Source organism: Toxotes jaculatrix, chromosome 13 (assembly GCF_017976425.1).
Source record: "Toxotes jaculatrix isolate fToxJac2 chromosome 13, fToxJac2.pri, whole genome shotgun sequence".
NCBI classification, from domain to species: domain Eukaryota; kingdom Metazoa; phylum Chordata; class Actinopteri; family Toxotidae; genus Toxotes; species Toxotes jaculatrix.
Window position 1 is genome coordinate 4148581 of NC_054406.1, and position 119469 is coordinate 4268049.

At 39.0% G+C, this 119469-nt stretch overlaps 6 protein-coding genes and 1 long non-coding RNA gene across 10 annotated transcripts; 4 read left to right on the top strand and 3 right to left on the bottom strand.

Moving 5' to 3' along the window:
- Nucleotides 1-26859: 26859 nt before the first annotated feature.
- LOC121192486 lies at nt 26860-30130 on the bottom strand. The gene is made up of 3 exons (XR_005895196.1): nt 29544-30130; nt 27478-27535; nt 26860-26957 (listed from the first exon to the last, which is right to left on the bottom strand). It is a non-coding gene; the product is annotated as an uncharacterized LOC121192486 (long non-coding RNA).
- A 6000-nt stretch (nt 30131-36130) lies between these two features.
- On the top strand, nt 36131-50605 carry eppk1 (epiplakin 1). Of its 2 annotated transcripts, XM_041054233.1 has the most exons (4): nt 36131-36241; nt 39666-39755; nt 40317-48637; nt 49661-50605. In XM_041054233.1, exons 3-4 carry the CDS (start codon nt 40333-40335, stop codon nt 49687-49689), a joined length of 8334 nt encoding a protein of 2777 aa, XP_040910167.1. In that variant the 5' UTR covers nt 36131-36241; nt 39666-39755; nt 40317-40332; the 3' UTR covers nt 49690-50605. The 2 variants fall into 2 exon arrangements, with proteins under 2 accessions (XP_040910167.1, XP_040910166.1); XM_041054232.1 differs by having other exon boundaries at nt 40317-50605.
- A 671-nt stretch (nt 50606-51276) lies between these two features.
- On the bottom strand, nt 51277-57761 carry fbxl6 (F-box and leucine-rich repeat protein 6). 3 transcript variants are annotated; one of them, XM_041054238.1, is made up of 10 exons: nt 57169-57761; nt 54729-55340; nt 54452-54610; nt 54263-54326; nt 53827-53958; nt 53510-53617; nt 53291-53404; nt 52369-52600; nt 51945-52188; nt 51277-51783 (listed from the first exon to the last, which is right to left on the bottom strand). In XM_041054238.1, exons 2-10 carry the CDS (start codon nt 55262-55264, stop codon nt 51654-51656), a joined length of 1719 nt encoding a protein of 572 aa, XP_040910172.1. In that variant the 5' UTR covers nt 55265-55340; nt 57169-57761; the 3' UTR covers nt 51277-51653. The 3 variants fall into 3 exon arrangements, with proteins under 3 accessions (XP_040910172.1, XP_040910170.1, XP_040910169.1); XM_041054236.1 differs by lacking the exon at nt 57169-57761 and adding an exon at nt 56009-56053; XM_041054235.1 differs by lacking the exon at nt 57169-57761 and adding an exon at nt 55693-55819.
- On the top strand, nt 56023-60792 carry LOC121192484. The gene is made up of 4 exons (XM_041054234.1): nt 56023-56186; nt 56965-57064; nt 57506-57572; nt 57755-60792. Exons 3-4 carry the CDS (start codon nt 57512-57514, stop codon nt 60295-60297), a joined length of 2604 nt encoding a protein of 867 aa, XP_040910168.1. The 5' UTR covers nt 56023-56186; nt 56965-57064; nt 57506-57511; the 3' UTR covers nt 60298-60792.
- Nucleotides 60793-61711: 919 nt separating this feature from the next.
- slc52a2 (solute carrier family 52 member 2) lies at nt 61712-65688 on the top strand. The gene is made up of 4 exons (XM_041054128.1): nt 61712-61936; nt 62580-63435; nt 63569-63692; nt 64166-65688. Exons 1-4 carry the CDS (start codon nt 61807-61809, stop codon nt 64373-64375), a joined length of 1320 nt encoding a protein of 439 aa, XP_040910062.1. The 5' UTR covers nt 61712-61806; the 3' UTR covers nt 64376-65688.
- A 2460-nt stretch (nt 65689-68148) lies between these two features.
- si:ch73-196l6.5 (riboflavin transporter 2) lies at nt 68149-72329 on the top strand. Its single transcript, XM_041053640.1, has 4 exons — nt 68149-68199; nt 69694-70711; nt 71839-71962; nt 72120-72329. Exons 2-4 carry the CDS (start codon nt 69711-69713, stop codon nt 72327-72329), a joined length of 1335 nt encoding a protein of 444 aa, XP_040909574.1. The 5' UTR covers nt 68149-68199; nt 69694-69710.
- Nucleotides 72330-77637: 5308 nt separating this feature from the next.
- Nucleotides 77638-111601, bottom strand: nfatc1 (nuclear factor of activated T cells 1). Its single transcript, XM_041054074.1, has 10 exons — nt 111193-111601; nt 108745-109792; nt 108259-108418; nt 103183-103385; nt 100916-101088; nt 99370-99510; nt 91319-91374; nt 88493-88625; nt 84991-85617; nt 77638-77839 (listed from the first exon to the last, which is right to left on the bottom strand). Exons 1-10 carry the CDS (start codon nt 111209-111211, stop codon nt 77784-77786), a joined length of 2616 nt encoding a protein of 871 aa, XP_040910008.1. The 5' UTR covers nt 111212-111601; the 3' UTR covers nt 77638-77783.
- Between the last annotated feature and the right edge of the window lie 7868 nt (nt 111602-119469).

The window sequence follows — 119469 nt, forward strand, 5'->3', positions numbered from 1 at the left end:
AAAAAGTCAAAAAATTTTTTTGACCTCCAAAAGTCATAAAAAACGTCATAGTATAGTAAGGCGTTTTTTTCGGACAAAAAAAGTCAAAAATTTTTTTGACCTCCAAAAGTCATAAAAAACGTCATAGTATAGTAAGGCGTTTTTTTCGGACAAAAAAAGTCAAAAATTTTTTTGACCTCCAAAAGTCATAAAAAACGTCATAGTATAGTAAGGCGTCAAAATTGGACAAAAAAAGTCAAAATTTTTTTTGACCTCCAAAAGTCATAAAAAACGTCATAGTATAGTAAGGCGTCAAAATTGGACAAAAAAAGTCAAAATTTTTTTTGACCTCCAAAAGTCATAAAAAACGTCATAGTATAGTAAGGCGTTTTTTTCGGACAAAAAAAGTCAAAATTTTTTTTTGACCTCCAAAAGTCATAAAAAACGTCATAGTATAGTAAGGCGTTTTTTTCGGACAAAAAAAGTCAAAATTTTTTTTGACCTCCAAAAGTCATAAAAAACGTCATAGTATAGTATGGCGTTTTTTTCGGACAAAAAAAGTCAAAATTTTTTTTGACCTCCAAAAGTCATAAAAAACGTCATAGTATAGTAAGGCGTCAAAATCGGACAAAAAAAGTCAAAAATTTTTTTTGACCTCCAAAAGTCATAAAAAACGTCATAGTATAGTATGGCGTTTTTTTCGGACAAAAAAAGGCAAAATTTTTTTTGACCTCCAAAAGTCATAAAAAACGTCATAGTATAGTAAGGCGGTTTTTTCGGACAAAAAAAGTCAAAAATTTTTTTGACCTCCAAAAGTCATAAAAAACGTCATAGTATAGTAAGGCGTTTTTTCGGACAAAAAAAGTCAAAAATTTTTTTGACCTCCAAAAGTCATAAAAAACGTCATAGTATAGTAAGGCGTTTTTTTCGGACAAAAAAATCGAAAAATTTTTTTGACCTCCAAAAGTCATAAAAAACGTCATAGTATAGTAAGGCGTTTTTTTCGGACAAAAAAGTCAAAATTTTTTTTTGACCTCCAAAAGTCATAAAAAATGTCATAGTATAGTAAGGCGTTTTTTTCGGACAAAAAAAGTCAAAAAATTTTTTGACCTCCAAAAGTCATAAAAAACGACATAGTATAGTATGGCGTTTTTTTCGGACAAAAAAATCAAAAATTTTTTTTGACCTCCAAAAGTCATAAAAAACGTCATAGTATAGTAAGGCGTTTTTTTCGGACAAAAAAAGTCAAAAATTTTTTTGACCTCCAAAAGTCATAAAAAACGTCATAGTATAGTAAGGCGTCAAAATTGGACAAAAAAATGTCAAAATTTTTTTTGACCTCCAAAAGTCATAAAAAACGTCATAGTATAGTAAGGCGTTTTTTTCGGACAAAAAAAGTCAAAAAAATTTTTGACCCCCAAAAGTCATAAAAAACGTCATAGTATAGTATGGCGTTTTTTTCGGACAAAAAAAGGCAAAAATTTTTTTGACCTCCAAAAGTCATAAAAAACGTCATAGTATAGTAAGGCGTTTTTTTCGGACAAAAAAAGTCAAAATTTTTTTTGACCTCCAAAAGTCATAAAAAACGTCATAGTATAGTATGGCGTTTTTTTCGGACAAAAAAAGTCAAAAATTTTTTTTGACCTCCAAAAGTCATAAAAAACGTCATAGTATAGTAAGGCGTCAAAATTGGACAAAAAAAGTCAAAATTTTTTTTGACCTCCAAAAGTCATAAAAAACGTCATAGTATAGTAAGGCGTTTTTTTCGGACAAAAAAAGTCAAAATTTTTTTTGACCTGCAAAAGTCATAAAAAACGTCATAGTATAGTAAGGCGTCAAAATTGGACAAAAAAAGTCAAAATTTTTTTTGACCTCCAAAAGTCATAAAAAACGTCATAGTATAGTAAGGCGTTTTTTTCGGACAAAAAAAGTCAAAAAAATTTTTGACCTCCAAAAGTCATAAAAAACGTCATAGTATAGTATGGCATTTTTTTCGGACAAAAAAAGGCAAAATTTTTTTTGACCTCCAAAAGTCATAAAAAACGTCATAGTATAGTATGGCGTTTTTTTCGGACAAAAAAAGGCAAAATTTTTTTTGACCTCCAAAAGTCATAAAAAACGTCATATTATAGTAAGGCGTTTTTTTCGGACAAAAAAAGTCAAAATTTTTTTTGACCTCCAAAAGTCATAAAAAACGTCATAGTATAGTATGGCGTTTTTTTCGGACAAAAAAAGTCAAAAAATTTTTTGACCTCAAAAAGTCATAAAAAACGTCATAGTATAGTAAGGCGTCAAAATTGGACAAAAAAAGTCAAAATTTTTTTTGACCTCCAAAAGTCATAAAAAACGTCATAGTATAGTATGGCGTTTTTTTCGGACAAAAAAAGTCAAAAAATTTTTTGACCTCCAAAAGTCATAAAAAACGTCATAGTATAGTAAGGCGTCAAAATTGGACAAAAAAAGTCAAAATTTTTTTTGACCTCCAAAAGTCATAAAAAACGTCATAGTATAGTAAGGCGTTTTTTTCGGACAAAAAAAGTCAACATTTTTTTTGACCTCCAAAAGTCATAAAAAACGTCATAGTATAGTAAGGCGTTTTTTTCGGACAAAAAAAGTCAAAAATTTTTTTGACCTCCAAAAGTCATAAAAAATGTCATAGTATAGTATGGCGTTTTTTTCGGACAAAAAAAGTCAAAACATTTTTTGACCTCAAAAAGTCATAAAAAACGTCATAGTATAGTAAGGCGTCAAAATTGGACAAAAAAAGTCAAAATTTTTTTTGACCTCCAAAAGTCATAAAAAACGTCATAGTATAGTAAGGCGTTTTTTTCGGACAAAAAAAGTCAAAATTTTTTTTTGACCTCCAAAAGTCATAAAAAACGTCATAGTATAGTAAGGCGTTTTTTTCGGACAAAAAAAGTCAAAATTTTTTTTGACCTCCAAAAGTCATAAAAAACGTCATAGTATAGTAAGGCGTTTTTTTCGGACAAAAAAAGTCAAAAATTTTTTTGACCTCCAAAAGTCATAAAAAACGTCATAGTATAGTAAGGCGTCAAAATTGGACAAAAAAAGTCAAAATTTTTTTTGACCTCCAAAAGTCATAAAAAACGTCATAGTATAGTAAGGCGTCAAAATTGGACAAAAAAAGTCAAAATTTTTTTTGACCTCCAAAAGTCATAAAAAACGTCATAGTATAGTAAGGCGTTTTTTTCGGACAAAAAAAGTCAAAATTTTTTTTTGACCTCCAAAAGTCATAAAAAACGTCATAGTATAGTAAGGCGTTTTTTTCGGACAAAAAAAGTCAAAATTTTTTTTGACCTCCAAAAGTCATAAAAAACGTCATAGTATAGTATGGCGTTTTTTTCGGACAAAAAAAGTCAAAATTTTTTTTGACCTCCAAAAGTCATAAAAAACGTCATAGTATAGTAAGGCGTCAAAATCGGACAAAAAAAGTCAAAATTTTTTTTGACCTCCAAAAGTCATAAAAAACGTCATAGTATAGTATGGCGTTTTTTTCGGACAAAAAAAGGCAAAATTTTTTTTGACCTCCAAAAGTCATAAAAAACGTCATAGTATAGTAAGGCGGTTTTTTCGGACAAAAAAAGTCAAAAATTTTTTTGACCTCCAAAAGTCATAAAAAACGTCATAGTATAGTAAGGCGTTTTTTCGGACAAAAAAAGTCAAAAATTTTTTTGACCTCCAAAAGTCATAAAAAACGTCATAGTATAGTAAGGCGTTTTTTTCGGACAAAAAAATCGAAAAATTTTTTTGACCTCCAAAAGTCATAAAAAACGTCATAGTATAGTAAGGCGTTTTTTTCGGACAAAAAAGTCAAAAATTTTTTTTGACCTCCAAAAGTCATAAAAAATGTCATAGTATAGTAAGGCGTTTTTTTCGGACAAAAAAAGTCAAAAAATTTTTTGACCTCCAAAAGTCATAAAAAACGACATAGTATAGTATGGCGTTTTTTTCGGACAAAAAAATCAAAAATTTTTTTTGACCTCCAAAAGTCATAAAAAACGTCATAGTATAGTAAGGCGTTTTTTTCGGACAAAAAAAGTCAAAAATTTTTTTGACCTCCAAAAGTCATAAAAAACGTCATAGTATAGTAAGGCGTCAAAATTGGACAAAAAAATGTCAAAATTTTTTTTGACCTCCAAAAGTCATAAAAAACGTCATAGTATAGTAAGGCGTTTTTTTCGGACAAAAAAAGTCAAAAAAATTTTTGACCCCCAAAAGTCATAAAAAACGTCATAGTATAGTATGGCGTTTTTTTTCGGACAAAAAAAGGCAAAAATTTTTTTGACCTCCAAAAGTCATAAAAAACGTCATAGTATAGTAAGGCGTTTTTTTCGGACAAAAAAAGTCAAAATTTTTTTTGACCTCCAAAAGTCATAAAAAACGTCATAGTATAGTATGGCGTTTTTTTCGGACAAAAAAAGTCAAAAATTTTTTTTGACCTCCAAAAGTCATAAAAAACGTCATAGTATAGTAAGGCGTCAAAATTGGACAAAAAAAGTCAAAATTTTTTTTGACCTCCAAAAGTCATAAAAAACGTCATAGTATAGTAAGGCGTTTTTTTCGGACAAAAAAAGTCAAAATTTTTTTTGACCTGCAAAAGTCATAAAAAACGTCATAGTATAGTAAGGCGTCAAAATTGGACAAAAAAAGTCAAAATTTTTTTTGACCTCCAAAAGTCATAAAAAACGTCATAGTATAGTAAGGCGTTTTTTTCGGACAAAAAAAGTCAAAAAAATTTTTGACCTCCAAAAGTCATAAAAAACGTCATAGTATAGTATGGCGTTTTTTTCGGACAAAAAAAGGCAAAATTTTTTTTGACCTCCAAAAGTCATAAAAAACGTCATAGTATAGTATGGCGTTTTTTTCGGACAAAAAAAGGCAAAATTTTTTTTGACCTCCAAAAGTCATAAAAAACGTCATATTATAGTAAGGCGTTTTTTTCGGACAAAAAAAGTCAAAATTTTTTTTGACCTCCAAAAGTCATAAAAAACGTCATAGTATAGTATGGCGTTTTTTTCGGACAAAAAAAGTCAAAAAATTTTTTGACCTCAAAAAGTCATAAAAAACGTCATAGTATAGTAAGGCGTCAAAATTGGACAAAAAAAGTCAAAATTTTTTTTGACCTCCAAAAGTCATAAAAAACGTCATAGTATAGTATGGCGTTTTTTTCGGACAAAAAAAGTCAAAAAATTTTTTGACCTCCAAAAGTCATAAAAAACGTCATAGTATAGTAAGGCGTCAAAATTGGACAAAAAAAGTCAAAATTTTTTTTGACCTCCAAAAGTCATAAAAAACGTCATAGTATAGTAAGGCGTTTTTTTCGGACAAAAAAAGTCAAAAATTTTTTTGACCTCCAAAAGTCATAAAAAACGTCATAGTATAGTAAGGCGTCAAAATTGGACAAAAAAAGTCAAAATTTTTTTTGACCTCCAAAAGTCATAAAAAACGTCATAGTATAGTAAGGCGTCAAAATTGGACAAAAAAAGTCAAAATTTTTTTTGACCTCCAAAAGTCATAAAAAACGTCATAGTATAGTAAGGCGTTTTTTTCGGACAAAAAAAGTCAAAATTTTTTTTTGACCTCCAAAAGTCATAAAAAACGTCATAGTATAGTAAGGCGTTTTTTTCGGACAAAAAAAGTCAAAATTTTTTTTGACCTCCAAAAGTCATAAAAAACGTCATAGTATAGTATGGCGTTTTTTTCGGACAAAAAAAGTCAAAATTTTTTTTGACCTCCAAAAGTCATAAAAAACGTCATAGTATAGTAAGGCGTCAAAATCGGACAAAAAAAGTCAAAATTTTTTTTGACCTCCAAAAGTCATAAAAAACGTCATAGTATAGTATGGCGTTTTTTTCGGACAAAAAAAGGCAAAATTTTTTTTGACCTCCAAAAGTCATAAAAAACGTCATAGTATAGTAAGGCGGTTTTTTCGGACAAAAAAAGTCAAAAATTTTTTTGACCTCCAAAAGTCATAAAAAACGTCATAGTATAGTAAGGCGTTTTTTCGGACAAAAAAAGTCAAAAATTTTTTTGACCTCCAAAAGTCATAAAAAACGTCATAGTATAGTAAGGCGTTTTTTTCGGACAAAAAAATCGAAAAATTTTTTTGACCTCCAAAAGTCATAAAAAACGTCATAGTATAGTAAGGCGTTTTTTTCGGACAAAAAAGTCAAAATTTTTTTTTGACCTCCAAAAGTCATAAAAAATGTCATAGTATAGTAAGGCGTTTTTTTCGGACAAAAAAAGTCAAAAAATTTTTTGACCTCCAAAAGTCATAAAAAACGACATAGTATAGTATGGCGTTTTTTTCGGACAAAAAAATCAAAAATTTTTTTTGACCTCCAAAAGTCATAAAAAACGTCATAGTATAGTAAGGCGTTTTTTTCGGACAAAAAAAGTCAAAAATTTTTTTGACCTCCAAAAGTCATAAAAAACGTCATAGTATAGTAAGGCGTCAAAATTGGACAAAAAAATGTCAAAATTTTTTTTGACCTCCAAAAGTCATAAAAAACGTCATAGTATAGTAAGGCGTTTTTTTCGGACAAAAAAAGTCAAAAAAATTTTTGACCCCCAAAAGTCATAAAAAACGTCATAGTATAGTATGGCGTTTTTTTCGGACAAAAAAAGGCAAAAATTTTTTTGACCTCCAAAAGTCATAAAAAACGTCATAGTATAGTAAGGCGTTTTTTTCGGACAAAAAAAGTCAAAATTTTTTTTGACCTCCAAAAGTCATAAAAAACGTCATAGTATAGTATGGCGTTTTTTTCGGACAAAAAAAGTCAAAAATTTTTTTTGACCTCCAAAAGTCATAAAAAACGTCATAGTATAGTAAGGCGTCAAAATTGGACAAAAAAAGTCAAAATTTTTTTTGACCTCCAAAAGTCATAAAAAACGTCATAGTATAGTAAGGCGTTTTTTTCGGACAAAAAAAGTCAAAATTTTTTTTGACCTGCAAAAGTCATAAAAAACGTCATAGTATAGTAAGGCGTCAAAATTGGACAAAAAAAGTCAAAATTTTTTTTGACCTCCAAAAGTCATAAAAAACGTCATAGTATAGTAAGGCGTTTTTTTCGGACAAAAAAAGTCAAAAAAATTTTTGACCTCCAAAAGTCATAAAAAACGTCATAGTATAGTATGGCATTTTTTTCGGACAAAAAAAGGCAAAATTTTTTTTGACCTCCAAAAGTCATAAAAAACGTCATAGTATAGTATGGCGTTTTTTTCGGACAAAAAAAGGCAAAATTTTTTTTGACCTCCAAAAGTCATAAAAAACGTCATATTATAGTAAGGCGTTTTTTTCGGACAAAAAAAGTCAAAATTTTTTTTGACCTCCAAAAGTCATAAAAAACGTCATAGTATAGTATGGCGTTTTTTTCGGACAAAAAAAGTCAAAAAATTTTTTGACCTCAAAAAGTCATAAAAAACGTCATAGTATAGTAAGGCGTCAAAATTGGACAAAAAAAGTCAAAATTTTTTTTGACCTCCAAAAGTCATAAAAAACGTCATAGTATAGTATGGCGTTTTTTTCGGACAAAAAAAGTCAAAAAATTTTTTGACCTCCAAAAGTCATAAAAAACGTCATAGTATAGTATGGCGTTTTTTTCGGACAAAAAAAGGCAAAATTTTTTTTGACCTCCAAAAGTCATAAAAAACGTCATAGTATAGTAAGGCGGTTTTTTCGGACAAAAAAAGTCAAAAATTTTTTTGACCTCCAAAAGTCATAAAAAACGTCATAGTATAGTAAGGCGTTTTTTTCGGACAAAAAAATCGAAAAATTTTTTTGACCTCCAAAAGTCATAAAAAACGTCATAGTATAGTAAGGCGTTTTTTTCGGACAAAAAAAGTCAAAATTTTTTTTTGACCTCCAAAAGTCATAAAAAACGTCATAGTATAGTAAGGCGTTTTTTTCGGACAAAAAAAGTCAAAAAATTTTTTGACCTCCAAAAGTCATAAAAAACGACAAAGTATAGTATGGCGTTTTTTTCGGACAAAAAAATCAAAAATTTTTTTTGACCTCCAAAAGTCATAAAAAACGTCATAGTATAGTAAGGCGTTTTTTTCGGACAAAAAAAGTCAAAAATTTTTTTTGACCTCCAAAAGTCATAAAAAACGTCATAGTATAGTAAGGCGTCAAAATTGGACAAAAAAAGTCAAAATTTTTTTTGACCTCCAAAAGTCATAAAAAACGTCATAGTATAGTAAGGCGTTTTTTTCGGACAAAAAAAGTCAAAATTTTTTTTGACCTCCAAAAGTCATAAAAAACGTCATAGTATAGTATGGCGTTTTTTTCGGACAAAAAAAGTCAAAAATTTTTTTGACCTGCAAAAGTCATAAAAAACGTCATAGTATAGTAAGGCGTCAAAATTGGACAAAAAAAGTCAAAAATTTTTTTGACCTCCAAAAGTCATAAAAAACGTCATAGTATAGTAAGGCGTTTTTTTCGGACAAAAAAAGTCAACATTTTTTTTGACCTCCAAAAGTCATAAAAAACGTCATAGTATAGTAAGGCGTTTTTTTCGGACAAAAAAAGTCAAAAATTTTTTTGACCTCCAAAAGTCATAAAAAATGTCATAGTATAGTATGGCGTTTTTTTCGGACAAAAAAAGTCAAAAAATTTTTTGACCTCAAAAAGTCATAAAAAACGTCATAGTATAGTAAGGCGTCAAAATTTGACAAAAAAAGTCAAAATTTTTTTTTGACCTCCAAAAGTCATAAAAAACGTCATAGTATAGTAAGGCGTTTTTTTCGGACAAAAAAAGTCAAAATTTTTTTTTGACCTCCAAAAGTCATAAAAAACGTCATAGTATAGTAAGGCGTTTTTTTCGGACAAAAAAAGTCAAAATTTTTTTTGACCTCCAAAAGTCATAAAAAACGTCATAGTATAGTAAGGCGTCAAAATTGGACAAAAAAAGTCAAAATTTTTTTTGACCTCCAAAAGTCATAAAAAACGTCATAGTATAGTAAGGCGTTTTTTTCGGACAAAAAAAGTCAAAAATTTTTTTGACCTCCAAAAGTCATAAAAAACGTCATAGTATAGTAAGGCGTTTTTTTCGGACAAAAAAAGTCTAAATTTTTTTTGACCTCCAAAAGTCATAAAAAATGTCATAGTATAGTAAGGCGTTTTTTTCGGACAAAAAAAGTCAAAATTTTTTTTGACCTCCAAAAGTCATAAAAAACGTCATAGTATAGTATGGCGTTTTTTTCGGACAAAAAAAGTCAAAATTTTTTTTGACCTGCAAAAGTCATAAAAAACGTCATAGTATAGTAAGGCGTTTTTTTCGGACAAAAAAATCGAAAAATTTTTTTGACCTCCAAAAGTCATAAAAAACGTCATAGTATAGTAAGGCGTTTTTTTCGGACAAAAAAAGTCAAAATTTTTTTTTGACCTCCAAAAGTCATAAAAAACGTCATAGTATAGTAAGGCGTTTTTTTCGGACAAAAAAAGTCAAAAAATTTTTTGACCTCCAAAAGTCATAAAAAACGACATAGTATAGTAAGGCGTTTTTTTCGGACAAAAAAGTCAAAAATTTTTTTGACCTCCAAAAGTCATAAAAAACGTCATAGTATAGTAAGGCGTCAAAATCGGACAAAAAAAGTCAAAAAAATTTTTGACCTCCAAAAGTCATAAAAAAGGTCATAGTATAGTAAGGCGTTTTTTTCGGACAAAAAAAGTCAAAATTTTTTTTGACCTCCAAAAGTCATAAAAAACGTCATAGTATAGTAAGGCGTTTTTTTCGGACAAAAAAAGTCAAAAATTTTTTTGACCTCCAAAAGTCATAAAAAACGTCATAGTATAGTATGGCGTTTTTTTTCGGACAAAAAAAGTCAAAAAATTTTTTGACCTCCAAAAGTCATAAAAAACGTCATAGTATAGTATGGCGTTTTTTTCGGACAAAAAAATCGAAAATTTTTTTTGACCTCCAAAAGTCATAAAAAACGTCATAGTATAGTATGGCGTTTTTTTCGGACAAAAAAAGTCAAAAAAATTTTTGACCTCCAAAAGTCATAAAAAACGTCATAGTATAGTATGGCGTTTTTTTCGGACAAAAAAAGTCAATATTTTTTTTGACCTCCAAAAGTCATAAAAAACGTCATAGTATAGTAAGGCGTTTTTTTCGGACAAAAAAAGTCAAAACTTTTTTTGACCTCCAAAAGTCATAAAAAACGTCATAGTATAGTATGGCGTTTTTTTCGGACAAAAAAAGGCAAAATTTTTTTTGACCTCCAAAAGTCATAAAAAACGTCATAGTATAGTAAGGCGTTTTTTTCGGACAAAAAAAGTCAAAATTTTTTTTGACATCCAAAAGTCATAAAAAACGTCATAGTATAGTATGGCGTTTTTTTCGGACAAAAAAAATAGAAATTTTCTTTTGACCTCCAAAAGTCATAAAAAACGTCATAGTATAGTAAGGCGTCAAAATCGGACAAAAAAAGTCAAAAATTTTTTTGACCTCCAAAAGTCATAAAAAACGTCATAGTATAGTATGGCGTTTTTTTCGGACAAAAAAATTGAAAATTTTTTTTGACCTCCAAAAGTCATAAAAAACGTCATAGTATAGTATGGCGTTTTTTTCGGACAAAAAAAGGCAAAAATTTTTTTGACCTCCAAAAGTCATAAAAAACGTCATAGTATAGTAAGGCGTTTTTTTCGGACAAAAAAATCGAAAATTTTTTTTGACCTCCAAAAGTCATAAAAAACGTCATAGTATAGTAAGGCGTTTTTTTCGGACAAAAAAAGTCAAAATTTTTTTTGACCTCCAAAAGTCATAAAAAACGTCATAGTATAGTAAGGCGTTTTTTTCGGACAAAAAAAGTCAAAAATTTTTTTGACCTCCAAAAGTCATAAAAAACGTCATAGTATAGTATGGCGTTTTTTTCGGACAAAAAAATCGAAAATTTTTTTTGACCTCCAAAAGTCATAAAAAACGTCATAGTATAGTATGGCGTTTTTTTCGGACAAAAAAAGTCAAAATTTTTTTTGACCTCCAAAAGTCATAAAAAACGTCATAGTATAGTAAGGCGTTTTTTTCGGACAAAAAAATCGAAAATTTTTTTTGACCTCCAAAAGTCATAAAAAACGTCATAGTATAGTAAGGCGTTTTTTTCGGACAAAAAAAGTCAAAATTTTTTTTGACCTCCAAAAGTCATAAAAAACGTCATAGTATAGTAAGGCGTTTTTTTCGGACAAAAAAAGTCAAAAAAATTTTTGACCTCCAAAAGTCATAAAAAACGTCATAGTATAGTATGGCGTTTTTTTCGGACAAAAAAAGTCAAAATTTTTTTTGACCTCCAAAAGTCATAAAAAACGTCATAGTATAGTAAGGCGTCAAAATTGGACAAAAAAAGTCAAAACTTTTTTTGACCTCCAAAAGTCACAAAAAACGTCATAGTATAGTAAGGCGTTTTTTTCGGACAAAAAAAGTCAAAAATTTTTTTGACCTCCAAAAGTCATAAAAAACGTCATAGTATAGTATGGCGTTTTTTCGGACAAAAAAAGTCAAATTTTTTTTGACCTCCAAAAGTCATAAAAAACGTCATAGTATAGTAAGGCGTTTTTTTCGGGAAAAAAAAGACAAAAAATTTTTTGACCTCCAAAAGTCATAAAAAACGTCATAGTATAGTAAGGCGTTTTTTTCGGACAAAAAAAGTCAAAAAATTTTTTGACCTCCAAAAGTCATAAAAAACGTCATAGTATAGTATGGCGTTTTTTTCGGACAAAAAAATCGAAAATTTTTTTTGACCTCCAAAAGTCATAAAAAACGTCATAGTATAGTATGGCGTTTTTTTCGGACAAAAAAAGTCAAAATTTTTTTTGACCTCCAAAAGTCATAAAAAACGTCATAGTATAGTAAGGCGTTTTTTTTCGGACAAAAAAATCGAAAAATTTTTTTGACCTCCAAAAGTCATAAAAAACGTCATAGTATAGTAAGGCGTTTTTTTCGGACAAAAAAAGTAAAAAAAATTTTTGACCTCCAAAAGTCATAAAAAACGTCATAGTATAGTATGGCGTTTTTTTCGGACAAAAAAAGTCAATATTTTTTTTGACCTCCAAAAGTCATAAAAAACGTCATAGTATAGTAAGGCGTTTTTTTCGGACAAAAAAAGTCAAAACTTTTTTTGACCTCCAAAAGTCATAAAAAACGTCATAGTATAGTATGGCGTTTTTTTCGGACAAAAAAAGGCAAAATTTTTTTTGACCTCCAAAAGTCATAAAAAACGTCATAGTATAGTAAGGCGTTTTTTTCGGACAAAAAAAGTCAAAAATTTTTTTGACATCCAAAAGTCATAAAAAACGTCATAGTATAGTATGGCGTTTTTTTCGGACAAAAAAAGTCAAAATTTTTTTTGACCTCCAAAAGTCATAAAAAACGTCATAGTATAGTAAGGCGTCAAAATTGGACAAAAAAAGTCAAAATTTTTTTTGACCTCCAAAAGTCACAAAAAACGTCATAGTATAGTAAGGCGTTTTTTTCGGACAAAAAAAGTCAAAAATTTTTTTGACCTCCAAAAGTCATAAAAAACGTCATAGTATAGTATGGCGTTTTTTCGGACAAAAAAAGTCAAAATTTTTTTTGACCTCCAAAAGTCATAAAAAAACGTCGTAGTATAGTATGGCGTTTTTTTCGGACAAAAAAATCGAAATTTTCTTTTGACCTCCAAAAGTCATAAAAAACGTCATAGTATAGTAAGGCGTCAAAATCGGACAAAAAAAGTCACAAATTTTTTTGACCTCCAAAAGTCATAAAAAACGTTATAGTATAGTAAGGCGTTTTTTTCGGAAAAAAAAAGACAAAAATTTTTTTGACCTCCAAAAGTCATAAAAAACGTCATAGTATAGTAAGGCGTTTTTTTCGGACAAAAAAAGTCAAAAAATTTTTTGACCTCCAAAAGTCATAAAAAATGTCATAGTATAGTATGGCGTTTTTTTCGGACAAAAAAAGTCAAAATTTTTTTTGACCTCCAAAAGTCATAAAAAACGTCATAGTATAGTAAGGCGTTTTTTTCGGACAAAAAAAGTCAAAATTTTTTTTGACCTCCAAAAGTCATAAAAAACGTCATAGTATAGTAAGGCGTTTTTTTCGGACAAAAAAAGTCAAAATTTTTTTTGACCTCCAAAAGTCATAAAAAACGTCATAGTATAGTAAGGCGTTTTTTTCGGACAAAAAAAGTCAAAAATTTTTTTGACCTCCAAAAGTCATAAAAAACGTCATAGTATAGTAAGGCGTTTTTTTCGAACAAAAAAATCGAAAATTTTTTTTGACCTCCAAAAGTCATAAAAAACGTCATAGTATAGTAAGGCGTTTTTTTCGGACAAAAAAAGTCAAAATTTTTTTTGACCTCCAAAAGTCATAAAAAACGTCATAGTATAGTAAGGTGTTTTTTTCTGACAAAAAAAGTCAAAAAATTTTTTGACCTCCAAAAGTCATAGAAAACGTCATAGTATAGTATGGCGTTTTTTTCGGACAAAAAAATCGAAATTTTCTTTTGACCTCCAAAAGTCATAAAAAACGTCATAGTATAGTAAGGCGTCAAAATCGGACAAAAAAAGTCAAAAATTTTTTTGACCTCCAAAAGTCATAAAAAACGTCATAGTATAGTAAGGCGTTTTTTTCGGACAAAAAAAGTCAAAAAATTTTTTGACCTCCAAAAGTCATAAAAAACATCATAGTATAGTAAGGCGTCAAAATTGGACAAAATAAGTCAAAATTTTTTTTGACCTCCAAAAGTCATAAAAAACGTCATAGTATAGTATGGCGTTTTTTTCGGACAAAAAAATCGAAAATTTTTTTTGACCTCCAAAAGTCATAAAAAACGTCATAGTATAGTATGGCGTTTTTTTCGGACAAAAAAATCGAAAAATTTTTTTGACCTCCAAAAGTCATAAAAAACGTCATAGTATAGTAAGGCGTCAAAATTGGACAAAAAAAGTCAAAATTTTTTTTGACCTCCAAAAGTCATAAAAAACGTCATAGTATAGTAAGGCGTTTTTTTCGGACAAAAAAAGTCAAAATTTTTTTTGACCTCCAAAAGTCATAAAAAACGTCATAGTATAGTATGGCGTTTTTTTCGGACAAAAAAATCAAAAATTTTTTTTGACCTCCAAAAGTCATAAAAAACGTCATAGTATAGTAAGGCGTTTTTTTCGGACAAAAAAAGTCAAAATTTTTTTTGACCTCCAAAAGTCATAAAAAACGTCATAGTATAGTAAGGCGTTTTTTTCGGACAAAAAAAGTCAAAATTTTTTTTGACCTCCAAAAGTCATAAAAAACGTCATAGTATAGTAAGGCGTCAAAATCGGACAAAAAAAGTCAAACATTTTTTTGACCTCCAAAAGTCATAAAAAACGTCATAGTATAGTAAGGCGTTTTTTTCGGACAAAAAAAGACAAAAATTTTTTTGACCTCCAAAAGTCATAAAAAACGTCATAGTATAGTAAGGCGTTTTTTTCTGACAAAAAAAGTCAAAAATTTTTTTGACCTCCAAAAGTCATAAAAAACGTCATAGTATAGTATGGCGTTTTTTCGGACAAAAAAAGTCAAAATTTTTTTTGACCTCCAAAAGTCATAAAAAACGTCATAGTATAGTAAGGCGTTTTTTTCGGACAAAAAAATCGAAAATTTTTTTTGACCTCCAAAAGTCATAAAAAACGTCATAGTATAGTAAGGTGTTTTTTTCTGACAAAAAAAGTCAAAAATTTTTTTGACCTCCAAAAGTCATAAAAAACGTCATAGTATAGTATGGCGTTTTTTTCGGACAAAAAAAGTCAAAATTTTTTTTGACCTCCAAAAGTCATAAAAAACGTCATAGTATAGTAAGGCGTTTTTTTCGGACAAAAAAAGTCAGAACTTTTTTTGACCTCCAAAAGTCATAAAAAACGTCATAGTATAGTATGGCGTTTTTTTCGGACAAAAAAAGGCAAAATTTTTTTTGACCTCCAAAAGTCATAAAAAACGTCATAGTATAGTAAGGCGTTTTTTTCGGACAAAAAAAGTCAAAATTTTTTTTTGACCTCCAAAAGTCATAAAAAACGTCATAGTATAGTAAGGCGTCAAAATTGGACAAAAAAAGTCAAAATTTTTTTTGACCTCCAAAAGTCATAAAAAACGTCACAGTATAGTAAGGCGTTTTTTTCGGACAAAAAAAATCGAAATTTTCTTTTGACCTCCAAAAGTCATAAAAAACGTCATAGTATAGTAAGGCGTCAAAATCGGACAAAAAAAGTCAAAAATTTTTTTGACCTCCAAAAGTCATAAAAAACGTCATAGTATAGTATGGCGTTTTTTTCGGACAAAAAAAGTCAAAATTTTTTTTGACCTCCAAAAGTCATAAAAAACGTCATAGTATAGTAAGGCGTCAAAATTGGACAAAAAAAGTCAAAATTTTTTTTGACCTCCAAAAGTCATAAAAAACGTCATAGTATAGTAAGGCGTTTTTTTCGGACAAAAAAAGTCAAAATTTTTTTTGACCTCCAAAAGTCATAAAAAACGTCATAGTATAGTATGGCGTTTTTTTCGGACAAAAAAATCAAAAATTTTTTTTGACCTCCAAAAGTCATAAAAAACGTCATAGTATAGTAAGGCGTTTTTTTCGGACAAAAAAAGTCAAAATTTTTTTTGACCTCCAAAAGTCATAAAAAACGTCATAGTATAGTAAGGCGTTTTTTTCGGACAAAAAAAGTCAAAAATTTTTTTGACCTTCAAAAGTCATAAAAAACGTCATAGTATAGTAAGGCGTTTTTTTCGAACAAAAAAATCGAAAATTTTTTTTGACCTCCAAAAGTCATAAAAAACGTCATAGTATAGTAAGGCGTTTTTTTCGGACAAAAAAAGTCAAAATTTTTTTTGACCTCCAAAAGTCATAAAAAACGTCATAGTATAGTAAGGTGTTTTTTTCTGACAAAAAAAGTCAAAAAATTTTTTGACCTCCAAAAGTCATAGAAAACGTCATAGTATAGTATGGCGTTTTTTTCGGACAAAAAAATCGAAATTTTCTTTTGACCTCCAAAAGTCATAAAAAACGTCATAGTATAGTAAGGCGTCAAAATCGGACAAAAAAAGTCAAAAATTTTTTTGACCTCCAAAAGTCATAAAAAACGTCATAGTATAGTAAGGCGTTTTTTTCGGACAAAAAAAGACAAAAATTTTTTTGACCTCCAAAAGTCATAAAAAACGTCATAGTATAGTAAGGCGTTTTTTTCGGACAAAAAAATCGAAAATTTTTTTTGACCTCCAAAAGTCATAAAAAACGTCATAGTATAGTAAGGCGTTTTTTTCGGACAAAAAAATCGAAATTTTCTTTTGACCTCCAAAAGTCATAAAAAACGTCATAGTATAGTAAGGCGTCAAAATCGGACAAAAAAAGTCAAACATTTTTTTGACCTCCAAAAGTCATAAAAAACGTCATAGTATAGTAAGGCGTTTTTTTCGGACAAAAAAATCGAAAAATTTTTTTGACCTCCAAAAGTCATAAAAAACGTCATAGTATAGTAAGGTGTTTTTTTCTGACAAAAAAAGTCAAAAATTTTTTTGACCTCCAAAAGTCATAAAAAACGTCATAGTATAGTATGGCGTTTTTTTCGGACAAAAAAAGTCAAAATTTTTTTTGACCTCCAAAAGTCATAAAAAACGTCATAGTATAGTAAGGCGTTTTTTTCGGACAAAAAAAGTCAGAACTTTTTTTGACCTCCAAAAGTCAAAAAACGTCATAGTATAGTATGGCGTTTTTTTCGGACAAAAAAAGGCAAAATTTTTTTTGACCTCCAAAAGTCATAAAAAACGTCATAGTATAGTAAGGCGTTTTTTTCGGACAAAAAAAGTCAAAATTTTTTTTGACCTCCAAAAGTCATAAAAAACGTCATAGTATAGTAAGGCGTCAAAATTGGACAAAAAAAGTCAAAATTTTTTTTGACCTCCAAAAGTCATAAAAAACGTCACAGTATAGTAAGGCGTTTTTTTCGGACAAAAAAATCGAAATTTTCTTTTGACCTCCAAAAGTCATAAAAAACGTCATAGTATAGTAAGGCGTCAAAATCGGACAAAAAAAGTCAAAAATTTTTTTGACCTCCAAAAGTCATAAAAAACGTCATAGTATAGTATGGCGTTTTTTTCGGACAAAAAAAGTCAAAATTTTTTTTGACCTCCAAAAGTCATAAAAAACGTCATAGTATAGTAAGGCGTTTTTTTCGGACAAAAAAAGTCAAAAAAATTTTTGACCTCCAAAAGTCATAAAAAACGTCATAGTATAGTAAGGCGTTTTTTTCGGACAAAAAAATCGAAATTTTCTTTTGACCTCCAAAAGTCATAAAAAACGTCATAGTATAGTAAGGCGTCAAAATCGGACAAAAAAAGTCAAAATTTTTTTTGACCTCCAAAAGTCATAAAAAACGTCATAGTATAGTAAGGCGTTTTTTTCGGACAAAAAAAGTCAAAAAAATTTTTGACCTCCAAAAGTCATAAAAAACGTCATAGTATAGTATGGCGTTTTTTTCGGACAAAAAAAGTCAAAATTTTTTTTGACCTCCAAAAGTCATAAAAAACGTCATAGTATAGTAAGGCGTCAAAATTGGACAAAAAAAGTCAAAACTTTTTTTGACCTCCAAAAGTCACAAAAAACGTCATAGTATAGTAAGGCGTTTTTTTCGGACAAAAAAAGTCAAAAATTTTTTTGACCTCCAAAAGTCATAAAAAACGTCATAGTATAGTATGGCGTTTTTTCGGACAAAAAAAGTCAAAATTTTTTTTGACCTCCAAAAGTCATAAAAAACGTCATAGTATAGTAAGGCGTTTTTTTCGGAAAAAAAAAGACAAAATTTTTTTTGACCTCCAAAAGTCATAAAAAACGTCATAGTATAGTAAGGCGTTTTTTTCGGACAAAAAAAGTCAAAAATTTTTTTGACCTCCAAAAGTCATAAAAAACGTCATAGTATAGTATGGCGTTTTTTTCGGACAAAAAAAGTCAAAAATTTTTTTGACCTCCAAAAGTCATAAAAAACGTCATAGTATAGTAAGGCGTTTTTTTCGGACAAAAAAATCGAAAATTTTTTTTGACCTCCAAAAGTCATAAAAAACGTCATAGTATAGTAAGGCGTTTTTTTCGGACAAAAAAAGTCAAAATTTTTTTTGACCTCCAAAAGTCATAAAAAACGTCATAGTATAGTAAGGCGTTTTTTTCGGACAAAAAAAGTCAAAAAAATTTTTGACCTCCAAAAGTCATAAAAAACGTCATAGTATAGTATGGCGTTTTTTTCGGACAAAAAAAGTCAAAATTTTTTTTGACCTCCAAAAGTCATAAAAAACGTCATAGTATAGTAAGGCGTTTTTTTCGGACAAAAAAAGTCAAAACTTTTTTTGACCTCCAAAAGTCATAAAAAACGTCATAGTATAGTAAGGCGTTTTTTTCGGACAAAAAAAGTCAAAAAAATTTTTGACCTCCAAAAGTCATAAAAAACGTCATAGTATAGTATGGCGTTTTTTTCGGACAAAAAAAGTCAAAATTTTTTTTGACCTCCAAAAGTCATAAAAAACGTCATAGTATAGTAAGGCGTCAAAATTGGACAAAAAAAGTCAAAACTTTTTTTGACCTCCAAAAGTCACAAAAAACGTCATAGTATAGTAAGGCGTTTTTTTCGGACAAAAAAAGTCAAAAATTTTTTTGACCTCCAAAAGTCATAAAAAACGTCATAGTATAGTATGGCGTTTTTTTCGGACAAAAAAAGTCAAAATTTTTTTTGACCTCCAAAAGTCATAAAAAACGTCATAGTATAGTAAGGCGTTTTTTTTCGGAAAAAAAAAGACAAAATTTTTTTTGACCTCCAAAAGTCATAAAAAACGTCATAGTATAGTAAGGCGTTTTTTTCGGACAAAAAAAGTCAAAAATTTTTTTGACCTCCAAAAGTCATAAAAAACGTCATAGTATAGTATGGCGTTTTTTTCGGACAAAAAAAGTCAAAAATTTTTTTGACCTCCAAAAGTCATAAAAAACGTCATAGTATAGTAAGGCGTTTTTTTCGGACAAAAAAATCGAAAATTTTTTTTGACCTCCAAAAGTCATAAAAAACGTCATAGTATAGTAAGGCGTTTTTTTCGGACAAAAAAAGTCAAAATTTTTTTTGACCTCCAAAAGTCATAAAAAACGTCATAGTATAGTATGGCGTTTTTTTCGGACAAAAAAAGTCAAAATTTTTTTTGACCTCCAAAAGTCATAAAAAACGTCATAGTATAGTAAGGCGTTTTTTTCGGACAAAAAAAGTCAAAACTTTTTTTGACCTCCAAAAGTCATAAAAAACGTCATAGTATAGTATGGCGTTTTTTTCGGACAAAAAAAGGCAAAATTTTTTTTGACCTCCAAAAGTCATAAAAAACGTCATAGTATAGTAAGGCGTTTTTTTCGGACAAAAAAAGTCAAAATTTTTTTTGACATCCAAAAGTCATAAAAAACGTCATAGTATAGTATGGCGTTTTTTTCGGACAAAAAAAGTCAAAATTTTTTTTGACCTCCAAAAGTCATAAAAAACGTCATAGTATAGTAAGGCGTCAAAATTGGACAAAAAAAGTCAAAATTTTTTTTGACCTCCAAAAGTCACAAAAAACGTCATAGTATAGTAAGGCGTTTTTTTCGGACAAAAAAAGTCAAAAATTTTTTTGACCTCCAAAAGTCATAAAAAACGTCATAGTATAGTAAGGCGTTTTTTTCGGACAAAAAAAGACAAAAATTTTTTTGACCTCCAAAAGTCATAAAAAACGTCATAGTATAGTAAGGCGTTTTTTTCGGACAAAAAAAGTCAAAAATTTTTTTGACCTCCAAAAGTCATAAAAAACGTCATAGTATAGTAAGGCGTTTTTTTCGGACAAAAAAAGTCAAAATTTTTTTTGACCTCCAAAAGTCATAAAAAACGTCATAGTATAGTATGGCGTTTTTTTCGGACAAAAAAAGTCAAAATTTTTTTTGACCTCCAAAAGTCATAAAAAACGTCATAGTATAGTAAGGCGTCAAAATTGGACAAAAAAAGTCAAAATTTTTTTTGACCTCCAAAAGTCATAAAAAACGTCATAGTATAGTAAGGCGTTTTTTTCGGACAAAAAAATCGAAATTTTCTTTTGACCTCCAAAAGTCATAAAAAACGTCATAGTATAGTAAGGCGTTTTTTTCGGACAAAAAAAGTCAAAATTTTTTTTGACCTCCAAAAGTCATAAAAAACGTCATAGTATAGTATGGCGTTTTTTTCGGACAAAAAAATCAAAAATTTTTTTTGACCTCCAAAAGTCATAAAAAACGTCATAGTATAGTAAGGCGTTTTTTTCGGACAAAAAAAGTCAAAATTTTTTTTGACCTCCAAAAGTCATAAAAAACGTCATAGTATAGTAAGGCGTTTTTTTCGGACAAAAAAAGTCAAAAATTTTTTTGACCTCCAAAAGTCATAAAAAACGTCATAGTATAGTAAGGCGTTTTTTTCGAACAAAAAAATCGAAAATTTTTTTTGACCTCCAAAAGTCATAAAAAACGTCATAGTATAGTAAGGCGTTTTTTTCGGACAAAAAAAGTCAAAATTTTTTTTGACCTCCAAAAGTCATAAAAAACATCATAGTATAGTAAGGTGTTTTTTTCTGACAAAAAAAGTCAAAAAAATTTTTGACCTCCAAAAGTCATAGAAAACGTCATAGTATAGTATGGCGTTTTTTTCGGACAAAAAAAATCGAAATTTTCTTTTGACCTCCAAAAGTCATAAAAAACGTCATAGTATAGTAAGGCGTCAAAATCGGACAAAAAAAGTCAAAAATTTTTTTGACCTCCAAAAGTTATAAAAAACGTCATAGTATAGTAAGGCGTTTTTTTCGGACAAAAAAAGACAAAAATTTTTTTGACCTCCAAAAGTCATAAAAAACGTCATAGTATAGTAAGGCGTTTTTTTCGGACAAAAAAATCGAAAATTTTTTTTGACCTCCAAAAGTCATAAAAAACGTCATAGTATAGTAAGGCGTTTTTTTCGGACAAAAAAATCGAAATTTTCTTTTGACCTCCAAAAGTCATAAAAAACGTCATAGTATAGTAAGGCGTCAAAATCGGACAAAAAAAGTCAAACATTTTTTTGACCTCCAAAAGTCATAAAAAACGTCATAGTATAGTAAGGCGTTTTTTTCGGACAAAAAAAGTCAAAAATTTTTTTGACCTCCAAAAGTCATAAAAAACGTCATAGTATAGTATGGCGTTTTTTCGGACAAAAAAAGTCAAAATTTTTTTTGACCTCCAAAAGTCATAAAAAACGTCATAGTATAGTAAGGCGTTTTTTTCGGACAAAAAAATCGAAAATTTTTTTTGACCTCCAAAAGTCATAAAAAACGTCATAGTATAGTAAGGTGTTTTTTTCTGACAAAAAAAGTCAAAAATTTTTTTGACCTCCAAAAGTCATAAAAAACGTCATAGTATAGTATGGCGTTTTTTTCGGACAAAAAAAGTCAAAATTTTTTTTGACCTCCAAAAGTCATAAAAAACGTCATAGTATAGTAAGGCGTTTTTTTCGGACAAAAAAAGTCAGAACTTTTTTTGACCTCCAAAAGTCATAAAAAACGTCATAGTATAGTATGGCGTTTTTTTCGGACAAAAAAAGTCAAAATTTTTTTTGACCTCCAAAAGTCATAAAAAACGTCATAGTATAGTAAGGCGTTTTTTTCGGACAAAAAAATCGAAAATTTTTTTTGACCTCCAAAAGTCATAAAAAACGTCATAGTATAGTAAGGCGTTTTTTTCGGACAAAAAAATCGAAATTTTCTTTTGACCTCCAAAAGTCATAAAAAACGTCATAGTATAGTAAGGCGTCAAAATCGGACAAAAAAAGTCAAACATTTTTTTGACCTCCAAAAGTCATAAAAAACGTCATAGTATAGTAAGGCGTTTTTTTCGGACAAAAAAAGACAAAAATTTTTTTGACCTCCAAAAGTCATAAAAAACGTCATAGTATAGTAAGGCGTTTTTTTCTGACAAAAAAAGTCAAAAATTTTTTTGACCTCCAAAAGTCATAAAAAACGTCATAGTATAGTATGGCGTTTTTTCGGACAAAAAAAGTCAAAATTTTTTTTGACCTCCAAAAGTCATAAAAAACGTCATAGTATAGTAAGGCGTTTTTTTCGGACAAAAAAATCGAAAATTTTTTTTGACCTCCAAAAGTCATAAAAAACGTCATAGTATAGTAAGGCGTTTTTTTCAGACAAAAAAAGTCAAAATTTTTTTTGACCTCCAAAAGTCATAAAAAACGTCATAGTATAGTATGGCGTTTTTTTCGGACAAAAAAAGTCAAAATTTTTTTTGACCTCCAAAAGTCATAAAAAACGTCATAGTATAGTAAGGCGTCAAAATTGGACAAAAAAAGTCAAAATTTTTTTTGACCTCCAAAAGTCATAAAAAACGTCATAGTATAGTAAGGCGTTTTTTTCGGACAAAAAAAGTCAAAATTTTTTTTGACCTCCAAAAGTCATAAAAAACGTCATAGTATAGTATGGCGTTTTTTTCGGACAAAAAAATCGAAATTTTCTTTTGACCTCCAAAAGTCATAAAAAACGTCATAGTATTGTAAGGCGTCAAAATCGGACAAAAAAAGTCAAAAATTTTTTTGACCTCCAAAAGTCATAAAAAACGTCATAGTATAGTAAGGCGTTTTTTTCGGACAAAAAAAGACAAAAATTTTTTTGACCTCCAAAAGTCATAAAAAACGTCATAGTATAGTAAGGCGTTTTTTTCGGACAAAAAAAGTCAAAATTTTTTTTGACCTCCAAAAGTCATAAAAAACGTCATAGTATAGTAAGGTGTTTTTTTCTGACAAAAAAAGTCAAAATTTTTTTTGACCTCCAAAAGTCATAAAAAAACGTCATAGTATAGTATGGCGTCAAAATCGGACAAAAAAAGTCAAACATTTTTTTGACCTCCAAAAGTCATAAAAAACGTCATAGTATAGTAAGGCGTTTTTTTCGGACAAAAAAAGTCAAAATTTTTTTTGACCTCCAAAAGTCATAAAAAACGTCATAGTATAGTAAGGCGTTTTTTTCGGACAAAAAAAGTCAAAAATTTTTTTGACCTCCAAAAGTCATAAAAAACGTCATAGTATAGTATGGCGTTTTTTTCGGACAAAAAAATCGAAATTTTTTTTTGACCTCCAAAAGTCATAAAAAACGTCATAGTATAGTATGGCGTTTTTTTCGGACAAAAAAATCAAAAATTTTTTTTGACCTCCAAAAGTCATAAAAAACGTCATAGTATAGTAAGGCGTTTTTTTCGGACAAAAAAAGTCAAAAAATTTTTTGACCTCCAAAAGTCATAAAAAACGTCATAGTATAGTAAGGCGTTTTTTTCGGACAAAAAAAGTCAAAATTTTTTTTGACCTCCAAAAGTCATAAAAAACGTCATAGTATAGTAAGGCGTTTTTTTCGGACAAAAAAAGTCAAAATTTTTTTTGACCTCCAAAAGTCATAAAAAACGTCATAGTATAGTAAGGCGTTTTTTTCGGACAAAAAAAGTCAAAAAATTTTTTTGACCTCCAAAAGTCATAAAAAACGTCATAGTATAGTAAGGCGTTTTTTTTGACAAAAAAAGTCAAAAATTTTTTTGACCTCCAAAAGTCATAAAAAACGTCATAGTATAGTATGGCGTTTTTTTCTGACAAAAAAAGTCAAAAATTTTTTTGACCTCCAAAAGTCATAAAAAACGTCATAGTATAGTATGGCGTTTTTTCGGACAAAAAAAGTCAAAATTTTTTTTGACCTCCAAAAGTCATAAAAAACGTCGTAGTATAGTATGGCGTTTTTTTCGGACAAAAAAATCGAAATTTTCTTTTGACCTCCAAAAGTCATAAAAAACGTCATAGTATAGTAAGGCGTTTTTTTCGGACAAAAAAAGTCAAAAAATTTTTTGACCTCCAAAAGTCATAAAAAACATCATAGTATAGTAAGGCGTCAAAATCGGACAAAAAAAGTCAAAAAATTTTTTGACCTTCAAAAGTCATAAAAAACGTCATAGTATAGTAAGGCGTCAAAATCGGACAAAAAAAGTCACAATTTTTTTTGACCTCCAAAAGTCATAAAAAACGTCATAGTATAGTAAGGCGTCAAAATCAGACAAAAAGAGTCAAAAAATTTTTTTGACCTCCAAAAGTCATAAAAAAACGTCATAGTATAGTAAGGCTTCAAAAAATATTTGAGTTACAAAATAGAAGTAGTTGTTAGTTGAAGTCCTAGAAATATTATCACGTATAGGACCTTGCCATTTTAGATTTAATTGGTGAAGCAAGGAGAATTCTTGAATGCAAATGGGTGCAGGTGAAAACACTCATTCTAAAATAAATGAATTTGGAAGAAGATTTTAACGTTAAAATTTAGCGTCTAATGTTTCCACTTTCCTTTCCGGTGTACCTTACTTCAGTGACACGGGGCAGGCTCCACCTCTGCCTTTTATTCACTTTCTATTTATGTCAGGTCATTGCTCCAGCAGCTACGCTCCACATCCAAACTTCATCTTCCACATGCCATGGATACCACCTATGCCTTCTGGGCTTTACAACAACGGCTTCTGTGGAGCTCAAATAATCCCCCACTTCCAGCAGGGTGCAGTGCATTACCCACCTCCTCCAGAGCCTGGACCTCAGCCTGTAAGTGGCCGTTTCTACAATCTACTGCAGGCCAGCAGTAATAAATTTCGAAAGTTACTATTGCCTTCTAGGTATGTCATGTGATAAACATCCTTGTCTTTCCCTCATTTGCTTAATGTGTCAGGACTGCAGACAGGTTTTCTTTACCCTTCAACCATCCCCACTCCCAGAGGCCTCCCAGGAGGAGCTGATGCCAAGGCAACACCCACAGATCCAGACATCGAGGAGCTGGATTAATGCACAGTCAGCCAGATAATCTTACTATCTTGCAGATAAAGCAAGTTCTTGTAGGTTTGAAAGAATGCTTTTCAACACCAGTAAATCAGTTATAAATGAAAACTGCACTGATGCAGCAGGGCAACATACTTTTATTCAGCATACTTGAGGAACTGAATTTTTTGTTGGAAATAAATTCATCTATATGGAAAAATAAAAGTTAGACTTGTCTTTTTATATTCTTTTAATAATATAACATCAAATTTATGTTTATATTCAAAACATTCTCACAAATAAATCTAACTAAAAGCTCATTAATCATAAACATAACTTTCTTGAAACTGAATATATATGTTCTTTTCTGTTTGCTGTTACTACATTTGTAAGAATACTTTTCACTGAATTTCACATTAATTACTTGTAATATATTGCACTCTTTATTACTGACAAGTTGTATTTCCAGTGTACCTTTTGTTCCCCCCATACAGAGATATCAACTTTTCTTTTTTTAAGGCATATTTTTCAAATAGCAATAATCATAACTCAGAGTTGGAAGCTGGTCTTACTGTAGTACATTTTACTATTTAAGACAGAAAATACTCATCTGGTTAAAAAAAAAAAAAAAGTAAGACGCTCACTACTTTTTTACTTAAAATGTGTTCTGACTGACAGGTGGCTGCTGCAGTAGCTCAGCCACATTGTGGTCTATATATGGGTGCAACTGGTAGCTTGTGCTTCGCTAACTGTTTTTTCCAACAACTGAAACCATAAGTGCAAAATATGAAACATTATTAAATGCAAGGATTTTATACTTTTTTCTCTGTCACATATGATGGATAATTCAATAATTTGAGTTTTGGACTACTGTCAGTGGTGGGGAAAAGTATTCTGATTTTTTACTTGAGTAAAAATGTAGAAATCCGCTGTTACAAGTACAAGTACAAAAGTATTAGCTTCAAAATATACTTAAAGTACCAAGAGTAAAAGTGCTCATTATAAGGAATGGCCTCACTTCAGAGTAATCTTTATCTTATTACTGGATTATTATTATTATTGATGTATTAATCTAAGTATCACTTTAATGTTGCCACTGACAAAGGTGCGATTCATTTTAACTGCTTTATACACGGTTGAGTAGCTTGTGAATTTCCCCCATGATCAGTAAAGTCTTATCTTAACCTATAACACATCATTACTTGTTTGATGATTTTATCTTTGGAATGTTCATCTGAATTTGAAAACTGGTAACTATGCCTGTTGAATAAATGTACAGCAATAAAAAGTGCAATATTTCTCTCCGAAATGGTGTGAAACTGATATACAAAAGTAAGGTAAAGTAAGGTACTTCAAAACTGTAATTAAGTGCAGAACATGAGAAAATGCACTTAATTACTTTGCATCACTGGTGGAGTTCAGTTTCTGAGATTGGAGGTGAGATGTACATTTTGTAATATTGTCCACCAGGGGGAGCAAACACTCACTCCCTCACCATCACTCACTCATCAGTCTGTCTAGAGTCTCAGTTTATGACTCTATGACTCTATGGCTTTAGACTGATCTCTGATCTGCAACAACTTAAGAGATAACATTATTCAAAATGCTAGTTTTTCTGTTCCATTTCTTTTTCTGCTGGAGGATTCTCTATGCCACTCTGTACAAAGTCAGAACAGATGTCCATTATCACTGGTCCAGCATCAGATCACCACTGGGATCAAAATATAAGTGACTTATTAAGCCCTGTATGCACAATAGACCTACATATAAATGTGGAGCAGGTAATACTATATAGCACTCCTATTTCACACTGACCCACTTCCAGTTTACTGCTGGTTACGGATATTTGTCACTAGAGCGTTAGAGCTTTATAAAGAATTTGAGGGGGGTGCATACAGCAGAAGACCGCGCCCTTCTGCCTCCACCATGCAGGTCGCATTTCATCAGACGATACGTGCTGGCATCAACAACTTCAAGTTCACAAAGTGCAACTGCCACAGAGCTGCACAAAGAGGTGAGGATCGAGTATGCTGGCAAGGTGGGGTGGACTTCTGAATTCCTAAGAACTCCTCAGCCAAATGAATCACATCAGCTGTCTTCCTCTGTCTTTCTCTCTCTTTATGGTGGGAAACAAACAGGCAAGGGATCACATGAGGACAAAGCGGTTACGAATCATTCTGCACGAATGTCTGAGCCAAATTACACGGTAATCCATCTAATAGTTGTCAAGACGCGACACTAAAAACTACAAATGTCAATCGCATGGTGGCACTAGAGGGAAAGTCGGGGGATCAACAACGTTATTACGGTTTCATCCTCTGGGAAACATGAATATCTGCTCAAAATTTAATATAATAAGGTATTTCAATTTCAAACTAAAATTGACAAGTGACAGGATGACAATGCCTTTCAAAGAGCCATGCAACAACAATAACAACGCAAACACATCTGGCTAAAACATATGCAGGATTCAATAACACAACCCTTTAAAAGTTTACTAAAACTTGTTCTATAAAGTGGGAAGACTGTAACTGTAATATAATGCTATCACATTTAAGATATGAAATTTGATATAATTTGATAAATAACTTTGTTTCTTAAGTTAGTGAGCAGGAGTAAGAGTGTGGGATGTTTACCTTTAATATTTCACGTTCCCTCTTAGCAGTGTGATGAATATGGGCCCAGGTTTTCACTCTGAGAAAATAAAGAGTCAGGGCAGGGAGTCAGAGTAGGCACAGATGGTACAATACAGCCTTTTTTAAATGTAAAATTAGGTAGCAAAGGGCCGCAGATTTGGTCACACAGTATCTAACAGTGCTGGTGTTCAACTCCAGACAAAAACATTTGAGGTAAAATTTAGGAGGACAAAGACAAGAACTCATATCAGTCAGCACAGACCAAATGCAACATACAGCAAGTCAACACTGGTGCTAGTATGAATGTATGTCTGCAGAACAAGTTCTAGAGTTCAACACAGGCAAACACTGGATACTCTCTTGTTGAAGCATGTGATGAAAGACATCAAAACCACCCTCACCTGCCCTCATCCGGACCTTCAAGTATAACTGTAAGAGGATCTTTGTCATTGCTGGCAGCAATTTGTTCACATAATGTGAGTGAGAAGGCAGCAAGAAGACAAGAGTTCAAGAGTTTTGGGGTCAGATCTGGATCATTATTATAGTGCAGAGTGTTCAAGTCTAAAAATACCTAATGCCAAACTGAAATTGAAACAGCCAACAGCAGCAAAAGGCTGATTGTCGTAGGCTGCCTTGTGAAGGTTTCAGTCAACTTTTGTTGAGATTCCAGATGAGAAACTCATAATATAAAAAAATAATAATTTGTCTGATATAAAAGATCAGATAGGTCTGACGCTCTGGGAGTCGTATTATAGTCTGTTTTTATTTTATTTTATTAAAAAAAGAAAGCAGCATAGATTCTGCACAGTCTTAATAAAAAAAAGTCATCGTGACAAAATCAGGGCTTTAATTGTGCAATATGTTTCCAGTATTATGTTTACAGAATTCGGTTTAAACAAAGCCAGTGAGTGTAAGCTCTCTGTATTCAATGCCACTTAAAATACAGTGCATGACTAAAGAGATACCCTATATGCTTGTCTGACCCCTGAAAGCAGTTCAGAGGATATTCATAACTTCAAAGAGGTTATCTGGCATCTGTAACAGTGAACACATAAGCAGCTTAGAAGATCTGTTTTTCATTTCACCTACGGCTGAAGCTACTGTAATACTCCTAAAATTGTTGGCAAAAATCTCCACCACTTTATTGCTGTGAAGGTTGAACCTTGCCACAGCCGTAGCCCTCCTGAACTCCTGCCTACCCATAAAGCCTCTTCAGTTTTTTGAGACCAAACATCAGTGGTATTTAGATTCATATAATTTTCTTTTCTTTTGTTTTGTCAGCAAAAGAAAAGTAGAAACTAAAAGTACCATTCATGTAGAAAAACGTCCTGTAATTATTATGTTCTTATATTATCGGACTATTAAAAGTGATTTTATTAACACAAAGGCAGCATTTTAAAAAGGTGCCCTATGGAGTTTTCTTGTAAATAGTGTGTGTGTTTACATTCAGTGTTTCTCCAAACCACACACGTATATCCTTGCACAAGATTAAAAATCAAGAGCCACTCATAAAAACATGCTCCACAGTGCGGCTGTCAAAACTCAACTCCACAAGGTACCTTTCATGTTGTAGGTGGTAGAGTTATTTTTTTTTAACTATGTCATCTATATATTCTTGAGTAATATAAATATATATTACATGCTGATAAATGTTTTAACTATAAAATCTTAAAAGACACTGTCTTGTCTTGTCAATTTTAATATTTGTCAAGGGGTGTATGCTAGCTGTCTTTAGCCTCAAGGGCTAGAATGTTTACCGTTGCTGAGCAACACCGTCAGCTGCTCCGGCTCTAACGTTACTGGCTGTTGACGAAGCACTGACGTAATCATCATCGTAATCAGATTCTGACTCCTAAATATCAAACATGTTTGATGTGGTCGGGGCGACCCAGCTGAGTCAAGACCGTATCTGTAAAACCCCTCACATTAACGAATGAAGACCAAGGTTCCACACCAGATTTATCCTCCGACTCTCGGACAGGTGAATCAGGGATAAATCGGCCCAAAACTTTTGTAATCTGAACCCTGCTTTACCGCAAGTGGAAGTCAGTTTCGCTGAAACTTACCGGGGATGGTCCATCCTCGGCGGACCAGGTCTTAGGGCCTCCTTGCTCCATTAACGTCTCGATTCTTTCCTTAGCCAGCGGTACTCGGCTTCGGGAGCTAATGGCGCCTCCCGCACGTGTCTCTGGCCTGGCTTCACCCTGTACTCCTTACTGGGCGTCTGTACACACGGGTCGTAAAGGGCTCTCTCTTCCAATCCACGACCCGTTCGCCGTCCACCTCTTCAGAACTCACGGTGTCCAAATGTCCACGTTTGTCAGCCGGGACCTGACAACCTGTTCCACTAAGCGACGCCAGCTCCAGTAACTTCTTCAGCTCCACCACCACCACCTGTGCTTCCACTCGCGCAAACTCCAGCTCAGGTGGTCAATCACTCGGCTCAGCTGCGTCCATCTGACTCATTAACTCTCCGTTAATTCACATACAGAGTGGAAACTCTGAAACTCATCGTCCTAACATTTTAATTGTTGGAGATCTTTAGACTTGCAAAGCTTCCTGGAGCAGCTGATTTTGTAGAAGTACTCCCGGCTCTCCATGAACCCTCCATCCAAACTTGATAGTGGGGTGGTGGGCACAAAGGACCCGTCCATTTAGTCTGCACCGTTAGCTGCAAAATTCTGCTACTGGGCTTGGTTTTATTTGGAATGTTGGTGTCTGTAAAAAAAAAAGAAAAGAAGGAAAAAACAAACAAACAAACAACAACAAAACAACAACAACAATGGAACAGGAACATTTTCAAATTTTATCAATTATATTGCTTTTGGCTATGACTAGTACTGCTGCTGGTGCTGGTTCACAGAATCACAGTGTGCAAAACCAAAATGTACTCTCCCTCTGTTGAAACCGATCCTTTCTGTTTAATGTAAGGTCCTTTGCCACTGCGTTTTTTTTTTCTGTACTCGCAAAGTAAACGTTGTTTAAGAATCACACAGTCTTAACTGCATTTTCCCACACACTCTAGTTCAGCACACTAGTTCATGTGTTCACTGTATTTGAAGTGACAGCGTTCCACTCTAAAAGAAGCATGTCAACACCGGTGCAAAACTGTGAGTGATGAGAGAAAATGTTTTTCTTCAGAATCTCCACCCTGCTGATTTTTTTCCGCAGTGTGATCACAGGACAAGTATCTACAGCAGTGACAGCAGATGTGGTGATAACACTGATTTAAAGATACAAGAGGCGTCATGTACACAATCCCCGTTGCCTCCCTGGAGAGGATTTTTTTTTAGCTGTGTGTGCAAACATCTGATATGAACCAAAGATATCAGAAACTAGTGTTTTATTGTGTCTGCTTTCTTGACATAACAAAGCTTTTACAGATTTTGATTTCTCCTGAAATTTACTTTAGATGTTTTTTTCACAGACAAAACTAACACTGACACGAGGATATGGGAAAGATATAATGAGTGAGCAGCTCCACGAGCGAACAATGACTGCAGTTTGTTTTTAGGGGGTTTTTGCTCTTCTTCCAAAATCAGAAGTTCCAGGTTGCATCAAATTCTGTCAAACGGAATGATTTAATTGGTCTAATTTACTACATAAGCATCTCATAGGGTACTCATAAGGTCAGTTAAGTTAAGAGGCACACATAAGTGCTTCCACTGTATTTTTAAGATAAATGGGTGAAGTCATAATTGCTCCAGCCTTGTCTGAATTAGCTACTAAGGTGCCAGTATTTGTGGCACTGAGAATGACTTTGAGGGTGTGTTAGTATAACACAAGAAATAATTTTAAATGTTTTTTACTTCCCTGTGAAAGTCCTTACTGTTACAGCTGACTGATTACTGGTTGGGTTGATATCACCTTCACTGAATCTGACAAGATATGTGTAATCTCTTTTGAACAGTAGTTGGCCCTTTCTACCAGTGTAGTCATCTATGATTATACCCTTTTTCCAATGCTTTGAAATGAGGCAGATCACTACAGTTTATTCAGAGATATTGTTCTTCTCATAGATTTATTTGTGGCAGTTGACCCCGGAGGACAGCATTGAACAATTAACTGTAAAACTGTAGTGATGAATTAACATTAAATTCGAGTGACAGAGCTAATCATCAACTAAAAATGAATACCAGCCATTTAACAACACTTTCCTAGGAGATGCAACACATCTGCACAATAGTCTTCTAATTCACTATCTGATCTTGCACCTCTTTTTATTTATTGTAAAGTATGAATAAGCAGGTTTAACTGGGGATAATAGGCATAAGACCTATATATTATATATATCACCTATATATTTAAAAAACCTAGACAGTATGTAAAATAACAATAAAAAGATGTTCTTTAATACAACATGCTTCTCTCACCAAGCCTTTTTAGCTATCTGTCATCAGGGGTGGTAACAGGGCTGATTTTGGAGTTAATGGTTGTAGTTTTACACTCATTCTTCTACAGCTGAGTACTTCTGACATGTGTAGTGTACTGTTCACTGTCTGGCCGCTCAGCCTCGAGAAAAGCTGCCAGGACTTTGGTTCACTACTGATTTAAGTGAAGAGAAAGGCTGGGTGTGCCTAAGATACGGCTGATTAAAACCTGTCCAGTGTGCTCAAGGAATGCAGAGCACACTACATGTTGTTAGAGAACATGCTGCCAAGATTAAAGCACTGAATTACTGCAACAGTCAACAGGTAATGTGTTTCTAAGAATCACGTACGAGAGATTACCCAGTCAAAGTTTAAGATTAACTGTAGAAACAACTTGTGTTATGTCAGTGCAACACTGGGACAGAAGCTACTGAATATTTTGAAAGTGGTTTCAATAGATTTTTTTTTCTCTAGATACATATAATTGACATACTGTATGCGTGTCTGTGTGTGTGTTCTGCAATCTTTCCAAGAAGCAGATTTAACTTTTAGGGTTGTAGAGTCACATTTTTGTGCAGCCAGATTTCCTTGACTGGTTCTCACTTCTTCAAGGGCTGAGTTTCAGATTAAGAACTGGTTTTAGGATAAAAGTAACAATTAGAATAGGGATTTAGTAAGAGGCAGGGTTTGCATACACACAAAAGAGTGGGTCAATGAGAGTGTGTCATCAACAGAGAGAGAGTCTTTATGATTTGAAATAATTGGAACAAAACACTTAATCTCACCAATTTATTTTAAGATGCTTCTAAAGAAAAGTGGACAGACGTTAATGGTGTGAGGCAATCAGGGGCTCTTGGAGCAGAATGCCCTGGGTGTGGTGTTGACATGAGTGGACAATGGAAACTCTATTAAAACATTCCTGGTCTGGTGAATTCGTTGTAGGCAGACTGGGAAGGTCCTGAGCAATATCCTGCAGGGCCTTAAACAATGTGGAGAGCTATGAAAGACATATGACAAGGGTTATGTAGAGTAATCTGAAATCAAAGGGGCAACTTTTAAAAGTGCTCTCACCATCCTTTAATTGGAACTGTACCTGAATTTTCACAGCAGGGAGTTTTTGTAACCTAATGTGGATAACAACAAAACAAAAACCTTCTCTGGGTTTTTAAACTGAAAGCTGTTTCACTCACAACGTAACTTGAGAAGGCCGCTCATTTTCACACCTGCCTTATCGATGCAGAGAGATGCAGAGGTGTGGTCGGTTTCAGTAAGCTGCAAAAATTGGCCAACACAGACCACCCCCTCTTGGCTGAATGCCTAGAAGAAAATTTCACAACTCTCAGGCTGTGTGTGCAGCATTTCTGGGAGTGCACTGGATTGAAAAAAAGAGCTGTGACTGCAAAAAACGGGGTGAAAATCTTTTTTTGTTGTGCAGCTGACAGAATTTTTGTTTAGTCCACATGGTTCAAGAGTCTTTGAAACAAGTGCCATTGACCTAATATTTATTTAGAAACTGATGGTTCGTTCTTTGACTTGAATATAATGTCAATTCATTACAAGCACAAACTGAGGCTTGTGGAGACTAAAACAGCTAAAATGAAAACTTTGGACGCTCAGGTGGCCCAGTACATGCTAATGTTGCTCCTTGTCTGCCAAATATCTAAACAGGAAAACTCTTTACTAACACATCAGGGCCCAAAAAGACATTCCACAAAGGTAATTACGAGCTTTTACCTGAGAAACAAAAAACCTTTTGAAACCTGACCAAACCTGTGTCTCAGAGTTCAGTGGAAGCCTGTAGGGTGCGTCGCAAGTAAAAGTGAGAGGCATTTGCATAGGGGCGGTTCAGTGGCAAAGGGCTACTGCAGACCCGTTTGGGATTGTTAAAAAGAGCTGTACTGGCGTTATGTAAAACTATCAGCATGTAGGAACATGTCACATGACACAGTTAGAAAAAGCTTCTGTTGCTAAGCACTTTAAAGTTTTATTCATTTGTGATTAAGCATTGAATGCTACAGCATGTTCCTCTTTGTGCCACAGTGTGAAACAGCAGCTTGTGGCTTATGTTTATTTAAACCAGCAGGAGATGAGGAGCAGAGGAGTGTGCTTAAGTGTCTGTGTTCAGCTGGATTTAGACTGAAAATGATTAGGAGATGAAAAAAGAAAATATTAGAGAAATTCCACTCCTCGCCCACTCAATCTGTGAAGACACACAGGCTGCCTCTTGGTCTAGAGTTTGTTAGGTCAGAGGTAGTCATGCAGACTTAGTATTATTTAATGAGTTCATTGATCCATCCCCAAAGATTAAATCCCTGTGAAAATAAGGCATGTAATATTACACAAAAGGGCCAAAATACAAAAGAAATGGCCTATCATGCCAAACCTATCTCATTCAAAGCTATCTGTGGCAAAAGCCCAACAGAATAAAGGAAAAAAGGTGGATTTGTGGTATAAATCTTCACTCAGTATGAGCTGATGAGTTTTGACACAACACTTTAATTCAGCTTTCTCCAGTGCCCCTGATCTGTACTGTATAATACAGGCTAAGATTAAGACTCCTTGGTAATATCTCTGAATCACAATGACCAGTTTTGGCTGACATTTTAAGTAAACCACAGATGTGGCATCACTTGATAATTATGCCTAGCAGGTGATCGTTTGTTCCCAACCTTATCAGCAAAGCAAAGCTGTGTTTATCCACTGATTTCCCCTGTGGTCTACAAGATTAATCTTATCAATCTTAATTAATTTAATAACATGCAATCTCTCAAGAATGTGTCAGTCTGGTTCCAAGGCATGTAGAGGTTTGTTTCTACATCTAATCAAAACTTTCCCTTTCCTGAGATCTTCACAAATCTATCTTTCTTCAGAAACATGTGGCTGCCCCACCCAGCTTTAAATAACGCACCATGAGTTTGATATGACAAGACAGGTGAAATGGTAGAGTTTGGCACAGATAAGGATTTTAGGTGTGTAAATAAGTCACTTGGCTGACATTTGAGTCTCTAATAACTATGTACCGTTTAATTACACTGCCAGTCAAACATTGTAAAGAGAAAGTTTTAGAACACTCCCAGTTTTCATTGACATTTAAGCAATTTAAGTCCAGTTAAAAAAAAAAAAAATTAGTTTCTTCAGAATCCATGAACTGGACAGAAAGTGAAAGTAAAGCAACCTCAAAGTGCAACACATTTGTGGGAATGTCTGCAACAAGTTGGGATGAAATTTCTGAACAATATTTGCTTTCCATTGTAGGAAGACTACTGATTTCTGAGTTTTATCTTCAGTGATGAAATATGGCATGGCTGCAAGGGCGATCCACATTTTCAACTGTAAACTTCATTTATTTTAAGTCATCTCCTAAAAACAAACAACCTTGGTCCAGGGAACGTGAATCTTAGTTGCAGTATCAGATGATGAGTTTATTCAAAGAACTATTTTGGAGGACAAACCAAAGTGACTACTTCTGTCCTTTCATACTTTCATACTTTGAAATGCTTTCACCCTTGATAATGTGGATTTTTTTTTAACCTATTGCAGCTTTTACCAGGACAAAATGTTTCCAAACTGTCTGCGCCTCTACACTAGTCACTGAACAATATTAAATGCAAAAGTCGTAATTATAATGTGACTAATGTCTCTGCATCTGGTTTTTGTAGGTAATAACAGATGGTCTCTGTACAGGTTTTGAGGCAATTGATTTAACACATAAGATGTTAACCTTTCAGGATTTCGGTATTCACAGTTGAAAACCTGCCAGACCTGAGGGAAGCTTTTAGACAAAGACAAAGCTCTCTGTAGTCACAGGGCATCCGGCTCTGCTTGTCACAACCTGGATTGTTAGATAAGGAAGCTTAGTGTCTGCATGCACTGCTCTCTTTCAGTAAAGGTATGTGCATGAAAAGAGAAATAATTTACTGTACATCAATAAAAGACAAAAAAGTTTAAGACCCCTGTGTTTGACCAGAAGAAAGAAAGAATCGTTTAAACTTATGTACACATGTAAAAGATTGACAGTTATGTTACAGTACATTATTCAATGTTTGGCTACATGTTTGTCAGTTCTCCTCACCTATAGTACAGTTAGGAAGGATCAATGTTCTTGCCCTTATTGTTTAAGAGCACAATGGACCCACACTAAGGAAATCTAAAGGAATTCCTGGCATCCTGAGTTCAGTGCAAAGAGATCTGCAGACGTTGCTCTGTCACAGTCTAAAGAGAAGGAGGCTGTTCCTCAGAAGGGGAGGGACTTCACAGCTGAACTTGCTTTATATCGGCCTAGTGAGCAGGGAGATCTGCCTCTGAGGTTTTGGGAGCACTTCAAAATCCCAATATCTCTCAGAGCAGCAGAGTCAGACTGCTAACCAGCATAGATTTGGGACTTCAGTTCTCAGGTAAGAGCGTTTTTTTTTTTTTTAAGACTGGTGATGGAAAATGTAATGATTTTTAGAATTGGTTCTAAGTTCTAAAGATAAGTCTTCTCATGGAAATGTTAGTTTTTTCTGTGAAAGCGTGCAAATCCAAAGCAAAGTCACATTTAAACTGTGGCCTTGTTTTCTTTTGAGTGAAACAGCTCTGGCAGAGAAAGTCTTGTCAAAGCCAAATATGAAGAAATGACTGTAGCCTGACTGTCAGCCAACACCCGTCTAATAAAAAGGGAAAACAAACATTCCTCACTCATTACCTTTGACCATAGTTATTGCAATGATGTTTCACATAAAGCAGGCCTGTATGTCACATTTAAGGCAATCCACAAGTCTGAACACCATGTCTACGTCACCCATGCAACAGTAGACACACGTAACGACAATCCTACATTTCCCACAATTACAGTTACAGAAACTGTTATGTAACTCCAACCGATACCTCAGTGCCTCATTCATTCCTCACCATAGTGATAATAGACCTAAACATTATCTGTGTAAAATGTAACCCAAGAGCAATTAGGCACTTAGCACTGTGGTGTGGGTCTTAAGATTGCTCTACAAGTTTTTGTCTTCCAGGCACTAAAGCAGCAGGTTCACTTGGCTCCCAGCTATAAAGTCTTGTCACTCAGACAGATTCACGGCCAAGTTGAGGCAACAATAGGAACATTTATTACTCATCTAGACAAGTGGGTGCAACCTTAATTAACATTAAAAACATATAATTATGCATTCCCCGGGAAAAGATTCACTTTTTTCTACCCCTGTCAATCAGTGTCAATCAATCAATTTTACTCTCTAATCAAGATTTTATATCATCTTATTAAATGGTAAAATGTATTTTAAAAAGTTGTCAGTCATCCATTTATAGATCTGCTGAATGAATCAGTACTGACCTTCATGACCCATTAAATTAGCGGTGACATAATAAGAACTGGAGCTGCAATGATTGGATGAGTGACAGGAAATTAATTAACTAGCTAACTATTTTGATTATTTGTCAAAGTAATTTTACAAGCCAAAAATGAAAAAGGCTGCCAATTTCCAGCTCCCATAATGCGAGAACTTGCTACTTTTCCTTGTTTAACACTATAGTAAATTAAATATCTTTGGGTTTTGGACTGTTTTGGTCAGAAGAATAAGATATTTTAAGAGATGATCTTTGGCTCTAAGAAATAGTGATGAACACTTTTCTTGTTTTCTGATGTTTTACGGACCAAAGAATTAATCAAGAAAATAGTTTAATTGTCAGTCACATCCCTGATTAGACTTTCATTAGTAGTAAACAGATAATGAGGTGTAAACACACTCAGTGGTTACAGTGGTACACCTGAAGAGTCTAATGCAAACCAAGACAACTCTTCTGCCATAAAGTCTACATTTATGATGCCTATAATACTCTGTTTTTATTGATACTGTCATTAGTTCTTCCAGAGACAAAAAGAAGGGCACTAACTGAAGGCAAACCTCCTTTTATTCAAATATGAAACGTCAAAAATTAATTTCAAATTATACATAATATAAATACATACAGCCACTATTGTACTTAGATGACACTATCTCTTTCAAGGCAGGAAGTTAAATTTGCCTAGGTACTAAACGCAGACTGTGAACAGTAAACAGTGAAGCTGCAGTTAACACTATGTGGGAACTATCAAGTTTTACACAGATATTGTATTTGCCTTTACAGTGTGATAAGCAACCAAACACTTTGCAATAAATGTAAAGTGAATGTTCAAGATCTTTAAAAACAGTCAAACGTTTACAAAGTGGGTGACAAACTCAAACAGCAAGTTCAACAGCTGCAGCACCGCATGACTGCTGTTCAAATACAAATAGAAAAGCTTCAAACGACTTTATATGAGCAGAAGCTCGAGTTACCTGGCCTGTAGGTTCTCGTGGTCATGATGTCGTAACTGCAACATTATGACCTTGCAGGCGTTGTACTGCATGCAGTTTAAAAGACTACACACCTTTAGTCCACTGGGATTATAAATGACAGGAGAAAACTCTTTTTAACAGCCTGGTACTCGCAAATATTCACTCTCATGCAGTGAAGCAAATTCAGGTCATTTTTTCGACTATACTCACACAGTAAGTGACATATGGAAATAATAATTTATAGAATGGAGCCTTGTCTACGATTCTGATTTATGCTCTCAGTTGAGTAATAAAACAGAGCAGGTTTGTTAACAGCATGGCTGAGTTCCCCTCCACACCCCTTCTTCTAAGTATATTCACTCCTACGGGCAGGAATGACATCATGTATCACATAAAGCACAACCACTAACCTATCAACAGAAGGGGTGGAAAGAATAACTACTATTCTTTTCACTGTTTTTTTATGTCATCATGTAACAGGACTGGAAGTGTTCAAACTTGAATGTTATCTTTGCATGTCTTTTACTTTTGCTTTCTTTTTTAAAGGATTTTATAGTTTGATTTAGGTTAAACTTCACTGTAGTTTTTGCTACTTTAACAGAGCCTGACAATAACATGCAAAAAAAGAACGTATAAATGTTAGGGTCATGTTATATAGCTTCTGTTAAGTAGTTTTAAGCCTGTCTGACAGTATCATGAATATTCTGTATCATGTTGTTTGAGCTTTCCATTGAAGTTGAGTGAAATATTGAGGCCAAGACTCTGTGTTTAATGGCTACATCTTTGCATGAAAAAGGAAGAATCCTAGGCGTTGTGCATGATTATATACAGATCTTCACAAATTTCAGCCTGACATGTTTGGAAACCTTGGGATATCCACTATGAGCTAAAATCTTTACAAGGTTTGGCTACAAAGCATGAGAAAGAAAGAAGTAAAGAATAACACATAGTTTGTGTTTCAAATATATTCCATGTGCGCTGTTACAACACAGGGCACCTGGCTTTTCCAGTTCTGATGATTGTGAAACATGTTCATGAAATGCCAGAGGTTCATTTCTTTTCCTGTGCGCAGGGACATGATGAAATGAAAGGGTACATTTAATCTTAAAATTTACCCATGCAAACCAAGTACTAATGCATTAATTCACTTGGAATGTAATTACAGATCATAGCACAGATCATTTACTTCTATGGTAAAAAGCATTTGTACTGGATTGAGTGCACTGTATAAAACATGTTTTGTTGTATCAATATCATCCTTGTTATAGTCTTGCTAATTTTGCCATTGTTGATAACAACCACTACTACTACTCTGATATTGGGTGTATGTACTAAATTTTACACTGCAGCATTAAAACAAGTAGGCAAACTATGTAAATACATAGGCAGTGTAAATACTCTGAGTACACAATAAAAAAAAGAAATATTAAATAATGACAATATAAACATGTTTGTGAAGAAGAGACAGAGAAAGACAGAACAAATTTTGGTTGTCTTTTCTCTTCTCTTCAAGGAGTTTCTAGCGCCTGGGCCCTGGGTACCTTTGGTCTTTATCGTGGATTTTGGAAAGGTCCAGAGCATCCAAGGATCTAAGGCTCATCAGGTAACCAAAAGGTTTGCTATGTAGCTGAAATACAGAAAAAGATTGCAAAATTGATCCAAACTGATGTCATTCAAGTTCAGTTCTCTGATTTTTATTTTGCTAGGCTACAAATATTTCAGGAAATTTGAGAAACGTTACATGAAATAAACTGCTTTTTTTTTGTATCTTTACAAATAGGGTAATGATGGGAAGGGGACAATTAATTTTTCAATGTTATGTGCTCAGCTTTGGGCCATCCATTTATGAATCACACCCTTAGTAGTGTACTGCCAGTTTACACACGCATTCCCTCAAAGATGATGGTGTAAAAAATGGTTTTAAATACATCTACATTTACATTCGGTGCTTTTTGATTCTCTTGCAACAGTTTTTGCATTACTTAAAAAAACACAAACAGCAGAAAAGAAAGACTAGTAAATTCTATCATGTATTGGACGACATATACAGTAATTGCAACACTGTAAACAGTGTCTTGATAATAATCTACATATCTATAAAATGTTGGGGTGGACACAGCATGTAATTTCCAAACCCCTTTCAGCAACTGTTTCTGTGTTATAGAGTTCTTTAAGCCAGGATGGACAGTCAAGGTGTGACGCAAAATGGCCACACAGAAGTCCATGGACCTGTGGCTGGCATATTTCTGGAGAACACGAAGGAGAAGATAACCATATATCAAGCCATGAAAAAACGTCTGCTTAAGCCAGGAACAGCATTAGCCCTGCTTGAAGCACAAGCTGCTACAGTGGGCATCGTAGATCCGATAAACAACAGAATACTTCCTGTTGAAGATGCTGTTAAAGAGGGAATAATTGGACCAGAGATGAAAGACAAACTCCTCACAGCAGAGAAAGCCATCAGTGGCTATGTTGACCCCTACACCAACCAAATAATATCTGTATTCCAAGCTATGCAAAAAGATTTAGTCCCAAGAGATTACGGATTGAGGCTGCTGGAAGCACAGATATACACAAAAGGACTGTTTGATCCCACTGAGAAGACAAACATTTCATCTGAATCAGCCATTCAAAAGGGCTACTATGAGAAAGATTTGCTCAATGACCAGATGTCAGAGCTCAAAGTGTTCTACAATCCAAGTTCACAAGAAAATCTTAATTACCAAAGCCTCCTTGAGAAATGCACCGTGGAGCCTGGCACAGGTCTGTTGCTCCTTCCTGTCTGCATCACCTTCAAAGGTCTGCGAAAAGGCATTTCCTCCGCTGAACTCTTTGAGTCAAAGATCATTGGCAAAGAAATATTGGATGACCTACATAAGGGGAAGACCACAACACAGGATGTGATGTTGATGGAAACAGTGAAAGAATACCTGGAAGGCAAAGGCAGTATTGCAGGCATTGTTGTACTCTCATCCAATCAGAGGATGAGCATTTATCAAGCCATGAAATCAGGCATTCTGATGCCTGGAACAGCACTAGTTCTACTGGAGGCACAAGCTGCAACTGGATTCATGATTGATCCTGTAGAAAATAAAAAACTCACTGTGGATGAAGCCATCAAGAACAAACTTGTTGGCCCAGAATATCATGCAAAGCTGCAATCTGCTGAAAGAGCAGTAACTGGATACAAAGACCCATACACAGGCAAAACTATATCCCTGTTTCAAGCACTGTCAAAAGACCTCATCGTTAAGGAGCATGGGATCCGCCTACTTGAGGCGCAAATTGCTACGGGTGGAATAATAGACCCAATCAACAGTCACAGACTTCCCACAGAAGTGGCCTTCAAGAGAGGCTATTTCAATGAAGAAATGAATGCCATACTAGAGGATCCAGGGGATGACACAAGAGGGTTTTTTGACCCAAACACAGAAGATAATCTTACTTATCTCGAGCTGATGGAAAGGTGTGTCACTGATCCTATCACTGGACTGTGCCTCCTCCCACTCCATGGCAAGTCAGATAAGCCAAATTTCAGCTTCATTGACTACCAAACTAAAATGGCCTTCAAAGAGGAGAAGGTGAACGTGACATGTGGGAAGTACACGGGAATGACTGTATCTCTGTGGGAACTGCTGATGTCTGAATACTTTGATGAACATCAGAGGCAAGACATCAGTCAGAAGTATAGAGAGGGGAAGCTTAGTATTAAGGTGATCATTACAACAGTACTGGAAGTCATTGAGAAGTCTGTGAAAACAACTAAAGTTGTCTTTGAAGGTATCAGAGATACTGTCACACCCAAACAGCTTTTGGAGGCCGATATCATAAGTGAAGAGGTCCTGGAGGATCTGGAAAAGGGAAAAAAGTCAGTGAAAGATGTGATGGAAGACGAAAGTGTAAATGTCTACCTACAGGGGAAAGACAGTATTGCAGGTATTTTGCTTCCAGATTCTCAAATCATGACCATCTACCAGGCCAGTCAGAAAAGAAAGCTGATGCCTGGAACTGCTCTGATTCTGCTGGAGGCACAGGCAGCAACAGGGTTCATTATTGACCCGATTGGAAACAGAAAGTTTTCAGTGGATGATGCTGTCAAAGCAAAGATCGTGGGGCCTGATATCTGTCAAAAGCTGCGCTCTGCAGAGAAAGCTGTCACTGGGTACATAGATCCATATGATGGCAAAATAATCTCTTTGTTCCAAGCAATGCAAAGAGACCTCATCCTAAAAGACCATGGAATTCGGCTCCTTGAGGCACAAATTGCCACTGGTGGGATCATTGACCCAGTGAACAGCCATCGGATTCCTGTCCATGTGGCCTACAAGAGAGGATATTTCAATGAGGACATGAACCAGATCCTGAGTGATCCAAGTGATGACACCAAAGGATTTTTTGACCCCAACACCCACGAGAACCTGACATACTTGCAGCTCATGGCCAGATGTGTCACAGATCCCAGTACAGGCCTGTGTCTTTTGCCACTCAAAGAGAACAGTCACAACATTAAGATAGATGACAATCTTCAAGAAGCATTCAAAACGACAGTTACTGTTAAGTATGGCAGGTTCAAGGGCAAGCACACTACTCTGTGGGAGCTCATCAATTCAGAGTATCTGACAGGGGAAAAACGACAGGAGTTTTTCAAGCTCTTCAAATCAAGGAAAATCACAATTGAGCAACTCATCATCACCATTTTGGAGATCATTGAGAACAAGGAGATAAAACAGCAAGCAGAATTAAACTTTGAAAGTCTCAGAGGAGAGGTCTCTGTTGTGGATCTTCGGGAGCTTGAAATTGTGGATGAAGGGACATACAAAAGTTTGATCAATGGACAGCTGACAAGCACTGATGTGATGAAAATGGACAGTGTGAGAGAATACCTACAAGGAAAAAGTTGTGTAGCTGGGGTGATATTGCAACCCTCCAATCAGAAGCTGAGCATCTATGAGGCACAGAGACTTGGTATTCTCACACCTGGCACTGCCCTTTGCCTCCTTGAAGCACAAGCAGCCACAGGTTTCATTGTTGAACCTGTGAAAAACAAAAAACTTACAGTGGAACAAGCTCTCAGAGAAAAGATAATTGGTCCACAGATGTATGAAAAGCTTTTGTCTGCAGAGAGGGCTGTCACTGGTTACACAGATCCATACACTGGTCAAAAGATCTCACTTTTCCAAGCCTTGAAGAAGGACCTGGTTGTCAAGCAGCATGGCATCCGTTTACTTGAGGCCCAGATTGCTACAGGTGGTGTCATTGATCCTTTGAAGCATCTTCACCTACCCCTTGAGGTTGCATACAGGAAAGGATATTTTGATGCAGAACTTAATCAAATCCTGCAAGACCCAACTGATGACACAAAGGGCTTTTTTGACCCAAAGACACAAGACAATCTGACATACTTGGAGATGTTGGGCAGATGTGTAAAAGATAAGGAAACAGGACTGTTTCTCCTGACACTGAATGACACACCAAGAGCTACAGAAGCCAAGGCAAAAATGTATACTGACACAGAAATAAGGGAAGAGTTTGAAAAGACAGCTGTGAGCATTTCAGTAGGACGCTACTCAGGAAAATCAGTTTCACTATGGGACCTGGTTCACTCTGGGTACTTCACTGAGGAACAGCGGCTTGAATTAATTGAAAAATACAGAGCAAAGAAGATTATCACAGAAACCATAATCACACAAGTGATTTCCACCATCGAAAAGCTGGAGAGAACTAAAACTCCCAAAGAGACAATGGGCCTCAGAAAGCCTGTGTCTGCACAGCAACTTCTGGATTCTGACATCATTGATGCAGACACATTCAAACAGCTGAAAGAAGAAAAACTCACTTTTGAGACAGTAACCCAACGTGAATCTGTGGCAGGATACTTGAAAGGAACTGGAAGCATTGCTGGAATTAAGGTTCATCCCTCCCAGAAAGTTATGAGCATATATGAAGCAAAAAAGGAGGATCTATTGACACCTGGAATTGCACTTCTACTGCTTGAAGCACAGGCCGCAACAGGATGGGTGATTGATCCTCTAAAAAACAAGTTATATACTGTTGATGAGGCAGCAAGAGAGAAAGTAATTGGACCAGATGTACATGAAAACCTTATCTCAGCAGAACGAGCTGTCATTGGCTATAAAGATCCATTTACAGATGCAACAATATCACTGTTTGAAGCCATGAATGCACAGCTGATCCAATGCAGTGATGGCTTTCGTCTTCTCGAGGCACAAATAGCAACTGGAGGAATCATTGACCCAAATGAAAGTCACAGGCTACCTGTCCATGTTGCAATTAAAAAAGGATATCTCAATGAAGAAATGAGCAAAACTCTGTTGAACCCAACTAATGATGCAAAGGGATTCTTCCACCCAAAAACCAAAGAAAACCTCTCCTACCTTCAGCTGATAAAGCAATGTGAGACAGATCCTGAAACCGGACTACTTCTTCTACCCCTGTATGTAGAGGAATGCCACGCATTTCACACAGATGAACAAATAGAGCATGCATTCAAAAACAAAACAGTTGCCATAAATGCAGGAAAATTTAAAAACAAGAAGGTGGCATTGTGGGAAGTGCTGCTCTCTGAATACATCTCAGAACAAAAGAGGACACAGCTTCTCCAACAATACAAGACAGGAGCCATGAAAATAGAGGAGATCATTGAAATACTCACAGTTATCATTACAGAGGTATCATCGAAAGAAAAGAAGTTCAAAGGACTAAGAAAGCAGGTCTCAGCCAGTGAGCTGTATGAGTCAAAGATAATCTCAAAGGAGCTTTTTTCAAAGATTATAGATGGAGAAGTAACTGAAGAAAAGGTTAACAATATGGAATCAATTCAAAAGTACCTTGGAGCTACAAACTGTATAGCAGGTGTCAGAGTTGAATCGACAAAGAAAGTTATGAGCATCTATGAAGCAAAAACCAAAGGTCTGCTGACCCCTGGTACTTCTCTTGTACTGCTGGAGGCCCAAGCTGCCACTGGTTTCGTCATCGACCCAGTGAACAACAAGAAACTGTCAGTAGAGGAAGCTGTGGCTCAAGGGGTGGTTGGGAGTGAGTGGAAAAACAAACTGCTTTCAGCAGAAAGGGCTGTTACAGGATACAAGGATCCCTACACAGAAGACACAATTTCTTTATTCCAGGCCTTGAAAAAGGACCTTATTGTCAAGGATCATGGAATTCGTCTCCTTGAAGCACAAATTGCCACAGGAGGCATAATTGATCCAGTCTACAGCCATCGAGTGCCTGTACAAGTGGCATACCAAAGAGGATACTTTGATGAAGAAATGAACCAGATTTTGTCTGATCCTGATGATGACACCAAGGGTTTCTTTGATCCTAACACTCAAGAGAACCTCACCTATCTCCAGCTGGTGGAGAGATGTGTCACAGACCCAATTACAGGCCTTAGCTTACTGTCCATTGTGAGGAAAGGGGAGTTTTATTTCTTTGTTGATGAGACTACAAAATGCATTCTGAAATCTACAACAACAACCAAAGCAGGAGGCAAATACCAAGGAACAACAGTGTCTCTGTGGGATCTGCTCTACTCCAAATACATCACTGAGGAGAAGAGGAGAGAGCTTGTGCAACAGTACAAGTCTGGATCAATCACAATTGAACGCTTCTTAGAGATTATCCTGACAATCATTCAGCAGCAGACTACAACAACCTCATCATCATCAGTCATCACCACTACTACAATCACAGAGACAAGTCAAGTTCAAACATTTCAAGGAATCAGGAAGGATGTCACTGCTACGGAGCTGCTTGATTCAAAAATCATCAATGAGGACCTCTACAAAAATCTCAGCTCTGGAAAAGTCACAGTGACAGAGGTGAGTGAAATGGACTCAGTGCGTAAGTACCTCGAGGGGACCAACTGCATTGCAGGAGTGTACTTGCAGTCCACCGAGGAGACCCTGAGTATCTATGAAGCCAAAGGAAAAGGCCTGCTGACTCCTGGTACTTCTCTGGTTCTGCTGGAGGCCCAAGCTGCCACTGGTTTTGTCATTGACCCAGTGAACAACAAGAAACTGTCAGTAGAGGAAGCTGCGGCTCAAGGAGTAGTTGGCAGTGAGTGGAAAAATAAGCTGCTTTCAGCAGAAAGGGCTGTTACAGGATACAAAGATCCCTACACTGGAAACACAATTTCTTTGTTCCAAGCTCTGAAAAAAGATCTCATTGTCAAGGATCATGGAATTCGTCTCCTTGAAGCACAAATTGCCACAGGAGGCATAATTGATCCAGTTCACAGTCATCGTGTGCCTGTACAAGTGGCATATGAAAGAGGTTACTTTGATGAAGAAATGAACCAGATTTTGTCTGATCCTGATGATGACACCAAGGGTTTCTTTGATCCCAACACTCAAGAGAACCTCACCTATCTCCAGCTGGTTGAAAGGTGCATCACAGATCCCATCACAGGCCTTAGCTTACTGGTCATTGTGAAGAAAGGCGAGTTCTATTTCTTTGTTGATGAGGCTACAAAGCGCATTCTGAAATCTACAACAACAACCAAAGCAGGAGGGAAATACCAAGGAACAACAGTGTCTCTGTGGGATCTGCTCTACTCCAAATACATCACTGAGGAGAAGAGGAGAGAGCTTGTGCAACAGTACAAGTCTGGATCAATCACAATTGAACGCTTCTTAGAGATTATCCTCACAATCATTAAGCAACAGACTACAACAACCTCATCATCATCATCATCATCAGTCGTCACCACTACTACAATCAAAGAGACAAGTCAAGTTCAGAAGTTTCAAGGAATCAGGAAGGATGTCACTGCTACGGAGCTGCTTGAATCGAAAATCATCAATGAGGACCTCTACAAAAATCTTAGCTCTGGACAAGTCTCAGTGACAGAGGTGAGTGAAATGGACTCAGTGCGTAAGTACCTCGAGGGGACCAACTGCATTGCAGGAGTGTACCTACAGTCCACCAAGCAGACCCTGAGTATCTATGAAGCCAAAGGAAAAGCCCTGCTGACTCCTGGTACTTCTCTGGTTCTGCTGGAGGCCCAAGCTGCCACTGGTTTTGTCATTGACCCAGTGAAAAATAAGAAACTGTCAGTAGAGGAAGCTGCAGCTCAAGGAGTAATTGGTAGTGAGTGGAAAAATAAGCTGCTTTCAGCAGAAAGGGCTGTTACAGGATACAAAGATCCCTACACTGGAAACACAATTTCTTTGTTCCAAGCTCTGAAAAAAGATCTCATTGTCAAGGATCATGGAATTCGTCTCCTTGAAGCACAAATTGCCACAGGAGGCATAATTGATCCAGTTCACAGTCATCGTGTGCCTGTACAAGTGGCATATGAAAGAGGTTACTTTGATGAAGAAATGAACCAGATTTTGTCTGATCCTGATGATGACACCAAGGGTTTCTTTGATCCCAACACTCAAGAGAACCTCACCTATCTGCAGCTGGTTGAAAGGTGCATCACAGATCCCATCACAGGCCTTAGCTTACTGGTCATTGTGAAGAAAGGGGAGTTCTATTTCTTTGTTGATGAGGCTACAAAATGCATTCTGAAATCTACAACAACAACCAAAGCAGGAGGCAAATACCAAGGAACAACAGTGTCTCTGTGGGATCTGCTCTACTCCAAATACATCACTGAGGAGAAGAGGAGAGAGCTTGTGCAACAGTACAAGTCTGGATCGATCACAATTGAACGCTTCTTAGAGATTATCCTGACAATCACTCAGCAGCAGACTACAACAGCCTCAACATCATCAGTCGTCACCACTACTACAATCACAGAGACAAGTCAAGTTCAAACATTTCAAGGAATCAGGAAGGATGTCACTGCTACGGAGCTGCTTGATTCAAAAATCATCAATGAGGACCTCTACAAAAATCTCAGCTCTGGAAAAGTCACAGTGACAGAGGTGAGTGAAATGGACTCAGTGCGTAAGTACCTCGAGGGGACCAACTGCATTGCAGGAGTGTACTTGCAGTCCACTGAGGAGACCCTGAGTATCTATGAAGCCAAAGGAAAAGGCCTGCTGACTCCTGGTACTTCTCTGGTTCTGCTGGAGGCCCAAGCTGCCACTGGATTTGTCATTGACCCAGTGAACAACGAGAAACTGTCAGTAGAGGAAGCTGCGGCTCAAGGAGTAGTTGGCAGTGAGTGGAAAAACAAGCTGCTTTCAGCAGAAAGGGCTGTTACAGGATACAAAGATCCCTACACTGGAAACACAATTTCTTTGTTCCAAGCCCTGAAAAAAGATCTCATTGTCAAGGATCATGGAATTCGTCTCCTTGAAGCACAAATTGCCACAGGAGGCATAATTGATCCAGTTCACAGTCATCGCGTGCCTGTACAAGTGGCATATGAAAGAGGTTACTTTGATGAAGAAATGAACCAGATTTTGTCTGATCCTGATGATGACACCAAGGGTTTCTTTGATCCCAACACTCAAGAGAACCTCACCTATCTCCAGCTGGTCGAAAGGTGCATCACAGATCCCATCACAGGCCTTAGCTTACTGGTCATTGTGAAGAAAGGCGAGTTCTATTTCTTTGTTGATGAGGCTACAAAATGCATTCTGAAATCTACAACAACAACCAAAGCAGGAGGGAAATACCAAGGAACAACAGTGTCTCTGTGGGATCTGCTCTACTCCAAATACATCACTGAGGAGAAGAGGAGAGAGCTTGTGCAACAGTACAAGTCTGGATCAATCACAATTGAACGCCTCTTAGAGATTATCCTGATAATCATTCAGCATCAGACTACAACAACCTCATCATCATCAGTCATCACCACTACTACAATCACAGAGACTAGAGAACTTCAGACATTTCAAGGAATCAGGAAGGATGTCACTGCTACAGAGCTGCTTGAATCGAAAATCATCAGTGAAGACCTCTACAAGAATCTCAGCTCTGGACAAGTCACAGTGACAGAGGTGAGTGAAATGGACTCAGTGCGTAAGTACCTTGAGGGGACCAACTGCATTGCAGGAGTGTACCTGCAGTCTACCAAAAAGACCCTGAGTATCTATGAAGCCAAAGGAAAAGGCCTGCTGACTCCTGGTACTTCTCTGGTTCTGCTGGAGGCCCAAGCTGCCACTGGTTTTGTCATTGACCCAGTGAACAACAAGAAACTGTCAGTAGAGGAAGCTGCGGCTCAAGGAGTAGTTGGCAAAGAGTGGAAAAATAAGCTGCTTTCAGCAGAAAGGGCTGTTACAGGATATAAAGATCCCTACACTGGAAACACAATTTCTTTGTTCCAAGCTCTGAAAAAAGATCTCATTGTCAAGGATCATGGAATTCGTCTCCTTGAAGCACAAATTGCCACAGGAGGCATAATTGATCCAGTTCACAGTCATCGTGTGCCTGTACAAGTGGCATATGAAAGAGGTTACTTTGATGAAGAAATGAACCAGATTTTGTCTGATCCTGATGATGACACCAAGGGTTTCTTTGATCCCAACACTCAAGAGAACCTCACCTATCTCCAGCTGGTCGAAAGGTGCATCACAGATCCCATCACAGGCCTTAGCTTACTCCCCTTGCGCAAATAAAGGAAAGGAAACTTTCAACAACCATTTATACTTATGTTTTGTTTGCATTATCATTTTCTTTTTACTCAATATCGTTGTGCTATTTTTTTTCATACAAAACAATTTCACTGCATGTTTTTTACAACAAGAAATAGAGTATAGAACACTTTTTATATAATTATAAGAGGGGACATTTTGGTTAATATCACTGTGAGCACTACAGACCTTTTGAGCCAGCATGCACAAGACCAGAGCCAGGTCACTGATACATCAAATTGGACTTCAGTAACTATTAAATCCCTAAAATGAATCTAACCTGGTAAAACTGAGAATGCACTGGCTGAAAACCTTTCATAAACTGCAGAAAGAAGATTCTAACCATAAAACATAAAAATTCTACACATTGGACGGTTGATGCTATCAGTTATACCTGTGTTTGATACACCAGATGTCTGCTTGTGCTTACAAGGCTGTTACATTTTACTGGTTAACATTGAAAAGTGTAGTCTACATCTGTGGTCTTGGTCTTTTAATGGTTTTCAATCTCTGTTTTTACCTAATGATTTGATTTTCTTTGACAACATACATTTTGGATTCATGACGTGTTTCCCTGGTTTAATGTTGTTTCATGTTATTTGTGGGATCAGTGGTTTGGAGTGTTTCTGTACTGATGTGACTAGATCCATTCAGCAGAGCCTACTTTTACCTCACGCAGCTGAATTTAGTTGTTTACAGAATTTGGGTAAAGCTTTTCTTACTGAAATATGATACCTAAGTAACTGAAATGTGAATACAGTGAATATAGCTTTGCTGGACCTGCTCTGACTTCACCTGGGAGCTAAGCATGCATTTAATGGTTTTAAGTATTTTTGGAAAATCTTTCTTGCTAAAACTACTTAATTGTGGGGCCCAATAAATAAATGAGATATGAACACTATATTGTAGGTTTTTTTCTGGTATGTTTCTTTCAACAGTTCCAAAATTTAAAAACTGTTCTATCATGCTCATCTTGATGTAAACCACATAAAGGACAATAATTTTGTGGTTTCAAGTCCAACTTTAAAAGCCTCTAAAGCAGTCTTGACATTTTAAAATCAACAATAAAGCAAATCAAATATAAAAACTTTAAGCTCTTGAAACAACAAAAAGTGTGAAATGTGTATCTCGTTTATGAACACTTGAATGTACAACACTGCAAGAAAAACCCCATTTGAGGTTTATGTAAATTTAGTTAAGGGTGCAACACTCTCTAGTGGACAGAAAGTATATTAGCAACTTTATAGTAACGATTTTTTTTTATTTCAAATATTTCTTGACAAACATTTCTCTGTAGCAGTTATAACTTGGTATAAAAAAATGTATAAAAAAAAGTCAAAATTGACATCCAAGAAATCCTGGTATATACAGCTGAATGTCCCTGTAGGTTTGTAATTGAGGTGATTCAAATAAATGTATTCACATACAACAAGTTCATGTCACTCCTTACATGTAGACAATGATCTTACTGGCATTAATACAGCTGCAACAGATTTTCTCACTGGATTCCAAATCCTTGGTTTCTGCTTTCTAGCAGTAAGGAGTGCTTTTGCATCTGTTTTGTGTTAACAACATACGCTACTGGTCAAACGTTTTAGAAGTCCTCTATTTTTCCTATCGTTACTGAAATTTGTCTCAGTGTACTCTGAAATTATAACATAGAACAAATAAAATAAACAATTATTAAAGATTCATGGAATCTCACATTTAATATAAATGTCTGGACACTGTGCTGGTCTTCCATCATTTGAAGCCATTGTCCAGTTCTTCAAATGTTTGGGCTTGACACCCCAAATTTCTGGTACTATGCTGCATTCTGTTTTTGATTGTTGGCCAGTTCTTACACATTACCCCTTTAAGGTTATATACTGGACTTGAACTGCTAAACTTTTGAAAGTTGAAAACTGGAAATTCAGTTTAAGATTTCAGGAACTAAATGAATACCACATCTACTCCAATTTGTCCAGCAGCTGGCGAATGTCTTCTTGGCCACGGTAAATTCTCTTAAGTCCTCTAGGAAGATAACGGCAGGATGAAAGGTTGAGGTAGCTAAGAGCAGTCATTTGGCCAATGATTGACCTGCAAAATAAAGATATAGTCAAACTAGTAGTACTCAAGAGTTACCAGTATGAACTCATGATTCATGCTCACTTCAGTATCTGCAGACTGTCTCTTTAAAGTGTTCACAGTTTATTATACTGGAGTGGTAGAGTTAAGAGGAAAAGTCATGCATCAAGTACCTGAGGGCAGGTGGTGTGATCCTCGTCCCACTCAGGTTGAGTGAACGCAGGGTATCCGCCTTAGGTCCCTGAGCAAGGTAATTCATTGCTATCTCCAAGTCCTCCTCAGTAAAGAGCTGATTTCCAATGTCAAGCTGTTGCAAAGTCTGATTCCACTTTTGCGTCACCATGTGAAGTCCCTTCTTAGGTGATGGCAAACCGAAATGGCTGCTGAAATACTGCCCCCAAAACAGACACTCAAGCTCTGTCAAATCATAAAGGAAAAAGAGGCAAGCATCGATTAATAATTGGGTTTCAAATACAAATATACAGCACTGATATTAAAATCAAACAGTAAATTCAAAATAATTATTCTACTTTTACATAAGTATTGGAAAATGAAGCCAAAGTAAGTAGAAGTATAAATCTCATGAGTTAGGCCTACCAAGACAGGGTAACGTTGCGAGACCAGATGGTGTTATTCGCGAACAGCCTCGCAAGTCCAGCACCCGCAGCCTCGTGGAGCCGAAGAGAATGTCCCACAAATCTTTGTCGGTCATGTAGGAATAAGACGTGGTTGCAATACACAGCTCCTCCAATAAGGGGAAGCCTGACGTTGAATCTGCACCATTACGCGTTGTCTTATGCAGAGGTCTGACATTCATTATCCGGAAGGTCTGATGGGAACAATTATAATATATGTGCAAGGCATGCACATACAGTATACTGATTCATCACATATTGGCAAATTCAATGAAAACTCAAGGTTTTGCAAGGTCATGCACAGGGAACACAGTAAGTGTAGGTCATGCACAGAAGACAGATTTTAGGCCTGAGTATTTCCTTGTTTGATCATTGATCAAAATGTCAAAAAAAAAAAAAAAATGTTAAAAGTGAAAAATTATATTTTGCCAGAGCTCAATGTGACATCTTCAGATGTCTTGTTTGGTCCAACCAACACTCCAAAAACCGACAGTAGAGATAATTTCTAATGACATATGATAAAGAAAAGCATTAAATCTTCTCATTTGAAAAGCTGGCATCAGATTAGGTTTGGCATTTTTTCTTAAACAATGACTGAAAAAAAGTATCAGAAATAACTGCTGCTTAATATTTTGTCAATGGATTCATTGATCAATTGACAAAGAAATTAATCATCAATTCAGCTCTAATAGAATTACATTTCATATGCACACTTGAGCTGGAAAATGAATTATTTATAATGATCAGTTTCTACTATAAGCAGCATAACAACTTCAACGTGAGGAAATTAGCGCCAGATAAAACATTAACATACACATAGACATATGTCAAATAGGCACAATAATCACACCAGCAGAGAAAACAGATTTTTTTTTGTTTTTTACCTTGAGCTTAGGACATGCCGTCTGCAGAGCCTGAATGCAAACAGGAAGTTCGCAGTCTTTACTGTCAAGCTTTTTGTTGACCTCCAGCAACTCTAAATCAGGACAGTATCCCCTCTGGAAAATCAAATACAATGTGCTACTGAGTTAATTTGTAATCACTGGCTTTGACAGTGTGTAACTCATATGTTAAAAAGAACTTGGAGAGAAGAGGGAGCTCACGGTTATGGCTGTCAGAAGTTTGTCGCTCTTTAGTCCGTGAGTGAACCAAATTTGCTTGATCTGGCTCCCACAATTTTCAAGATACTCCAGGAGTCCCTCAACCTGAAACTACAGCACAACTAAAGTGAATGGAAATACTGACTTTGGATGGTGAATTATCAACAATTTAAACAATAATTAGCCTTAGTTTAGAGAACATACACCATACTAAGCCCGAGGATGTCAGGTAAAAAGGTAACAGCAGCTAAAAACTTGTAGGATGCCACTATGTTATGACCATAATTTTTCTAACCTTGAATCTTGAACCTGCGACATACCTCTGAATACTGGAGATTTATGCTCTGTAGAAACCGGCTGTGCTGACCAAGGCTATGGAAGGCCCTCACTGTCAGGCCTGTGCAGTAAGAGAGTGTGAGGGAGCGAAGGTGAGGGCAGAACTGAGAAACAACCTAAATTTGACCACAAAACAAACAGGAAAAGAAAACATACAGTAAATTCAAAAGTGTTTGCATGGAAAAGTAGATATATACAATATAAATATACATGCTATAAGATGCCACCTAACTTCAGGTAGTGAATCTGAGACAAAGCTCTTCAAATAGAGCCAGTTAAGACTGAAACATTTAATCAGTTATCAATATAGATCCCAGATTAATTTTCCATTGATCGATTCATCAACTACTTGCTTCAGTTCTAGATCCCTTTGAATAATAACATTGAAAAAGACAACAGTATCAGGCCTTGATGACTTACCTCTACGGCATGGTTAACATTCCGAGTCCAGTGACAGAGAGAAAAGTCTCGTAGCTGAGAAAATCTAGAGAAAAAGAAATACAGCTTTTTACTTGTTTTCCAAAATAACAGTGAAAATATAAGCACAAACAAAATCACAATTCACATAATGTATGTGCCAAACCTGTTCATACAACTAATTAGGCAGACCTGTTTTGCGCCAGCCAGTGTAGAGTGTCCTTAATCTTCTTCTCAGTTTTAGGTAACTGGCTTTTTCCTGGTGCAATCCAGCAGTAACCTACAGTCACCTTACGCCACAGGACTGGACTGGAGGCAGCAGCGTTCCACAGACGACACACTCTCCCCACCCTAGGCCAGAAACACAGGGGAAAAAGGGACACAGTATGTTGATGTGTTTCCATAGTCATAGTGTCACCAAAGTAGCTCACAGTATAAATCTACATCAAATCAAATGTGTGTTTATTACCTGCATAAAAATGGTACAGCACCATCTTGAGTGACCACCATCTGAAAAATATTTATTAGCACCTCTTCAGGGAGACTTTGACCCCATCGGTGGTCCATTTCTTTCTGTGGCACAAACAGAGCCGCATCCTCTTCTGTCTTGGTAACTGGATTATTTACAAGTTTAGGCTTGGCACAGACTGTCTTTTTTTTCTTAATCTGGTTGGATTTCAACTTTCCTTTAGTAAGCTTTTTCTTTTTGCTTCCCTTCTTTTTGGGGGTCCAGGCTGAACTATTATACTGAGAAGTAGAACTTGATATGACAAGAAGCATATCTTCGCCTTGATGGACAGTGTACCCAAGCTTGACAGACCTGGAGACTCTTGCCTTTTTCTTCTTCTTCGCTTTTGCATTTGTTGGCTCACCAGCTTTCCTCTTCAAAGATGCCTTCTCTGACTTTGGTCCATCTTTTCCTTGACCTGACGTATTTGAAGTGCTTGGTGCAGTGTCGTCTTTTCTTTCGCTGTGGGATGAAGCTTCTGCTTCTGTAGAATCCATCTCGTACTATCTAGTCTTTACGATGCGCTTCACTCCAAGAATACCAGACATCAGGAGAGCAGTGACATGAGAGCCTCTGAAAACAGTCAGAAAAAGATCAGTCAGTATCTGTGTGGGTCAAAGAACGTTTGAAAAGTTTGAAATATCTTTGAGCCATTTCTGCTTAAAAATGACTAAAACGATTATTTGATTCCCAGATAAGATGCCGATTATTTTTCTGTAAAATGACAAGTCGAGCAACTAGTATGATGATACTTTTTTAATACATTTTTTCTGTTTTTTAGTTTCAATTCAGGGGAGGATCTGAGTGCATCAGTAGGAACTTGGTTCGGGAAACTGCGGGAGTCCATGGTAGCTAGAAATGGCCGTTTGTTGTCTAGCATAGCATGTTGTTAAAAGTTTTGAAAACGTGTCTCGGACAGATTTACCTCTAAAAGACCTCTAACGTTATCGTTTCCCAGATGTGATTTGTACCGCTAAGTGGTCTGCTGCCCGTCGCTTGTTCGTAAGCGGCAGACCAGATAATAATATGTTAGCTAAACTGAGCAGGCTAGCTGTTCGGTACACATTAACCAAGCTAACCTGTGTTACAATTAGCTACTCAAGAATGTCGACATGACACATAACAGAAAAACGGCACAGTAACTGACGCTACGTTGACAACAGGTACTACTAAAATAATTAAGCATTATTTTCTGAAATAAAACGAGCATTTCCTTCTGTATGTTGCTGTTTTTACATTACCTGCTGCTAGTTCAAGTTAACGTTGTGGTCAAACAATGATTTCCGCATCTCTTCTGTGATTGGTTGAGACATGGACAAGAGCCCGCCTTATACAAAACTGCCCAATCACTGACCAGCTTACTGTTTTGGAGCCATCCACAGTGTGTTGTTGTTGTGAGGAGCGGACACGGTGTAGTCTGTGAGTAGGAACTTATGCTTTTAAAATCTACTTTTATCGCGTGCACCCTTGAGTGTGTTTAGAAGCGCCATAACACACAGCACAGCACCTCTGCTCTGGTATTATTCTTGGAGTATGGTAGTGTATTATGCGCAATTCGCTGCAGGGAAAGTTGGTGCTAACATTAGCACGTTGCTTACTAGGCTAACATTAGCATGCAGAGGTAGTGCAGCATTAGCACTCATGCACGGATGTAGTGTTAAAGCAAGTTCTTATTTCACTCAGAGTCAGTGAATCACAGAGATTGTCTTGTGTTGTTTTGTTTACCCAAATTTAATGGCAAAGAAAGTGCATGTATACAGCATATCCAGGGGTGGTGGGTGAGTGGGGGTTCTCTGCATAGCTTAAACCACTTGACAAAAAGCCTACTCTTATAAAGGTTAGAATGTTCAGGTTTTGTTGTGTGCTGTAATATCCACCTATATATAATTAATAGTGGTAAATAACAATGAACTTAAATGAGCACATTTGATGGATGGTGACAATTAGGTGGTACAAGGGCTCATCTGATATGGCTATGAAGGTACATCAGACAAAAAAGCTGGGAACCACTGGTATAGATTAGATTAGATTCAACTTTATTGTCATTACACATGTAGAAGGACAGGGTAACGAAATGCATAAATGTTAAAAACTTGTTTGATTCAGCAGTATTGAAGATAATTTGAATAACCTCTGAGGTAACAGTAAAACATTGAGAAAAAAAAAACAAAAGAAAAAAACATTCTTTCTTTTTCAGGGAAAGAGACTACAGAGCTTCAGTACGGTGTCTTTTCGAATGCTAATGCCAAGGGAAGGATTTTTCCTGCAGGAGTGCATTCTCCAGGACAACACTGAAAGTATGACACTTGTTCCTGTTCTCTTTCATCTCCTTACTTGTTGAGGCGCACTCACTATATGGAACCTTGAGTGAAAATTATAAGTAAATGTAAATGTTTATTACCTGACGTTAGTGTCCTGATGCAGTCTTGCTTAACAGCATCATCTTTCCTATTGGGATGAATAGATTTGTATTAGTATTCCAGTCTCCATTTATTTTAGGGGATGGAGTGAGAGTGAAATCTCAGTTAATAATAAAGTGATGGTGGGCGTTTAAAAACACATCACAACTGAACTATTGAGTTTTAATCAGACTTTAGGTAGGATAACACAAGCATGAAAATTAGCAGCAGCAAGCAAGCATTGTGTTATGAAGTACATGTTCCCTTTCTTCTTTAAGTGGTGAACTTATTGATACAGAGGATTGAAAGTTTTCTAATGTGTCTTCTCTTTTAAAACAGCACACAATGGAGGAGGGCCAAGATTTCTCCCTCTGTGGAAAAGCAGCTGTGACTGAGTCTAATCTGAGTAAGTTGAAAACAATAAGAAAAATGGCTATGTAGTAAAATTGTTATTAAGATGACTATATTCTCTCCTGTACAGTTACAGTTTTTTTTTTTTTAGCAACCATGCCTCCACTTTATTCAAAATTTACAACCTTGCCTCAAGTATTTCTTGCCTAATCACTTGCTGTCTTTTCTGTTTTTCAGGAGATGAGTATTATTGGAAGCTTGTCGCAGATTTCATTGGTCCTCAGTCGGGGGAAGGATTAGAGCTTGAAAAGGCACCATGCAAAAACAGACTTTTGATTCAAGTCGGACTCGTGAGAGAGGATAATAATTTTCCGTGGATGGCCATCGTCGATTGGCTCAAGAAAATATTCCCCAGACATCAGTCGGCTGATTTTCGTCGCTTGATTGAAAGAGGCATCGCAACAACATTGAGTCTGGGAAGTGAAGTGAGGCTGACCTTTCTGGAATCAGATGTCAACTTTAACTTTGTTGGCCCAATATGTGATAGCATCGGGGTTGAACGAGATCATCTTTTGGAAATGAGGGATTTTTCAGAGCGAGCACAATCAGTTGAAGTCACAAATGGATTGATTCTCGAGTTGAATAACTTTGTTGCCAGGGAGAAAATTGCCCCAGTCGTTATAGTTACTTGGCTCAGAAACTTCAACCCTCAGTTTTGTAAGAAAGGGAACATTCAAAAGGCGTACAAAGTCCTTAGGGCTAAGATAAAAAGGTTAAAACTGTGTTGCCGCAATTATGAAACAAGAAGTCACAGGAGGAATGCGGCGATGGAAAATCTGCTTCAAAGTCCATTTGAACTGGTGCGAAAAAAACCACCTCGATTTGTTGTGAAGAAACGCATGAGAAGAGACAACACCAGCAATTATGAAAAAGTTACCATCAAGGAGGAATATGAGAGTTTCGAAATCATGCAAGGTGAAGGGTCTGAGAGGAACAGAGGAGTTGTAAAGAAAATAATAGTGAAAGAACATGTTTCTGAATACAATGAAAGCGATGAGGATTTGGATGTATCTACCAGTGAAGAAGAAACCTCAGACAACAAAGAGGAGGCCCAGACTCTGCTTGACATTGCAATGCTGTCTGTCCAAAAGCTGTCAAGTGTGTACGGAGGGAAAAACACAGCATGCAAGCAGGTTTCCTTGGACCTCCTCAAAAATCAGTATGCCCTGACATGCAAGGAGCATCCAGCCATGGCAGAGTTTGAGAAAAAGCTGGACTCACTCTGTGAAGACATTTCACTGGCCTCTCCCGTGGTGTTTTTAAACTACAATGCCAATTTCCTTGTTGACATGCATGATGCAGTTGAGCAGCACATTATGAGCTTTGAAAAAGAGATCATTCTGTCAGCAGGAGAGAAACTAGGCCGTGACAAGCTGCCAAAATTCAAGAACTTTGTGAATCTGTCAGAAAGTGCCACTTCACGCTTCATTCACATGACTTGTGATATCTTAAGCCCTCGCACGCCTGATACACAAAATTATAGGAGACACTGGATAGCCTTTTGTGAGGAAAAGAAAAATCCCTCCAGACTTGCATTGGACCAGTCAAACCGATTCAACAAGTACTTTGAAGCTGCAGCAGGTCTTATTCACCATCACAAAGAGATCGCCCTCTTCTTCTCTGATTTGCTGTCACTGAACAACGACAACTGCCCAAACATCATTCTTGAGAGTGTTGCTGCTGATGCTAATGATTCTGTGATTCAGAGCCTTGTGTGTGTTCTGGCCATTGTTTACTGCAAAATCCTCGGCCCTTACTGGCAGCTTCTGAAGAGTGGAGGAGAGTACTCACTCTTCAGCCAGTACATACTCTGTCTCTATCAAAAGTTCCTTGACTGGTCCAAAGATCCTTCAACTCTGCTGGAACCTGAAGGGGCCACAAATGTTTTTCTGCAGTTCCCATTGCAAGAGAAAACCTTTGATAGAGTGTTTCATTACTGTGGCCAGTGGCACACAAACAGGGACCTAATCAGAGCTTGCCTGAAGAGGACTATAAAGGTGATTGCAGCCGTCACTGATGAACATCTGAAGGATTTCCTTCCAGGAGGGAAATTTTCCAAAGTCCCCACACCAGATTTGAGCTTGCAGCTAGTGAGTTGTACATTCTCCATCCTGATGGCGGAATATCCCTTCGGCCAAGCGTACACTTACAAGAAGACAAGACCTGACACGTCCTCTAAACAGTCCTCACACAAGTCCTTGTCATTGGATAGCTCTCAGGAAGATGACCAGTCTTATTCATTTGACGACAGCTCTGATGAATCTTCCCACTGGAAAGCTAAAAAGAATACACACGTTGGCCGAAATGATGACAGCAGTCCACAGATGAAAAAGGGCAGCAGCATTAAAAAAGAAAAAACAGTAAGAGTACATAAAGAAGAGTTTGAGGAGAACATGGACAGAGACTACATAGTCGCTACAGTGAGCAGAAACGGAGGGCCATGCAAGTCACAGCAGGATGTCGACAAAATGCTGCTGCGCTTTGATGGGAAACCCCGAGCAGAGAAACGAGAAGCAATCCGCTGTGAGATACTGTACCAGAAAATGATTCTCAACAACACAGACCCACACTTGGATTGCATTTTCCGCAACAGCACACAAATGATGTTGAAGCTAAAGCTCGCACTTCCACGTGTTAAACCGGGGTACTCTCTTGTTTTGGCACCTAAAAAGACAAAAGTAAAGCCTTCCAAGCTCCAAGAACCAGTTGAAACAGAGTGAGAAGCAGCAGCATGTGAGAGCTTTGATTTCATTTAAAAAATGTGATATTGAGGAACAGAGGGCGATGAATGACTCAGAATACCATTACAATGAACTTGTGTAAGCATGTGACTTCCTCACATGATTGTATGTTTGCAAACCAAGCAGAAATAGACACAAGGACCTCAGTCTTTCAACACAAAGACCCTAAAATGTATTATTCTGTATATGCCACATAAAGCTGTCATCTGTTGTACAAACAATATTTTTGATGTCATTAGCCGGAAAGATTGTTAGAATATTTACTGCTATTTTTTATATGATACAACTCCTTGTATTTGCATGAAAATATTTTGTAGCTATTTCTAGAAACAGAACCTGTTGCCAAAAAGGAAGCTATATTCTTTTTCTAATACAAGATTGTACCTATTGTGATCATGCAGAGGTCAGTCAGTAACTACTGTTGACTTATAAGATGTCATATGAACCACTGTCAAAATAAACATCTTATTTTTATTCACTTTGTCCGCCTGTTTGATAAAGCAGAAAAGGTTAGGCTATTGCAGAGTTCATCGTTTTAAAACCAACAATATTTTATACTGTTTTCACTGTATTTTCCCAGGATTTTCGTTTTGTCAGTTAAATAACATTGTGTTTCTCAGATTTAAAGGCCATTTTTGGTTGCACTACAAGCGTCAGCAATGTCAGTGAGTTCATGCTTATAAAAGCATTGACTGGGAGCGGCTCAAGAAAATAAAGAGGCAGTAGTGACAGAGGAGCTTATTGGGGTCACTGTGCCAAATGTCAAAAGATTCTGATTTTTTTTTTTTTTTTATTGCTAAATATAGTCTGAAGGAGGGGCCTGGACCCCCTGAGGAACTAAGAGGACCTGAAGAGAGTCCCACACTTTATAGAGCTATAGAATTAGATTTGATGTTATGGGGGGTTAAATAACTTATATATACACTGTGTCGCCACATTCAGCTGCTTAATGTTTAAATCGTGTCCAGCAAAGAATTGTCAGATAAAAGTCCCAAAGTCTAGCCTTTTTAAGAAAAACGAGTTTCCCTGCTTGAGCTGGATCTCTGAGATGCCGTCCGCATCGGTTGTCATCGGTATAGAAAACGAACGAACCCGTCCGTGGCCCTCGTGGATTTCGGTGACGATGGTGCATTCACGAGTCTCGGAAAAAGAAAACTTCTACTAGAGCATGAACACAGTAACTGCTGATGGAGCCATTGTCGCTCATCGGATTGCGTGGCTTTGGGTAAGACAGCAATGTTATGTTCGGGAATATCTTAGTACAGTTGCTCAGAAAGGTACGATCGCCTTGTTTTAGTTGATGGAACCACATTTTGTGACTGCAAGTTACGATGGGTACGCGAAGGCAACCAAAGGGGCGGGATTTTTGCGTAAGTGCCCACTATTCTCCAGGTTAACGTACTGAAGCGTGTGGAGGTCTCTCGCCCAAATAAAGTCAAGTGGCTTACCAGTATTTCCCTTGTCCTCTTGGCCGGAATAAGCGGTACGATGTTCGGCAGCTGGTGGAGCAGCGCCGCGGTGACTCACGGGCTGATGGCTCTGTTTGCCATGGGCTCCTGGATTTCCGTCAACAGCCTGTGGGTCGAGCTCCCGGTGGTCGTCAACGTGCTGCCCGAAGGTCAGTGGTAAAACTCTCAGATAACATATGTTTACCTTACCTGGCCTTTGGTTAGTTATATTCTGGCCTTTATTATAACATTTGGATCCATTTGTTTTATTATTCAGGCTATGGTTGTTCCAGTTAGACTCAAATGTGGCGATGTTAGCTTGATCCTCGCTAGCTTCACATTGAACTGAAGACCACAGGAGTGTTTTGGTTTCTTAAAAATTGAGACATTAACTGTGTAGAACACATTGTCATTGCGTTTACGACTTTGGTTACATTAACAATGTCCTTAACTGAGATGTAGCTTAAATATCGTCTTTTCCTGATCTCAAGGGCTTAATGTTTTTAATGTATGTGCCTGTTTAACAATTTTTATGGAATGACATAAAGAATTGGGATTTACAGAGAAACAGTCACTATAGAGATCAGTATTTACAATAAGCAATAACAGCACATGCCCAGGAATAGAGAATAAATAGTAACCCAAATGAAGTAATTGGCAAGTAAAGCTGCAGAGAGTTTATGACTCTAGGTGGCCTTGTTTCGCTGCTTACACCAATAAGCCTCTGAGTGTTACAGTTTCAGAGTAAAAGTTACTATTGTTCTTTTCCAGTATCTTATTATCCAAACTGACATTTGCCATTTCTTGCTTCAGAGTGGAACCTTCCTGCTTACCTCTCAGTGCTGATAGCGTTTGGGAACCTGGGTCCAATAGCAGTGACCATCACACACCACTGTGCTCCGGGACGTTTAAACGAACGCCTGGTCATCCACTGCATCCAGGTGCTGGCAGTGGTGGCGTCTGCTTTTCTCGCCGTCTTCTGGTCACACACTGTCACAATAGCAGGAGAGAGGAGGTCACTACCCTTTCTGCTCTTCACCTTTGTGTTATCTCTGGTTTGCTGTACGTCCAATGTCACCTTTCTGCCTTTCATGTTTCGTTACCCCCCTCAGTATATTCGTACTTTCTTCATTGGTCAGGGCTTTAGTGCCTTGTTCCCTTGTATTGTGGCCTTAGGGCAGGGTGTTGGCAAGCTGGAGTGTAAAACTGTGAATGGCACAGTAAAGCCAGAGTATTTAAAAGAGAACTTTCCTGCCCAGAACTTCTTCTGGTTCTTGTTTGTTATGCTGTCAGTCTCAGCTCTAAGCTTCCTGGCTTTGACACGAAGACAGACAGAGTCACAGCAAGACGCACCACCACAGGAGCCTGACAATGCAGGGGCAACAAAGAACGGAGAGGAGACTCACCCTCTACAGAACGGAGGGACGCCGGTGTCTGAGGAGCAGGTGCAGCTGGGGGAACAGTCACCTGCTCAGACATTCTGGACGCCACACAACATCTACCTGCTGGCACTGCTGGCGGTCTCCAACGCCCTCACCAACGGGGTCCTACCTTCTGTGCAGAGTTTCTCCTGTCTGCCCTACGGCACCATGACCTATCACCTCTCCGTGGTCCTTGGCAACATAGCAAACCCCCTGGCCTGCTTTCTGGCCATGTTTGTTGTCCTCAGGTGAGAAAATATAAGAAACACATACAATCAAACATATACTTGAATTTGAATTGTCTTTGTGCACTATGCACCATTGTTTTTACCTTTGATAGTTGTGACCATTTGTGTTTATGATCAGTGCTTTGTCTTCCAGGTCCTCCACAGGTCTGGGGTTCTTGTCTTTAGCAGGGGGAGTGTTTGCTGCATATCTCATGGCATTAGCAGCGCTTAGCCCCTGTCCACCACTCCTGGGAAACCCAGCTGGTGTGGCTTTAGTGGTGAGTGGTAATATTCTTTTCTAAGTCAAGGTATTTTTAAAAATTATTATTAAAAATGACTTTTTTGATTCCTTGCTTTGAGAATTTTGTTTTATAAAAAACTTTTTTTTTTAATTCAACAAAAGAAGTCACAGTTATCAGATGGTAAATATTGTCTTAACACAACCAGTTATATAAGAATTTTGCCTGAATAAAAGATGATTTATTATCTTTCTGACATTTAATACTGATTGAGAATACAGTATGATAGAACAGAATATGAATGCAGTGCTTTCTAAATCTGATGAAAAAAATACAAATGCAGTTTTCTGTCTCTGTGAACACAGAAAGTTGTATTCATTCATCTATACAGGGTTTGATGAATCTGGCACCAAATTATTTTGAACACACTGAAGCTTCAGATTCATCTGCTTTTTTCTCCCTGTTCTCCATGTAAACCTCTGACTTCATCTACATGTTACTGCCCCCTACAGGTCATCTCCTGGATTATCTTCACTGGCCTCTTCTCATATCTGAAGGTGGTGATTGGGACTTTGCTTCATGAGGCAGGTCACTCTGCCCTGCTGTGGTGCGGCATCTCTATCCAGGCCGGCTCCCTTATCGGAGCCCTCACCATGTTCCCCCTGGTCAACATCTATGACGTGTTTGCCCGAGCTCAGGAGTGTGTGGACAACTGCAGTTAGCAGGAGTGAGATTTGCTGTGTTTTCTGTTTTTTTTTCCTGTTTATTTCTTTATTCACACAGCTTCCATTCATTCTTCATGGGAACTGACTGTTTTATCCCTGTTTTGGGGTCCCTGAGTGAAGCACCACATCTGTCTTTGCCTCATTTTTTTGAGGGTCATGCCACCTATGAGGCATCCTCTCCTGACTCAGAAGCCTCTGCCTGATAATGGGAGCATTGTTTCTGCACATTGACTAAGGGGATGTGAAATGGCTATGGTGCAGTAATACCACAAGTGCTTTGTGTGGTATTTTATAATCAATCTCTGTAGTTGAAGTTGTTTACGGTAGCAAAAATAACTGCTGATGGATTTTCCCGCTACAACAGATCATGTGAAAATTTATTTACTCAGGGACACAATAATTAACTTATTCATCCACATTCGTTGCTCTAGAAGCTAATTAATGACAAAGATTCACACTGTTAGTTGCAAACTACAGTTCCATCACTATAGAAAGGCAAGCAGTGCTTATTTTTTATTTCAGTGACTATTTTTTTATTATTGTTAAACATGAAATAGGATTATATCGAGTGTCATCAGTCGGTTATACAGTTCAGTTGTTCAGAAGTCAATATTATGAAAATTTTAATGCAGTAAATTTAAACATGCATTTCAAATGTGCAGTGACTTTTCTTGATTTCATGCCAGTGTGCCTGAGAAATGTTAAACTTAACAAAACATGGCTTTCATAAAAGTCAGTTTGCTTTAGCTTGAACTTTGTTTCTCAAAATGTTTTATACAAACATTTTGTGTAGTTTACTGGCTGTTTTTAGAATTTTTATTCAGATATTCAGTAATGTGCTATCTTAAGGGAACAATATCTGGCCCTCATGCACAGCAGAGTTAACAGTTTGGGTAAACAAGGGACTTTGTCATCTCAATCTTTGAAGAAACGATTGTATATCTTTGATGTGCACTAATACCTTGTATGGTATTTCTATTAACCATGCTGCTACAGTACATCAGATTAATTAACTTTATTAAACTCTTGACAAGTTTACAGGGGAAGAATATCTGTCACATTTGACTCAGCTTTATGGTGGTAATCCTGCATTTTTAAATTTATAATCTGTCAAATTTTATGCTTAACGATTGAATGAACTGCTTGATGTTTGAACTGTTAAGTGATTGATAAGGTGCTCCTGCTTTTTTCATGACCGTGACCATTTTTTGTTGATTTTTTAAATTTTATTTTTTATTAATTGTTGTGTACATCATCATAAGGAATTAAATGACTGATGTTGGTGAACAATAAAGATTTCATGAAAATGTCCTTAAGTTTTTTTTTTCTTTTCTCTTTCTTACTTGTGAAATATACAGGATAAGCACTGATATTTGCTCTCATCTAAAGTATTAAGGTACAATGTAAATTATTCTATTAACAGCATTATACAAGCATGCTTGTGAACATAGACTGTACTGTATAAGACATGGACGTAGCACCCGTGACGTCACCCACTGGTTGCGGGGAGTCGGTTTTGTGACCAAACCATGGGCATTTGAGCTGCGCCATCTTGGATTTTAGTGGGAGAGTACTTTCCATAATTGGCAGAGAGGAGGTTACTCTACGGGTCAGCCGCGGTCAGCCGGCCGAGAACCCGCCCACTTAGCTCGGAGCAATATTTATTATTTACCGGCTTCCACCGCTGCCTTCATCCACTATGTACTCACAGTTACAGCAGCACACAAACAACAACAGCCGCTTCCTGACGGAGCTGCTCTGTCCATGCAATGTCGGACTTTTTAAACAGAAAAATGAGACCAAATAAAATTGTAGCCTAGTACTCCGGCAATAAACGGACTCTGAGAGCACGGAACACACCGCAACAACGTTCCTAACATTAGCTGCTCCGGTCCTCTATCTGTATCAACAGCGACCATAAATCGGCATTTAAGTCATAAGCCAGCGGCAAAATATGCTAATACATGCTAATTAGTGCAAACATCCAGGTAAAATAGGGAGAAATTTACGTACCGAAAAAACTGCAACACAGACTCCTTCGACGGCCGGTTAGTACAGTCTACACTACAAAAAGCCATATTGTCACAAAAAGCCATCCCAACATTGGCAAACAAACACGGACACTTCAGCTCCTGTCAACCGCTGGAGGTAGCCGCCTAGCCCAGCCGATGCTTTAGCAAAGAGCTAACTGCCAGTTCCTGTCTATGGAGGATGTCACTCAACGTAACCACGCCATATTATGCAAGAATTTTAAGCCTAAATAACACTAAAACGGTTGCGGTACAAAAAAAAAAATCACCCGCCCCACAGTGTTCACGGAGGTGGAAACTATCAATAGAGACCAAAAACGAAAAATGTACCAGGCTGTAAATATGTTTTTTAGGCTGTAAAGTTGGCTATTTTAACATGAGGGACAGTGGAGAATTGCTCACTTCTGGAGCCAGCCCCCAGCAGCAGCCGAGGAACTGCAGCTTTTTGAACGCGGAAGTGATCTTCACTGCTGAAACCTACAACTCCCCCCTTGGTTTTGAACAGGTTAAAATTATTGTGCCTTTAAAAAAAATCTTACTAAATTGAAGTCAAGACTTTAACATTAAAGAAAAAACTTGGTTTTTAGCAACAGAAACATGATATCTGCAAAAAAATCAATGACTTATCTCTCTTGTTGCCAAACAATGTGGAAGTTGGAATTGCCTCCACTTTGCAAAGACAGTGCATTTGCTGTGTTGGCCACAATCCCACAACTGAGGTATCACAAGAAAGCCCAGGACGTCCACTTAAAAGGACAGTACGACTGAGATAGATTCTATAAATGATATTTTGACCTCGGGGTCTCAGACTCATGTCCCCCACAGAGGACAAAAATGAATTGCCGGGTCTCTGGAGGATAGATAATTACAACAACAGATATTACTTCATAAAAAAAAACACATGCACATGGATAAATTATAAGTTTAACTTCAGATGGTACTATCTTGTGATGATTACTGCTGACCTGTAAGTGTGCTTTGTACATTTCTAAAATTCTCTAAATATATTTCTAAATGAAAAATTATCTTTAATGGAAACTGCTTATTTCCTGATGAATACTGGACTACTGCTATATTAGAATAAAGTTAGCAGTTCCCCTTGCTTCCAGTCATTATACTAAGCAAAGCTAACTGCCTGCTGGCTGTAGCCTTACATTTGATGCACATTTTTGAGAATGGTATCAAATCTTCTCACTAACTCTTGGCAATTAAGCAAACTGTATTTCCCAAAATGTCAAAACATTCCTTTAAATGTTTGAAATATGATACCTTATGTGAGTATCTGATGACAGGAATTATCACATAATTGTATTTTGGTAATTTAGATTATTTTAATATTTATGAAAGTTTAGTCAATCTTTGTTTTTCTTCCTAAAATTTGCAATTCCAAATCAACAGATGAAACGTGTAGTTATGCAGCTGAACAGTGTAAACACTTCACTCATTTTCACCTCTGCTCCCATGATCCCCTTAAGCAGAATTAATGAATTCTGTAGATTCTTGAATGAGTCTCACTCATTCAGAAATTGCTTCAGGGCAAAGAAATTGGGGTGATGAGGGTGAAAATAACAGCATGTGATGCTCATTGATGATCTTAAAAGTCCTGACAGTGAAGGTACTTTAGGTTAAGACAATGATCAGTTAACCAAACATGTTTCATGGTTGGCTACATGATCTCACACCCACTCGCCCCAAGGAGGGCTTAATCCCTTGGTGCGCACACAGTTTACTGCTCAGGACTTTGGCTTCTTTCTCTCTACAGAAAACTCCAAACTCTCCACCAAACAGCATGTGAGTATCTGCAGGAATGCATACCATCATCCTTTTTATTTTAATATTTTAATGCTTTGAAATTGGTGCACAACAAAAGAAATATGTTGTTTGAAGTTCAGTATTATTTGATGATTCTATTATATTCTAATGTTCATAACCTAAATATCCACATTGGGGGAGCAATTTTTCAAAGACATTCTTCAAAATTATGATTGTGATTCCAGATGTAACAGATTATTATTATTATGATTAGTTAGAATAGCATTTTGCTTTGAGGTCTCTATTTTCTAACACACTGCATTAATCAGAGATTTATTTTTTCTAAGTCTGTCTCCACTGCAAGCTGTTTCTTTTTCAATAAACAATGTACTAGTCAGATGTTTTCTTAGGTTATGTAATAGTTGCCAGTACAGTAGGTGGTCATGCTTCCTTTGCTGCATGTTTTAAGTGGGTTTAACCCACACCCTGCCTGTTATCAAAAGAAATCACTTTGCATTTTGCATGTAATGTTTTCAGCATTTAATATTTCAACTCATGTGACTGACTGAGAATCTGCACAAAATAAACCATTGTTCATTACACAGCTACCAAACAAAGAAAAGACAATATCTTAAGAAGACAATAAACATTAACCCAAAGGAGGAGGAAGTCACATACTCTACCTTTAGGAAGTGTTGGCAGAGGATGCCTCCTCGTGGTGACACATTAATCTGTTGAGTTTACCACTTAACTCTTAAACTTTATGACTAACCTCGTGGATCAGCTTTTTGCTTTTTGTTTTTCCTTCAGATTAATTGGGTTTAATTTACAGATGTTTTAGCATATTGATTCAAGAGCATTTAGTTTGTGATCCTCAAATGTCAAAAACTTACTTCTGAAAAACTCAACAGCTGAGGCTCTTTCCACTACAGATCTACAAATTATTTATAATTTCATATAATTTCCTCTGAAGTTTTGTGGAAAGAAATTATTGATTAAATATTGAAAATTATATTTTTGGAGCCAAATGTTTGCTAACTTTTTTAACACTTGAGAACCACCAATTAAATACACTAGAATGAGCAACAGCCAGTAGCTCCAAAGCTAAACCACTTTCAGTGAAACAACATGCTTGGATGTATAAACACTAACACTTGTTAGACAAATTAAAATTTTGACCCAATATGGTGCTAAATTAAAAGTCATTAGGATTTATCATTGAGGGAACATGAATGCCTGAACCAAATTATATTACTGGATACAAATTCTGAAGTCAGGAAGGTTTAGAAAGACTAAATGTCACTGCAATTCATCCAGCAGTGACTGAGATATTTCAGTCCCAACCAAAGTGGTGGACCAAGTGACTTTTCGACATTGCCATTCATGCCGCTACCATGGCTGAAAGTGATCACAGTTTCAGGTGTGAGGACTGCAAATTCAGTAGTGGCTTAAAGGTCAGAGTCTGTTTGATAAAGATGTCTGGAACTAAACTGACCAGCTTGAACTTCACAGATTCCTTTTGTCTATTTCTAGAGAACACCATCTCAAACATGTCACTCCTCACTCACCTGTTGGCGTGTCTGTTCGGTATGGGCTCCTGGGTGTCCATCAACGGCCTGTGGGTGGAGCTGCCTCTGATTGTCCCACAGATCCCAGAGGGCTGGTACCTGCCCTCATACCTCTCAGTCCTCATCCAGATGGCCAACATTGGGCCTCTCTTTGTCACCCTGATGCATCGCTTCCGGCCCGGCGCCCTGAATGAGACAGCTGTCATTTACGTGATCGTTGGCCTGGGTACTGTGGCGAGTTTCCTGCTGGGCTTCTTCTGGAAGGAGACTGTTGTAGTGGCAGGTGTTCCTCGCAGTGTAGCCCTCCTCGTCTTAACTTTCTTCCTCGCTGCTGTTGACTGCACTTCCTCCGTCACCTTCCTGCCCTTCATGATGCGCCTCAAGCCTCAGTATCTAACCACCTACTACATTGGGGAGGGTGTTAGCGGCCTGCTGCCTGCTTTAGTGGCTTTGATCCAGGGTGTTGGGGTGGTCCACTGCATAAACGGCACACAATCTCTGAACTCCTCCAACAGCTCTGTGACCTTTGACCTTCAGGCCCAGTATCAGCCAGCAAACTTCTCCGTTGAGGTGTTTTTCTTCTTCCTGAGTGCCATGATGCTGGTGTGTCTGGTGGCGTTCCTGCTGCTCAACTACCATCCAGCTGTGGCCAGGGAGCATCCCACCGGTCGATACACAAATGGAGTGAAAGAGCAATCTCAGAAAAACAGGAAGTGGGCTGAGGAGAAGCCCATGATGGATCCGTACAGACCTGCAAACCAGAAGGTCAGAAGCAGCTTTGGCACCGGTGCTTACAGCTGGATGCAGGTGTTTTACATCTTTTCGATTCTGGCCTGGGTGAACGCTCTGACCAACGTGGTGCTTCCCTCGGTGCAGTCCTACTCATGTATGCCGTACGGGAACAACGCCTATCACTTATCAGCCACCATGGCTGCTGTGTCCAACCCTCTGGCCTGCTTCATCGCCATGTTCCTCCCTATAAGGTCAGCCTGCTGTGTGTCATCAAATTATCTGCTCAAAAAACACAGAACAGGGTTCATAGTTAGATATATTTTAGTTTTTTAATAGGGTTGGTTAATTTTATTTCTACATCTCAAAATCACAAAATTGCTTTTAAGTTTTATAAATAAATAAATAAACAATAAATAATAACAAATTACGCAACAGGATAAATGATGTCAGTCTTTAAAACTTATCTGACGTATAACAATGTCTAGGTGAGAATGTCCTCAGTAAAGATCAAGTCTAAAAACTGTCTGGACTCGGCTGGACTGACATTCTCCAAACACCTCAGTTGGTTATAATTTGACTGTCTTCACACAAAATGATTTTTCATGACTTTGGAAATACTTTTAAACATTTTCGGGCAGAAGCTGAGACCAGAGTTACAACTAGAATATATTTTTGCTGTCATTGAATCTGTCCTTTAGTCTTTTGAGCGACTGATTAATTGCTAAGTCTATAAAATGTCAAATATATGTTAAGTTAGTTAAGTTTATACTTTATTGATCCCTCCTGGAAATTACTCTCTGCATTTTACCCACACAAAGTGAAGGAAACATACACACAAGCATGCACATGCACTAGAGACGCTGTGGAGGGGGCTTCCCTAGAAGGAGCCCGGGGAGCTGGGGTAGATGGCTAGGGGTAGGTGGCGCGTCTGCCCCCCCCCCACCACCCATATCCATTGTGCCTATCCATTGTGCTTGGTCGAGGAATCGAACCGGCGATGCGCCACGGCCGACCCCATGACAATAGCCCAGAGTTCACAGAGGAAATAAGCCAAATTGAGGGAGTGAAAAAAAAAACTCAGCATTTTTTCTTGATGACTTAAACAATCAATCGATCAGTTAAAGAAATTGTTAACAGATTTCCCGGAAATTAATCCAATTATTTTAGCACTAGTTTAACTCTCATAGTCATAACTGATCAGATTTAGTTAACATATTGCAGCTCCACCATCCATATTTCCACAGGTTTGCAAAACATAATGATAAATCCTGGTCGTGTGTGGTGGATTTTTGTCCTGCTCTCTAAATGCAAACAACAACAGATCCTGGCTTCAAAATCAAACCTGTGTGAGTCTAAAAGTTCCTCTGTCACTCCTCAGATCCCTGCTGTTGATGGGGGCTCTCACAGTGATCGGCAGCGGAGTTGGAGCTTACATAATGGGCATGGCAGTGCTGAGTCCATGCCCACTGCTGGTTAATGATACCTCGGGTGGTGTCATCATTGTGAGTACGGTGCACATTTAATTTACTCAAATCATCCTGCATCATTCATTCACAAGTGTAACAGTGAATGAATGTTAGTGAAACACCACGTAAAGGTCTCCACCACATAAAGGAACATTTACAGCAGGTTTCAGACTCACCTCTCTCTGCTCCACAGGTGTTGGCCTGGATCATCTTCGTACTCACTCTGTCCTATGTGAAGGTGATTATAGGCGTGATCCTTCGTGACGAGGGCCACAGTGCCCTCGTGTGGTGTGGAGCTGTAGTGCAGTTAGGCTCTCTGCTCGGGGCCGTGACCATGTTTCCACTGGTCAGCCTGTACAGCTACTTCTCATCAGGAGACCCGTGCAACACAAGATGTCCTTAGATACTGAAGTCATAAAAAAAAAGACTGGAGGAAGTGAAAGCTCACATTTTGGATTCTTTATCCACCTGTATTACATTAGATCTCTTGTAAACCTTTCTATCTGCTAAGAGCAAAAGTCCACTGAATTGAGAAACTGGCAGAGTGAGCACGCACAGCTTCACCAAAATGAAAGAAGAAACTTTGTGAGTAAAGTTTCTCCAAAAATATAGAAGCAAATTTGCCATTTCAGGTTAATTGTGCTTTCCTTTACTTGACTTTGTGAGTGCTTACCTTTCTTTTTTGTAAATAGGTTGAGCTCCTTTTATTTTAGTGTTTTATTTTGAGTGTCATTTACCTTTCTGTTTGAGAGTAACGTCTGTTACTCCTCTGACTGATACAGTCAACATATATACGTTCGTTGTGTGGAAATGATTGACTAATTCAATAATTCTGTAATCGCATTATTGTTTTTTATTCAGATGTGTTTTAATCATATTGTTTATTGTATGATAAAAATATAATCCCAGCATTACTCTGTTCTTTGTAACTTGATCACCTGGACACAAACTGGACAATCAGACGTCAGAGAAACCTGAATATCATAAGCACAGATTTTTCAGAGTTAAAAATGAGACACTTTTGTCAATGGATAAATAAAAATAAATAAACAAATATATTTGCACATTACATGGCAAACATACACGTCCAAATATTCAAATGCCTGCAGCCACAGTCGACCCACAGAGTTGTGTTCAATTAATTTACCTGATTTGTCATTTGTGGGCTTGTACAAACAAACTCTTGACTGACAGCTCCTTCACTCTCCTGTGTTAGCTTTGTTGCACCTGTTAGGGTGGGACGGCTCACAGCTGTGTCACTCATATTTGTACATAAATTGTTTGTGGTGACACCAGCATAGCTCCACCCACCCATCTCCATCTGAGCAGAGCATTTTTCGAATGTGTACCCAAAAACCCAAACCAAGAAAAACACCCCCAAACCAAATCTAATATCTATCTAAAACATTAAACAACAAGAAAAGAAACATTATTTCTATCACCACAGACACAGAAATCTGCATCAGCATAAATCTATTCTAAACTATGAAGTCATCTTAATTTACATCTTATTTTTCTGTATTGTTATGATATGATCACGGGTGGATCATTTTTTCCCCTGTACTTCAGACTGCAACAGTTCAGTCATTAAAGTTTCATGGTTGCTCATGTTACACTTTAAAACAACCAATGACATTACAGATTTGTTTGAGAGAATCATTTGGTTTTCTTTTCCCACTTTGAGCAAGTAAACAACTTTCCTCGGGTGGACAGGTGAAACACAGGATGCACAACACTTGCAGCAGACAACAAGAATATACATACAGGTGTAACTATACATATATATGCATATCTGCCCACATCCCTGAACCTTTCCAGGAAAGTCACCGGAAGGTAAAAGAACAAGGCGATGGCTGACGTAGCACGGATGACTTTGAAGGCTCTGCTTTTGGCAGGATGCAACTTGTTCTTCCCTGGGCTGGACTTCTTCAGCGTCCTCGCAATAATGATGCTGCACCGCACCACCATTGCAGTCATGAACGTCATCACACAAAACGGGAAAATATCTACCATTTTCTGTGTCAGTGAGGACACAGTCTCGCCTGCAGAAAGACTTGCAAAAGCAATGGGCAAAGAGAGGAGCCACACTATCACAGCACAAACCTCCCTGTATCTGTATTTCTTCAGCCGAGGGTAAGATGTGGGGTGGATCACAGCAACGTATCTCTGCATGCAGATAAAGGCCAAATTCGTTGGTCCTCCGATTTGTGCATACACAAACAAAAACCTGAGGATTTTAGTCTGGTAGTCTGGCTGCACAGAGAGGACAATTGAATGCACGATGGACACCAAGTACTGGAAGTTGTGGAAGATGGCCAAATTACCATCCAGGATATCTGGAGTCTTACTGGATGTGAAGGTGATCCACAGCAGTTTGATGATCAGTGGTTGTCCCAAGAGAAAAGTGCAGATGTCAATCAGTGAGAGAAAGAGCACTTCAGACGGTCCACAGATGACGGCCTCAGAAGCGCTGGAGTTGACTGTGTCATTACTGAGGAAATCATCCATCTTGGTGCGGTTCAGTGCTGAAAGAAACAAACATGGAGATTCAAAAGATGCATGTGATCTTAGTTTTATCTTTCAGAAGAAGAAACACTGTAAAATTCACAAACATTTTATGATTCCTACGTCACTAAAATTGTTTGCTCTTGTGATTCTTGAAAAATTATTAAAAAACTGTTTTGAATTGAAAGAAATCAGCGTAATCTCACTGTACTGATTACACTGACTGACTGATTTCTTGAATAGTTTAAATAGCTTTTATTATTTTTTTTTAAAATTAATATTTATTTATTTTCAAATTAAGTGTCATTCATGTGAGGGCACAAAAGCAAACATTTTACTCCTGTTCCAAAACAAATTTATCAAAGTGTCCATTATAAACACAATCACAGGATTTAAACTTTAAAAGTGAAGTCTTACCTGGTGTGTGCAGCTGCTGCTTGGATACTAACTTATTGGATATTAACAAAGAGTTGTCAGCAGAATAATTTCCAGACTGAAGGCAAAAAAAAAGAACACTCCTGCTTTTCATAATAGATGTAAAACAGGCGCAAGGCAGTCAAGCAAAACCAACAAACTGGGAGTCCAACACGTCCTGATTTTCATAACAGCTGAGTTTTGGTGTCAGCGCGGACAATGACACAGTCAAACATATATTAAAAACCTTCCAGAAAGCAGCATCTGTCAGTGCTGAGATTTAAATCCAGCAGGAGTTACATAGACCACAGGGTGTCAGTGTGTACCACAACATCTTACTCTGGAGAAGACCTGAACAGTGATAGTGCATGTAGAAAAGGCTTGTTAAAAAAATTGTGTGATTCTTTCAGGGACTCTAAGTCCTGTAGATAAAGTGCTTCAGTTGTGAAATGAAAGGGTGAACTCATGTAGAAGCATGAGTGAACACATGTGAAAGCATGAGCTCACCATTTATTAAGCTGATGTATATGTTGGTGAATGTTGTGGGGTTAATGGATGTGTGATTGGCTTTAGTTTTACTGCTCCAGCATAATAACATTATATCTACCTATACACCGAAATAAAATGCAAGTTTTTTTAAATTTCTCAATTCAGTTTTTGGTTCACTGGCATGGTTATTTTATGTTTATTTCTCTGCAGAAGCTTATTTTTACATCACATTACATGAGAATCTGACTTTAAAACATTCCTACAGTAAAATGATAAATTCATTTTAAGGGACCATGCTGCAGGTTTTGCAAGTTCTAGCACAGTTACCAGACTGCACTCAACTTAAACCTTGCTTTGAATGTGGCATGCAACATGCAAAACCACTGAAATGGCCTCTGGCATAAAATCCGTGAGTCTATGGTTATTATAAATTTGCAGTACAGTTCTGGTAAAAGCAGAACATTTATTTGTACATTCGAGAATAAGTCGCAGCGACTTAAACATATTATAGTGTGTGTTTTCAGTCGTTGTCCATTTTAATCTAATCTAAAGGCCTGATGCCAAACAGTCTCTCCTTTATAAACTGATTCCACACAGAGCGCATATTGACTGATTTTATGTCATGCCCACAGTGAGACAGACACCATAGAGATGAAAGAGATGAAGGCTTATTTATTGACAAATACACAAAATAGATCACAAAGCAGAACAGAGCGTTACAGACTAACGATAATCTCTGGTAAACATTTCAGTATGGCTTCTTTCATGCCCGTCGGAAACATGGATTAAGACTCATAAATACATATAAAACTGGGAACAAGTGTGTAAGCCAATTCAGTTTTATACGAGCGCAAACAAATCAGTACATAAAAACCACAGTATGTAGGTAACCATGTAAAAGATAGATAAGATGGATAGACAGAGCACATGCTAAGAGAATAAATATGAAAATACAAAAACAAACATTACAGAATTCATATATTTGTATTGCTGTTCACCATTATTAAGTATTCTTTGGATTAGAGAGCTTCTCAGTTACAACGCTGGTTGTTTACATTCTTTGACAGACTAATGCTACCTGCACGTTGCATAGCTTCCAGGGAGTAATAAAAGTCAAGCTTTGTCAAAACTGAGATGATTTTTATTTTTTTTTCCTTTGATAAAAGTCCAACTAGTTTTACTGCAGCCAACAGTTCCCTCCAAAGTTCATGTTAGTTTCAAGTCGGTATGCAGTCCATTTTATTTTTATCTTAAAAAAAAACACAAAATTACTCAATATCTTGTGACCACACATCGTTTGTTTTTGTGCTGTGAGAGTACATACACGCATAAGAGCTTGGTTTGAGGTTTGGGTAACATAAGTGAAAAATTTTGCAATTGCTGTTTGACGTTTGACAAGTTACAGTAACTTGTCGTCTTAACAGAATAACTACAATTAACACCACGGGTTTAGTGGTTAAGTGCCTATTGTTGTCTGGGAATACAGAAAATGTATTCAGTTTCATTAATGGTAACTTCATCTGTTTTATGTCCATACAGACACGTGAACCAAATATGATTTAAAGCAAGACCATGCAACTTTTGTAAAATGAAATGACTTGTTTCTCCTGTTACAAACGAAAAACCGATATTCATAAGAACTAAAACACAACCTTCATCAGTTCAACACACGCAGACATTTTGCTGTTACATCCAGTAGCTTATGGTGGCTAATGTTAGCAAACTTATCACTGTAAAGATATCACTGTATAATGGACATTGCTTAGTCAGTTCACTTTCTTTATGACAATTCCCTCTTTGTGCTAGCGCTAGCTAACTACAGTATCTCTTAGCATTTACCATCACCCCATAATTGTGACTCGTGGCCACAGTAGCCACTGTTCAGCAAAAGTTACATTATCTCGCTTTAAAAAACTTTTGAACTTTGAATTCTGAGGTTGAACTTGTGAAGCCAAACTCAAGCCACATCTTTCCATTTCCAGTCAAAGGCACTTCTCTGTTAAATTGTCTCTCTGTAAAGCCAGATATGCAAACTGAAGCAGTACAGACACTGTATATACACATTACATTACACATAGGCACTGAATCATTTACAAACTGCACCAAAAAAGACATATAAAACAATTCTTGGTCCTCTAAAAGCATACTTTGTTGTGGGGGCTGGGGGTGGCAGGTTGCTACATACTCGATTTACATGTCTTAAAAAAAGTCAGTCATGTGATTTATTCCGTGGATAGTTTCTGCATAAAGGCATTATATATGAAAAACAAGGCACACGTTGGACCCTGGTCGTCTGGACAATACATTTACATTTGTTCTTGCATTTCCTTTTGCTGTTTCTTGCACGCTGTAGTCCAAGCATAGAGTCGACTTTGTTAGGTGTTTCCCTTTCTTTTTTTTTTTGTTGTTGCTTCCTGTGTCAGTTTGCAGTTTTGTGGGTAACGGGAAACTATGCGTGGCTGTGGACGGAGATGCTTGACAGGTCGTTCCTGATGATCTCATTGACTGTAAAGGAAAAGAGGGAAAAGGGTCAATAAGTCTGTCGTCATGTGAAGTACAACGCAGCATGTAGCATCTTTAAAGGACATGAAAACATATTTTAAAATTAGCTTCTTACGAAAGGTGTCAATACCATCATCTAAAACATTTTCAGCCCTCTGAGCTATATTGGAAGTGTCATTTCCTCTGTAGAGATAGAATCATTTTATATCTGTGATCCCCTGACCTTTCTTTTTTTTTATCAAGAGAGATGATGCAACCTCCTGCTGTCTCTAAAGGATCCAGGTGCACTTGTTTATCTGTTTTAATCAGCTGTGTGCTTTGGCTGACAAAGGTGGGATGATCCATGAGCAACTACGCAGGTTGACTAAAGCTTAACCAGGAAAATATATTGATATCAATTTACTGATAACAGAGAAAAGGACAAATCAGCCTTCTTCTTCTTCTTTTTGCCTCACTAAAGGGGATTGAGACAGTTCATTTTTCATTGCCGTTTACTGTTCTTATCTATGAACTCATTTATTATATTGAAGAGACAGTCTCCACAATTTCTTCCCTTCCAATTCCCTCTTTAATCTACTTCTCGCTTTTCTAATCATCATCCAGGTTCAGGCCTCTCTCTCGCGGCTCTCACAAGGATGAGAAATGTGAGGGGGGAACACCCCTGGAGCCGGCTCCGAGAACCCGAGCCAGCGAGCTGAGGGAGGAATTCCCTCTGACTGACTGACTTGATGCTGGAAAATCAGCTTGGAAACCTGATACTCCCCCCAGCCACCCACGCGCACACGCACGCACACACACATGCACGCACACAATGGACATTTTTTGTAAACATTTATTTTCATCACAGGCAGTGGAGCAGCCCTTTCCTCAGTGACCCAGCACTGGCACAGCCGCTTCCTAACAGAAATAACCTCTCACTTCCTATCACGTAAAAGATGAGGGGGTGTACATGCCTCACAACAATTCTATTCACACACACACATACACAAAAAAAAGTCTTGAGCTGTTTGGGAGCACGTGGGAGGCTACCATGGTAAAAAAAACAAAAACAAAACATAAACGTGTGTCATCGTCACCTGGGGACAGTAGAAAAATAACTGAGGAGAAACTCAGAATAGCACCAACCAAAAAGTGTGGGTGCAGAGGATTGTTTCCGGACAACAAATCACCCAAACTGTGACTGAAGTTTTTTTACACAGCGACACAGAGCTCTCATGCTGTCTAGACATGACCTTAATGTGTTTGGCTTGTTGATTGAATGCTCTTAATAAAGGAGCAGGGAGATCTCGAGAGGTTTTGATAACTAGATTACAGCAGCGGTCTCACATGAGTGTGTCACAGAAACACATGGACACATTGAACCTATTATGTGACTATGAAGACAGGGTGCGATTCACAGCAATTTGTCTTTGTGAAGAACTTGGCAGCATGGAGAATACTCGTCAAGGCAGCAGTGACATTTATATTCAGGTGCTCTAAATCACTTTTTCTTGATTTAGCACACGGCTAAAATAAGGACAGACTCATCATCAAGCTTTGAAACTTCAAAATTAAAGGACTGTACCAGTGTTTTCACACTTTTTAGGCTTCTCACAAACTTCACTGACATTTTCCACAACATACCAGAGGTTGTTATGTTGATTTCATTCATTTGAGGCAACTTTTGTTCCCATTCTTTCACTTCTGTGTCATAATCAAACGTGCAGACACTTGAAACTTGCAACTTTTTCTGTCAAAGTTGTATGACACTGCAGATTTGCGCAATGACTCACTGTTTCGAAGATTTAATACTTCTAGATTCATGAACACTGACATCTAACAGCGGACTGCTGAGCAAACTCTTCATAAGTCAAGAAACAGAGATCAATCAAAGCAACAATTTTACTTGTCTTCTCGGTTCTCCCGAGCCTTGGATGTCAGACTGATCTTCAGTGCACCAGAAGTCCGAGCGGTTTCGAAATGGTCTTTGCTCACAGATTTATCACGCAACAACAATGCAATTTTGGTGAATAAATTAAAGGCGACAAGTTGATTATTGTGAGGAATAAACAATCTTGCACAAGTTTCTTGTCTCTGCAAATTGACGTGGCCGTTGTACTGAAACAGAGACTGCCTGGAGAGAAGAAAAATGAATCTAGAAGCATGTGGTTTGCTATTTGTTTTTGTGTTTTATTAAGTAATGGGCTAAGGTCACTGGTCTTGACCTTTAGTGGATTAATCAGTAAATCCATCTCTTAGATATTTATTCGCACTAGGGTGTAACGGCTTCTTGTGTAGCAGCCTTGCCATCTTACAGTGGAGTAAGTTCAGTTCTGTTATGGTTATTTCTGTGTATATGGTAAGGCAAGATGTTTTCTAACATACCGCATCAGGACAGCATACTGCCACCAGCCAGGCAAATGTGAGAATATGACCAGTATTACCAGAAATCATACTTGAACCTGAAGAAATAAACACTCTAACCTCATCTCCACCCTCCTACAGTCTGATGTTCCGCTGCCATGTGTGCTCTCCCCGGCCCAGATTGAACTGACTGACCTCCACTCCTCTGTTTGATCTGGCTTTGACCTTCTGTGCATCTGGAGGTGGAAGGATATATTCTTTAAGTTCAAACCTCAAGGGGACGTCATTACACGGGCTTCACAACGCGTACTTCGAGCCAGGACGCCGGCTGTAAATTTAGGACATCAAGACATCGTCAGGCCCCCATATCCTGTCATCACCTGTCTGGCAACTGTCAAAATCACGGGTGATTTACAGCATTCAGATATTTTTCCGTACGCCACATTCTGCACCATATGTGGTGGAATAGCTTTCACGTAAAGATTAAACGGCAAAAAGACAGAATTCAGTTGGATTCAGAATTTTTTTCTGATCTAAAGCAAAGGAAAACCAGCCAGTAAAACTTTATCTTTTGTCCAACTGAGGCCACAACATTTACTGTTTATGCGTCCGTTGCCATGGCCCACTTTTCACTGCGCTGTCACATTTGATGTGGAGGATCTAATTGAAAAAAAAGTCAATCTATTGATCTCTAAGTGTGTTTACAACAAAGTCCTAAAAATAGGCCCGGCACTAGAGTGACATCTGTGTCATGTGGCTCTCTGGCAACATTGATTTGCTCAAGAGAGACATTTGAGTGACAGAGATGGTTCAAACATCAAAGTGAACATCAGCAAACATGATTGGGGGGGGGGGTTTAATTTAGAAAAATGTTATGTATGTGTGCTTTTGATTTAATTTTGAGAAAACAAAATTACAAGTTTCCTACTTTATAAGTAGCCTGAAGGGGGAGAATGTACAGCAGGCTGCAGGATTCTGGAAAAAATATGATTCAATTAAAAAATATATTACAATTAAATTTGTGAAATTGCAGATAATTTCAGATGGTCTTCAACACCACTGAATCGTAGATGCTAACATTTTAAATCACCGTCTTGGCCTTGAAGCTGAGGTTCAAAGTTCATTCTGGATACGACTGTGATATGATCAGAGCCTCCAGCTCAGCATCTAAATGGACCTTGTAGTGTGATTGTTTTCTTAATGGCTGTTTTCAAAGTCAAGAAAGAACTTTGAACCTCAGCTTTAAGGTTAACACAGATGAGGAGTCCTTAAAGTGCTGGAGAAAAAAAAAAGGGAAATTCGAACATTTCCTGTTACTGAATGGAAGCTAAATGGAAGACAATATGCTATGAATGTGCAGTATACAGTAACAGTCTTATATACTTAAATCTTTAATGTAACATAATGACAAATAACACCTTTGATTATTCCGAGAACGTCGTTATTAATTTAACACAAGGCACTATTAGAGAACAACTTATTCTGTGTGTCTAACTTCACAGTTATCTAAGAGAGGGGAGGTGACGTTTGAAATGAAGTAATCCAGGAACTGGTTTCCTGTCCCATGGAGGTCCACAGCAGCTGCAGCTGACTGATACAGCCCAGGACTCCAACCAGGAAACCCCCGACAAACGAGGAACTCCCAAACAATTAGCAGGACAGCACTGTTCGCCTCATTAAGGGCTGAAACGCGTCAACAAGATCCAGCCTGTAATAACAACAATATTACAGAGGAACTGATCAGGCGGCAAGTTATTCACCAGCCTCTCCGAACGCTGTGTATGAATCAGCTGAGACCAGAACTGAGACAATGAGAGAAAAAGGCTGGGGGGCAGCATTTCAACCCCACCCCCCACCCCCCTTTACTGCCACGTCAAGTCCAGGCCACAAGCCACGAGATGTTCTTGGCCCACATTACGAGACTCCTACTGGGTTACTGCAAGTCAGTCCCACAGTGCAGTTCTGTGCTTCACCACAGCCTTTGCCATTTTTTTTTTAAACCCAGGTATTATTTAAAAAGAAAACGAGTGGACAATAGCGTTTTGGAAAGAATGACACTTTGGAGGCCTTAAGAAAAGAATAAAACAAAGAGAGAAGCTAAATATTACCACAATGACAGTGTTCTTTCATACACTGAGCAATCGGAAAAATTGAAACCTCTGCTGTAATGCAACAAAAACAGTCCTATAATATATATGACCTTTGTGACATTTACCATTTTTGTCATCAGTACATGGCTTTGTTCCAGACTGAAATATCTCAACAACTACTGGATGGATCACCATGAGATTTTGTACAGACATGCATTGTCCCCAGAGGATGAATCCTGCTGACTTTGATGATCCTGTGACTTTTCATCTTGCACCACACCATCTCGTCAAATCTTTGGCTCTGTAACTGGCAACAAGTCATGTGTAACAGATGTGGATACTGATGAATATGTGATAAACCAGAGAAATATTTCCACCAGGTACGAGTCACAGTTTACTCTCAAACACTTTGCCTGTGATCATCTAAATTCTCAGGTCATCAATTGTACTGCTCTGACATCTAACAAGGCCAAAACACACTATAAAAAGGCATGTTGTAATGCTATTTGGCTCAGATCTGACTTCAGAATGCACATGTTTTGCTCATGTTACCTCACTGCTGACAAAAGTCTTCGGCACACTACTGTGCAGTATAACGTATGGCTTTGGCCACCTCTTCCAGACTCTCTACGAGCCAAAGGGAAGCATGCAAACCTCTCCAGTCAGCAAGTTTTATGGCAGCGTGGCCGGCCTCCATCTCGCTCAGTTTCAGCAGCGGAGGAGTTTAGACTGCGCGCCCTGTAGCCTATAGTTCCAGCTCAATTCCAGAGAATATGATTCAGACTTTCCATGAGAAAACATGTTTGTAACCTCTCAGGGGACGGTGTGAAAAAATGTTTAGCAGAGGGGGGATCCTGATGGATATGAGAGGGCTGTGCAAACAGAGAAGAGATATCGGCTCTGATTACAGACGAGCAACAACAAAGTTTGGGTGGGAGATCAGAAACACCTGACTGTGTCACTTTCATTTAATGTTCACTGTGGTTACTTGACAGGAGAGATTAAACATTCATGTGTTTAAATTATTTGTGCAATTAAATTAAAATACACTGCATTAAATAAGTAAATGGCAGTGATTAATGCTTGACTTCTGAAAACAAACCACAGATCATCATGCACTGAATAACAGCCTAAAACACACATTTTCTATGAATATTTTCATTGACACTCTGTGTCTTTGCTCCTTAAGAGTTTCAGGTATCATGGTCTGAGTTTTAAAAAGCCTGCTCGACAAGAACTTAGTAACTTAGAGTAACATCACACCTGAGTGAGGCCATGAAGCAAAAAATTCCTATCAAACTCTGCCAAAGGTTTTAATGAAGTGAGAAGCTGCATTAACTTTGGTACAATTTCCTTCAAATTGCCAGTGAAAACAAGAGTGACTGGGGGCTGAGCACCTCAGAAATATCCATTATGGCCATGGTGGCATACGCATACTTTAAAAGGTGATGTGGAGGATTTTTTTTTTTTTTAAGCTTAACAGCACCTCATTTAAACCTAGAGATCTTCAAGAGATGTGTGCAGTGCGTGGCACCAGTTACAACATAATTACAAATCAAATCTCTCGCTCTAGCCAGCCAAGTATCCCTGCAGACAGGGCCAACAAGTGTTAATATATTTACCCAGACTGTTCAGAGGAAGTGGCATGGGAACAGTCTGAGTCTTGCAGTCTGTGGCCCCACAACAGCGTCTCATTCGCCATCGTCAGGAAGCTCGGCCAGACGATTCAGCAGGGGCTCTGGTGACGGATCAAAGCCTTGCTGCTCTGTCTGCTGATAGCTGCTGGTTAGTGTTCCTTCATTTACTGCACTCCTTTCCTCCCTGGGACTTACACACAGGCAGGCAATGTTTTTTCTTGTCCAGAGGAAGATCATTTATCCAATTTATTTCAAATCACCGCAGCGCAGAGCACACGGCCCCCGAACCTCAGTGGTGAGCGCACAGGGCCAGAGCAGTGAGATCATAACGTTTGTGCTCCTAAAATCCTGCTCTCCCTGAGATAAATAAAGGGCGTCACAAAAAACTGCTTTCATTTTATCAGGGAGCTTTGGGCAGCCTTGTCTCATTCAGGGTTTAAAGCCAAATATATCAAATACTCGACCACCAGGCTTCTTTGATCTGATTACCTCAGAAGTCAGATGACGAAGAAAGCTGACAGCAAAGGAAAGAAGTACCACAAAAGTGAGAGGATTTGTAAAGAGACATTAAAAATGCAGGACTTTTTACAGCCTCTGCTCCAGTAAAAGAGGAATTGCAACAGCAGTGATAAAACATTTTGGCACAGTCACCACCTCTCACAAGAATCTAATTTTCCTATAACTGTGTAAGTGACACAAACATTAACATCACATTTTCACAATAAAGAAAAGTAATTCTATTTACCATACTGACATGTAGCACCAGTCTTCTCATTTATCTTTTATGGGTTTTTGCAAAATGTTGAACTATTCCTTTAAATGATAATGGGTGAGGAGCTCTGCGACAAACCAAAAGCTGCCAACTGAGTGTTGAAGGCCAGATGTTTCAGCTCCTGGCAAAGTGATGGGCGAGTCATACAAAGCTGATAAAAAAAAATGATATCAGCACCTGCAGATATATTACAGTGATAAAAATCTTACTGTTTAGTTAATCATAACGTTGGACGGGTTGTTCACTTTATAATTTTTTCCATGCTCTGGATTAGTAAACGAAGCATAATTTTGCAAAAACTTTTTCACTCACCATCGTCAAGGTACATCTGGTCCAGCTCCTGTGGTTCTTGTTTGATGCTGACGGCCAGCGTCGGGGGGCTGCCGTCCTCCTGCAGGGAGGGTCGCCCTCTTTCTGGCACTTTGGCGTGCTGCTGGGCACCTGGGCTGGTGCTGCCGCTGACCGGCTGGGCTGGTGTCATGCAGTGGGTTGGAGAGAAGGGAGCGTCAGTCGGGGTGGAGGGCTGCGAAGTCGGGGAGGAGGAGGAGCTGCTGGGAGGGTAGAGGCTGGGCAACTGGTAGCGCCCGGGAGTCTCCTGTATGATGGAGACGTGAGGGATCGGTGACTGGGGACCCTGGTGTGGGACTGCTGAGCCAGCAGGGAGGCACTTGGAGAAAGGTGGTGGCGACAGGTCGTGCAGTTTGGGGCTGGTGCTCGGAGAGGAAGAGGAAGGCAGCGAGGAAGGCTTGGCTGTCAGTCTCTGCTGGCTGACAGGGTAAGCCCCGCCAACAACACACGGCCTGAGGTCAGAGGTCATCATCGGGGTCATGACCTGTGGGGGGAAGTATGGCTTCGGGTGCAAGGACAGGGTGGAAGTGTGCTGAGCGCACACCAGCGGAGCGTCGTAGTCGTCGTGCGGCTCCGTCTTTATTGTTGGAACTGAAGAGGAGAGAAAACAGAAGGAGGAAAAGCTAAATGAGTAAACACATATTCCGACCTTCCTGTGAGTGTGAGTGAGTGAGTGGGTTTGTGGCTAGGATACACCACTGCCAAACAAACACTCTCATCAATGAGTCTCTGTGTCCAGGCCTGAGCTCTCCCACCCTGCTGAAAATATTCACAAAACTAGAAAAAAGAGAAGGGAAAAAGGGGATGACTCATCAACACGAGAAACATCCAGCAGCTTCTATAATAAAAAGGCCTATTTTCTTTGGATCCCGCTCTGGTGCTAATATCTCCTAAATGTGTGATATGAAATATGTTGCTGCAACGGCAGCTTCATTCTCAGCAGGGTTCAGTAATTTAAAATAAATTACTGCTTGCTCCTTGAGACAAAGAGAAAATAAAGTTTAACTGGACACAAAAGCTTCTTTTTAACCCAAGATTTAGCTGAAAAAGACAAAATGGTGGCTTCAGGGTGTTTGTGGATTGCGGTTATTGTACAAGTGAGGACCATTGCTGAGTTCAAATGAGGCAGTGCTCAGTCGCTGTGATCCTGGCCACTGGTCCAGATTCCAGCACAGAACATGTTGGACAGTGAATGTTAAAATGTGGGCCGTCAATCTGCTGCTGCTCCTGACACGACATCAGTCTTATATAACAAGCGTTACAGTCCAGTTACAAGCAAACGACAGCACGGCCCTGACCCTGAGCTTCATCACTGCATCACTAAACTGGATCTATTTCTTCTTTTCATGGCTGTGGGGAAGCTGTTTCAGATTATAATACGAAGCATGTGTTTGAATCAAAAGCTGAAGTAGTAAATTACTCATACTTTATTCTTCCCTCTGCAGTTTTTATTCTTATATTTTACTGATGCACATAGTTGGTTCTTTAGTTGTTTGTCTGAATCTTTTTGTTTTTCCTGACTTTCCTGCTTGCTTAGGAATGTCTCTTGAAAAAGATATTTTTAATCTGAGAGTGTGTACCAGGCTAAATAAGGGGACTAATTAGAATAAAAAGACTAAAACTGGGGCGCATCATGACTTACTGAAGCCTCCACTGTCAACAACTGTAAAAGAGGAACTGCAATGAGATGGTTACACCAACCACAGAACTAAAATAGCACATGCACCCCTATTTTGGGCCTGTTTGGAGGAAGTGTGTCTGTCTGCCTGTGGAGGATAGACAGATGCTCAGGCACAGAAAGGAGCAGAAGAAGTGCAAATGTTTGTCTTGCCACAAAAGAGAGCCTGCCCCAGGGTTTCCGGAGTGTGAAAATCAGCCGTGTGTACTGTATGTCCCAAAATAAATCTGTTGTTTTTGTGCGAGCTGCTGTCACACCTGCTGCTGCGGCTGCAAAAAAGAAAAGTTGACATCATGTGATTTTGAAAAAAACTAGGAAAAAGTGAAATTTACATCACATTATTGAAAGAAAATGAGCTTTTGATCATTTTTTCCACCTTTGTTTTCACTCAATCTGTCCACTGGGTTTAAACTTTTCTTGACTTTCTCCTTTTCTTGAAGACTGGCAGATCACACTGTTCACCCAGCTGGCCTGCTGCCTTAATAGTGCTCACCCTTTAGGAGACACTGACCAGACAAGCTGTCCTCCGAGTCTGTCCCCTCCCTTACACTCTCTGCATCCCGCAGACAATGCTCCACTTTCACAGTGGGGCACTCCGTCGCCCACGTACAGGGCTGGGCCAGTTCACTTGAATCACGGCTTTGAACCGCCCACTGGATTTTCACTCCAAGCTCAGAGCGCAATTAGCAGTGGTTTTTACATTTCAGTTCGTGGGTCAGTGTTTATATTTAGCTTGGCAATAGGTTCTCTATTCAAATAATATGCTTTTCCCATGCCCCTTTCCCCACCCTTGTGTGTCCAGGCACTGCAGCGTTCATGTAGATACAGGTATGGAAAATAACAGATTTTATGGATTTTTTTTTTTTTTTTTTTTTTACAACGAAGGAATAATAGCGTTGCTTTGTTCCTCCCTTGCAAAACCACTAGACAAGGGGGAATACAAACAGTTTGTTCTCGTCTTCAGATGTAAAATCTTGGCTAAAGTGTTTCTAATTAGTCTGGGATATGAAAGGCAAAGCGCAGCCTGAGAGTGGTGAAGTCCTGGGGTGATGACAGGAAAGCAAAAGAAAGGCAGAATAAGCAAGGAAGAGACACGACTACTGTTTTTCTATTAAACAAAAAGGCTTCACCAAACGTCGGCCCTGAGCAAAACTCTAATCAAAGTGCTTGTTTGTTGGTCATTAACATAACAATATAACAATGGCATCAAAGTATCTGCTACCTGCTCCGTTGACATATCATATCCAAAGACTATTTCTAATGTAATGCTAGATACTGTACACCTACATCTTTTTCCAGTTATAGAATCACAGCAAGAAGCTTAGCTGAAAATGGCTTGTTCAGGATGATGCAATTTCATCAAAAAGTTAGTGAAGCCGCCCCCCACCCCCACCACAACAGCTCTGTTTCCCATCAAAGTGTTAAGTAATCCACCTTTTTACATCATTATTTACACGGACTTCCTGCCCAGTACAACCCCAGTCCGACCTGTTGGACACAGAGCAGCTCCACTGGAGCAGCTGGGGGTCAACCTGTCTTTATAGGTAGTAATGAGGGAGAGCATTACTCCTTCACCTTCACCACCCTGACTTTATCTTGCAGTCTGGGGATCAAACGGCCGTCCTTCCACTCACAAGGCTGCCTCTTGACTTGTGTTCCTTTTACATATCTTAAGTCTTAATGGCTCTTATGTCTCAGGTAAAGCACTGTGAGCCCTTTCCTATCACTTCCTCGCTCGCTATTAGTCAAGAACAGTAAGAAGTAGTAGTACGAGGAGAAGAGCTTTACCACAGGCAGGGACAAAGGTGAAACGCTGGTACTGGCTTCTTTTCCTCTTGCCGTTGCAGACGTAGAAGTTCACATGGACCGGAGTGGAGAGTCTTTGGTTCCGATATGGAGGAATTTCAACGAGGAGCGAATTCTGCAAAGCAACACATTTAACAACTTCACTGTTATATATTCTTATAGTTTGTACAGGCAAAGAGACAAGGCCTAGGTTACTGTAGTGAATAAAACCTTCTATTTTATTTATGGTATAATTTTTTTTTCTACTGACTGTATACTTTCATCTACTTACTTGGTATCTATTTAGCAATATTTTAATATTGTCCTATTATTTTATTTCCTTTGATCTGTTTTTATTGTTCTCATATAGTTATCTGGCCTGTCTCATATGCACTTAGTTTAGTTTAGTCCCCCAGGAATTTTGTATGGCTTCTGTCTTTGTTTGGTGGGGATGGTTGGGAGAGACACTGCAGGTCTGGATTGTACTTAGTCTCCATTTCTTGAAATCCATAGCCTGACGTTGTGTGTGTAGGGGGCGGTGGATAAAATCTGAAAATCTGGTTGTAATCCCAAACGAGAGAGTCATAAAGAGACCAAGGAGTACACTTATAGAGAACCCCGGTGTTTGAACAGTGAATAACTCAGCTGATGCGAATAAAGTGAACTCGGGAGTGTCCGGATAGTTTATTTCCCCAGCAGAGCTTCCTGCTGTCTGAGGAGAGAACGAAGGCCAGGAGCGACCACGTTCCTGGGTTCAGCCTGTGAACACATCAGCCGCACATGTGTGCTTGTTTCTGTGCATTTATATGTCTGAGTGTGTTGGAGGTGCTGCTCGGTAGCCAGGGAGGAAGTCATCTGTCTACAAAACTGTGCTTCGGAGGACGGCTGGCCCTGACATGTACAGGTGAAAGCAGACACACGTTTTATTAAATCACTACAGTCGTAAACTCAAGTGAAGCCAGATGAGAATTTTCGACTCCTCTTATTCACCGCGATCCATCTCTCCTTCAGAGAATTAGCTGATAAAAACTCTGGAAACAGTTCACCGTTAGCACTGTGTAAACTGTAACTGTGTCCAGGTCGAACAGGACATATTTGCAGCATTTCACTTGCGTAGCAGCTGTCCAATAAGACAATTTATACATATTCATAGAAAAACAAGCCTCATTTTGAATCCAAAAGCATGCACAAGCGAAATCATTCATTTGTGTTTGAAGGTTTTATGTGCGCACGTGTTGCACTGTAAACTCAACTCAACTCACAGAGCACCGAGTGGACCTTCAATTTGTGTAAAAAGCATGAAAATCACCAAAACGAGTTGTTTTGACCCGACAAACGTAATGTGTCTCATGTGGAGGGAGGAAGAAAAATGGCACAAACTGAGCATGAAGGAACATTTTTGGATTCCTCGAGTGAGTCTGAAGGTCATTTGTCTAAATTTATACGAATACTCTGATGTATCTAATTGCAAATAATTCCTAAAATAAAAACTAAATCATCTCTCTTGTCCCAAATCTGCCTCTCTCCTGGGGAAGGTCAGTCTGAGCAGGTGACGAATCCGGTGAGGTATTCTGAATTTGTGGTTTGGTCTGCTTTGTGGTGCAACAGCAGAGGTTAAACCTGGCCAAGGCAGCGTCAGTGTTTAAAATGGGACTGATCCAGCAGACTGGGTTAAGTGGGGGTGGGATTGAGAGAGAGAGAGAGAGAGAGAGAGAGGGGAGGGAGTGAGAGAGAGAGGCCCTTTGTCTATTCAAGCAGACAGATGTGTCCCAGCAGTCACTGTATAAGGGTGTACGCAAGAGACAGAGAGAGAAAGTGTGTGTTTTGCAATGGGAAGACACTGGGAGCAGGTGCAGTGCCTCACATATAGACACCCCCTAATCCCCTCGTCCATCTCCCAGACTCCCACCACTACATCTCTCCCTCTCTCTCCCTCTCTCTTTCTCAGCTGTCCCAGGCCAAGACAGGACACACTGCCAAGCTCAAACTCCCACAGGTTGAAGGTTGAACTTTTGAAAACCTTTTCCACACGTTTCAAACACAACACTGCTGCTTCCCCCCTGAGGGGCTGAGAAAGTCTACAGTCATATTCCAGTCACACCTCTGTGAGTGTGCTCCTGATTTCGCCTGTGTGTGCACATCCACTGGCTCACATTCATTTTCAGGTAGGCATGCCTGGTTTAAATGAATGTCTTTTTTAGGAAATGTGCACATTTGCTTTCTTGCTGAGAGTTAGATGAGAAGCCACGACACCACCGTCACGTCTGTACAGTAAATATGACGCTACAGCCAGCAACCAGTTAGCTTAGCTTAGCACAAAGACCGGCTCTGTCCAGAGGAAACAATATCTGGTGAACCTCCCATAAAACTGTCATTCATACAATTTGGTTTTCACAGGGATTAAACTAATGAGCTATGATATGTGAGCAGTGAGCTTTAGGTGGCGTTTGTCATCTAATTATCAGCAAGAGAATAAGTGTATTTCCCAAAACTATTCCTTTAAAGTAGCTTTTCAGTTAAACCATTTACTTAATGGGTGTGAACCTCACTGTTGAATCCCCATCCCTGTTATTAGTGTTTGGAATATTACACTCCAGTGATTGTGTACTTTATTGGGGTGGAAGCAAAAAATTCAGGAATGGATTCACAAATCAGCAGGATGCGTGGAGCTCCGTTCACTCTCCGCTCACTTTACTTAAACATCAGTTTGTTTTAAAGAGTGAAAATGTTTTCCCAGTTTAAAAGATTGAGAACAGCTGCTTTCTCCTCGCTTTCATCCTCAAATTAGACCAGATTCGTCATGATAATAGTGTCATATGAATCACTTACAGGCTTTGAGGCGTCTCTCTCAACCTTGGCCTCAGTCTCCCAGAGGTGGTGACCGTCTAAAAAAAAAAAAAAAAAAGAAAAAAGACCAATCAGAAAATGATCCACCTACTTGGCTCCCAACAGAAATGAAGAAGTGAGGGAAAAGAATGAGTGTTGTTATTATTATCTGTTACATCAGTGATATATAAAACTGCTGCGGAGGGCCGAGGGTATCACAAACGTCATACCGTCTGACCCACAGCTCATGAGCTCATATCCCCGGTCTAACAAACCTGAGACAGAAGGAGAGAACGAGACGACAAACCCATGGAGAGAGACAGACGCAGACACAGAGAGAGAGAGAGAAATCTGATGCAATGCTAAAAAACCCAGAGTCATACCAAAGAGATGAGCAACATCTTTGGTGGATGAGAGAAACTTTGACTTCATCGCTGTGTGGAATCCCAACATGCTCGAGCAGCTGGTGGGCTCGTTAATGCACGACGACTGGAAACTGACAACTCGCCTCGGCTTTCTAACCCCTTAGTTCTTGTGTTCTCATAGGAATCTTTCTGTTATCCCCATATAATGATTGTTAAACAGTATTGGTATTTTTCTCCTTTTCTGGTAATGTGTTTTTTTTTCTCTCTCCTTAAACACGCCACAATAAAGAGGTTTTCCCATCAGGCAATAAAACGAGGCATCATATGAGCTGCTGGAAAACACAGACTTGCTAAAAAAGCAAGTTTAATTTGTCACTCTGCCAAATGAGGTGCGAGTAAAACTATATTTTTACCAATTTATTAGTCACAGAAGGAAACCACTGTAATTTCTTTAGACCCCTGACTCATTAACAAGGCCCTAAAAAGACATTAAATGACTGTGAAAATGACTTTACGAGGAAAGGAAACTGCAGCTTAAAGAAAAAAGGTCAGATGTGGCAAAACTGTCTTGAAGAAGATTAACTGAGATATGTCCTGTGCTGCTCAACAGGCTGCCCGCACTTTGATAAGTGGAGGGTTTGAATTGAGCAGACAGCACTGTGTAGATGGATGGGGTACTACTTGTTTGTGTAGTGAGGAGCTGTGAGGTGGCAGAGATGGAGGAGGTGCAGCTAGGCAGTGACAGCTTCTATTCTGTCTGATGAGACACTGGAAACCTGCTTAGTCCTCTCTGCTCTGGTTTGATCTCACTTTCCCTTTCCTGTACTTTCCCTCCCCTGTCTGGCACCTGCGGATTGACGTTTTTGCTAGCTGCTCTCCGGGAAGAGGCGAAATCACGTGTATCGCCTAAGAGGGAACAACACCTCTAGGACAAAAACAAAATAAATTAGGGCGGTTCAGAGAAGTCCAGGGATGCTGAGGGCTGTCGTGCAATGCAAGACAAAGGGGGAGAGGCTGAGCGGCCAATTCTGGAGACGTGTTTTCAGACTTTTTTTAATATGCAGACAGACTTTTTTGATTATACTTAATTTGGTCACTTTTCCAGTGCACCTGCTGTGAATTATTTTGTGGAATTGGGACACGGCTATGGTCTTAGTATAATAACGTCTTGGCAAGATTTTCTCCCAACTCCCGAGTCTGAAATGCTAGACTGAATACTTCAAGCAGCACCTGGCGACTGAGGTCTAACCTGTTACCATTCAGATGTTTCATTATGCCTCAGACTATTATTTATACACACATTGTAATTTATAATAACTTATGCTTGTACCAGTTTTCAAAACAGAAAGTGTACAACTTGTGCCCAAGTAGTGCACAGTGTTATATAACAATAAACAGAGGTTTACTGGAAGTGGCTGCAGACAGTTGCAGAAAGCATCTAAAGATGGGCTGCAACTAGAAAATTATGGTGAGAACAGAATCTAATGTTACTGCTTAAACTGTACGCAGTTAATCCCAAACACAACAAAAAAAGTGCTGTAACTATTTCTCACAATGAGAATGTTGCAGCCTTAGCCCTAAACCCTGGGACATATTTACAGAAAGAGGGAAAAAAAAAGAGATAACAAATGTAGGCACTGCTAAAACAAAAGCATTCTGTGAGCACCAATCATAGCGTCTGGTGCACAGCAAGTTGCAGGCATCTGGGATGCATGTACACACAACAGTGTGTAATACTATGAATCAAACATTACATTTGCAAACCATGCTGCAAGGAAGCCTCTGTATAAACAATAGAAATTAAAAGGAAAACAGCTTGTCATGCAGGAAGTTGTACAGGATGCTCAGCTGAAAGGCTCTCTGCTGCAAGGATGTTTGTAAGTAAGGGGCATGCCATGTCCAATGGATATTCCTAATTCTGTTTAAAGACATATCCTTAACAGACAACCATGATTTTCTCAGTAGCAGAAAATCTTTTTCATTTTCTAAATCCTATCCAGACTAAAACATCATGTTACAGAGTTAAATTAGACTGAACAAAATGTTCTCAATTAGTGAGAAAGCTTCGACTTCAACCACTGAACTTCCATTCAACCAGATTACTTCTTCCTCCAGAGCAGCTCAGACTTTGAAAACTGTTCATAGGACGATAAAATGCAACCCTCTGGTATGTTTCTATCTTGTTCGCTCTCCCACTCTGCCTCTCTTCACTTTGGGAACCTCTCCAGAAGGGAAGCCTTCGCAGTCGACGTCAATCCACAGGAGGTAAACATGTTTTTCAGATCTCTCTCTGTCTCCCCCTCCGTCTGCTTCTCTCTCTCTCTCTCTCTGACTCACACTCACATCATTTTTCACATCAGTACAGAGATAGAAAAATTAAAATGAGCAATTTGTTTTCTGTGCCCAGCTACCTATTGCCAGGAAACTTCTCAACAGACGAAAAAAAAAAAAAAAAGCTTTGAAAAGTTGAATGCATGGGATGCCTTTGTTTGAAAAGAGCGTACCGGATAATTGATAACCACAGAATGTAATTGATAACCACAGAATGTTCCAGAGTTATAGGGCAACATCTGCACACCGCCTGCACCCACCCAATGAAAAACTTCAGTAGCAGTTACTCTCCAGCTCCCCTCCTACCAAATTTCAGCAAGCCCAATATGGTTTCTAACTCCCTCGCCCACTGTGCTATCTAACTTAAACAACTCAGCCTTAAAAACTCTCCCCAAAAACCACCCCGACCATACAAGCCCAGCGCCCCTCTCCAACTCTCACAACGCCCAGGCTGCTTTTGCCTTGGCAGCGTCCCAGCCGTGCAGAAGTCTTACAATTCACATTTCGTTAGCAATTGCCTATACTTTCTCAGGACAGACATAACACAGAACAGTCAATGACACAGCGGTGGTGTGCTGCACAGAGTCATGGCAGCTGAGGGGGATCAAACAATATACAATACAGTTATTTGTCATGTTGGGTTTATAAAAGGGAATCAAACAGCCCCTTGTGCTCCTTAATTGGGACTGGGTGGAGTAAAGCTTTGGTGCCCAGAGTGAAACAGCGGGGGTGGCGTGTGCCCAAGCCCTCATAACGTACAGTAAATATAAACACATGCTCTACCCAGGCCCATGTGGCATGCTGAAAGAGTTCCCTTGTCCTCCGACTGGTGACTGAAACTTCTTCCTTCCTACCGCCCTGAAAACACGTGGATTTGGGAAGTTGCACGCAAGCTGCTGCGGTGTGGAAGGGGTGGCGGCTCAGGCCAACTCTGAGCTGATAAATGGCAGCAGTCGAGGAGCAAATGCTCACACACACTAACTTTAGCCGTGCTACCCCAGGGCTACGGTGGCGTCCGTCGCTGCTCTGCGTCATCAGGACGCAGGGCAACGCTTTCATCAAGAAATCAGTCTCTGGACTTTCTCAAACGGGCCTGCGATTTTTATGAATCATGCACTGTAATTTATGAAAACATAATCCCCGCTGTTTATGTGGCTGTAATTGATTTGTTTATGAAAACAGCCATTGTTCTCAGATGTGTCAGAGGCAGCCAAACCACCGAACGGCTTCAAGTGGAAGTCATTGTTCTATGAATGCAACGAAACCAAAGCGCGGTGACCCTGTGCACCACCAAAGAAAAGCACCCCTCCCACTAAGCAAAACCACTGCACAGAGCTAGCCAGGCTAACTGAGCTACCACAGTGCACATGTTAAAAACAACCTATTCCCCTCCACTCTTACTGTACTGCTACCCTGCTCTCATGGATTTAAAGGAGGTTGGTTCATTTTAATTTATCTTCAGCTAATTCATCAGGACACAGAGATGGGTCAACAAAAATGCAGCTAGTAGCAGTGACAGAGGGTTCGTGCATCTGGGAAAAGATGTGACTAAGCTACTGACAATAATAGAGACTGCAGCAGACCAGGCAGGCCTGCAGTGCAACAGACCAGATGTGAAAGTACTCTTTTCATTAGGGGGGTTTCTCCTCTGCAAGGATTTCCTTCAGGATCACTCACTCAAATTAAGCTATTATCAATCATGGCGGGGAAATACTGAGCAGAAAACCACACTTTAATAAAAACACTGAGGGAAATTAAAAAAAGAAAAAAGAAAAAAGAAAGCAAATGAGAGACAATGACAGAGCAGACAAAAGCACACAAAATGAAACCAAACAAATAAAACCATGCACGACTTTCTGCATGACAATACGGCTCATTTTACAGTGACCACGCTGTTTCCAAGTCCAAGAATCGACATGCAAGTTCAGCTATGGTATATCAGACCACGTTTTACCATATAAGACTAGCATATAACTACACTCTACACACAAGCCCTCAATGTTACAACAATGTTGACCTCTCCATGAACTGCTGGTGATGTTTTTTAAGTTTATTAAGTTTCATGAATTTACTTATATTTTTTTTCTTTTTTTTTTTATGTTTCCACCTGTGTCCAATCTTTGCACCTCACTGTGTCTCTCATTGCTATTTGGAGTAAAGCCTGTACTTATAGACAATAAATGACATCTGAGAACTCTTCCAACAGAACCCAGAGCAGTAAACCACAGTAAACGGAGGTGAATAAAGGACAGCAGGGCCTAATTTCCCAAATGGAGTGACTGTGACTTATCAGAGACAGCATCTTCTGGGCAGGCCGGGGGAAATGAAAGCAAGGTGTGATTGAGTCAGGTTTAGATTACAGGCTGATGTCTGCAGCTCCAAGGCCATACAGTAATCTCTTATGACTGATTGGCTGTAACCAGGAGTGGCAACTGAACCGATGCTATCTCGGGCATTTATACCGAGGCGGCATTGAGGCAGCAAACAGGAGGGCCAGGCGCACATGATAAAGCAAAGCTGACATGCAGTTACTGTTTTTATATGTTGTGCTCTGACTGAGGAACAGGTGACAGTGTGGGAGTGTGTGTGTGTGTATGTGCGTGCATGTCTATGGAGGAAACAGGGATTTCCTTCAGCATGAGTCATGGGTAGCAACAAAAACACACAAAAAAACATGAATATGAAACTGTACACGCACACAAAAACATATGCCACTGCCTCCTCCTCCTCTCCTCTTTCTCTCAAACACTCACGCCAGTGTCTCCCCAGGTTCTCATTTGTCAGCAGAGTGGAAACATCATTTAGACGATCAGACACTCAAACACAAACCAAAACACATGAAACTCTTAGTTTGCTGGCAGCATCTTAAAGCAAGGTGACCTGTCCTGTCTGTAACTGCAGGGAAAAACTCTCACACAGCTTGTAAGTACAGGATACATGCAAACACAAGTCTTGGGACTGTTTGCATCTGTCAGTGCCCACATGTTCGGCTTTGTGAACGTTATTTTGCGAGGGCGCTTAATTGGAAAATTTGCAGGAAAATTGTCCATTGGTAAAATTAAATGCTTAAGCTCTTTATGGCAACAAAATCCACCACTCTGGATTTATGAGTTTGATCGTTAAACTGTTTCTCAGAGCTCCGCTTTGGCATGAGCAAACTAACAATAAAAGCACATTAAATTTCCAAATTCGATCAGTTCTACACAAGGAGGTGAAAACAGGGATGAGTAGCAAGTTTTCTAAGTAATGCAAATTAGTTGTTTTTTATCTTGTGTATTTCTAAGTATATTGTACTGTAGCTTATTAGATACCAATGACGCCATTTCACCCTTGAGACTAATGACGTCTCTGCTTGTCTACTGTATCTATTTACCGATCTATTTATACAGACAGCAGCTGTAAAGAAGATCCAGTACGATCCACAGGGAGCTCTCAGAGTTAATGAACTCAGAGCTGGTGGCACAGAGGCAGCTTGGATAGAGAGGTGGAAGGATGGAGGGAAGCAAAAGGGGGGGTGGGCAGTGTTGTGGAAGCCTGGCTTAAGGGTGTTTCCATGGTAGGATTGCCCAGGAATCTGATGCTGGTGCCAGACGCGGGGAAACCCTCATCAAAAACAAGGGAGCACACCCATCTACACCAGTCCAGAGCTGCACATGGCCCTAAAGACAGTCAGACTCATAGCTCAGACAGAACCAGGGCAGCTACTGACCCAAACTTCAAGCAACGTTCATGAAGCTGTAAGTTTTCCTTTTTCCTTTGTTGCCATAACAAATGGAACAATTCCTCCTCTTTCAGACGGGAGTTTTAGACAATCAAATACTTCCCAGAGACAGAGCTACACGGGAGAGAGAAATAATCTCATTGGTTGAGTTAAACCTCAGGGGGTGTGGGTAAAAACTTACACCTATGCCTCTTAGTCACACAGCGTTTATGAAAAAGACAAGTGGCATGAGAAGACAAACTTGAACACAATAGCTTGACACAAAAATCTAACTTAACTTAGCTTTTTCTGGACCTTTTGACAAGATCTCAAACCTTGTCTTCTTGAGATGAGGATGGACTGAGGATGAGATTATTACTATAAGGTGTATTTTTCAAAATGTTTGAAATGAGGGCATGTCAAATGAAGAAGGGAAACAATGTAAGTGAGATTTATTTTTGTTTGGATAAAATGCTTGGACACATTTCAACTTTACCAATACCCACTGGACATTACAAACGGAGGGACATTCATTCTTATTTTTAATAATTCAATGTGTAAATTATTCCTATGTTGTGATTTGAGGAGCTGCTTCTGCTCACTGTATTATTCAGTACAACAGAAAAAAAGGTATGAAATGAAAAAGTAACAATACTTTTCTAAAAGATGATTTTTAGCTAGTTAGCCTTCAAAGTTCAAATTTAACTCAGGACAGGCACAAGACTGTCTATCCCTCCCAGTTCAAACAACATCAGAAGAACACAGAACAAAGGAACAGGGAAGGTATCTTTTTATTTTTCTTTTAAACATGTTGCCATTGGCTCCCTAACTCTGCCTCTGAGAAATGCTGCGTGTCTCGGATCTGCCCTTTTCTCCGGAAGAGATCAGGGTTAATCAAAGGGGTAGGAAGAAGGGAACAAGGCCTGCGTTCATACAATCACTTCTTGTTTTTATAAACAATCTCACTACTCCATTGTAAGGTGCTGGGAGGGGGGGGCTGCCTGTGTGCCCGGGCAGTCTTGAATTCTTCCTTTCACAGGTGGAACAATGAAAAGGCTTCCCTCTTTTTTGAATGAGTCACCGGGCTGATAGGATCACACGTGTTTACATTGCTCAGCCTTGGCCCAAACTGTACCTCATGTTGCTTTGCTAAAGCTAATCAAGGAAATTGCTGTTTGTAAACGTCCTCGTATCAACATCTGGGAGCAGTCGCCTCTCCCTCCAAACCAAAACGGCTTAAAGTAAGAAAAAGAGAAACAAATACTGAGGCATGGCATACACGCACAAATGTGTACGCATCTACACCACGTGCACAGCCACCCACACACACACACACGCACACACGCACACACACACATGCACACAACACATGCTGCATTTGTGATCCATTCCTCTGCTGAACAGGCAATGGAAACTTCTGCAAATGTAAATCTGCTGGGTTAAAAATACAGCGCATTAATGTGCACCACATGTGGCACTCTGGCAGGATGGAGGATATTTTGACGGCGGGGGGAGAGGAGGGAGGGAGCAGTCTTGGGGTTTCTCCAACAACCGAGAGAGAGGGGAACACACACACACACACACACACACACACACACTCATATATGCACATAGCTGTACAGAGGCGATGCAGCTATTACTCCTCCTCTTTCTTTTACCTTGAGCCTTTTCCACGAACACCACCTTGGAGTCGTGCTGGAAGTTGTGTCCCTCGAGGAGCATCCTCTCCCCTCCGGGGGCGGGACACGTCTCCAAGCTCTGCTTATCCACCAGCGGCAGCTCCTGGGCCGATCTCTGGGCTGTGGGAGGGAGAAGAGAAACCGGACTCATCGCTCTGCTAATACACACCCACTCCCCATGCAGACCTGAGCATCCAGACCGAGGCTGAATCACTACCTAGACAGCTTTCACGGAGCTGTCGGCACAGCTGTAAACCTCTGCCTCATGTCAGAAATAAGCGCCCTCTTTTCCTGTAAAGCAGGGAGAGGCTTCATGTCCTGTTTATTTGTGTTTTCCTAAAATTGTGGTGGATGCTTCTCTCAAATATTTGGTCTAAGAGTATATTTCCTCTCCCAGTCTCTCTTACTCCTCTCTCTTACCTTTTGGCCTGCTCTTCTCATTCCTCCCTTGCTTTCAGTTTTTCTGAAATGATCCATTACTTGCCATGATATATTTGCAAACTTTTTTCTGTCTAAATATAATGCCGATGTCTTGGCCAGGCCTCTCTTGTGAAAGATATCTGTAGTTTCATCGTGATTGACCAGGACACATAAATAGAGGTTCAATAAAACCTGAATATTTTTCTCATATGAGGATCATCTTTGTGTAATTCGATGCTGCTGCGTTCTGATTTTGATAAAACTCTAATTCTCGGTCTTTGGAAATCATCAATCTTTCCGATATCCCTGTGTTTCTCTGCCTCTGTCTGTCGCTCTGCCTCACTCACACACAAAGTGAGTTTTGGTCATAAACAATTGCTTTGTGGCAGTTGTTCAGAAACTAACAATGGTCTATTTCAAGGGGCTGAGATCATGGTTTAACTACTGTCTTTCATTTACCTCATAAGACTTAATCTCTATGGCAGCTCTCGGTGCCAGAACCACATAAAGTGGTTGATCTGCCTGCGTTTCTCCTGGTCCAGTGAAAGGTCAACTCCAGTGCAGTTCAGGGAGTCAATCGAGTTTATTGAGCAAGGCCTAAATAGCCTTTACACAGACAAACACTGTCAAATTCAAATGTAGCTCACAATCAAATGCGCCAGTTTCGCAACAGCTCTAGTTATAGAGCAGCATCAGATAATCTTTACTGCTATTGACACACTCATTTCTTATTTTGTGATTAATAATAAAAAGAAAACTTTCATCACAGTTCCCCACAATGAGCGTGTTGCATTTAAGAAGATATAATGTTTACCATGTTTGCCATCTTAGTTTAGTGTGTTAGCATTCTAACATTTGCTAATTAGCACCAAGCACAAACTACAACTGAAGAACATTCATTTCATTTCATGTGAGAAGAAAATGTTTTTCTCTTTTTGTTTTCCACTGATCAACCAACGCCCCAAAAAATATGTTCGGACCCCTAGACAGGCCCTCACCACCGTGTTGGGAGTCAGTGAGCCGACAAACCTAACAATTTAAGCAGTATTTAGGAGGCATTCTGGGACCGAGGAGTTTAAAAACAAATACGAGAAGATGTACTCACAGCACTCAATGGGATTGGATGCGACTTGCAGGGACACCGTCCTCCCTGTGGCCTGGTTGATGTGAATTCTGAAAACCATCCGCACACGTGTGTTCTTACGCCCGATGTCTGTCTCCCCCTTCCTCAGCTCAATGTCTGAATTACGCAGCTTCAAGATCCCCGCGCAGTCGATTCTGTTAGCGGAGACACAAGATGAAGAGACTGAGCCTGCCAGAGTTTGTCTGTCCACAAGGCAAATTATCATGAGCATTTATGACACGTAGACTCTCACAGTTAATCAGGCGGTGATTTATACAGTACTGCAGCCAGATCAAAAGTGATTTTCACTCTGGACTCCATCAGCACAGTCCTGAAGGAGGCTGCTGTCATGTCAACAGGAGATTAACACCACCACCCCCATCAGAACTTTCACACCTCAGTGCATCTACTCTTGGGTAAAATTCAAACCCTATGGAACAAATGGCTGGGAGCGTTTATTACATCATGAATATCTTTGCTATGATCCATAAGAGATGGTTCCTCAAGTACAGTTCCCCCTCCACAAATCTTACAACCAAGGTAATATATGTATATTTTTATATATTTATTTTTTACAGTGTCAAAGTCTTCATCAGACACTTAATAAAAGCCCCCTTCCTCCTCTTCTCCACCGCTCTCTGTCTGCACTGCACTAACTTTTTCATACTGAAATACCTTGAGTCTCTCCAAACAGTTTCTGGCTTTTCCATCGCCGTGCTACTTGATGCCGCATTCCTCAAAGCCTAGTTAATGTCAACTTTTACACACATCTGAACACTCCCCAACGTTCTACCCGCCAGAAAACCAGGGTCTGCTTCACTGGCGAAGTAATCAGGTGTTGATGCTAAGGGCCACAGCTGTTCAGCTCTCTGCCTACGCAGACAGGCTGTTTGCAAAATCACATCCCCAGGCGTCCGTTCAGCAAAGACAACACCTAAGAGAGGGGCAGTACTTTTTTTTTTTTTTAAATGCAGTCCAGTGCTAGCATTGAAATGTGGTTTCATTATCAAATAAAAAAAAATCAGAACTGATGTTGATTAATGGTTTAATTTAAGACCCCTAAATCATCATGATGAACCATTTCAGAAATACAATAATGCCTGTATTCTATACCACACAATAAAACATCTATACGTCACACTGGAGTGCATGTCAAAACGAATAAATCTCCCACAAATCCCTCGCCTAAACTTTAAGCACTCTGAGGCGTGCCCTCTGTGAGAGAAGAGAAACCATATCCTGAGGTGAAGTAGTTGTATAAGGGGAGCTTATGTGTTACATCCATTAAATCGCAGAGAAAGTGCTGATGCAGGCAGGCTGCTACTGCCTGCAGCTCAGACAGAAACCCCAGGTCCCTGTTAGTAGCTTTGAGCTTCCCCCGGTAATCTGATCTCTGAGGCTTATAAAATGGGAAAGCCAGCCGTCTGTGTACAGAGGGCAACACTTTCAAAACCCAAACACTACAGGAGGCATGCACACTCACAGACGCACACAGATACATCAGACAAGCAAACTTCATGTCTCCAGATTATTAGCTTTTTTTTTTTTTTTTTTTTTTTAAAGTATGGCAGCAATCTAACAAGTTTTGAGAGGGTTTAATTAGACCAAGGGGAGTGAAACATTTCCCCTCAGAGAGGACCGGAAGATGTCTCAGTCGATGTAAACTCCTTTAAGTTTAGAGAGTTTAGATAATTTCAAACAAAAGCTGTGATATGTCTCTTTGCAGAGAGGCTGGTGTTTACTGGCTGTAACAGACATACTGTGGTGCATCAGATATTTGTGCTATCGTGGCAACAACCATAGTTATAAAAATGTAAAAAAATTTAGGGGCGAGTTCAAGTGAAGACTCAAGTCTTTCAGGCCAAGTCACAAGTCAGGTTCAGAAAAGTACAAGTCAAGCCCTCAAAGTCTCCCCAAAGTCCTGGACAAGTGACCTGATGTGGGCTTGTCTTGAATGACTTGAGCTCTAACTTGGACTTGCCCTCAAGGACCTGAAAGCTAAAATATTCAAGTCTCAAGTCTTTGACCTGATAAAATCACAGAACAATAAAATCTGACACAACTTATTTGAGATTTCACTTGTTTCAAATTACTCTAAACTTGACATTGATTTGTCTTAAATGCCAAGTCTTCAAGATTTGAGTCAAGCTGCCTCAAACTTTGATGTGGACTTGACTCAAATGACTTGGAAAACCTGCAAATATCATCAAATCAAAGCTCACTGAGAAGGTACAGTCTCTCATACTCACATGGCCCGCATGTTGTTCTCTGGCAGCAGTGGGATCTCCAACACCTTGGTGTTGTTGTGCAAAGCCTCGTGGCTCGGGGTGGACACCGTCTTCCCAGTGATGCGGTGGACCTGGTAGAAGGCATGGGGCCTCAGCAGCCTGTCGTCAGCTGTGCCAATGAACAGCTGCAGGGTGAGAGGCTCGCTCTCCATGTAGCCGTGGAGCTAAGAGGGGAGAGAGAAAGAAAAGACAAAGTTGTGGTGACGTCCTCTAAAAGCATCCACTTGCACTCTGTCAAAAACAAACTTAGGTCTTTCAGAGGTCAGGCTGTCATCGTGATGGTTTTTCGAACAAAGTACCCATTTAGGATCTTGTAATCACCCTTTCCATCTTCTTTAATTTACTACCAATGGCCTGTGTACACTTCCTCCATCAGTTCATGTAAGGCCGGCCAAGATGTTGATCCTACAGTAGCTGAATCTCAGGGGCAGCCTTTGCCAGAGAGCAGTAAAACCACCTACAGCGAGCGGCGTTGTGATTTGTGAGCCCCGCGCTCGCCTTGTGACAAGACTAAGCTAGTGTTTCAGAGAAGTCAAGGTCACGTCAGTCCCACCAAGCCCGGGCCAAACAGGGTCAAGAAAAACTCTCACTAGTGACCCTGTTCTGATTATTATCAGTAAAACGATCCCAGCACGATGGAGCTGGAGACAGTACAGAAGTGCTGTCGGCTGTAGCTGGCGGGCTCGACCCAGAGCTTCTAAAAGTACTCCCAGACCTCCATAGGTGTTGCTTGACAGGAGGCCTCCTGCCAGGATGACCTCAACCACCCAGACTGCAGAGTGCAGGCATGAAGCCCAAACCCGCAAGCTGAAATATGAGAACAGCGGCTACTACTGACACACTGTCTGAGGGTTATGTATGTTATCCATACAGTGTTGACGAGGGAGGAATAAGAGCAGAGTACTTGGCATTTTGACGTCAAAACAACTGAAAAAAAAAAAAAAAAAAAACGCAGCAAGACAATAAGATAAAAGCGTCCCTTTTTAAAAGCTTACAGCTGCAGTCCACAATTTCCTATCCTGTTTAAACTACAGCAAAGATTGTAAATTTGTGAAGCTTTTCCACCTTGTACTTTCTTGTACAATGTTTTTACTTCACACGTGACATTTGATTGAGCATTGTCATTGTCCAGAAAGGTCTGAAGTGATTAGGCAGCATTTTCATCATCCAAAAATGATCAATGTGTCATATCGGGTGTTTCACTACACTCTAAAAAAGATTGACACAACAATGATATATATAAAATTTTAAAAAAAAGTGAAAGGAGTTCAGCTTTAAATTTCAAGTTACTTGCAGCTTTCCCAAATCCTTCCCTTGATCGTTCAATACACCACAAAATGGACTTGGTCCTCTTTGACTCAACAGTCTAAAATCTTTCCACCCTTTTCAATAAAATTGAGCAATTTTGTGGCACTTGAAACGCCTCCAGTTATCAGGTCTGAATTAGAGGAACTCGTATTGTTGGCCAGTCAGGGTTAAGTACTCTGACTGTTTTCTTTATGGGGAGTTAATATTCAAATATATTCAGTAATAAGTTTAACTACATACACTTCATTGCATAACATCAGGAGTATTTCATCTTGAGCCATGGAATACCTTTAAAAAAAAAACCTTAGGAGTTAAAACAGAGAAGAAAAATAGTAGAAAAATGTCTTAACATGAACAGTATGTACACATCACCATCCCCAGACTCTGTCAAAGTGTCGTAGAGGGAGGACACTGAAACCCATCTAATCATAAGCCACTCTGGATAAGAGAGTTGAAACGATCGGTTGGGAAAATGTTGAAATGAAGACCACAGTTTTCACTTACATAAGAAGAGCACTCGAGGCGAGGAGTGCCCACAACGAGAGCAAAAGGCTCAGACTGGGGAGGCACAACATGTGATTTGGAGGAGGATCCCTGTCAGGGTTAAGAGCCTGCAAAAGCCCAGTATATTTGTGTAAGGAAATGGGTTGCTGCCTGGCAGTGCTGTTTATTTAGGCAGCAGAAAGAAGAGTGATGAAGTGAGGCAGCCCACTCGCAAGGTTAGGTGGTTACTTTCAAAATATAATTACTAACAGATTACTGATTATCTGCTTTGAATTACCATCAGCAACAAAGTCTAGACAAATAGAAGCGATCAAACTCAATAATGTCATCTGACTGCTTTAAGCTGTTTTTCGTTGCTTGGCTTCCAAGGCTTGACAAAGCATGCATTTGTAGAAACATTCGCAATTCATGTCAGCATCACCATCCATCATTTTAAGACACAGCAGTATCTATTTGGCAATCTTGCAATCAAGAAACCTTTGCTTTTGGTTTTTTTCGCTCTGTGATCTGAATGATGTGTTTTGTACAGCGTTATGATTTGTTGTTGCAATTAAATCACTGTGATATCACTTCATGTAAACCCTCTGCTCCTCCACCCTGGCAGTTTGACATTGGCAGTGCAGCCACTCCTCCCTACTTCATATCATCACCCACAAGAGGAATGCCGAGACTCCGGCTGCTCAAGGCACCAAAGAAAGAGGAGGAGAAAGGGGTGAGGAATGGCCTGCGGCTACCTCTCCATTCCTATCATGCCCCCGACTGCCCCCCACCCACCCAGCTCCACGATGATCACATACACTAACACACACATACTCATGTGTAGTCCTACATGTCTGTTTTGTGGAGAAGGATAACCCAGTGGGACCAGCAATTCATCCTATCACGCTTTTTGTTTCACATGATGTTTGTTAATTTCACTTTGTTTAGAAATCTAAATTTAATCACAAGGATCAAGACCAAGAATAGGCACATGACTCCAAAATAATAACGTTTAAATCTAGGTCATGAAATCAGACTTCAAACAGGGAGAAAAGAAGACCTCACAGACTTGAATAGGGGTATTTCCTCTCCGCCAAAGTACAGCATGAAACCCTGAGCACTAACTGCGGTGAGGACTGCACACAGCACTTCAGAAGGGCATACTTCAGTCTGCTGCTGGCGTAAGGGCGGGTGTGGTTGAGGCAGGCAGCAGCGATGGCATTGAAAAAGAACAGAAAACAGCCAGCTTAGCTGTGCTGGATGCTAGACGTGGAGAAAAAGAGTACCACACCGAACAGGACCTTCCAGAATAAACTCTGTAAAGTCTGGGCAGGGTTTGAGTCACAGGAGCGACGGGACGAGCCGCAGAGGCTTCGTCAGCCAGCGTCCACAGCAGAGGCTGCAGCGCTGTGTGTACCATGTAATCAGGAAGTCACAGAGATGGGGCTGCCTTGTCTGAGGCTCCCTCCAACATCTCCATCAGAGCCTGCCAGAAACGTGTGTGGTTTAGTCGCTGCCGCCTCCGCAGGACGCAGCGCGCGATGATGTCAGCCGTGCACACGGGAACTTTCCTAAACAAAGGGAAGTCTGTGTGGTTGGGGTGGTAGCTGGCGGAAAAGTAGGGGGAGGCTTGACTTTAGGTTTAAAGAGAACACACGCTCTCTATTTCGGCTGGTGTGAACCCAGACCCCTGTCATTAAATCATTAGCACCTTCTCATGGACAAATACATCCATCTTGCACAGATGTGTGGATGCCGTTGCGACACGCTGGATGGTACAAACTGTTTTGGTTTCCAAATTTTTTTTATTCCGCTGCTGCACACAAATATAATAACTCTGTTTCCTTATTCCACAGCTTTGTGATCATCAAAACACGAGGAGGCTTCGATTCCAAATAAACTGCGACACTATTGAATTGAACCTTTAAATGATAACTGGTCAGAGACCCTAACGTCATTCTGCGGAGAGAAAAACAAGAAGCCTTTTTAGCCTTTGTTCTGACTTGGAGCCAAAGTAATCAGTTGAGTTTAGCTTATCGTAGATTTATTTCGAATATTTCAGCCGATGAGGAACAAGAAATTGCCAAACAGAAAAGCATATTCCATTGTTTACTCTCAAATATCAATATTCGTATTGGCCTCTAAAATCCAGTATTAGTTGGGCAGTGTTGGGAACACTTCATTTTGTCACCTTTCCTGTGTGAACACGCTATTCAGTCAAAACCTGTTTAGACTTAGATTATAGTACGGACTTTGGACACAGCTTATGTTTCTCCTTAACCACTCATTCTAAAATTTTATCACACTTGAAAGGCAAAAACAAAAAACTCTGCCCCATGTGTGACGAATGTCTGGTAAACTTGTAGACTTATTATAATGCATTAATAAAATGTCAAAAGGTATTAATTAAACTAACAGCCCTGCTTACCACTTACTTTGCCTGACTCCTTGCTTCAGACCCTTTATTTATTCAGAGACTGAGGTCAGCGGTGAGGAGTAATGGTTGGGGGACCAGATGGGTTTTTAACCAAAACATATCTGCAGTTGTCCATGTTTTTTTTTTTTTTTTTTTTTTTTTAGACTCGACCACCAGAGATACTGTGGTTAAAGCTCATGACTAAGCTTTTACTGGCCATGCTACATCACTTTGTAACTGTCTGTGCTGCACTCGAGAACGCAATGGAAAAGTTTGACTCACCCTTGTCTGGACAGGAACTGGCTGAGTGGACAGGTCTGTCTAATAGCATACCTATGGTATTCCATTCAGAAATGCGACATTTTTAAGTAACGTAACAGCCAGGTCATGCAACACATGTCGCCACAATCTATTTTAACACATGAGGCAGAAAACCGAAGGGGGGAAAGTGTTGAGGTGAGAAGTGAAGGGGTAAGGGGTGGGAGAATAAACGCCTAATGGCTGCACCGTGTGTTGTTCTAATCATCACAGGAAACTGAGGAGACTAGTTTGGTGGTTGCCAAAGTGGGGTGAGATAATAATGAGATGATGAATGTGAAAATTATGTTGCCATTTTATTTAACTTTTTTTTTTTTTCTTGTGAATCACTGGATTATTTTTACCTCTAAAATATTCACATAACACAATGTAAGCATGGAAAATCAGTCTTAGGTTGAAGTGCTCACAGCCTGTAGAAATCTGCAGCATGTGATATGGTGTCTGAGGAAGATACTGATTTGTTTAAAATCATCAGTAGCCAGAAAAGTTAAAAACCGCTTGGTTTAGCAGACCTGAATGACTGGGTGTCCTCCTGCCAGGGCCTTTACCGCTCCCCTGCTGCCCTCTGTCTCGTAGTGGGCTCGGTGGTGGGACTTGGGCTGCACCTCAATCTGCAGGCTGTACGGCCCCGAGCTGGATGGCAGCTGCCAGTCGAGAGCTGGCAGGGACGGGCTGTCGGGGGCGAAAACATGTCCAACATGTCAACTTAACGAGGAGGGAGGAGAACTTATTTTAGATGCACTTATCAAGGTAGAATGTGCAGAATGTGAACACTGTGACATGCCAGACCTTGTGATAAAGCTGTTATGAAATTACAGATATGCTTAAACTTGCTTTTTGTTAGTAAATACACACAGTCTGTCCATGCAGATTAAGTGTATGTATGGGGAACTTCTCATATAATTCCTCAGTTCTTAAAAATACTGAACCATTGTTAGTTCTGTGCTTTAATAATCCTAAGCTCTAAGTTTCTCCTCAAACTGTCACTCCTTTCTTACCTCACATATTGCTTTGGCTTGGACCAAGAATATGGGTGCTGTGGCACATCCAGAAACCCCCCACAGTAGCCTTCCTTCTTCAACAACAGGCGGTTGGAGGGGTGCTCGTCCTCACAGAGCTGCCCTGGACTCAGCTCTTCACCCCCTGGCTCCACCTTCAGGCTGACTGTGGGGCTGTGCTCCAGGCTGGTTTTCCGGGCCTTCGTGGGGATTCCCTCCCCGAGATCAGCCACTCCGTCTGTGGTCAAGGCATTAATGGCTGCCAGGATGGCTGAATTGGTGTACTGGTTGGTGTTTGGAAGCCAGGTCTCCTCTGTGACACTGAGGCGAGGGGAGGTCTGTGGGGACGGTCCTGGGGAGTGGTTGGGAGAGTAGGTGTAGTGCTTGTGCGACGCCCCGCTGCCATTGAAGCTGTACTTCCTTTTTGCACCACAAGGAGAGTTTGGCCTGGAGCCACGCTGACCAATCCAGGTGTCATCTGTTACACTTGTGCGGGGAGAGGTGGAGGGGGAGTGACGTGGGGAGCCACCAGAGGCACAGCCATCACCTGGCAGGGTGAGGGTGGAGCCCTTGGGGGACACAGAGGGAGACTGCCAAGGGGAGTTCTGGGGCGAGTTGTCGCAGTTGTAGGAGAAGCCTGACTCATAGGAGGAAGCATCAGAGTGGCAGCTGCGAGATGAGATGCTGCTGGCTGGACTCAGGCAGCTGGGGTCCCGGTAACCCTCTGCACTGGGGAGGGTGAGTGTCACTATGGAGTTGACTCGCTTGGCCACAGGAAGGCTGCTCTCCTCCACCTCATCCTCAGGAAACTGACCGTAAGCTGTGATCTCGATACGAGGGCTCTCCAGGGTCGGCGCTCCGTTTGGGCGGACGCTTGAGGATGAATAGTAGCCGGCCACCCTCATGTCATCCTGGGTGTCGTAACTGTGAGGCTCGGTGACGGAGACAGATATGGTGGGGCTGGACTGGAGGCTGTGGTACTGGGAGGGAAGACAAGGGTTGCCCAGTGGGAGGGAGAGACTGACATTTGGCGTGTAGCCATATGCATCTGGAAAGCAAACAGATTGAGTTTGTTACCATGATAATCAAACACACATTCACTGGCTCCTTCACTGAGAGGGAGACGGTTGCCAAGTTGAGTCTTATGAGAGCTGTTGCCTATAATGGCAAAAGAACAGCTCGCCTACTGGATTTGGACCTAGCTACTTCCCACTGCAGAAAGTCTGCAAGTTAAAACTTAACGCCTCATCGGACGGGGGTTCCCCAAACACGCTGAGGCCAGTGACACAAAGCATCTCTGAATGGCTCAAATTGTACAAAGCAAATTTGGTGGGAGACACAAATAAAGAAGCCAAAAATAACTCCAGTCTAAAAATAACCAAAGGCGAGACCAGGTGGTTTTTTTCCACTTCACATTGCCAGATTTACGCCACTTAATGCACATACTGCTGCCCATAAACTGTAACATTATGAAAACACACACTGATGCTTTTGTTGGCCAGTTTCATGTTCCAACAGCCTTCAAAAATAAACACGGGAGGGACGTGATTCGTTTATTTGCATGCTGTAAAGGTGCAAGCTGTACTCGGCCAGAGGAAGCTCATGGGCTCGTGCCAACGCTCCCGCTGGCTCATATGAAACTCTGCCCGTCTGTGGCAGAGACTGAGGTCACAACCAGGGGTTAGAGGAGGGGGAACATGGGAATGGGAGTTGTGGTTATATGGTGCATGAGCCTGGGTGAATGTGACCACAGAGGAGCGCATTGATACAGATGGAGACGACGGACAGATGCAGTCAGACAGCCTGCAATCACCACAGCTCCTGTCTGCTGTAAATTAAAGAGAATTAGGGGCCCCACCATAAAGACTATGACATCAGTGCTGCACAATATGACTCCTGTAATAAAAGAAAATTATGCTTACATTTAATGCTGCTTGCGGTGAGTGACACAGCAGCACTGAAATGTTTATTTTCTATAATTAGACTGCTGTGAATTAGCTGACATCCTCACAGGTAGCCCGAGGGGCCGCGCCATCAAATGGCCCTGCTCAATACCGGCCCCTCAAACCGCTCACAGTGTTACCCACAATGCCATGTCAGTCATTAGCACAGGTTCAATTCTGACTATTTCGGGAACACTTTTTTAGTCATGAGAGGCGCACAGCGGCAGAACCACGCCCACCATGCCCGGATCAGCAGGGAGGGGCGCACACTGTATCTACACCACTGCTTTAATACCGACACCGACACACTGAGGCTGAATACAGGGATTCAACAGGGAGGAAAGTGAGGCTAAGACCTTAATTCAGTTTAACATAACACTTCAATGTATCGCATCCGGGTGTGAAGTGCCAGACACTGATGAGAACTTTAATAAATGCCACGTTAATAGCTTTACTGCGCTCAGAGGGAGAAAAGTCTCCTATAGTTAATAAAAGTCAAACTCACCCTCTTCAGCAGATTTCATCTTCGTCTTTGGGCAGAGAGCAACGCCTGAGATCAAACTCTGAGTACAGCTGGAGATGGGAGCGATTCTTTATCCATATAGCGGAGTTTATATATATTCCCCAGCTGTTGCTCAGGATCCTCACTTCGCTTTGTCACCGCAGACAAACAACCAGAATGAGAAATAACAAAGTAAAAAAAAAAGCTTAGTTGAAAAACAGCTGTTTCGATTTCACACAGGAGAAGAAAAAAAGTCGCATCCAGAATGAAAACGTCTGAGCGAGATGAGTCAAAAATTATTAAACCATGAGGAATAAGATCATGACTGATGCAGATGTGTTCTCTTAGAAAAGCTCTTTTCGGCGCTGTGTTGAGATATCTGACTCTGGGTCGGGGGATCCTGGCTCTGCTTGGTCGCTGTGACGCACTGCTGCGGCGCACCGAGGACTTCTGCGCTTTTAAACCCGGGGATCACCTCTGCGGCGGCGCACCGCCCCTCCAAACTCTGACGCATCCGCACGTCCGACCACCAGATGGGTCCAATGGAGATCCTCTCGCACACTGGGGTTTCCAGAGGCGAAGGGGGCCAATTAGCGGAGCTGGCAGTGAAGCCTGAAGACTCAGAGATGAGTAAAATAAGCCTCGCACCGGGAGAGCCAAAAGCAAACCTCCAGTGATTGGAAAGAACATCCTATACAGCGCCTGCTAAAGCTAATCCAGAAGAATCTGAGCCAGAGCGAACATCCTCCTGAATATAAACAGAGGAATAACAGGAGTTAGAATGACACAGCACAGCATAAAACACTATGGTCTGCTGGTTGACAGATGTTAAAGGAAACCTTGTCACCATGATCCATGACTGACTTAATGGGCATGAACAGCATTAATCTGCAGTTTCCACCCACTTTATCTACAGTATCTGTTCCCCTTGGCATCATTTACAAAGGAGTCATCAGTGCTGCAGTATGCTGTAAGACACTGCACATGGAATCCGCTAAATCAAGATTTATGTGCAGACTAATCCTTGCAAGCATTTTACATTAAACTGCTGCCATTTTCACCCTGAAAGAGCCATTCATCAACTGGTTACAGCAGATGCATGTTCAGTTAAAGGCGGCTGGGTTGTCAGACTGCAGCTGGAGCAGCAGCAGACACAAGGACAGGTGAGCTGAAACATGCCAGAACATATAGCTCAGGCGCTGCTTCATGAGACATGTGTAAAACATAAAACTTCCTTCAGATCCTGTGTAGGCATCTCATGGGGTTTTGTAGGTATTGCAAAGGCAAATAATTCCTTTTCCACTTTCCCCTGACAGACTGCACGTCTGCGGGGCACAAAACACATAATTATCCATACTTGCATAGAAGTACTATATAAAAATCAAGTCCTATACCCAGTCATTTGACACGCTGAACTGAGAATCTTCATAGAGTTTTCCATAGGCCGCTCTCTGTGGTTGGTGTATACTTATTCGGCTTCTCTCTCCTCAGCGAATTCAGTCCCAGCAGGCAGGGCTGCTGCTATCTTTGGCAGGTCTGGACCTTTCAGCAGCTGGCAGCAGGCCCGTGGTTTCTGTGATGACAATAGTCACATGGTGGCTCTCGAAGAGTGTGTCCATCCCTGGAGGTGGGAATCGACTTCACGGCACTACAGCATCTTATCAGCTGGCCCTAGTTTGGCGTGATCCTCAGTGGTGGAATGTCATGCCACAGCCGCTCTCAGCCAGGGAGTGTTTCGGTGTGTCGTCATTTAAAGGTCATCATTTTCAAATTTCTCCGTTTTTTTTTTTTGTTTTTTTTTGCTAGCTGTGAAGACACTGATCACACAGAAAAGTGTTAGATATCTTCGGCAGCAGACAAGCACAAAAACTTGCAAAGAGGCAGGAGCACATTTGACGGTTATGCAGAGCAGACTTCATTCCATAAGCATTAGACATCATTCATTGTCCTAATTTTAAAAAAATACTTATACTTCTTTGTCCAATGTCTTTGTGACCAGAGAAGCAGTTTCAGAAACCATCTCTTGATCCACATTTGTCTCCATTGTGCAACTACATGGCATGCATGCCCTACATCCAAAGCAATATTCCCTTCTCACCCATTGGGAGCTCATTTTGGCAGAGCTTTCTCTCCAACTGAGTATCTGAGGGAGTGACGGCACTTGTGAAATCCTAGCCGTCTGTTTCATCATGGGGACGTGGCTTGGTGGCTCCCCAGTCATTTAAAGAACCCCACTCGTTTCTTTGACCTCATGGAAATCTCTCATTGAGGCTGAGGGGGGGCGCCTAATTGGGGCAAAACTCCACAGTTATGTGTAACTGAAACATGTGCTGCAGTAAACACTTCCACCCGTCTGCAGTTAATAAATAGCCCTGCTGCTGATTGACTCGTGGACCCGTTTACGTCAGGGCGGTGCTGGGGCTCGTAGTTTTTCCAGTCAGGCCTGGTGCTGGTTAGTGGACACCTTGGTAACAGGCCACTACAGACCGGATGGATCCGGAGCCACAACTGAAAAAAAGAGCACAGCAGATAATGAGAAACAACACCAATGTCCTGCATTGATAACATAGACACAGCAGAGCGAACAGAGGACTCACTCTTTGAAATCAACAACACCGCTTTTCACAGACACGGACAACAGGTGCTGAAGGGATTAATACCAGAGCTGTGTGTTTGTTTGTTTTGTTTTTGTTTTTTGGGCACATTTAAATCCAGTCCCAAGCCATCTGAGACAACTCCCCGTAAAACCTTAAGTCTTGTGTAAATATTCAGCGTGTGTGCATCTCATAGTCCTGCTTATTGCTGTCAAAAGTCAAGTGTCCAGAGAGCAAAGTTTCACAGTAGTCAAGTCTTCAGTCCTTGTTTTTTGTGACTGAAAGCTGCACTAATCAATAATTTCGTATTAACAACAACTCAAATAACTGTGTGTAATGTGAAAGGGCTCATTTGTGGTGGTGAAACCACAGAAAATTATCATTTGACTCTGCAGTTTCCCTCAGCTCTACAGAGGCTTTTGGAGTCTTTCATCTCACAGTTTTGGTTTTTAAGGCCTGAAATCCGGCTGTCTCGGCTCACTCCGACCACTCTCATCAAGCTTGTTTTAAGTCGAAGCCGGCAGCAGCTGTTTTGACCAAAAATTGTTCCCAGCACCAAAAGGCACACAAAGTTAGTGACTAGTTAGTGAACATGGTGGAGCGTTTCTCAGCTGAAGAGCCAGATATTTCCTGTGAGGAGAAAGTGGAGAATGAACCAGACTTGTGTTTAATGATTGGCCAGAAACGTGACTCCAAATGAATGATAATGTTGCTTCAATTCTACTAAATTAGTGAATATTTTCCAACAAGTTCAAAACATCATCTTAAAAAGTGACCATATAACAATCAGTCAGTGTGGTGTTAGCGTTAGTGTGTTTGATTGTGCCTGACAGTGATGTCACAGTGTACTGACACACCCTACGGTACAGATCTACATCACAGAAGCAAAGCGAGGAGTTCAACCATCTGAGGACAACGAAAACCAACGTTTTCAGCTGCTGAGAAGTTGCTCTTAAATACTTACTTTCACATGCAGTATTGAGGGTTCAAGGCAGTGATACACTGGTCAGTTGTTGAGCAACTTTTATGGGCAGCAACTGAAGAGACCCTGTGGCACACTTCTGTTGTCTGCCCAAGAGCATCTGTTTAGTTAAAAGATTCAAGATGGTTTACAAGTGAAAAGTATAACTGCAGGTTCTGATGCTACAATCCCTGGTTTCAATCCCTAAAGTCAGACTGTGTTTATAGTCAGACCTTCACTCTGTGCCAATGTGTGACCTTCACTCTGAGCTAACAGTGCAGCTTAGCTCAGGAAAACACAAAACACAAACACAAAGCAACATACCAATCTTTTTTTTTGCCTAGGAGTGACACAATCACATTGCTAATTTAATCAGACCGTAGCTCATCAGGAAACATTTAAATACGTTTCGACCCCATGTCTCATTGCGATCCCTGCTGCTGGGAGCATTGCCCAACTGCGCCTCCCAAAGTTTTGCCTGGTGTATCATCATTTTAAGAGTCTGGGAGGGGTAAAGTTTCTGGGGCTGGGGGTGGTCTCCCTGTCACAAACCCACACATTTTTGTCGTCTGCCATCCCCGATGTGGCCACTGCCAAACTCACTCTGCCCGGTATGACGTGGTTTGGCCACAGTGAGGTGGAAAAGACCTCAACTTGCTCCTCTTTCCACAGTTCTAACCCTCAAAATCCAGTGCCTGGCTTTATTCGTGTCTGAATAAAAACACGATGGAACATTGGATGGCGTTGTAAGTTATTCATAAACTGAGAAACAACCAACCCAAAAGGCTGGCTTTCCCATTGCTGAATCACCTGTTTGTTTTGGAAAAATGAATTGGAAGAAAACTTAAAAAAAAAAAAAAAGATCACTGTACTCCTTTGTGTTTTTGAGCCTTCTCGCACATCCCTCTCACCTTATGTGCATTCACAACTGCTATTTTATAAAGTGTTTCTTGATGTAGAATGATGAAATGTTAAAAATAGTCTGGCTTCGGAAAACTGGCTTCGGGGGGACATTAAGTAATCTGCAACCTCTACTGGCGACCAAAAAATGTGCAAAAACTTCAAAGGGTTTTTGGCACAGCTTACAGTGGCCTGAAAAGCCACAATGGAGATGAAAGAAAGGTAGTTGGTGAAGTGTCACATCGGCATGCAAAAACAGTACATGAATAATGCTGCTTTTGTCACTGCTTGAGAATGAAATGACACCAGATATCTCACCACCTGGTAATGTCATCTATGAGTCACTGGTACTGATCAACCCAGTAATTTTTAGTTTGAGCTGTGAGGGAGTAAATGCGATTTCTTGCACCATTAAAAATGCCTGTTTTTTTTTGTTGTTGCATATTTTTATGTTATTCAGCCTGTTAGAGGAGTGGTGACACCCTACCACCACCACCACCACCACCCCTGCTCTTTCTTTTAGACTTCCTGTCTCCCATCAATGTTCTCCTTTTTTCTCAGCCGCTGTGACGGAATCCCCTGCTCTGTTTCCTGTTGTGAAGGCCCGTTGCTCGGTTACAGCCGAGGGAGGAGCTTTCAGAGCCCGGGGAGCGTGTACAGAAGGCCGGGAGGTTCATTTTCTCTCCCTAACGGTCCCAGAGCCAGCACGAAGCACAGGCACAACACTGAGCAACAGCTCCCCAAGGCACACAGCACTGTACTGTCTCTCAGCCGTTGGTCATGGTTGCACAGGCTCCACGTGCCCAAGGTCGTTTACATAAATCAAGAATGGAGCTAGTGTAACTACAGGGAAGTGTGGTTACCATAGACTAGTCTGTTGCTGTGGTACACACTGAGGCAGGCCTGTGAAGGAGCCTGTGAAGGAGGAAGGAAGTTTTCTATCTGAATCATTCTGGTCTAAAAACATCCTCACACGTATTTCTTGTGATTATAACAACTCTAATAAGTGTAAAGATACCTTACTGGTGAACATAGTTCTTCATTCTGATTAGAAAAACAACTTGATATTCTTAGTGAAGGTAACAATAGCGCAAGAACAGAAAAAGTGCAGAAACAGAATACGTGTCGGTTGACGCAAAAAGCAACATCAGAAAGTCCATTAATTATGATAATCACAGAGAATTTGTGTCAGTGGATCCACAAACAACCATCCAGTGGGAGGAGGGGGACGGGAACAATGCTATAATTAGATTTAAACAAGTACAGATATCTTAAATTTTTTGATTGTTTGCATGTGAGATACAGCTCTGAAGTTTAAGTTTAAGTTGGGCACTGAAAAGATTTAACTCTTTAGAGTCCACCATAAATGACTGTCATCCATGTCATCATTTGGTTTTCAGACATTTTTTTTGAACTGTTTTTTGAAGTGTTTCATATCCCCAAATCAGCACAATCTCTGTGATCTCTGTGTCAAACCTGAGAAATACCTGTAGAAAAACCCCCCACAAAACTTGCCAACAGAAATTCATGATTTCTCATAAAAACGATAGTGGTACCCAGAAAACGATTCATAAGGCTCTGACACATCACTTGAGTCAATGTGTAGAAGCCAAATGAAGTTGAACTGTCACTTGATGAGTAAGCACTGAAAGCAGCTTGACTGTTTAAAGAATAAGAGTTGAAAGCATTTGAAATGCAAGTTACATACTAAACACTGAAATTAATTAGAATTTACGCTGAATTTAAAGTACTACAGATAGTTGTAGTGTCAGTTAGTACGTAGGGAGTGACAGAAGTTAGCTAAAATATCTGAAGGGCCAGATGAAAACTCAAAATTAGGAGAAATATCAGACGACATGTAAGAAATGAAAGATTTTTGTATTCTGGGTATTTCACTGAAAGCACTGACGTGGCCGTTTTCAGGGAACGGCATGGAACAGAACCACACTCACAAAACTGAATAAAAACCTGTTCTTCAATGTTGGCATCACACAAGAATACAATGTTTGAGAAGATGTCTGGAGTCACTTTCTGGCAAAGACGCAGATGCTGTTTGCAATTTGGAAAATACAGCAGCGTATTTTGTGTACGGATAAATAATTGAATGTTGGAAATATTTTTCCTATCGGACCCTGGAATGAGGAACAGTGTTGTCTTTCTGAAGATTTCTAAAGCTCTTCTTCCCCATCGAGCCAGTCAGGGAATATCATTACTGGTAACTTTATCTCTACTGGTTGTTGTTTCTTGATTCAAACAGGGTGCAGTGGAATTTTATAACAAGCTCAGTCAGATGGAATATGGCTACAGAAGCCACTTAGCCGCTTAGTAACAAGATAGCATAATGGCATAATGGCAGGTCTCCCTCCAGTATATAAAAAAGCAGCAAAAATGTGAAAAAAATATACTAATTTGACAAATGTTCCATGCATTGAAATTTCTGCTGTGTAAGTGTTTTGTATCCCACTTATGGGAGAGTTTAGTCGAGAAGTGTTTTGCAGAAACGTCTCATCGTGGAGGACTTCAAATTAAGTTATGGAGTCACTTTTTTTCATGACAGAATATAATTTGTTGTACAAGAGACGAAAAATTTGATTATTAACTTATATATCGGATCCACTGTCATGTTTCTGCACTTACACAATTAAATCTGCAGCTGTTTGAGCAACTCCTCCTGTTGTCGCAGTGCAGGTTTGGACTTCCCATCGTGTAGGTTTTACATAAAGTATTCACTGAATGTATGTGAACACATTTGACTGTCAAAGTGCTGCCGGGCCTGAAAACAGAAAATGTGACGGAGATATAACAGCTCTGGGTTATGACTCGTACATTTCATAAGCTTTATACGGTGAAACAGAGAAATAAAGTCCAATATCTCAAACTTTTAATTTTGTCAGTTATAAGAATCGATTCATCCTGGAGACAGAGATACTGTTATTTGGAACAGCCTACCCAGTATGCTAAATGCATAATGTTTAATGTTATCATATTAATATTATGCTTTTATGATTGTGCTAGTTTCATTCTGTGCATATGAAGAACATTTAATTTTCTGTGACCATTTCTTTCACCTTCAAATGCACTTTAAGTTTCCCTGGAATGAGACTTCCTGAGCACTTAGCCTCCTGTTTCTTCTTTATATATAAAGAGTTATTTACTGATGATGAAAAACACTTCAGCTCTCTTTTCTTTCCTTTAGATGGACTGTGGCTGGAGTGATGATGGATGTAAAGAACAATTTTAGTCCTGGCATCCTCACTCACGCCCAGCTCTATAGAGCTGTTTGTGGACCTGAACAGTGTCATCCAGATGTTCTTAAAGGATTTAGTGAAGGACCAGAAACCTTTTGCCATGAATGCCAAACTGATAAATTATGGAACTGGCTTCATAAAGACCTAAAATTTCTTAAATCTGTTTTAAATTCTACGTTTTTTAGAGGCCAACTATTTCTGAGACTTAGACAGATTTCAGCATGAAACGGTTTCATCAAGAAACCATAAATTAACGCTCAAAATCTACATGAGGATCATTCCAACAAAGACAAACTGTTCTCTGTTAGTACTATAAATCATTAGTCACACCAACATTATCCGGTCCATCACTGCTCCTCATGCAGCACACTAACTGCAGCCAGTTTGGAAAACACACCACAGTGATCTTCCACACATGCACATACTGTAGGAACAGTTAAATACAGCCCATAGTGCAGCTCTTCTTTCCCTCCCGTGGACGTGCAGCTACAAAGTGAAAACGAGGAGATGAAAGAGAACATTTCTTAACATGTTAAAGCCATCAGACCATCACATTCATCACTGGGTCACCCTCCAT

Coding starts and splice junctions, on each gene's coding strand:
- eppk1 (XM_041054232.1), top strand. CDS start 40,333: ATGGACAGTCAAGGTGTGACGCAAAATGGCCACACAGAAGTCCATGGA.
- fbxl6 (XM_041054238.1), bottom strand. CDS start 55,264: ATGGATTCTACAGAAGCAGAAGCTTCATCCCACAGCGAAAGAAAAGAC. Junction 54,327..54,451: donor CACTGGCTGGCGCAAAACAG/GTCTGCCTAATT, acceptor CTTTTTCTCTAG/ATTTTCTCAGCTACGAGACT. Junction 52,601..53,290: donor CGGCATGTCCTAAGCTCAAG/GTAAAAAACAAA, acceptor TGTTCCCATCAG/ACCTTCCGGATAATGAATGT.
- LOC121192484 (XM_041054234.1), top strand. CDS start 57,512: ATGGAGGAGGGCCAAGATTTCTCCCTCTGTGGAAAAGCAGCTGTGACT. Junction 57,573..57,754: donor TGTGACTGAGTCTAATCTGA/GTAAGTTGAAAA, acceptor TCTGTTTTTCAG/GAGATGAGTATTATTGGAAG.
- slc52a2 (XM_041054128.1), top strand. CDS start 61,807: ATGTTCGGCAGCTGGTGGAGCAGCGCCGCGGTGACTCACGGGCTGATG. Junction 61,937..62,579: donor CGTCAACGTGCTGCCCGAAG/GTCAGTGGTAAA, acceptor TTCTTGCTTCAG/AGTGGAACCTTCCTGCTTAC. Junction 63,693..64,165: donor CAGCTGGTGTGGCTTTAGTG/GTGAGTGGTAAT, acceptor TGCCCCCTACAG/GTCATCTCCTGGATTATCTT.
- si:ch73-196l6.5 (XM_041053640.1), top strand. CDS start 69,711: ATGTCACTCCTCACTCACCTGTTGGCGTGTCTGTTCGGTATGGGCTCC. Junction 70,712..71,838: donor GCCATGTTCCTCCCTATAAG/GTCAGCCTGCTG, acceptor GTCACTCCTCAG/ATCCCTGCTGTTGATGGGGG. Junction 71,963..72,119: donor CCTCGGGTGGTGTCATCATT/GTGAGTACGGTG, acceptor TCTGCTCCACAG/GTGTTGGCCTGGATCATCTT.
- nfatc1 (XM_041054074.1), bottom strand. Junction 91,375..99,369: donor GTTCGTGGAAAAGGCTCAAG/GTAAAAGAAAGA, acceptor TTTTTTTTTTAG/ACGGTCACCACCTCTGGGAG. Junction 88,626..91,318: donor AGAGAGACGCCTCAAAGCCT/GTAAGTGATTCA, acceptor GTTGCTTTGCAG/AATTCGCTCCTCGTTGAAAT.